This window comes from Pteronotus mesoamericanus, unplaced genomic scaffold (assembly GCF_021234165.1).
Source record: "Pteronotus mesoamericanus isolate MK-2021 breed Mesoamerican mustached bat unplaced genomic scaffold, CSHL_Meso_final contig_90, whole genome shotgun sequence".
NCBI lineage: Eukaryota > Metazoa > Chordata > Mammalia > Chiroptera > Mormoopidae > Pteronotus > Pteronotus mesoamericanus.
Window position 1 is genome coordinate 42,441,398 of NW_026555277.1, and position 134,804 is coordinate 42,576,201.

The 134,804-nt window shown below is 52.6% G+C and overlaps 2 protein-coding genes across 2 annotated transcripts; one reads left to right on the plus strand and one right to left on the minus strand.

Annotated features, from left to right (window-relative positions):
* Positions 1–277: 277 nt before the first annotated feature.
* Positions 278–71,019, minus strand: OTOG (otogelin). Its single transcript, XM_054586269.1, has 56 exons — positions 70,856–71,019; positions 70,389–70,449; positions 70,160–70,220; positions 66,587–66,662; positions 65,571–65,663; positions 65,246–65,400; positions 63,912–64,030; positions 62,241–62,446; positions 61,297–61,427; positions 60,925–61,031; positions 60,436–60,545; positions 59,946–60,074; positions 58,994–59,102; positions 58,667–58,713; positions 58,059–58,204; positions 56,201–56,333; positions 55,138–55,315; positions 53,400–53,524; positions 52,215–52,427; positions 50,626–50,806; positions 48,682–48,756; positions 48,371–48,414; positions 46,689–46,842; positions 39,107–39,214; positions 37,086–37,224; positions 35,255–35,389; positions 34,809–34,955; positions 34,406–34,525; positions 32,689–32,805; positions 31,911–32,067; positions 29,197–29,223; positions 26,545–26,712; positions 23,656–23,934; positions 21,393–21,510; positions 20,610–20,689; positions 18,386–20,169; positions 17,612–17,780; positions 17,135–17,280; positions 16,468–16,557; positions 15,580–15,763; positions 13,143–13,363; positions 12,769–12,907; positions 11,272–11,466; positions 10,843–11,055; positions 10,172–10,276; positions 9,872–9,979; positions 9,346–9,447; positions 8,080–8,178; positions 6,898–6,938; positions 5,799–5,874; positions 5,516–5,694; positions 4,624–4,728; positions 4,299–4,418; positions 2,976–3,021; positions 605–684; positions 278–478 (listed from the first exon to the last, which is right to left on the minus strand). The coding sequence occupies exons 1-56, from the start codon at positions 70,965–70,967 to the stop codon at positions 278–280; spliced, it is 8,763 nt and encodes a 2,920-aa protein (XP_054442244.1). The 5' UTR covers positions 70,968–71,019.
* Positions 71,020–73,589: 2,570 nt separating this feature from the next.
* On the plus strand, positions 73,590–120,064 carry USH1C (USH1 protein network component harmonin). Its single transcript, XM_054586270.1, has 21 exons — positions 73,590–73,625; positions 83,476–83,543; positions 85,021–85,164; positions 85,301–85,439; positions 89,020–89,128; positions 89,263–89,287; positions 89,493–89,550; positions 89,801–89,895; positions 91,222–91,306; positions 92,230–92,289; positions 92,813–92,955; positions 94,094–94,159; positions 94,507–94,631; positions 97,721–97,794; positions 112,462–112,503; positions 113,023–113,076; positions 113,396–113,495; positions 116,113–116,219; positions 116,685–116,687; positions 117,589–117,644; positions 119,932–120,064. Exons 1-21 carry the CDS (start codon positions 73,590–73,592, stop codon positions 119,942–119,944), a joined length of 1,602 nt encoding a protein of 533 aa, XP_054442245.1. The 3' UTR covers positions 119,945–120,064.
* The last annotated feature ends 14,740 nt before the right edge of the window (positions 120,065–134,804 follow it).

Below are 134,804 nucleotides of genomic sequence, written 5' to 3' on the forward strand. Positions count from 1 at the left end.
TCCAGACCTCGAGCCAGGGACGGAGCCGAGTTCCCTGAGCCCTCAGCTGTGGCACTTTCCCACGTGTGGAAGAGGGGCATCCCAGAGAGGAGGCCAGGGCGGGCCGGCGTGGCCCGTCTTGGTCCCTCTCTGTGCCTCTGCCCGCCACTCCATGTTCAGCACAAACCAGCTCTCCACGCCCGTAGCGCCCCCCATCCCCCGCCACACACAGGCCGGCTGGAAGCAGAAAGCCGGGGGCAGAGGTGGCCCAGCCGGTCCCCTCCCCAGCCCCCAGGCCTCAGGACCACTGGCAGGCACACTCAGTGGGCTCCTGCACTGTGTAGGGCACCCAGGTGGCGTTGGTGGCACAGAAGAGCTGCACAGAGCGCCGCTGCAGGCCCACCTCTCGGCAGCACTTGCAGAAGCGGGCGTAGGCGTTGATGTTGTAGTTGTAGATGCTGGCGGACGGGCACCTCCCGTCACAGGACACTAGGTTCACCTGGATAGGAGCAGGCCCGTGAGGCGGTCTGTGTAGCTCTCACCGCCGCCCCCCGCCCCCGCCCCAAGCCCTCTCTATCCCATCTTTGGCTGCCCCCCGCCCCACCGTCTTGTGGGTGCCACGCACAGGGGTGTTGCTCCTGCATTCGTTCTTGCGGATGGTCATGCGGATGGTCACTTTCTTGCAGGAGCGCCCATCCTCCTTACCTAGGGGCACAGGGTGGGTGAGGCAGTGTGACTGAGAAGTGCTCCCAGGGGCAGCAGGATGGACTGGACCAGGGCAGTTAGCGTCATGCTGGAAGGTCCCTCTACCAGTGTTAGTACCCATGCAGAAGGGACCCTCCCCATCAGTGGGAAAGCTTTTGACTCAGTGCCCTGGAAGGAGGCGGTGGCAGGGAAGGCCGGGGAGACGGGAAGATGGCTGGGGTGGCTGCCACGCTCTGGGCTGGGGAAGAGAAGGATCTGGGGACAGGCAGGCTGCCTCCCCGCCCGTCCCAAAATCTGTCTCTAAGACCCTCTTGGTGAGCTCAGCCCTGTCTGACTTTCCGCTTTACTACTTGAGAGGGCTTCTCGCCTTAAGATTCCTCAGTTTTCTGAATGAATGGAAGCCCCGGTCCCTAGCACCAGGCTTGCACACAGCAGGGCCGCTTGGTTTCCACATCTATCAGACAGGGCCAGGGCACCAGCCGCCTCACACAGGGGCCACAGGGATGGAAATTGGAAGTGTGTAGCTTCCTCTGCCTGAACCAAGCCTCCCACAGACAGTAATCACGTGGCTCGTTCCTGCCCTGGCCTACTCAGACATCTCCTCGCCAAGGCCTATCCTGAGCCCCTTCCTGAAAGAGCGACTCCTCTCCTTCTCCCCAGTCCTCCACCCTGACCCCTGTCCAGCCAATTTCTATCCAGGACACGGTGCCATCCGGTCGGAGACACACCTCTCTTTATGCTGTTGAAGTGCATGCTTTAGAGACTTCTTTTGCATGGCCCCTTCCACAATTTGTTGTGAGTTCTGTCCTTATTCTAAATAAATATTCACTTCCACACCTCAACATGGATTTGTAAGTTTGTGTTTTTTTTCAGAACAATGCCCTCCAAATGGCAAAAGCTTCAGGCCCCATAAACCCAGATGTGTCTGCTCTGCTCTATATTGTATTTTACTTGTTATTGTCTCCCGCACTAAAATGTCAGCTCCAGGAGGCCTTCTTACGCTGTGTCTCCAAGTGCCTGGCATAGGCCTGGCACATCGGTGCTCAGTAAATATTGGTCAGATGCACGGACTTGCTCTGTGACCCCAGGGAGCCTGCCGGAAACGGGGGCACTCCTTTCCTCTGGCCTCTGGGCCTCACCACCCACGTTTCCCACCACACAGGCCGGAGGGCTCCTGGCCAGAGCTAAGTTGACTCTGTCCTCCCTCTCTGCTCCCAAGAAGCAGGAGAACCGAGTGCTGTCCTGGCCACGGCCCTCTGGGTCCTGGACCAAGACCGGCTGAGTGACCAGTGGGAGCCAAGCAGTAGCAGCATTGGTGGGTGCCAAGTGAGTAGGCTCTGCCGAAGCATTCCCATGCAAGGCCAGGGGACACAGCTCACTACCCAGCATGCACTGTTGGCTGAAAGGCCTTTGCCAGAGGCAGGGAGCAGGGGCGCCACCTCGCAGAAGGGGCATTGTTGGAAATAGCAATGTGGCTGCCTGCCTCCAGTTCCATGGGCTTCCAAGAGGAGTACCTGGGTGGCAGTGGACACTAACCCGTGGAGGAGAGGCGGGGCTAACGGGGACCACAGGAAACAGAGTCCCCGGGGAACCTGGGGAGAGGGACATGGGTCGCAGGTCACATGGGAGCACATGGGACATTGAGGGAACATGAGCTGTGGGTCAGAGACCAGCCAATGAGGTACTGAGCCCAACTTCCTGGGAGTATGTGAGGTGAGCACAAAAACATCCTAAGTCCAAGGAAGGGTCTGGGGCCCTAGGGGCAGGGGAGGCATGTGGGCAAAGACGCTAAGGCAGACGGCCATGCATGCATACGTGGCCGGGGGCTGCGGGTCCCAGGGGCCGGGTGTGAGGGCAGTTGCACAGACCTTTTACTCAGACTCATCAGGGAATCTGTGGGCCTGAATCTCAGCCAGAAGGCCCCTCCAAGATAGGGCTCCTGGCTGCAGGGAGCGTTCACGTGGGGTGGAGGCATTGGGGCTGGGGGCCTTGGCAGGGGCAGGAGGAGGCAGAGCATCTGGTGAGCTACTGACCTCCTGGACCCAATATCCCAGGGTCCCCTGTCTCCAACAAGAAGCAGAGGCCTTGTGTTGGGACAGGAACATGAGCATGGTGTGCCGATCTGTGTCAGTGCCTGAACCTCCTGGTGGCGGTATTATCCCTTCACCTACTCGCCCCTGAAGAGCCACCACTGCAGGTGCCAGGCCGGGAACCTGGCCCACTGAGCCCCACATGGCACCCTTTCCCCCCGCCAGAGCCCCTCCCCCTGCCTCTGCACCACGCTCACTCACATGTCCTGCAGCATCCTTCCAAGGAAGGAACCACCGAGCCCCCAACCTGGAGGGAGAGGAGGGGAGGTGGGTGGGAGATCCCATCCGGGCTAGGAGCCACAACCCCAGCAAGAGGCAAGGCGTCCAAGAGACTTGACTCCTTTCCTCCCGTGATGCCCCAGGCAGATCCTCCTGGCCCAGCTGCCCATCAGGCCTTGCCAGTGGAAGAAGGGGTCTCTGAGCTGCCCATGGGAGAGCCACGGGTGCAAGCTGACTGGCTGGGACACTGCCCGTGGTCCCTGGTGAGGCTGGTTAAGATGGTACCAGACCTTTCAGCTTTCCAGTGGCAGTCCCCTACGTAGAGGGTCAGGGAGGGGGGTGTAAAGGTTTGATCCACTTGGGCGAGTGGCCTGGGCTCTATCTCAGCCCTGTGTAAACTGTCCCTTTCTTCTGGGCTTTGTCTTCCCATTTCTACAATGGGGGCAACTCCCCCTTAGAGCCCTCCTCTTGTGAAATGGATAGAACAACAGATGTGACCATTCTTTGTAAATAAGTGTGTGAGTGTGAGTCTCTGTATGTGTGTGATTTTGTGAGCATATACGTGTGTGCATGTATGCTATTGCATGTTTCTGTTTGAGAATATAATGGTGTGTGTATATTTGTTTTCTAGGTAAGATCAGAAACCTTTAAATGTCCAATATTCATCTCAGGAGAATTAATAATTTAAAAATAATCCCAAATCCTCCAGGAAATCCTTGTCCTTGAGGTGTTCCCGTAGTGACAGCTATTTATGCTAGTGCAAAAGTTCTTCGGCACGTGATGATGCGTGGTGTGGTGTGTGCGCTAGCGTACTGAGGTGTTAATGTCCCTGACACAGGAGTGTCCAACCTGTAGCTCAGGATGTCTATGAATGTGGCCCCACACAAAATCATAAATTCACTTAAAACATTATGAGGTTCTTTTTTGATTACATGTCACAATGTATTTAACGTGTGGCCCGAGACAACTCTTCTTCTTCCAGTGTGGCCTAGAGATGCCAAAAGGCTGGACACCCCTGTGAGTGTGTGGTATGTGAGTAGCCAACTGCCCGTGTTGCTGTGTCTGTAACAGTGTATGTTTGCATGTGTCTGTGTGTGGCCCTGTGACATGTGAGGAGGTGGGGCATGATGCGGTCAAAGCAAAAATGCATGGAGATGTGGAGCTGGGGAGGTGGGGCGGGCGCAGGCCCTGGGGACCCCTCCTCCCGCGCTCCTGCACACAGGCCCCCCTCCCCTCGCCCCGCCAGTGAGAGAGCCTCAGCCCCCGGCCTCAGCCCCGCGGCCGTGGGAGGGGGCCGGCACTGACCTTGGCACACTCAGTCTCATTGAGCGGCGGGCAGCTGATGGGCGAGCGGACCAGCACGGCGCCCAGGGGAGTGCTGCTGCAGTGGTGGCGGGCGCACTCTGCGATCCAGGACGCCCCAGGCTGCAGGGCACAGAGGCGGGCGCTGGGGGCTCGTGGCCAGGTGGGTGGCCCGAGTGGACCGATAGGGTACAGCGCCAGAGACAGATGCAGCCCCAAACGGAGCACTGCCCAGAACCCTGTCTGTCCCCAGCCCTGGGTTTGGGGCCGAGGTGTCCCCTCCTGGGGCCCCCTTCCTGGATGGGCAGGCCGTTCAGGGGCTGCATACCAAGAACAGGGAGGTGGTGCCGTTGGGGAAAGTGAAGAGGCAGGACACGTTCCGGCAGGAGCCACAGCAGGCCGCCAGATCCCGCGGGTGCTCGTACTCCTGGTTCTGCAGAGCGGGGCGGCACGGGGTGGGCCTCACACGCGCCCACCCCCACCCACCCCCGCCTCTCCCACTGTCTGCTCGTCTCAGAGCCCAGAGCAGGGCCCTCTGTAGACGCTTAGGAAGGGGACCCCAGGGCCCTTCTGTTTCAGGCAGAAAGGTCATCCTTATGTCTCCCCTAAGACTCCTTTGCTGCAGTTCCCAGGCCCAGCCCCAGTGGAGAAAGCTCTCCCACCCCTTTTGGGGACAGCATCACGGGTACTGACAGGTGCCAGTCTGGGTTCCAGAGAGGCCTCAGTTTGAGTCCCAGTTCCTGTGGGATTTTTGACAAAGGATTGGACCTCCCTAAACCTCAGTTTTCTCATCTGAAAAATGTAAACAATTCGAACCCCTTTTATTCAATTAGTTTGGGGGTTTTTTTAGCCCTTACGAGAAGTCAGTCACTGTCCTAAGCACTGGGCATTTGGAAGTGTTCAGCAAATGGTAGCAACACAAACACAGAAATCAGAAAAAATAGGGAATGTGCCAGCCATAGAAGGGCCTTCTAAATATGTTCTCTCTGTAAGTCCCCACGCTTGCCAGGCCTTCAGCCTTGCTGCCCTCTTCCTGGCCTCGCCCAATCCAGCTCGGTGCCCAGCGTTCCCCACTAGGTCTCCGAGGGCCCCCTGATGCCTCCTCTCTAGCCTTGTCTGGAGAGCTTGGAGCAAACCAGAAGAGCCCCCTGGTTCCTGGAGCGCCTAGGCCCTGACAGGCCAGCCCTCCTGACCCCACCCCCATCCCACGCTGCCCCTACCGCCTCGCAGTGGACATCGCACAGCACGGAGGTGGTGTTGATCTGGTAGAAGCCGGTGAGAGGGTCCAGCGCGTCAGTACAGCGGGAGGTGTGGCACACGCCATCAGCTGAGAGCTCCACCACCGTCTGGCCCGGCTGCATCACCCCCAGCTCTCGGCTCAGACACACCGCAGCCTTCACTGGATGGGTGTGCAGCGGGGCCGCAGTCACCCAGAGCCCGGCCCCCCGCCCCTCCCCTGCCCCACCTGTGGCTCACCCACCTTGGCTCTACCTCCCCACTCACCACATTCGTATTTGGCGCAGCCACACACGTTCTCCACGCTGTGCATGAACTCCTCGTCCAGCTGGGACTTCTCCCACTGGGTGGGGCAGAGGCGGTCGGCACCCCGGCGTGGGGAGGCCCCGCCCCGCCCCCAAGAGCAGTCTGCCACCTGGGCGCCTCACTCTCCGCCTCGCAGCAGGTGGAGAAGGGGCTGGCAGGCTGGGGACCCTTGGCACTCTGTGAGCTCCCTCACCCTCCCGCCGAGGAAGAAATGCCCCCTGTGGCTTCTGAGTTTCCCCGCTGAGGAGCACTGCCCAGCGTCCCCTCCAGGGGCCTCGGGCTCTCGTTCTGAGCACCCACTGGCCCCGTCAATGAGGGACCTGTGCACATCGCCCACCCCAAATCCCACTTGGCTCATATGCTTCCCTTCTCCCTTCACCAGCTGAAGGGAAGGGAAGATACGACAGGAGACAAAAAGAGAGGAGATGGTTTCTGCATTTTGGGGGGATACACATAATCCAGGAAATTATGTAAAAAAAATAACTTTAAACATAACTTTACATTTCTCAGAGTATTTTCATTTTCTTCAGGGGTTGTGCACGTGGTGGTTAACAGCGTGGCGTCTGGAGTCAGAATTCTGGGCTTCCAATCCTGGCACTGTGATTTACTAGTTGCATGATCTTAACCTTAGTTTCCTCTTTTGTATAATTGAGTTCATCAGAGAATTAATTATTGGGTTGCCGTGAGAATTAATGTGATAATACACATAAAAGCCCTAGGAGAGCTCCTGGCCTATAGTTAGCTCTCAATAAAATTAGCTACTCTCATAAGTGGCACCATCATCGTCACCATCATCTTCACCATCTCTCCCTTCCCCACCGCCATCATCATCGTACTTAATTAATCCTCACCACAACTCTGAAGCAAAATCGTGCCCACTTTACAAGTAAGGGCGCTGTGCCAAGACAGCAGAGTTTAGGGCAAGAAGGCTGATTTTCCATCCAAAGCTCTTTGCACCAGATTAAAGAGATAGGGTCTCCGGCAGCAGGGATGGATACAGAGGAAAGAAGAGGAAAGGGAGGCAGACCCTGGAGGATGGGGTGGGGCAGGGCCTCCTTACCAGATGGCACCGGGGCACCGGGATTGTGTCGCAGTCACACTCTGAAAGACAGGAGGGGCCCGGGCCCGCCTCACCACAGATATCCAGACGCGAGTCCCCCGGAGCCCCCTTCCCTGCAGGTGCTCCCCCTCCGCCAGCCTGCTTCCATCCCCCGGGGGGCCGCACTCCCCTGGTTGGGCAGGTGGGACACTCCGTAATGGGTCCTAACACGGAGCTCCGCACCAGATGTGGAGTGAGAAGAAACGGACCAATCACAGGTGCCCTGTAGTCACCTGGCTCCTTCCCTCCCGAGGCCCCAGGGCCCATTCTAGAGCAGACGTGGGGCCGCTCCAGGAACACATATGGCAAAGGTGAAACTTCTGACCATCTGCATTTCCCAAACCTGTGTTCCAGCAAGCTCAGCCTGACTGCTCCGAGCCTCCGCCCAGGAGCAGGTCCAGTTCTAAGCTGCGAGGGAGGGAAGCCAGCCGATTGTGGAGGTACCACCAGTGACCTTAAGGGAGAAGGAGCCCTAGCCCCAGGGCGAGGAGCTCCAGGGCAGCGTGGCCAGGAAACACTCTTCAGGGAAACTCGCCCACGCAGCAAATGGCTTTAAGTGCAGGCTCTGCGCTGAGCTTTCCTCTGTGCTCTGGGGACAAAGCAATGACTAACACCGACTAGAGCCCCTGTCCGCGTGAAGTTTACATCTAGGCCCGGAAAAAGACAAGCAAAATATCCAGGTGCAAAATAGAATTTCTCAACTCTTTTTAAAAATAACATTTTTATATAGAGCTCACTGGTGCTCTTTATTGGTCATTGACACTCCCACCTGCTTCCCCAAAAGATTTGAGATGAATTTTAACAGAATTATGTTTACTATCAGATAGTTGCAATAAAGACTTTTTAAATGAAAAGAAAAAAACTTTCTGAAACAAGGAACTTGCTCTTTTCCTTCTTTTATCCTGGGGAGAAAAGAGGTAAGAATGCTCTGCACTCAGAGAGCAGATGCAGAGTGGGAGGAGGGAGATTTTGGAGGCTTCACTCTGGTGACTCTGGTGAGACGGGATTTGAGCAAGTTGATGGTGGTGGGCCCGACGCACCCCCCGGACTCCCCCCCCACCCGCCCTGGCCCTCGCTCCTCGCTCCTCACAGGGGCCTGGAACTCCATGCCTTTGGGGCGGGGCCTCCCGCCCAGGGACTTACCGCAGGACTTGTAGGGGCAGCAGCGGTCTGGGCTCCACACCTCCACGAGGGCAGTGCCCATGCCACACTGCACGTGCGGGCAGCGGAAGCTCTCACACGCTGCATGGAGGGGAAGCAGGGGACGCATCAGCCACAGACAACTTGGAGCGTGAATCCTCAGAAATGCAACATTGGCTAAGGGGCGGGTACCTCCCGACTTCTCTTTAGGTGCCCCCAATGCCTTCGGACACCCTCCTGGGCCAGATTCCAGTGGGGAAGTCTGGAATCCCAAAGTCTCCCCGTAGATCTATCTCAGGAGGCCCCACTTCTGCTCCGGGAGGCATTAGCCACTTGGCAATGCAGAACCTTAATGCCACTCAACTGGGCTTCCCCCTCTGGACTCTGTGTCACCCTGAGAGTAACAATCAGAGGGGAGCCAGTGACCAGGATAAGCTCTGCCAACCAGGAACATTTCCCTCCGTAGAGGAGTTTCCCTACCCACCTGCGACAATCACCTGCTTGCAGCCCACCCAGCCTGCTCTGCTTCAGCTCTAGTCCAGGGCTCAGACCCCCTTCCCCTTGCTCTTCAGGCAGGTGCCTCTTCACCCAGATTCCTCAGCCATTCTCAGGTGTTCAGAGACCCAGGCAAAGAGTGAGGGCATCTCTAGGCACTACTTTTTGGTGGGGAGGGGAGGTGCAAAGTTCAACGCTGGAGGGAAAAGACTGTAAGACTTACTTGATTTATTTAAAAAATTATTGGCACAAGTAAGGGTTATCAAGTGGTGTTTCAAAAAGTTAGGAAGTGGAGGGGGAGAAGGGCATTGTTCCAGTGTCAAAATAATGGGTTACTTTCTGGTTGGAAGAGGAAAAACGTAAATGTCAGATGGCAGAATGTGACAGTCACCACCCTAATCCAGGGCCGATGTTAACATCAGCTCTAGTGACTCAGCCACACTGTATGTGTCTCCTGGTGGCACGTATTTTGAAGCTCATGCACTGTCCAGTTAAAAAAAGTATTTTAATTGAATCCACCAAGTCTGAGTTCTAACTTCCAGCTCACAGGATATCTGGGAGGTAGAAAGGTAGCATTTTCACTTACTTGTATTTACTTGGATTTCGTACTCTCTACAAAGCGTAGATAGTGCATTTGTCATAAAAGTGTAATGAAGACTGGGACATGCTAATAACATCAATGGCTCTGCACTGAGACCATGGTGAAGGGCCTGGTGGCACTTGAAGGTCCCAGGAGCCCCTCCCGGCCACGGCCCCTGTCCAGCCAGGACTCACCACACTGGTACAGAGGGCAGCAGAGTTCCGTGGTGTTCCTGTCCACAGTGAGCTCTTCCCCTTCCTGACACTCAGGGATCGGATCTGGACAGTCGCCACAGGCTGAGAGGGGAGAGGGGGCTTTGCTGGCACAGGCAGTCCCCCTCCAAGGCGGGGGGGCGGGGGCTTGGGAGAGAACAGGTTACTTGGCAGGGACATCTCAAAAACCCAGGTGTGACAGAGGCTAGACTAGTAGCAGTGTTTCATGGTCTCGTGTGACCTGTCCTGGGGTCAGAACTTGGAAGTTCTCCCTTGTGTTCACCTCACACCTTACGCTGAAGGAGCACGGACTTCCTCATGCTCTGTCATCTATGGGGCGATGCGGAGACCGGTTTCCTCTTCCCCCACGCTTCTCTCTGGACAGGGATTGCACCCGCCTCCCTGTACCCACCCCACCCGATGACCCCGGCCCTTTCCTCCCAGCCGCCCAAGGAAGCCGGGGTGAGGAAGGGGTGGCTGCAGCCCAGGCTGCAAAATGGCCACCCACCGCAGAAATAGGAGGTGCAGCACGTTTCCCCCAGGCGGCCAGCGATCAGGACCTGGTCGGGGCGGCAGCTGGGGATCACCTCTGCCTCACACTGGTCGGGGTCACACTCTGAGGGAAAGACAGAATTGAGGCGCCAGGAGCAGAGCCTGCCTGGTCACACCAGGACCCCCGCCCTGGCTCTGCCCTAGTCTCCAGTGAGAACCCAATCCCTGGAGCTGTCCTTGCTCCCCAACCCCAGCGGCAGGGCCCCCGCCACCCCCAGGTGGTGGAAATCCCGCCCCCGGCCCCGGGGCCCCTCACCGCAGCTGTAGCTGGGGCAGCAGGAGTCCTCCTGGAAGTGGGTGATGAGGCGGTGGCCTGGGCGGCAGGTGGGGGCGAGGCCCTCACACAGGGTATAGTTGCACACTGGCCCGGGGAACAGGGCGCCTGTCACCTGGGGGCCGGGACTTCCCCCGCCCTCCAGCAGTGCCCAGCCCCTAGACACCTGTTCCCCACTGCACCTCCCAGCCCCCCGGACCCATGTTCCTAGAAGGAGCCTCTGAGGGTCACACAGAAGGTTCAGGACTGGGACACAAGAGCAGTCAAAGTTAACATCCAATGCAATGGACCATGTGCAAGCTGCTGCTCTGGATCAGTATTAACTTCTCCCAACAACCCAGAAGGGTTCAGCCTCATGTTGTGGAAGAATCCACTAAAGCACAGAGGATGTTAAATGATCTGCCACTGTCACGAGGCTCTAAGGTGGTGCAGGGAGAGTCCACCAGGCTGCCTGGCTCCAGAGCCCATACCGTTAAGCCCTGCCCACCCTAAGGTGTGGCTCCTGTCCCCACCCAGAGTTCTCCACTCCCCTCAACACACTCCCCACAAGACACTTTCATTCTCCCAGGCCTTGTCCTATCCATCAAGGTCAGAGCTGGAGCCTTTGAACTGTCTTACTGTTAAGGCCCAGGGAAGTGGATGGTGGGACTTACCACAAACAGCCCCCAGGCAGCAGGGGTCCTCGGTGGGCACGAGCAGGACCACCTCCGCAAAGCGGGGACAGCTCTCAGGACGGGGGCCTGGGCAGTCCAGGTCCACGGGGACGATGGTGTCCTGAGCTTGGCACTGGTGCTGGCAGCACCCGCTGAGGGAGCTGTTCCAGGTCTCCCCCAGGGCCCGCGGCACCCCTGCGCTGTCCGTGCAGGCTGCAGTGGGGGACATGGGGGCACAGGGGGCTCAGGGGGGAGGGCAGTCCTAAACTGTCCCAGGTTGGGCTCTCCCTGGGACAATGGCCACTCCAGAGCAAACCCGGAGGGCTGCAGCTGGGCCTCAGCCATCAGCCATGGGCAGCAGGAAGGTGAAGGTGACCCTAGGCGGAAGCCATCTTCGGAGGGTCCCACCCCGGGAGGGGAGGAACCTACCACACTTCTCCTCAGGGACGCAGAGCGCAGAGTGGCGGCGGTGCAAGATGGTGCCCTCAGAGCAGACGCAGCCCTCGCCCATCACCTGGCACTGCTCTGGGTCCAGCGGGCCCAGCAGCCCATCCTGGCAGGACTCAGGAGGCTCACAGGCCGCCACACAGGCCTGGTACGTGGAGTCGCTGGAGCACAGGAAGGCTGCAGGGGCAGCAGGCAGGGTGAGGGGGGCTCAGAGCGTCAGCTGGGACTCAGCAGACAGCGCCAGGGGCTTTCACCGCCGCTTTCCTCTAGATCAGGAGCCGGCCAATGAAGTTTTATTGAAACACGGCCACGCCCCTTGGTTTACCTACGGAGTCCGGCTGCTTGCGCACTGCAGGGGCGGAGGGAGTCGCTGTGACAGAGGCCGTGCGGCCCCCAAAGCCTCAACTATTTATCTGGCTCTTCCCAGAAAACATTTGCCAACCCCTTGTTCTAGATCAGCATTTTCAAGCTTTCTTGACTAAAAACTAGGTTTGACAGTGTGGTTCAACACAACACGTGCATGGAGCGCAGCAGTCCTCCAACCTGTCAGACAAGGAATCACCTGGGAGCTTCGGAAATGCCATCATCGGCCCCGCCCCAAACCAACGCAGAGTCTCTGACTGCGGGGCCCACGCGCCACTACCTCCTGAAGTTTGCTGGGCGGTTTTGGGGGAAGCGGAATTGAAAATCACAGACATATCGGAACAATGAAAGTTTTTCTTGAAATAACACTTAACCTTTCAGGTGCAGTACACTCTAATACTTCCTATTCTAGCGCATTTTTCCAATGCTGGTGCAGACCCCCAAAAGTTGATTTCATACCCACTGAGTTGAGATCCACAGTTGGAAAAACACTATTCTAGATGGCACTGTCTTTTTGTCTTTTAACTGTCATATTAAAGGTGTGGTCCTCCTGTGAGCTGTTTCCAGCCTTTCTGGATGTGTTCAAACTACCTCAGGCCAGCCCACCCTGCTTACCCCCTAAGGCAAAGCCAACGGGGGCAGGACAAGGTGGGCCTCACTTCTATCTTTAAGGAAGGAGGAGAGAGACTAGAAGAAGAGAAAGATGACCCGCAGTGAAGAGAAAGGAACTAATATTTGCTGGGCCATAAGCATGGGATGAACATGTGTGAAGCTCTCTGAACGTTGTCTCTCACGTCATCTTCCGAACAACCCTAGAGGGAGCTATTATTACTGTCCTCATTTCACAGATGAGGCAAGAGGACTCAGAGAAATTAAATAATAAATTAGATTTACCTGACTTATTAACAAATGATAATAAAAATAAATTCACTAATTTATTAAAATATTTACTGATTTATCAAGTACATATAAACGTATTCATGAATGTCATTGAATGAATGAATAATTCAATCTGGAAAGCCTAGGCTTGGACTCGGGTGTGTGAGCCCTTTCCCACGCTAAATGCGGCAACAAAGAAGCAGTGGAGGAGACCCCCCTCCCCGCCCACCAACTCACGGCAGTAGTCAGAGCGCCGCCACTCGATGCACACGTGGAACTTGTGGCACATAGCCACGTACACAGTCAGCGCCACGCAGGGCTGCTGCACGTACTTGGTGTCCCGGATCCACAGCTCGCAGAACGACTCTGGGGGCACCTGGGCACATGTATCAGGCACTGCTGCCTCCCCGATCCCCCACCTCCCAGGGTCCAGCCCTGCCCAGGGGCAACAACGAGCCTCCGCAGGCTGCCAGTCTGGTCCCAAACTCAGCATCTCGGGGGCACTCGCCCAAATCTGTGCCTCCCTACCCTGGCACTGGCCCCTCTCTGCAGGTAGATCCTGCCACTCCCAGCCAAGGGGATCCCCCACGCTGAACGCAGGTAGCACGTACAAAGTTGTGGCAGGCGCTGAAGGTGCGGTTCGACACCATGCGAATGCAGGGGGAGCAGTCAGCCGTGGCACAGCTGTCCGGGCGGAAGCGGGTCTGGCCGACTGAGGTCAGGGAGCTGGGCACCTGCCAGCTGTCCAGAAAGGGCGCAGGGTCCTCGTCCTCACCCACCACAGAACCGTCGTCCAGGGTGAGGTCATTGGCTGGGTCCCCATCACAGATACCTGAAGGGGGCAGAGTTATCCAATAGCAATAATAATCACCACCCCCACCCCCAGGTTCCCAGCTGTCACTTTGCATAGTCCTCAAAACAATTCTTTGAGGTTGGTATTAGTATTATCCCATTTTATAGAAGAGGAAGATGAAATACACAGAAGCTAAGAGACTTGCTGTGTAAGAAAATGTTTTTGTTCTAAATACATACCTAAGCATTTAGGGATACAAAAATACTTTCAAATGGTTCGGGAAAAATTGCATATATAAAAAAATTGCATGTGCATAAGAAATGCATAGATATAAATGCATATATACACATGTACAGTGTATCTATATCTTTCTATAGAGAGAGAGAAGCCAATGAAGCAAAATGTGAACACTTGGTAAACCTGGGTAAATAGTACATGGGAGTTCCTCATACTATTCGGTAATTTTGAAGCATGACATTATATGGAAATTAAAGTTACTCCACAAAAAAAAAAAAATCTGCTTTAACAGAGATTGCTAGCTAATTACCACTCCTGTTTCTTCTTCTTGGGCAATCCGCTAGCCTATTTTTCCCAGGCTCCCTTGCAGTTGGGTGAGACAATGTGACTGAGTCCCCCCAACAGAATGTGAGTGAAGGTGACCGGCACCATGCCCAGACCTGGTCCATAAGCATTTCCCAAATCTATCTCCTTCTGTGGAGTTGGGAGCTCGTGTTGAAATGCAGATCTACAAGATGGAAGGAATCTCCTTTTGGGAATTCATGTGCAAGAAACAAACTTATGCTGTGTTAAGATACTGGGCAGGGGGCAGGCTGAAGTTTATCTGTCAGCTTCTAGCATGACCTGAACTTCCACTTCATCTCTCACACTTTAGGCACCAGACACGTACTTCCCTGCCCTTGACTTTGCTTAGGCTGCTCCCTCTCCCTGAAACACTTTCTCAGAAGTCTCCTTCCAGAGGCCCTCGGAGGCACTGTCCACGACCTTACCAACTGCGTAGCGGGCTTTGGTCTTGTTCTCTGCATACAGAGACTCATTTTCCGTTCGCTTCTCCCTGTCTCAGTATCCCCCCACACTGCCCAGCAGAGTGCCCAGGATACCAAGCGAGAGTCTGGAAAGTCAGCTGACACCTGCTCTGACACCTCTGGCCACCAGCTTTGTGAATATAAAGCATGATTTAATACAATTTTATCAATGGTCCCAGTGGCCACACTTTTGGTCTTGGCACTGAGTCACCAAACGGCGTCACAAAGAGATCCTCGGGAGAAGCTGGCCCGCCAGGTTACACAGCATCTCTGCCAGGTGTAAACAGTAGAAGAAAAAAGGGGTGAGAAAAGGCTGGTGGTGGAGGCGATGGTGTGTGCGCAAGGACCGATGTTTGTGTCCGTAAAAACAGAAGCTCCATTAAAACAGGGATTTTTGTCCTTTTTGCTTCCTAGTTCGTCCCCAGTGACTGGTAGCTCATAACTACACTTTGTACAAATGAAAGAATAAGCATGAAGCAGACTTACATGTCTTAGTTCACGTGCAGAGAGCATTTTGAATTCAGGGGCATGGGTGTGAATGAACAAAATGGGTGCAGATTTACAGATGGAGGCCATGCAAGTGTGTGTGTGTGTGTGTGTGTGTGTGTGTGTGTGTGTGTAAGTATTCCTATGTCACCCATCATCGCAATCGTGGCAGTTTGTCACGGTACCCCATGGAGCCCACTATAGAGAGTAGCAGTCCATACTTGGATTCCGTCTGTACGCCATCTGCTTATCAAAATACATCTGGTCCCTTAGGGCAATCATGCTGTGGCTGAAGAGCACTAGTTCTATGTGTTGTGGCAGCTCTGCTGTGTGACCTTCAACAAGCCACTTAACCTCTCTGAGCCCCCTTTCTTCTTTAGTTCAATGACCACCTCTCAGGGTTATTATGTGGATGACCTGGAATAAGTGAGATCAGAGTGTGGAAGTGCTTTGTGAAGTGCTCAGGCACAAGCAGACGAGAAGGATTATCTGGTATTAGGAAGCTATCGGGAAGCTGACAGACAATCCCGGCTGAAGTGACAACTGGCCGAGGCCAGAGCCCTGCGCCATCTCCCTGCTGGCAGCTTCAGCCCCGAGAACGCGAGACATTAGGTCTGTCGGCCCTGGCAGCTCCACTGGTCCCCGCTCTGGCCTGGCACTCTGTCCCGGCTTTCCCTGGTACTGGGGAACCTGTGTCCCCCTCCCCCCAGCTGGGTCCCACCTCACCACACAGGCCACGGCCCTGTGTCTCGCTGGCTTTGTTGGCCTCCAGGATCATGAGTCCTGAGCTGTGGAGCCACTGGATCAGGATGTGTGACGGTGTCCGGATCACATACATGTGGCCTGTGTCCTCAATTCTGAACCCATACCTGCTCACGGGGGGCCACACAAGCTGCGAGTCCACAGTCACCTTGGGGGGCGGGTGGTATTCAAAGTGAGCACAGCTTGTCCGTCCATCCATTCATCTATCTGTTTGTCCCACAAACAGTTATTAAGCACCTGCTATGTGCCAGGCTGTTTTTCGGGCACAGGCAGCCAAGACACAATCCGAGGGGCCATGGAGGAGTTCTGAAAACGTTTTTATGAACATGAAACAGTGAAACAAGAAATTCCACATCCAGAGACAGGCTCCATCTCCATGTCCAAGTTCACACGAATTCTGAGCCCCTCTGATCATCCTATTCTTCCATGACTTGACTTGGATCCTTTCTCCTGGGAGACCTTCCCTGAATCCCCAGACCCTGGGTTGGGCACCCCTTCCCTGGGGTATCCCTATCTCTGTGCTGACCATTCAGAATCTCTCAGAACAAAAATGAAGAAGTCAGATATTTTAACCATAATTTTGTAAGACCACTGTCTCTCGGCATTCTAAATTCCTCTCCACCACTGCATTCTCCCTGGCACACGTCCTTGCTTGACAGGAGGGTGGCTACAAGTATTCTAATTAGAATCACTTCCAAATACATCTAATTTGGCATTATGTTTATTTATGAGGGTCCTTCTTCACGCCTGTTTCCAATCACGAAAATGTCTCAAGGCCCTTCCCCCCACACCCCTCTGCCCCTCCACTGGCTCCTGCCCCGCCCCCGAGCCCTGGCTCTTTGCCGCACTCACCTTCCGGCTGAAGCGATCAATGATGACCTGGTGGGTAAGGTGAGTCACATTCAGCATCACCACACAAAACGGGGGCCAGTTCAGGTGCCCCTGCAGAGAGAGCCCAGCCCTCGTCAACCCGGAGCCCAGTCCTGCCTCCTCACCCTAGTGAGCAAGGGTGACCGCAGTCTTCCGGCCCCCCCGCCCTGACAGCCCCTCCCAACAACACGCCAGGGGCACCCCCTGGGGCGGTGCAACAGCGCAGAACCCCACGGAATATCCGTGGCTCTACCTGACCTCATGCCAGGTCAGCCACAAACAAAAACCCTGCCTTATCCAACAGGCTCACAAGGGCATCTTAGTAGGTGATCCCGGTAATGGTCACCCTTGACCAGGCCAGGTCTTTGGAATGGCATCCCAGTAACTGTGCGTTGGTGCCAACCTACACGTGCCTACAAACCTGGGACAAGCGGGGGATGACGCGGGCCCCAGGAGAGGCCAGAAGGTGGCGAACTCCACTGACTCTTTCCCCACGGGCCCATTTCAGGAGACCCCGGGGGAACAGAAGGAGCTTCCGCGTCTGTCTTCACCTCCAACATCACTCAAAACCCAACTCACTGCTTAATCTCCCCTCCAAACCCAGTCAAATCCCCAAGTGCCGGCACAAAGCGAAGCAGGGGACAGTCACCAGGTTGGCGCTTTTGCAGTCGAGGACGTGGGCGGTGACCATTTCCTTTGGGCTCTGGCTGAGGATGTAGATGGCCTCCTTGAACAGGGCTGCATGGCTCCCATCAAAGGTTACAAAGCTCAGATCAGGGAAGATTGAGCATCGGCCTGGGGGAGGGCGGGGACAAGAAGGAGAAACAGATGCCATCGAGGTCAAGGCTGCTTAAACACGGAGCAGGCGCCTGGGCCTTTTCCTGGGTGATTCAGAGGCCCTGGGGGCTGGAGAGTCACACAGAAATCAGAGGTTGCCAGGGTAGGAAATCTGCCAGGTCAAGGGTCACACGGAGACAAGCAGTCCCACGGGAGGTCACATTCAGGTCAGGATTACCCTGAGGCCAGGGTGCACCCAGGTCAGAGGCAGAAGTCACACTGGAGCAGGGGTACGAGGAGGACACAGCAGGGGAGGACACAAGAGACTCCAGTGCACCCCAGGACTCACAGGCACATTCCCAGAAGGGACAGCAGCGGTCCCCGCCCACTCTCACTGCGAGGCCCAGGACCCCACAGCGAAGGGGTGCAACATCCTGGGGACAGTGTTGGGACTGGTTCACACGGATCAGCTGGCCCTCCAGGCAGATGTGGCGGACGCAGTCCTCCTCCACGAATGGCTGGGGCAAAGAGTAGAGGGACAGTGTGAGTGCCTGTCCTAGAAGCCAGAGCCACTCACTCTCAGCCCACCCACCCCGAAGCCCAAGGGCCTAGAACCCTCCCAGGTGCAAGGTCTAGGAGGAGACCCTGAGATAAAACTACCAGGGAACGCTGTCCTCATTCTCCACCTGCTCAACACATGTATCGGGTATCTGAGCACCCACAGCGTCTCGCACACATGTGAACACAAACATGTGCACTCAGTCCCATGCAGACACCCAGACACAAACATGCACACTGACACACCCATGTTTGTCACTCTCTGGGTGTCCCACCAAGCCATCCAATTAGCCCCTGGGGCCCCAGGGGGGACATAATGTGACCCTATTATGATGCCAGGGGCCCAGAGGAGCCTGGACCGTTTTTCAGGCTCCAGGGGCTTGACGCAGGGAAGAAGTGACTAAACCCCATCTTATAGCCTGGCAGCTGGTTAAGAAGCTGCGACAGGTCGTGCTTCTAGCCCAGGAATGCAAGAGCGTGGTGGTGCCCAAGCCCAGTGGCACGGAAGGAGGGAAGGCATGGCAGGTCCATATACAGGCAGCCAGAATCCTGACAAGTCACTCACAACACACACGGATGCGTTGGCCTCAGGGGTGGTTGCCAAGGCCTCGGCTAAACCCGCGGAGATGCTCTGGACTGCGGCCGAGCGCCCAGACTGCTCGGTGGTGGCCTCCCTCTCTGGCTCTGCTGGCGGTCGAGGTCCCGCCGAGGTCCCGTGGGCCTCAGCCGGCTGAGGGAGCAGGACCAGTGAGCTCTCTCGGGAGGCGGTCCTGGCCGACCCAGGGCTCAGGGGATGGGCTGTGGGCTCCAGTGGCACTGCGCCAGCCCAGGGGCCCTTGGACTCAGTCACCAAGGCAGCAAGAGTGTGGGCCACAGCAGGTGTGAGCTCTGTGGGCCCCTCCTGGCCAGGGCCCGGTGGCAAGGTGGGCAGAGACACTTGCTTGGACAGGATGGTCATCTTCTCCGTGGTGCTCTTTCGTGGGGCAACAGATATGGTAGAGGCCGCCGCCTCCGCCACAGCCACAGCTCCCGAGGTTGGCGATGTGGCCCCCAGAAGCAGGCCCGGCACTGTGCTTGGTGCCTGGGGGACTGTGTGACTGGTTGGGGGCACCTGGGCCACGACGGCTGGGGTGAGAGGCAGGGCTGGGCTGAGTGTCCGCGAGGAAGGAGTCGTAGCCTTGGCAAGAGACGTGGCCTGTTGCTGGAGTGGAGGGGTCGTGACAGAGCCCTTGGGACCAGGAGTGGCCACTGGGGCAGACGTGCCCACTTTGGCCAGGGGCAGGCTGGTGTCAGGGGGCAGGCCAGAGAGAAGCTGGGGTGGCTGAGTTGACTCCAGAGACACAGAGGGGGTGGCCCCCAGCCCATGAGCCTCTGTGGGCAGACGGGTGGCAGCCAGAGTCCCTGGGGGTGGAGCTGGAGGCCTGGTGGCTGTGGTGGTGTGGCCAGTGGGGCGGGGCGGGGTAGTAGGGGGTGGGCTGGGAAGCAGGGATGGCGGCAAGCCCGTGGGCTGGCCCTGCCCGGGCTGGCCCTTCTCTGTGTGTGGCCCCATCTCCACGCCCCTGGTCACCACCGGACTGACAGGGACCTGCTCTGCTCCTGTTCTAGCCTCAGCTGGGGGGCTGCTGGGACTGGGAATGCTCTGGGCCTGTGTGGGCAGGGGCATCCCTGTCCTGTTCGTGACCTTTGTTATTGCAGGGGTCAGCAAAGCCTCATGGGACCCCGAGGAAGTGGGGGGCCTGGAGGTCACTGAAGGGGAAGCGACAGGCCTGGAGGGGGTACCTGCGGGCAAATCCAGGCTCGGCGAGGCCTGTAAGGGTGTCGTCTTAGCAGGCAAGGAGCCGGGGCCTGGGGTTGTCACCGTTTTGGTCATGAGCGGGAAACGAGGTACAGGGGATGACTGGGAGGAGACTGTGACGTTGGGGCTCCCTGCAAAGGTCACGGTTACCCTGGTCGTCTCCATGGCACCCAACGTCCCACCAGGGGTAGACATCTGTGGTGACAGGGGGAGGGGTGAGGACTCTAGGGTATGGGGGGTGGTCAGGAGGCTGGCGGTCACCCCCTTGCTGGTCAGGACCTCTGTGGAGCGGGCAGGAAGGTTCGAAGCAGTGACCCTCAGCGGCTCCCCGGTGGGGGCCGGAGGCAGTGCCGGCCCCTCAGTGGCTGTCATGGGCGGGTTCAGGGCCGAGACGAGTGGGGCAGCTGGCGTGACTTCTGGCCTGAGGGAGGGGGCCCTGGGAGTGTCCTGTGGAAACTGTAGCTCCTGGTCACTGGCAGTGGGCAGCTCTTGACCGGGAGGCAGGGTCTCATTGCCAGGGGCCTCCGAGGGAACCAAACCCACGGGCTCCACACCTGAGGCAGACGAGAGGAGAGCCTCAGATGGTGGGGTGACGGCTGCCTCAGGGGCATCGCGGTGCAGGGCTGCACTCTGAGGCCTCACCCTGGCACCCTAGGTGAGGGGAAAGGCAGCTTCCCACGGCCAGTCAGGCTGCCTGGCTAGGTCCCAGGCTCCGCCTCCGCACTGACCACTGACCCGGAGGAGTCAGAGGGTCCAGACTCGCCCCGGGACTCCAGGCCAGTCCCCTCCTTACTCTGGGCCTCGTTGCCTCGGTCTGTGAAATCGGAGGATGGACGGGACGGGGTCTCGGCCTGCTCTACAGCGCTGTCCTTCGGGAGGCCCCTGTGCTCACCCTGCTTGCCCAGGGACCTGGGAGTCCTAGGCGTGGCGGGGCCTGAGAACCCTGGGGATGTACAGCAAATCGAGGGAGGGATGAGAAACGCAGGCCACTCACAGTCCTCCAGGTAGACGCATTTCTGTGTGACTTCATCCAGGACCTTGGGGGCGGGGCATGCGGGCACACAGCCTTCTACCCTGAGGACAGAGCAGGGAAGGGTGAGTGGCCTGGAATGTGGGGAGGGTCCCCTCTTCTCACCCGGATTGAGCACAGGTCTCCTCCTTTCTTATGACATGTGACTGTGTTCCTATCACGTATACACTCCCGTGAACCTCCATCTACTGCCACACACATCACACAGGAGCACACATACCCAAATGTGCTTGCTGCGCGCTCCGGCCCTCAGACCGACAGGGAAGCACACAAATGCTCACACATGCTCACGTGCGCCTCTATTTAGGCACATTCTCACACACCCCCTCCATGTCTGCAGGCCTCAGAAATATTCACACATACATGTACATCCACGCAGACCACTACAAACATCAGCGTATACACACTAGTGCACGCAGCTGCACCAACACCCAAACACATGCAGCTCATATACATGAACATGCACACAGCTGTACATGGCCAGACACACCTGTCCACATACAAACACACAGAGGGCTCAGCTATATGTGCAAAAACAGACATTCACATATGCCCCTGTGAGGCACATTCACCCTCGTACACACCCCTCATACATACAGCACACAAAATGTGCACATGTATGTATATGTGAGTATGCACACACTTCAATATATGCTCCTGTCTCTGCTCACAGATGACATACAAGCCCATCCTCACACACGTATGCTCAAACATGCTAATACACACCTGGACATCATGCCATCTCACCTGGGCACATCCCGGCAGCTGGCTGCCTGGGGGTCCCGGCAGGTTTGGAAGCAGGGGCTGGCACAGGCATCATAGCGCCACTCGCAGGTGGGGTAGGCAGCCCCCAACGGCTTGGCATCTGGAAAGGCAACCCGCCCCAGAGTCTCAAGACTGGGCATCAGCTCTGAGGCAGCTGCCAGAGCACAGAGGCAGTTCAGCTCAGCCCACACCCGCCCTGTCCCGCGGAAGAGACAAATGGACTCATGTAGGAAAAGTGGAGACAAATATAATGAAAGCCAACCTCAGGGGACAATGTATCCCTGAGAACCGGGGTCGGTGCCTGGAGGATCCTTGGGATGGGATTCAGGGAACTTGGTGTGGAGGCTAAAGGCGGGAGTGCCAGGGAGCGGGCAGTCGAAGCTGGGCTTTGAGGGGTGGCCCAGGAGGAGGCTGCAACCCCTGATCTCTCCACAAGGTTGTTTGTCACCCCACCTCTCTGGGACCTTGGTGGTCAGGCTTGCCCCGCCCCTCAGACACGATCCCCTCCTCCTTGTTCTGCCTCTGGCCAGGCAACTGCTGACCTCCACAGAGGCAAGACGCTTCCCCTTGAAGGGCGTGGGCCGCATTGGGAGGATCCCCTCCCCTCTCAGCCCAAAGCCCTGTGGGACATCTGCCACCGTAGGCCACCACGGCGCCCCCATCAGGGGAGAGAGCAGTTCTCTACAAGCCCCACCCTCTTTGTTCCCAGAGGGCCTCCCTGAAGTAGCCAGTCTCGGGTGCTGGACAGTGGTCTGAGCACTCTCTTTGTTGCCCAGGGTAACTTCAGCTACAAAGAATAACAGCTCACTCTTAAATAGCACCAAGTATGACACTCAACATTTCACAAGTAGGTGCTCATTAACTCTTACAATAATCTTACGAAGTAGCATTATTATTATTTCCATTCTACAGACAAAAAACTGAGGCGCCAAAGAAGCTGGGAAAATCAAACTCTCCCAGGGGAGAGCTCCTTGTAAAAGGCCCCGTGGCCAGCGCCTTGACAAATGAGGGATCCTCAGGGGAAGAGTGTGTAGCCTGCAGGGGGCTTCAAGGCAGACAAGATCCCAAACCCCCTGGCCCAAGTGATGAGTCTCGGCTCCGCAGCAGGTGGGAGGGGGCAGCCCCACCCTGGCAGCCCCTTCCTCTCTTCCTGGCTGTGAAGAAACCTGCTTTTCCAAGATCCTTGGGACCAGAAAACTTAGGACTTAACTGGGAAGCCAGGCCCAGAGCAAAGCCCATGAGATAGAATCAATCGTCTCACAACAACCTTCTGAGGCAAATATGCCCACTGTTCAGGGGAAGAAACCGGCAGGGAGATCAGGGCTCTCTTCCAAGTGCCAAGGACTGAGGCCAGGATTCGAATCCAAGGCTGCCTGGCTTCAAAGCCTGGGCTCATTCCACTCTGCCTCGGTGCCTTGCAGAAAGGGACAGAGTCCTGCCATCATAGCCAGGGAGGAATCTGTCCCAGGTGGGGTTCTCGGTGGACTGGGTAGATGGCCACTGAGTGGAAGAATGGGCTGGCCCAGCCCTGGGTGTGTGTGTGTGTGTGTGTGTGTGTGTGTGTGTGTGTGTGTGGTAAGTGAAGAGTTTGGCTGGAGACACATTTACATGTGTGTGAATCCATTCATATAGCACAAGGTACCTTCACAGGCATGAACATATATGTGCACATGGAGGACAGAGAGGCCGGCCTTGAGTGGTAGGGAAATTATGATCACTTCCTCCAGGCTCTAGGCAAAGAATATGTAGTTTTGGGGCAGACACACCTGGCAGGGGGGATGGCAAAGCCATGGGACCCTTTCCAGTCTTGGCCGGAAAGGACACGGTGCTGCCCCATCGCTGCCCAGGGTCCTGGGCCTCTGAGGGGGACAGGGAGAGGCTGCTGGCTAATGGGGCAGGCATGTGTCCCCATCAGCAAGAAACCTGAGTCAGAGGGCTACACAAGCAGCGGCCACGATCCCTTCTCCCTCATTTTCACAAAGGCCGCTCTATTTTTAGACTGTGGGAGTAGGCAAGACCCAGGAAGCTGGCAGAGCCCCAGCCACAGTGCCCATCGCTCCCCAGGCCACCAGCACAGATGCCAGGGCACTGCCCATCTCAGAGGTGGCGCCCATGGGGACTCCCTGTGCCAGGGGAGTGAGGATTCTGTCCTCGGGGACAACTGGAAGGAGAGTGAGGAGAGAGCAAGAGGGGCCGTTGAGTGAGGAGCTCAGGGGACAAGGGTGACGGCAGGGTGGACACCTACCCAGAAGGCGGAACAGTGTGCCCTGGCGGAACACCTCTGTGTGTTCGTATGGCCGCAGGGCCAGCGTGGAGCCTGACACAAAAAGAAAAGACCCAGGCTCCGCCAGGGACTCCAGGGCCACCAGGCCTGCCCGCCACGTCCCCTGGTGCAGCGAGAAGGAGGCATGGTGGTGGAAGGCATCGCTGCCCTGCCACTTGGCCAGTTCCAGAGACCCATTGGCTGTGACGTGGAGGAAGAAGTTGGGTCTGTCCGCTGCCTCCAGAGATACCACATCCGCGTCTGCAAAGAGCCACATGGGTAAGGTCAGCTCAGAGAAGGGGCCAGATATGCGGCAGACAACAGACACCCATCTGCCCTCTCAGTGACAGAGGACATCATTAGCTGGGCCCCTGGTTCCTCCACACCTGCCCCGCCTCCCCTCAGCCCACCTCCTCCTGCTGGCTGCCCCTCTGTGCACGCCTCCTCCTCCCCAGGGAAGGTGGAGAGTTAGGGAAGCTCAGGAGGTGACTGAGCTCCCTCCCTTGTCTTCCTCACACATTTTTGAGGACCCCCCCCACCGACGAGGTGCAATTCTAGATGCCAGGGATAGAGCAATGGCCGGGACAGACAGAAATGGCCGCCCTGGTGGAGTTACGCTTTCTGGGTCATACTGGACCCACGGGGGCCTGGCAACCTGCCAGGTTTCAGGACCCCAGAGGGTGAGAGCTAGTGGACCCAGCGGACACCGAGTCCAACCCACAGATAGGAAGACAATGCTCCAGTGAGGGGATGGGCTTGCCCAGAGCCCCAGAGCCTGTTTCCCCTGCCCTTTCTCCTACATCCACAACGGCCCATTTCTAGACAGTGGGGCTCGCTGCTGGGTGAATGTTCCCCCTCACCCACCAGGACATTCTCTCGTCTCCATTTTTTCCCATCATAGTCTTTCCCATCCTTCAAGGCCCACTTCAAGGGACAACTCCTTCATGCAGCACCCCCAGATCTCACCTATAACACACTTTCTCTTTTGCTGTCCAGCACCTGGGACACAGTGCAGGAGGGATGGAACACAGGGTGGAGTGGGGTGGGGAAGCCTGGGTCCTCAGTGAGGCTTCACCCTGCCCCCACCCCCGTGACTGCCATGGGGGCTGGACTCTGAGTTCCTGTCTGCAGTGATGTTCTGCAAAGGCCAGGCTGCTCTGGGGTTCTGCTTAAAATGCCCATAAAACCACTGGAAAATCAACACTTCCTCTGAATTAGACTTTACTTACTAGACTAAAATACTGAACGGAAAACAAAAATCCCCACCAACGGAAAGGTTGTAGGACACCCTTCTTGAAACAGGACCACACAGCTCTGGGGATCAGTCATGTCTAGGGAGGAAGTGTTCTTTTTGGAGGGTGGGGGTGCTTCTGGCCCTCCTGCCGCTCAGAGCCTGGCTCCTCGCTCCCAGGTCTCCTCGTGCAGTGATGCGACCTCTCCACCAGCCTCCCCGCACCTCCTACTCTATCCCCGGATCACACCGTCATGAACATCACCACAGCTGGGGACTCCGGCTGTGCCTAGAGCTGGGCAGGAGCTGGGGTGTCCCTCCCTTCCTTAAATCCCCCCCACCATGGCTCCCCACTGCCCTCAGCGTAAAGATCCACCTCCCAAGCTTGGCTCACAAGCCCCTTCCTGACTCCCTCCCACCCCGCAGGGGAATGTCACTTATGCTAAGAAGCCTCTCCTGAGTGCTGAAGCTGGACCCGGGGCTTCTCCTGAGTGTTCCCACGGGCACTGTGACTGCCTCTGACCATGTTTGCCTCCCGGATGGGACTGTGGCCTTCTGGTAGGCACCGTTGGTGGCTCTTATACTCCTGATTTCCCAGGGCCCAGCTCTGTGCCCGGCACAGGATTAGGGCTCGGTGACAGGGAGCGAGGCAAGGAGAGGAGGGAGAGAGAGAGGGAGGGGAGGAGGAAGGAAGTAGGCAGGTCCTCGAAACTAGAGTCTGAGAACTTGAGTTCTAAAGTTGGGATGAACTCTCTGAGAAGTGTCTGGGTTCAAGGTTCCAGTGGACGCTGGGACTGGCGGCATGAATCTCCCCAACCCCCCATGATTAGGAAGATACTGACTAACTGGGGCCAGCAGGATTTGTGGGGAGAAACCCTGGTCACAGTGACCACACCCTGGGACACACACGAGTGGCCACAGAAGAGAAGGCTTCCTGGAACTGGTGAACGGAGGCCTTGGGTGGCCCGGGGCCTGGCACAAACATCACCCGGGGCCACTCCCCTTCGGCAGGGTTCTGGCACCGCGTAAGCACAACTGAACTCTGCAGCGAGGACAGTGCCCACTGAAGCTAACCCCTCCCCGGTTGCCAGTGGTCTGAGACCCAGGAGTCTGTGGCTGGTCCCAGGTGTGCTCCAGTCTGTGTAACCCACCTGCCTGGAACTCAGGATCGTAACCTGAGCACATTAAGGGCACGCTCCTCCATTCACAGGGGGCCCTGCTTAGTCAAGACATCAGTCAGTTTCCCCTTGGCATTTAAAGTCTACCCAGTTTTAAAAATTGGGGGGGCAGGCAGGGGTTGGGCAGAGAAGGAAGAAGAGGAGAAGAAAGAGGAGAAGAAGGGAGAGCAAGGAGGGGCTTGGGGACAGGGAGAAGTAGCAGCCGTGACCACCCTGCTTTTCCGGAACAGCGATTGTGTAAAGCCAGGTGCAAAGGTGCATCTGTACCACGGCCTCCCTGGCTTTTTCAGGAAGAAGACAGGAGGTGTCTCTTCAAAGGAGAAAGAGGCTGACGCCGACCCCTGTCTCAGCTGGGAAAGGGGCACCTGTAGGAGCCCCCCATTTCTTCAGCCACTGCAGGTGGTTTAGAGGTTCAGCATCTTCCCTCCACTGGCCACTGCCTACCCCGAAGGTGGGCCTTACCGTGGGCCTTGGCCTTGTACAGTGCAGCCGTCAGCAGGAAGTTCACAATGTCCCCTGGTGCCATACCCTCTGCACTCCCCAGGACTATGGCACCACCTGCCGCCTTCACGGCCACGAGGGCACCGCCAGCCGCCTGGCTGGCCAGCTGGTAGGGGCCCTTACCTAGCGCTGGAGAGAAAGAGCCAGTCGTAAGGCCTGCCTCCTTGGCCCTCTCCCACCTCCCACCCCTCCCTGCCCACCGCTGCCAGAGGCGGGGTGGAGGGAGGGTGCCAAACAGGTGCTCTTGGTCACTTCCCTCACCCCAAGCCCCAGGGACCTTGATTTTCATGAGAAGGAAGGACAGGAACCCCAGGTTGTCAGCCCCTGATGGGGACTGGCCCTCTGTATAGCACCTGAATCATTTCACAGGAAGCCTGGGAACAAGGTCACCGGGGGTCATCTGGATCGCCTAAAAGTCTCTCCATGGGCCTGTTCCCCTGCCTGAGACTCTGCTGCTCTATTCACGGTCTCCACTGGGAGGAGATATCACACTTGCTCTCTGCCCACCCAAGGCCTGAGGGGCGAAGGCCAGGGAAGCTTGGGCTCAGTAGTAGTGTTTCCTTACTCCAAACACGTGCCACTTTTTTGTCTCTTGGGTTCCTGCAGTTGTCAGTATAGGCTGGTCACCTAGACAATTATAACACCTTGTAACTGACCTCCCTGTCTCTGGTGCGTTCCCCACATCCAGTGCCTCCTCCCCAAAGTGCCCGAGTCACCTTCCTAGCCTGTGTGAGTAGAGCTCCCATTGCATTCAGAATAGAATCCAAGGGCCCAGCTTGGATTCGGGGGCCCTTCCCGCTGCAGCCCCCGCCTACCCCACACCTCCCACGCCTTTGCCCCTGCCACACTAAACTTCTCTGGTTTTTCCTTGAAAGAGTTGTGCTGTGTCCTCCCTCAAGTCTCCACTCATGCTGCGCTCCCCCCACCCAGGGGTAGTCCTCCCATTCTGCGCCCGGCAAACGCCTACTTGATCTCGGGCACAGCTCAAATGTCACCTCCTTGGTGAAGCACGCCCCGCACCCTCTCCTCCTCTGCATTTCAACAGCCCGCGGAGCACAGCCCACACCGATCACAGCTCTTAGGAGGGATTGTCATCGGGGACCCAGGTGTGTCTCTTCTACTAGACGGGAGAGAGCCCGCGCAGTGCCGGTAAATAGTTAATAGTCAGCCCTCAAAACTGAACAAACGAAACCCCAGTTTGTGGCATTTGCTGGTTTCCATGACGTAGATACTCCCACCTGTGGTCAATTTCAAACTACCAACCGACTGGAGAGTGAGGGACACACACCTGGCACTAGAGAGCCGGCGCGGGCCAGCTCCAGCGCCCCACTGTCACAGCCCTGGGGGACCACTGCTGCCGCAGCACCCGCAAGGGCCTGGACCAGGGAAAAAGTGGGGAGGAACGCAGAGTGAGGAATGGATGGGTGGGTGGGCGGGTGAGTAGGTGGAGGATGCTAGAAACAGCTTGTCCTTTGTCAGTTACTGCTGCCCAAAATGCCGAAGGGAGAAAGCGCTGCTCGGAGCTGCCTTGCTGAAATGTCTTGCCTGATGTCAGACAGACACTGCCTGTCCCCAGGACCACGCTTGTCCCATTACAGATCTATTCCTCTAGGGGCTAAAGGGTTTTGGCCACCAGGAATATGTGGGGGCTAACTTTTAGGTGGGACTGCAGTGCCTGTGAATTATACTATACCTGGCGCAGCCCTCATCATTCAGACCCCTAACTGGTACCTTTGTCTCTAATCAGTCCCCTATCATTTCACAGGCTATACTCTTTCCAGGGGGGGGATGTTTCTCAAACCAAAACATGATAATGCAGGTAACTGGACAAGAGGACAAAGCCTTGGGCCTATACCCACACAGGTCTGCGTCTGGCAGAATGGTGCCTGGAAGGGACAGGTAGGGGGATGGGAGGAGCTTGGAAGTCAAAGGTGAACGACACGAAGAACAGGATGAGCTTGTAGCTGCCAAGATCAGACTTTGGGCCATCTGGACAGAGATCAGTGCTGAAAACTACTCCCGGGCAGCCCTCCCCACGCTTCCTGCCTGACCCTGGGGATCAAATTGACTAATTGGTTCTAACGCTGGACATTAACCTCCCTGGGGTCTTTAGTCATGACCTGTGTTTTCACCCTACTTAACGCAAAAGTAGAAGCATACCCAGGCACCCTGCAGCCTTGGCTAAATTTGATGATAAATCTGATGGGCTGAGCCAGGCTGTCCTCAGGGAGAGCAGTTTGTGTTGGCCATTGCCTACTCAAAACTTCAGGAAATGCTAGACAATGTTCCGTGGGTCTGATGAACTAGATCATGAAGGTCATGAGAAAACCCACTCATGCAAATGGGGTTTTTTCTTCCTAGTGACGTTGCCCTGGGTGAGCACCATCCCCAGGAAGCCGACCTGGCCTGGGCTCCAGGTAGGCTGCTTGGGACGGAATTCTGGAGCGTCCCTGGGCCCTGCATTGTCAGGGCTCTCCCTGTATGACGGGGTCCCTCTCTGTGCCAAGCCACAGCTCTTCCAGGGCCAGCAGGGCCTCAGGGCGCTAATGCTGCTGTGGCATCAGGACAGGGCTAGCAGAGCCCCCAGGACCCACTTGGGGAGGGCGGGCTTACCTTTGTTAAAGAAGTCACAGTCATATGCTGAAAGAAAGAGAACAGAGCCTTCTTTAGGAGCTGGAACAGAGGGGCAGGGCCAAGGCCCCTAGCATCTCAGCTCTTCCTCCTTCCCCAAAAGCCGGACCTGGCCGGCCTCCCAACTCCAGATTCGGGCACGGACATTAGAGTCAGATGTCGTAAGGTATAGGAAATACAATGGCTCTTCTCTGTGCCCCAGCACAAAGCTCAAAGTCTGGTCTAGAGTAAGCACTCAGCATTTATTGAATGAGTGAATGAATGAATGAATGAATGAATGAGTGAATGTTAGGCAGAAAGGTCTGTTTTATGTGGCTCCAAAGGCAACATTAGAATCAAAGGGTGGAAGTTCCAATCAGAAATGTTGCAGAAGGTCCCAGAGGAATGCAGGCACAAGATAAAAGTCGGTCTTCCAAAAGCTTTGAGTGGAAGGGACCAGAGGCCTCTAAGGTCCAAGGTCTGGGAGTGCAGTTTCCCTCAGCCTCTCACAAGCTCCTCCAAGCATGTGCTCAGTGCACCCTCTAGTGGTCCAACCTAGCAACACATCCTCTTCCCTAGGTTACTCAGCCATAGAGCCCTCAGTCCTTTGGAGTAAGCTGGGGACCTTGGAGAGGTCACCTAAATCCAGGAGCAAGGCTATGAGGAGCCAATTGGGTAGACCTGGGATAAAGTTTGATGAGGGGCTCCTCCATTCATAGGTATGGTCTGAAGACAGCCACCAACTCCACCCCACCCCCAAATTCCCTAATCAACACCATTCCTTTGCATTTGGCATTGCTCTCTGGAAAGAGCACTAGGGGTCAGAAGATTGGCCTGCTGTGTTGCTATGGGTAAGTACCTGCTTCTCCTCACCTGTGGACTCAGAAAACTGCTCTAGAAAATTGGAGGATCTCTGAGCCTCTGGTTTCAAGTGTGTACCAGGTTAATGGCAGGTAGCCCAGAAGAGTCGTCAGAAACCAGTTTTCTAAGGTCAGACCTGCGTTAACCCCATCTCTCTCACTCATCAGCTGTGTGTACTGGGACAAGCTACTCAGCCTCTCCGGAACTTGGTGCCCTCCTCTGTGAGATGGGACCACCGCTAGTATCGGCCCCATGGGCTTGTGATACCTGGACTAGGGTAAGGCAAGTGCTCAGCTCGACACAAAATTTAAGGGAACATCAAAAATCTCAGTAATCAAGATATATAATACTTCAATCAGTATGTTTTAATTTTAAAATTAATGCAAAATATCCATGAATAGAATATACAAATTTTAAAGTAAAGACGGGATCAGGAACAGCACCTTGCCAAGTGAGGAGCTTGAGGTAAAAGGAAAAACCAGTAATATGAATCCTGTCATTACTGAAAATGTTGCTATTTGTTCATCACAGTTATTTTTACATTATTTTTGATTTTTAAACTATATTGTCTTAACATGGGATTCGTGGCGCGTCCCAGGGAGAGCCTCACCCGCCTCACCCTAGCCCAGGACCTGAATATCAGTGAGCTCATGCACAGAAGGCGCAGGGCCCAGCGCACAGCAGGTCCTCATTACATGGGGGCTCCCTTCTTCCTCCAGGGTTTTTATCAGAGAGGTAGAGGGAGAGGCAGACTGCATGGGGATCCAGGGCATCTGTGGTGGAAGGTCTCAGAGAAAAACAGACAGAAAAGGGAAGTCAAAGGCAAATTCTGTTCCACCTTCCCCCTGAGGCCATCCTGCCTGGATCTTTCACAGCTCAGGACATGCCAGCTGCATGTTGCCATGAAAAATGACAATAACAGCACAGAACACTATGCCAAGCACTTTGCATGTGTCACCTCATTGAAATCTCACAGCACTCTGCAAGGTAGGTACCGTTCTCCTAACCCTTGGTTACAACTCAGAGAGTAAGCAACATGCCTCAGGTCACCCCACTTGGTGGAGCCTGGGTCTGAACCCAGAAAGTCTGGCCACAGAGCCATAGCACCCCAAAATGAGCTGTGCTTGCACCAGAAAGATTATTGGTATGCAGAAAGAAATGAAAATACTTAATTAGTAGTATCTTTCAAATATTTACTTTTGTATCTATTTTGTGATATACATTTATACTAATAACATATATCTATCTGTGCATGTATCTAAGTATGCATATGTAGATGTGCTTCAAGTATTTTTACTTGGTAAGAGTGTGCAACCAAAGCATTTGCAGGCCACCTTTGCCCTAAATATACTGATATCTTAGGTTGCCTCTGACTGCATGTCTCAGCTGACCAAGGGCTTTTATAGTCACTACGCTGTTTGATCCTCACAATAAACCTGGTGGGACAAGTCTATTCTGTTCTTCTTAGATGAGAAAATTGAGCCCCAGAGAGGCTGAGTGACTTATTTGAGGTCACAGAGCTCACAAATGGCAGCCCTGGGTCTGGGATCCAGGGCTCCTGACTCTTCTGGCAAAAAGGTTAAGAGCACAGGCCTGCAGCCAGGCTCCACTACTAACCCGTGTGACCTTGAACACTTTACTTAATCTCTCTAAAACCTGTTTCTTCAGCTCTAGAACAGGAATAAACAGTCCTACTTTGTAGGGTAGTTGGTGAAGAATTCGGTGAATGATATATACAAAGCAGTTGGTGCCTGGCACATGGTAAGTACTCAATAAACACCAGCCAGAGAGATGGTACCCTACAGGACCACCCACAGACAGACCCCACTCTCCCCCTCGGGGGATCGGACACTCACGGCAGAGACGCGGGGTCCGCCAGTCGACGGCCACCCCGTGCTGGCAGCACTGGTGGGCGTAGGCGGACACGCTGGCACAGAAGCACTCACAGTCACCTCCCCGGCTGCACCCACATGTGTCCGTCAGGCAGTTTGAGTAAAACCAAGTGACATCCACCTAGAGGTCAGAAGTCAGAGGTCAGGGGCCAGATCCGGAATGTTCACCCTGAAGCTACCCGGCTGATGCCAACCTGCCTCAGGGGGTAGCAGAAATGCGAAGGGATGGAGTGAGTTGCCAGTGTGGGGTCAGGGTCTAAGCTACTGGGTCCAGGGGCTGGAGGGGGCACTGAGGAACAGATATGGGGCGTGAACTGCCAGCCAGGGCCAGAGATGGCCGAGGGGAGTCTGACAGCTGCCTTCCAGGCCCTGGAGAGTGCAGTGCAGAACCGAGCACCAGCTCCCCTCTGTCTCCACTGCGGGCAGTACAGGCAGCAGCCTACGCTGAGGGGTGTGGGATCACTATTCAGAACTTTCCGACTGGGAGGAAGAACCAGATTGAGATAAGCTTGAAAGGGCACTGAAGCTCTGTTTGTCTGGCTGTCTGTCCCGGGTTGCCTGGGGAAACGGGACAGACTGATTCATCGGAGCAGGCTGGAGGCAGGGGAACGGCAGCAATGGGTCTCCTCGTAGATCTGAGGTGTCTCTCCCGAGGCGTGACGGGGGTGGGGGTGTGAGAGCAGAAGGGATCCCGAAGAGGAGGGTGGGGGCTCAGGAGTGGCCGTGGCTGGGGTCCACTCACCACAGGGTGGCAGGTCTCAAACACCTCACTGAGCAGGACGCTGCACTCCTTCTTGGCAAATGGTTCTCGGAGAGGATTCAGGACACATGTGTCTCGGGGATCCAGGGTATCTGGGCACTGGGGGGACAGAGGCAGGGCTGTTGACCTCCCTGTCCCCCAAATGCCTGCTGTCGCCTGATGTAGTGGACAGACTCTTAGAGTAGCCCCCTGATCCTCACCTCTTGGTGTTCACACCTTTGTATAATCCCCTCCCCTTGAGTGCAGGAGGGACCTAGAACTTGTTTTAAACCAACAGAATATGGCAAAGGCGATGGAGAGACATGATTATGTGTGGGTGACTGCGTGACTATGTGGCCTCATGTAGAACCTGTCCTGCTGGAGTCTCTCTCTTGCTGGCTGTGAGGAAGCAAGCAGTCGTGTGGGGAGCCCCCCACATCAGAAAGGGCGGGTGGTCCCTAGGACCTGAGGGTCATCTCTGGACAACAGCCAGCAAAAAACATGGAAGCTTTCAGTTCTCTGGTTGCAAGGAACTGAATGTGGTCAACAACCACATGAGTGGGTGGGGGAGCAGATCCTCCCCAGCCAACACTCCCCAGTGAAAGCCCAGCCCTGGCCAACAGCTTGACTGCAGTCTGTGGTACCCCAGGCAGAGGACTGAATCAAGCTGTGCCCTGACTCCTGACCCAAAGAAAGAGGTCATACGTGTGGATGGTTGAGTGCCGTTAAGTCTGTGGCAGTGTTGCTACACAGCTATAGGTACCTAATAGTTTCCCAGTGGCTGCTGAACCTCCTCCCTCCGGCCTACATGTTCACCAGAGCCCCCTAGGGAACGTCCAAGGAGATTAGCAAGAGAGAAATAGCAATGGGGGCTGGTAAAAGGAGGGGAGCAATAAAGGCTAGTCACCCATTCCGCATCTCCAGAATCAGAATGGGGTAGAGCATACCTTTCTGAGGCTGTGAGAACAGCCTTGTCCCACCTTAGGATTCCACTGAGCTCCAGGCCGTGACTAACAGCTCTCCTGACCCCAGTCTACCTAGGCTCATCTCTGTCTGTTCCCCGGCAGAGACCTGAGGGCCTAAGATTACTCAGTCCAGGAAAGGCAACGTAACCCTTACATCACCACTCTCCATTGCTTGGATTGTCTTGGATTGAAGACTGAACATTTCCCAAAGCTGTGGGACAAACCCCTCATTTCTGCCTCTGCTAATATTATTCTCCCTTTCAGAAGTTTTCTCTCTGATACATTCACTAATTCCAAATATGGCCTATCCTTTAAGTACCACACTAGCTCCACCTCCTTCAGGAAGCCTTCTCTGATTGCCTCAACTCCCATGGGTCTCTCTTGGCTTTTTCTTCTGTGCCAGACCTAATGCCAGGCCCTAGGGACACAGAGGTGGGTAAGATGATCATGCTTCAACAAGCCTCACCTTCTTGCTAGGTGGTTTTCTCTCCTAGGACAGAGACTTTGTCTCCTTCCCATCCTTACCCTCCCCCGAACGCCTGGTCCAGGGCAGCTGTGCAGACTGATTTGTGAGAGAGGATGGTGCATGACCTGGGGCCATAGGATGGGCCAGGGCTGAGGACACGGCTCAGGGGCTGAGGGAAATAGGAGCAGCCTCACACCAATGTCCTTTTTCCCTGACCTGGGCCAGGTTCGGTCCGTGCTGGCCTGGGCCCATCTGGGTGAGAGAGTCAGCCAACTGGAGGAGGCTTTACCTCAACTGCAGCCCAGCTGCTGCCAAATTCCTGCGGGTTAGTTAACTCTAAGTTCTCCGGGGTCCTCATCTCATTGATGGTTTTTAAGTCAAAGTTCCCACAGAGTCCCGCCAGCTGGCCCTGAAAGAGGAGAGGGTACCATGTCAGTTGAAGGCTCACCAGGGGTGAACAATGGGCAGAGGGGTTGCCATGAGCCCAGGAGTCTGTCCCAAACCCAGGAGCAACTGCTAGGGTCACAGTATGAAGATGAATAGGAGAAGGGTCAGAGGAGAAGGCGTAGGGGAGGATAGGACAGAAGGCATGATGCTCCTGGCTCCCCCATGAGGGTACAGGTCACCCAAGGACACCCAGTGGCTTGGCTCAGCCCCAGGCAGGAGCAGAGGGTCACTACTCATGTGGTTACCTGCCACTGTGGCCCAGCCTGGATGTGCACTGTGGTCCTCTGGTCCCATAAGAGGGTAATGTGCTCCCGTGGGAAATGCACCAGTGTGAAAAACCCTGCTCGCCACGTATGGACCTCCTGTTTCTCGTCCAGGATGCTCTCAGGACTCTAGGGGGACAGAGGCGGTCATTCCTGAGGCCAACATGTCCCCCAACACTTGGGGCAGCTGGGCCTGACTCCAAGTCACAGCCCAGCCCCGGGGACCTCATCACCTCCTGTGCCTCCCTCACACCCTGTCATTGACCTCTGTGTTCCTGACCCTGGCCAAGGAATCCAATCCGGGCTGTTGACTCAATAGCTCCCAGAGAAACTGCTGAGGTAAAGAAACCAGTTCCTAGCCCTCTTCTGCCCCAGCCCCCGTTAGCCTGCACATTGTCCATACAACCTTCACCTGCAGCGGGCCTTACGGGATTTCCTGAGTCATCATCGAAGATGACGAGCGAGTTCCCAACACTGATGGAAATAAGTTTCCTGCAGATGATGCCAGAGCTGTAGCAGTTCACATTTTCTATAATCACCGAGAAGCTGAAATTTGATGTGCTCTGAGGAGAAAACAAGTTAGTTTAGTGAAATCTGGGAGAGAAGAGGTCCTGCTGAGAAGCACAGAGGTGGAGGGACATGAACTCTGAGGTGGTTTTCAATCCATTTCTACCTATTAGCTGTGTGACTTTGGGCAACCGCCTTCAGTTCTCTGAAGCTCAGTGTCATCCTGCGGGCACCTAGCGTAGTGTTTAGCATGTACTGACTCTCCAAAAGGTAATGGATGGATGGATGGATGGATGGATGGATGGACGGATGGATGAGTGAGTGAATGAATAAATTGAGGTGTGGGGGAGGGGAACTATCTTACATACAGTGATAATGATAGTGTAAGCCTTTCTGGAGGGTAATTTATAGCCATTAAGCAACAGTTTACATGTACATAACTTTTTATAGCAATTTGCACTTCTAAAAGTCTAGAGATACATTCACAAAAGTACTCATTGAGCATTGAAATATCAGCAACAACTTAAATATCCATCAATAATAAAATATTAAAACATTATTCCCCCAGGGTTGTGCCATGGGGAATAATAAAACAAACTAGAGTACATTCTTTCTGAAGAATTCAGCAGGAAAAAGAAAGAAATGTGTACTGGCTGTATGAGATAATGCTCAAGGTATGTTGTTAAGTGAAAAAAAGCAAATTGTAGAAACCTATCCATATAAAGTAAACAAAATGTGTGTGCGAGAGTGTGTTTGTGTCTCATGGAAAATGGTCTTGTAGGAGTCACACCTGACTGTTAGGGACAGGGAATGAGAACACAAGAGATGTAAAGAGGAATATTTGCTTTTAGTATACGCTATTATATTGTTTTAAATGTTAGTGAAGACCACATGTTAGCTTTGAAATTGAAAAAATAAAATAAAATGGGGTCTGTGGAGCTATTGAAATTATGTGAAAGACCCCAGTACAGTGTCTGCCTCACAGATAGAACTCATTCTACAAAAGATTTGTCATTATCATTATTATTAATTACTATTTTATAATGAGATAGACAGGGCCTTAGCAAAACCAAGGTCCCCTGGCGTGTGTCTGGCGCTCTCCCATCTGCTCTGCAGGTACCCTTTCTCCTCCTGAAGGGGATCCTGCTTTGCTTCTACTGTGCCCCACCCCCCATCCCCATTCCAGTTCCTCCCGGTGCGCTGAAGGCTTTAACACGTGACTCCTTAAGCACAGCAACTCTCAGTCAGACTGCTTGGCTCAAACCTGACCCAGCTCTGCCATTACCTCGCTGTGTGACCTCGGACAAGATACATAACTTCCCTAAGCCCAAGCTGCTACATTTATAACATGGGGCCAATAACTACTTTGTCAGGTTGCTGTGAGAATTAAGTAAAATAATCCACAAAAAGTTGCTCAGTAGACCACCATGCCTATAATAAAAACTCAAAGAGCATTAGCTCTTATTACAGACAGAAAAACATGGCGACCCTATGGGACAAGGTTGTAATGGTAAGTGGACAGGCAGCGGTTTATTTCATGACTGGTGAGCTCTGACCAGCCTCTAGTTTACTCCTCAGCATTTCTTTCTGCCTCTGTGTAGCCACACCCCAGGCCTAGATCCCCCACCCACCCACCCACCCAATTAGCGTTAGAACTGAAGTCCAGAGCATCACCACGCTCTGACAGGTCTGCAGCCCCAGCTGCTCTGGGTCCCCACAGAGCCAGTTGGGCACACACACCCAGCAGCTCACCTTGACCAGGTGCACTTTGCATGCGCCCACGAAGTCAAACGGGAGCCCATCAAATGTGCGGTAATGCCGGTCGCCATAGGCTGTGCAGGTGGCGGCGCAGGGGTGGAGGGCGCACTGGAACGAGCCTCGCTGGCACACGCTGAAACACATGCACCCGGACCAGACAGTGGGCACACCCCCACCCCTACCCCAGATATCCCTGACAGAGACATTGCCACTAAGCTCATGCTGTTGTGCCCTGAGCGGGAGGCCAACAAACATCATCAACCTCCAGCCAGAAGCCTGGAGGGGGGGATGGTGGATCCCTACTTTGCATAGCAGATATAGCCATTAAGGCACACAGCCTGTACACACTCGCATGTGCACACACTTATTAAGGTGAGAGGATCCCCTGGACTCCAGGGGACTTTCCTTGGCCTACAAGAGACCTAGAGTTCAGGATAGCTGAGTGGCTGGGAAGGGCTTGTACAGAACACACTCATCTCTGAAACACCAGACCAGGAGCCAATATACCCAGACTGACTGAAGCTACTTTACACAGGAACTTGTACCCAGCCTGACCCCTTTGGACAGTCACTGGAGTGTAATGTGGGACCAGGACAGGATATGAGTTCTACTGGGTGGGAGGCTCCATTGGAGTGAGCCGAGGCATCCTGGTCCTGTCTCCTTCACCTCCCCATCTTAGCCTCCTTATTCTAGCTGATGCGTTCTGGTCATTAACGAGAGAATTGCAGGAGCCAGGGCTTGGGGGCCTCTGGGCCCCTGGGGCAGTGGCAAGGCTGCCTCCATCCTGCAGACACAGCGAAGGCTGGAGCAGCACTGGGACTCTCAGAACCCTGCAAAGCCCAGGCTGGCCCTCTGCAGGGGCGTGAGGACACAGGGGCAGTGCCAGGGAGGCTCCACGTGCCCTTCAGAGACGCTCCCTATGCCAGGCGCCTCGGAGGGCATCTGGCGAAGGTGGCCATGGATGGCGCTGCCCAGCCTGGCTGCAAGGTCTCACTGATTGTTGGGGTAGTTGTAGAGACTGTGGGGAGCCATTGGCATAAGTTCCACATTTAAATGATTTACCAAGTTGGGGGGCTCTTGTCTCTCCCAGAAGCAGAGGATGGGTGGAGATTAGGAAAACAAGTGGCTTAAAAAAGACTCACCATAGACTCCTCTAGGGACCAAAGCTTTGGGAGGCGAGTTGATGTGAGTTAGGCCTAGCAGCAGTGGAAGCCTGGGGGGCTGTTCAGGAGATCGGGTCTGAACACACCTCCTACCCCCAGCTGCCTGGCCTAGCACAGGTCCTATGGAAATGGTCCTCCTATCTGTTTCCATTGAGTCCAGCCCAGGCGCACACCCTCTCACATGTGTATACTTACCGTATGAAAAACATATTGTATGAAGATATGTTTATTTATGTGCTCACTTTCATATATAAGCATGTAAATATTCATAGGAAAACACAAATGCACATTTACATGCATATATTTGTGTGTGTATAAATAAAAATTTGTATACCCACTGAACATGCACATTCACACACTTTATTTATACATGTCCCCACATACTAAATGAATGCATATGCTCACAAATATATATAAAAATACATACACAAATTCATAATTGTATACATTCCCTAACATATTCAGGCTTATGAATGTCCACCTATTCATATACCTGCACATGCATATACATTCATATATGCACTCTGTGCATTGTGGATTTCTGCCCACACTTATGCCTTTAAATAAATATGCAAACACATCATCATGGTTACAAATATTCGTGTACACATCATATATCTATGTCTGAACAAATCACATTCATGTAGATACTCACAACCCCCCCCCGAATTCCTTCTAAGCCTACACTTGTATATGTAGGTAAACTTCTACATAGCACACACGGACGCACAGCATGGGTGTGAACGTGGTGGAAAGGGGCACGCCAGGCTGCGCTCATGACCCTGCATCCCGTTCCCACCTCCCCACACCATCCCCAGTAAAAGCTAGAGCCTGGATGGAGCCCCGACTTACCAGGTATGGCAGGGAGACGTGACCTGGTCCCCAGGGAAATACTCCTTCCCCTTCCAAGTGCACGGGCACTCCTCTGGCAGGAAACACGCATCCCCGTGTCTGAGTAGGCTGTAGGGACAAAGCAGGCAGGTGGTCAGGAGAGCACCCATCCCATTTCTGCTGCCTGTGGAGGGACTTGCAACCACATGCTTACCCTGGGGGGGCTCCCAGCCTTTGCCCTAGACGAAGCTGACCCTATACCCACTACCATCCTGTCCACTGAGGCTCAGAGTCACCCTCGTAACTGGAAAAACCAGACACAGACTTGGCCCAGCTTGGAAGCCTCTGCCACTCATCAGGAAGCCACATTCCCCAGCCAGGCTTGATGCTAGGTGCCCCTCAGCCACTAGCTGTACACTAATAAACAGACCATGGATGCAGGCATTGACCCGCCTTCCCAAGTCACTCATGGAGCAACCAGGGTTCACTCATGGAGCAACCAGGGTTTCCAGAGTTCAAAACAATGGAAAATATGTTGGTTAACATAAAAAAAATTATTTCTTAATTTCTTTAAGAGATAACAGCATTGAGAGTAAGATTTGTGTCAATGAATTGTGGGGTTTATAACATATATAGAAGTAAAATGTATGACAATAATAAGAGTTAGGGGGAAGTAAATGAAAGTATATTGCTGTGAGTATTCTACAAAGAGCGGTAAAAGATTAATTTGTGGTAAACTGATAAATAAAGATAGCTATAATCTCTAGAAAAACTGCAAAAATACCAAACTAAATAGTGTAAAATTAATAAAGGAGATAAAATAAAATACTGGGAAATAACCTAAAAGAAGTCAGAAAAGTAGAAAAAACAAAGAACAATAGAACAAACAGATAACAAGAAGATGGTAATATTGAATCTAATCAAATTGCATTAAATGCAAGTGCATAAACTCTCTAATAAAAAGGGAGAAATTGTAACATCAGCTAAAAAAAGCAAGCCCCAACTACATTCTGTTTACAAAAGACACAATTGAAATATAAAGGCACAGGTAAGATGAAAGTAAAGTGGAGGAGGAAATACCATGCAAACAGCAGTCAAGAAACACGGCGTGGCTACAGTAACATCAGACAAAGTAGACTTCAAGACAAGTAGCATTAACAGCAATAAAGAGGGATATTTCATGGTAATAAAAGAATTAATTTTTCTAGACAACATAACATTCCTAAATGGGTATGAACAAAGTCTAAAAAAAAAGAAGAAAAAAAAAAAAACAGAAGCAAAAACTCACAGAACTAACAGGAGAAAGAGATAAATCCACAATTATAGTTGGAGATTTCAATACTCCATTGTATTGATGATAGAACAAACAGGCAAAAAAAAATCAGCAAAGGTGTAAACGACTGGAACAGCTCTAATAATCCTCTCAAACTAATTGATGATTGAAGAACTCTCTAATAACAGCAGAATGCATATTATTTTCAAGCATATGTGGGAAGTTCACCAAGGCAAAGATATTCTGTGCTGTATAAAACAATAATTTTCAAAGGCTTGAAATCATACAAAGTATATTCTCTAACTACAGTGAAATTAAATTAGAAACCAGGAAAAAACAGATATAAGGAAGCCTCGAAATATTCCAAAATTTAGTAACATTTCTAAATAACCCATGGATCAAAAAGGAAATTAAAAAATATTACAACAAAAATAATGAAAACATACTGTATCAGAATTTGTACAATACAGCTAAAGCAGTGCTTACAGGGAAATTTGCAGCTTTAAATGTTTATATTAGGAAATAAGAAACACAATAAACTATCTAAACTAGAAAAGGAATCCAAATTAAATTCAAAGTAAGTAGTAAGAAGGAAATAATAAAGAGAAGAGCAGAAATAAATAAAATAGAAAACAGAAAAATCAATAAAACCAGAAGTTAGTTCTTTGACAAGATCATTAAAATTGACAAACCTCTGGTCAGACTAGATAGTAAATAAATAAATAAATAAATAAATAAATAAATAAATAATTCAGACACCGATATCAGAAACAAAGAAGAGACAGCACTGTACATGCTATAAATATTAAAAGGAAAACAAGGCAATACTGTATAACATTAAGCCAATAAATTTGACAACTTAGATGCACTGGACAACAAAAACATCAAATGCTTATGAATAAATTCAGTAACAAATGTGCAAAAACCTTTATGTGAAAATTGAAACATGGCTGAGAGAAATTAAAGAATGCCCCAGAAGTGAGTTGATAATACTGTATTTGCGTATTAGAACACTCACTAGCCTGAAGATGTCAGTTCTCCCCAAACTGACCTATAGATTTAACACAATACCAGTCAAAATCCCAGAGGCCTTTCTGTAGAAATTAACAAACTGATCCTCAATTTACATCAAAATGCAAAGACCTAACAGTGCCAAAAACACTTTGAAACACAACAAAGTTGGAGCGCTATCACTTTCTGATTTCAAGTATTACTATAAAACTTTAGAAATCAAGACAGTGTGATATTGGCCTAAAGATAGAAACATAGATCAGCGAAACCAAATAGAGTCTTGAAATAGACCCACATTTATACAGTCAATTGATTTTTTTACAAAGGGGCCAAAGCAATGTAATAGGGAGAAGAAAGCCCTTTTTTTTTCTGTTAATGAGGCTAGAACCATTAGATATCCATTAGAGAAAAATAAAATAAAAGCTTGACTCCATTTTACAACATATACAAAATATAATAATTTTAGGTAGTTTATACACCCAAATTTAAATGTTAAAATCGTAAAGCTCTGAGATGGAAATATAAGAGACTATCTTTGTGACCTTGGAGTTGGCAAAGATTTCTCAAGACACAGACATTGCTAATTATAAAGAAAGAAATGACAAATTAGACATTATTAAAATTTAAAACTTCTGCTCATCAGAAGTCTTTAGATAATTAAAACACATTAAGTAAATAAACAGGCAAACCATAGACTGGAAGAAAATATTTGCAATACATATATCAGACAAAGGGCTTGCATGCAGAATATGTAAAGAATTTGTACAACTCAGTTTTAAAAATCGACCAAATGAAAAATGGACAAAAGATTTATTTGAATGGACACTTCACAAAGGAAGATACACAAAAAGTACATGAAAAAGTACTCATCGTTAGTCATTAGGGAAATACAAATTAAAAGCATAATGAGCTATGACTACGTTCTCACTAAATAAAAAAAATGAAAAAGACTGAAAACACCATGTGTTTGTGAGAGTGTGCTACAGCTAGCACTCTCATTCAGTGAGAGTGTAAAATTGTACAAATGCTTTGGAAAATAGTTTGGCACTTTCTTATATAGTTAATCATGAATCTACCCTAGGGCCCAATTCCATGCTGATTGTGTTCATCCAAGAGAAAGACATAGCATCCTTTTTCAAATAGCCCCAAACTGGAGACAACCCAAAAAACCATCAACATTTAAAAGAATAAATAAATTACTGTATATTTATACAATGGAATACTGCTGAGCAATAAAAAGAAACAAACTACTGGAAGACGCAACAGTGTGGATTAACCTCAAAAACATGCTAAGGAAAGGAAGCCAGACATCATACTGCACGATTCTGCAGACATGAAGGCAGAGCCACCTCTGCTGAAATGAAGAATGTGGTGCGGGGGGTGGGGGAGGAACTGCCTGGGAAAGGACATAGACCATGTGGGAATTGTGTTCTCTATTTTAAGAGCTCTGCCGGCTACAAGAGGGTACAAATTTGTCAAAGCTTAGCAAACTGTATATGTATTTAGAATCTGCGCAATTTATTGCATATAAATGATGCCTTATTTTTTTTTTAATTAAAAAAAAACCATGAAGCACCAAAAGTTGACTGGAAGCTTCATATTGAAGGGGGACCCACCCACCATTTTCTTGGGGAATCCCGCAACCATCAATTTCTTTAGTTGTTTGTTTTTGGGGTTTTTTTTCCCTCCTGGCCCAGCCAATTATCAAGAGAAGAGTTCCCTTTCATCTCTGGTCTAGGAGGCAAAAGCTTTGATGGCACCACCCTGGGGCCAAGGACGGGGCTCCCAGCAGGCTTTCGTTTCATCTGCCAGTTTTCACTCTGTCTCTCTCCCTCCCAGCCCCCTCAAGATCAAGCCTCTGATTTGATTTGTCAAGAAACTCTTTCCCCTGCTGGATAGCCCTCGGGCAGTCACAGGGACCCTAGGGGTGGGGAAGGTGGCCGGTGGTTTAACTGTTCCTTACACACACCTGCCACTCATCCGCCTGTCTCCCCCCCCACCCCGCACCCCACCTGCTGAGGTGCCTGGAGCCTCCTGTTCCTAAAGCTGTCAGCACCAGGCAGGTTGTTCTCCTTGATGTGCAAGCATCAGCTGTTGGCCTCTGCTCTGCAAGGTCAGTTTCTACACATTCACCCCCACCTTCCTTCTTCAAAAAACTATTGACCCAACTTGAGCCACTGTTGTTGCCCCACTGCTGTTCTCTTTGTCCCTGGGGATTTATACTTTATTTACTCCATCACCAACATTTCATTGCGATTGTGGGCAGGAAAAAAAAATGTGCTTAATCCACTGTTTTCCTTGAAGTCACTTAACCTTACTAAGCCTCTATATTTTTATGTGGAAAATAGAAATAATGACACCTTCCTCTCAAGGTCGTTATGAGAATTTAATTATAGACCTGGGCACACTGCCTAGAGCCTGGTAGATAAACCAGTAATGTTTTCTTGCCCCTCCTTTCACCGTAATTGCATCAGATACCAGCAGAGGAGGGCTGGCTCTTGCCTTCCACTTTCAGCCCCAGGCCCTGGGTCTTTCCTACCACCCCCATCCATTCCTCCCTCCCTGCCCTCTGCAGACCTACCTGCATCCCTCAGCACCTGCTCTGTGCTCACCACAGAGAGGAGTGTACAAAGACTTGGAGCTTTGGTCTCTGTCCTCAAAAGGCCCTCAGTCTGTGGAGCACCCTTTCCTTAACTGTTAAAGGGCCCTCTTGTTCCGAGCCCTGCTCACGGGACACTTGCAGATGCATGGGATCCAAATGAAGGAAGACAGCTCTGTCTGCTCTCACTGAGTTCTTACTCTGTACCACTACCCAAATGGGGAAACTGAGGTTCAGAGGTTAACTAACTCCCCCAGAAAGTGGTGAAATCCAGATTCAAGCTTGACTCAAGTCTGTGCTCATAACCATTGTGCTAGATCACCTAGTGGCCCCCCGGCCCTTTGCACGAAGGGTAAACAGCACACAGAGATTCTTAGAAACACTATGGAGAGAGGCATGGGGGCCCGGGGGCCCAGAGGGTCCCCAACAGGGGTTGTTAGGATGGTACTTGGACATCACTGGGAACCTTAGCTCAGCTCCCAGGAGGATGCTCCATGATGCTAGGAAATGCATGCTCTTTCTTCACAAGGTGAGGCTGTAATAATTTCCCTTTAACGAACTCCTGTGGAATGTGCGTAAGCTCCTCAGGGCATTGGATACAGCACACAAGCCTCTGGGGCAAATACCCTAAGAGGTGATGGGGGTTGAAGACTGGAAAGGAGGGGAAAGGAGCCTTTATGCAGCACCTCTGTGCACGTTGGCTCCTTGCAGCCACGGTCTCATTTAAACCTCACCAGATCCCTGCATGGTGCCTGTGACTACCCTCAATTCACAGATCAGCAAATCCAACTCAGAAAAATGAAGTGATGTCATGTAGCTGGTGACAAACATTCAGCCCTCTGGACTGTGTTCTTGACACGGCGCCAAGGCCTGTACTGAACTGTGAAAGGCCTGGAGGAAGCGAGGAGGACTTGGGCTACTGCCCTGCTCAGACGGGTCCTACAAACAGGGTCTTACAGACAAGACAATGGATGCCTGGGTGGCCACATAACTTGTCACAGATCACCCAGCCCATCAGAAATGTTCACATTCTATCCTCCCGTTCGGAGCCTGGGGATTGAAAAGGAAACCTCACTCTGGCTTCTGAGGTCGGCTGAGTTAAAGTAACCCCGAGCACCGGACAGGGCTTTAGAACCTCGCTATGCACAGTGTGTCCCCAGGCCAGCAGCACCAGCACCTCCTGGGAGCTTGTTAGCAACCCGGAGTCTCAGGGGGAGACGGGTGCACACGTCGACATTCAGGAGTACACACAGCTTGGGAGACCCCGAGGGCACCTTCATGGGCGGATCCCACTGAATCCTCCGTTCCCCAGCCCCCTCTGGAGGGAGCCCTCAGCCCTCATTGTACAGCGGAGGACCTGCTCAGAGAGGTCATGTGGTGAGTCACTGGCAGACTCTCCCATTCCAGCGCACCTCTCCCAGCTCCGCTTTGCCCCTGTGGCCTTGCCGCCATGCTTGGCAGTGAAGGACCCTCAGTTCCGGACCCCAGAGGGCCGGGCTCTCCCTGTCCTCAGGCTGAGAGGCAGGCTTGTGCACATCAGGACAGTGACACAAGAGACGGTAACAGCCACTCTTCCCAAGCTCCTCTGGTGGTTGGGCCAAGGATCCTGTGCAGGTTCTTGAGATCTCGTGGTGTCGCTTGTGGAGGCCCTTGCTCAGGAAGGTGCAGGCTCGTAACCCACATTGTGACCTTTGTATAGGGGACGAGGCCTTGGGCCTCACAGAGCCAGCACTCTCTCGTCAACGGGCAGGGTGTGGAGTAAGCCGAGCAGGGGGTTGAGCCATGGCTCACTTCCCTCCATCCTGCCTCTGGCCTGTTTCTTTGTCTGCAAAATGGAAATAATGATCTTTCCCTCCTTTCTTCCAGAGATACTATCTGAGATTGAAGGGGATAATAATATCAGGGTACTTCATAAACAATAAGGCTCCAATGAACTAACTCTTCCCTATCCCACCCTAGAAGCCCTGGTCCCCTCACCCCCCCACCCACTTCCCTTGGCTGCCAGGTCTGGCTCAGGACTCGCCACTGACCACCGATCTCTGCACAGGCTGAAGGGCACAGCCCGGCAATGCCAAGTCATGGGATGAGGCACCCAGCAGTCTTCTCAACCCAGACCTAAAGCAAGACCAGCATCAGGCATGAGAACGGGCAGAACTGGGCACGGGGCCTCTGCAGCCAGCTCAGTGCACAGAGCACCCCCAAGGCCACCCATAAAACACGGCGCATGTGGCTCTCACAGATTTAAGGGCTCTGGGAGGAACACTGGGCGGGGCCTTTCTTTTTTGAGGATTACAGGGGCACCAACCTGTCACCTGAGGGCTCCAGACAGACTTTTGGAAGGAAAGAGGCTGAAAGCTGAAACAAGCGTTTCCTCTCTCATGGCCTTGAACCCACGGCCACACACCCCATTCTGTGCTCCAACTTTGGTGCCACCTTTAATCCTCACAGCCTGTTGAGGTGCTAGGTCTTGCTATGATTCCCACTTTACAGACAAAAAACTGAGCCTCAGAGAGGCCAGGCCCCTTCCTTATCCAAGGTCGCACGTTGGTGATAAGCAGGGACAGGATGAGCTCCTGTTCTCTCAGACTCCTCCCTGGCCATTTTGCGGTCACAGGCCAGCCCTGGGCTAGCGCCTGCCTGCAAGGCAGTGTGAGGTTTCCCCTTATCTTATCCCATGTCAGGGTCACAGAGTGGGAAATCATGGCAACACAGACACATACCCTTGGGGACAGGCGCAGCCTGAGAGGCAGGGGCCACGGGCCGGCACGCTCAGGTTCAGCAGCTGCTGCTCACACGTCCTCTCTCTGCTCAGCTCGGGGTCGGCGTGCAGGTCACTGCAGTTCACGAAGACCTGGCCGGCAGGGCAGGCAGCCGCTGAAAGAGGAGAAGCTGGGTTCCGGAAAGAGCTTAGACACAGCAGGATGCTTAGAGCACCTGGGCCTGCCGTGGGCTCCTGGAGGCAGGGCTGGCCAGGGAGGCCAGGGGACCCGGCATCTAGGAGATGCAAGGGTTGGTGGGGCTCGGGCGGTTTTTGGTGCCCTGGTTGCCGCTGAGGCCTTCCTTGGGTTCCCAGAGGCACATCGCAGGGCGAGGGAGGGATGCGTGGTGTCACACAACAGGGCAAGTACCATAGCTACGGGGACCACTTACAGGACATGTCCTCCCTACCAGCTACCATTCCAGGCGCTTCCATGCATTTTCTCATTTAATCCTGCAACAACTCTGGGAGGGATCCTTACTCCCCATTTTCCCATATACTGGAGAGAAGCCACTTCTGCTGGCAAGAGGATGTGATCAAAGTGAGAAGAAGTGCGCCAGAGGGACCAGGAGAGGAGCCAAACCTTGGGTGGCCATGCGGTGTGGCAGGATGGCCAGAGGACTTTTAACACCAGGGAGTCCATCTTTCATTACCTACATATGTGTGGCATAAGCCCACTCTCCCTGAGCCTTCGATCAGGTTGGCCGTGTACACTCATAACTGTGAGAGTGATCTTTTTTAGGGAAATCAGTAAAAGGGAGCAGAGTGCCATGCCCAGCCTGGGATGGAGCAGAGAGAGAGAAAGGAATAGCCACAGGAGGTGAAGTGCAAGTCCCAGAGAGGCAGAAATCCAAAGCCAGAAGCTACAAAAGGAAAACACTTTCAGGGATATCCATGAGATATGAGGAGAGTGTAGGAATCTAAGTTATGTACAAAAGAGCTAACAAAGGCTCAGAGAGGTGAAGTGAGTTGCCCGGGGCTGCACAGCTAGTGAATGTGGGGCAGGATTTGAACCCAGGGCCCCCAGGCTGTGGCGGCCCTGCTCTTCGCCACCTGACATGGGACTATTCTCTGATCCCCTCTGTGCCGACGTCCATCCTCGGTGGCCTACTCTGGCCCAAGAGGCCTTCCCTGAAGACTCCAGCCTTCTGTTCTGCCACCTCCAAGCCTCTTGCAGGCTGAGCCACCACAGTACCACCTCACCCCCTATCTTGTTGCCTGGGAACGCCTCAAAGGCCCAGGCTGTCCCCCCCGCTCTGATCCCCACATTTGGCACCAGACTGGGCAGAGAGTCGGCCTCAGTAGACACAGGATGGCTCAGGCCGAGGAAATCCAGGGCCCAGGGGAGGCCAAGGGACTGCCCAGGTACCCCTCTGGCTGCCCCAAGAGAGACAGAGCCTCAGCCTCTCCGAGCGAAGCAGGAAGGACAGCCACTAGGGTGGGGCTGAGGCTGGGACAGGATTTCTGGACTCCACCCCCCGGGCTGGCGTCTTTCTGGAGAGGGCAAGGAACACTGAAGGCTCAGGGTAGGGCAAGGTTGGGGGTGGCCCCTCCTCATCCCCATCTGTCCTTGAGCTCTCCTCTCCGTAACTCCACTACCACGAAAAGAGCCAGAAGAAGCCCTTCCCTTCCAGGCACACTTACCTGGTGCTCTGCTGTCACAGCTCATGACTCCATCTTTGCAGTGGCTGCAGAGAGACAGAGAGAAGGGTGCTGGGGTCAGCTGAGTCATGCGGAGCCCAGACATGGCACCCTCAGTCACTCCAGGACCCAGAGACCCCATGTCACCACACTCAGGTCTGCAGGGCTCAGACAGGTATCCCCACTCCCTGTCCCTGGCTCCCTGTGCAGAGGGTGGGTGTCACTCCATGGAAAGTTCTGCTCAGATGCACTTTCTTCAGCCAGCTACTCCCATTGAAAGAGAGGACAATAACAGGGCCATCTGGGGAGCTCACCAGTGGCCCAGAGATGGAATGTCGCTGTCTCCGGGGGGATAGTCCACTCCTTGGAAGTGGCAGGAGCACTGGTTCCTATAAAACCCAGGAACAGAGAAAAGTGAGCAGACTCAGGAGCAGAGGCAGAGACTGCCAAGGACGGGGACCCACTCCTCAGCCAGCCAGGGGTAGCAGGGCACAGACAGAAGTAATGGCATCTATTGTGACATGGGACACATCTCTAGGGAGTGAAGAAGCCAGTATGGCACCAGTGACAGAAAGGGCAGGGCTGGGTCGAGGGCCATCCACCGAGCTCGTACAAGATCAGCCTCCTTGGTCTCTGTGCACTCCCTAAGCCAGCCTCCCCGGGATGTGCAAACAAGGCCACGTGTCCTGAGCCCATGCTGTGCCGAGGACAAGGGCCGTGTTCTTTTCTTTACTTTACTTTTCTTTTTTTAAATTAAGTTTCTTTTTTTAAGATTTTAATTATTTATTTTTAGAGAGGGGAAGGGAAGGAGAAAGAGAGGGAGGGAAACATCAATGTGTGATTGCCTCTTGCACATCCCCTCCTGGGGACCTGGCCTATAGCCCAGGCATGTGCTCTGACTGGACATTGAACCAGTGACCCTTTGGTTCACAGGCCGGCATTCAATCCCCTGAGCCCCACCAGCCAGGGCAGGGCCCGTATTCTTGTATCAGTCATTCACACTCAGCATCTGTTCTAATCACGCAGCGCCTGTGCCATATAGGTTGTTACAGGTTTGAACACCAGGCTAGGCCCTCCAAACATGGCCCATCATCTGCTCCTCACAGGGATCCTGTAAGACAGGGACCCTTATGCTGCCTTTCAGTTCCTCGTGGTAGGTCATCTGAGAGCAAAAACTGTTTCTTCCACAGGTTATAGCATCTGTGGGCTATAGCCAAGAGCAGGTTTTGGAGCAGAGCAGTTGAGGGCTGGAAGGGAAGTCTGAATTCATTCAACCTGCAGCTTCTCAACCACCTTCCCCAGCACCCCCCACCCCCTGCCATATAACCTACAGAGGCTCCCCTTGTTGGCAAAACTCAACATCAGTGGGTGGGGGCAGGGCACACATCTGGATTTCCAGGGTGGATTCTGTAGTTCAAAAAGGCCTCTGAGTGATTCCAATATACCTCCAGAGGAGGCCTCTCTCCAGCCCTGACTACTCCGTCAAATATGATACCATTTCACAGATGAAACAGGTCTGGAGGCCATCAAGCACCTTGTCCGTCAGCCCTGTGATCCTGGGAGGTCACCGCCTCCCACCCTGCCTTCCCACCACACTGAGACCATGACCACAGCCAGCCTCAGGGCCATCCCTTGTCCCTTCTGCTTGGTGTACTCTCCCCTCACTTTCCTCAGGTCTCTGCTCAAACGTCACCTCATCAAAAAGGCCCTCCTTCCATGCCTGTCTCAGGTGATGTAAGAGTAACTCCCCTACCCCGCCAAGGACTCCTAGTCTTACTCTGCTTCATTTGGCTTTATAGCTCTTATTACCACTAGGCCCATAAAATGTCTGTTTATCCATCTCACCACCTAGAATGTGACCTCTATGAGGACAGCATCCTGCTTTGTTCGCTGCTGAATTCCCAGGGACTAGAAATGTCTGGAACACACTAGGAGGTCAGTAAATATTTGTGGAAGGCGAGAGGAGAGCAGGAGCCGAGACCCTCTTGGCTTTGTGGGGTTGTCCTGTCTCGTGGGGAAGCTGGGCCAGAGCGGCGTGAAGAGCCCGAGTTGAGAAGAGAGGCCTGGAGGGGCGTCCAGAGGAGGGAGCACCCCTCACCCCCGACTTCACCCACCAAGGTCTGCCCTGTGACTGTGAGATGAAGTAGGGACAGGAGCGGCCCAGTCAGGCTCCCCAGTCCCGGATGCCCTGGAGTGCCCAATGCCCTGGAGTCCCCGGCTTCCTCCCTGATGGCCAGAGGTCAAGCAGACCTGCTCACCTGGGGACACAGAGGTCAGCCTGGCTGTCCAGATAGGTGTCTGGTGGGCAGGCACAGCCCTCCACACACTCGTCCTCACTGAGGTCCCCACCACAGTCCTCAGGGCCGGCCAGGTCCTGACAGGTTTGTCCACATGGAGCCACACAGGGGCTGTACTCCTTGGTGGCTTTACAGGACAGTGCTGTAGTGGAAAATGGAACTGTGCTTTGTCTCCCTTGTCCCCACAACTGTGTAGGGTGGGCTCATCATCCTGATCAGGAGAACTGAGAAGCAGAGAAGTTAAAACATACACCCAAGGTCATACCGCAGGTCAAGGTCAGAGCTGGAGTTTAAACTCAGTCTGACTGCAGAGTCCCACCGCCTCCCGCCACGTCAGAAGGGCAGAGCGGCAGGGCCAGCCCCCACCCCGGCCCAGCCCGGAGCCTGCCAGTGGCATTTCTTTTTCTTTGTAGGGCTTTCCTCTGAGGTAATGACATTGGGAGAGGAGTGGAAATCACTGTCCTCTGACAGCCACATACCCGCCCCTTGGCTCATACACAGACACACGCATGTGCACAAGGGTGTGAATACATTTCTGCCCCTCTCATTTCCACACTTGTAACACACTTGGTTACGCCCCCTAGAAGACCAGTACGCCCCCTGGAGCAGCCTCTCATGATGGCTGCCCTTTGTCCAGACGGCTCTTTTCATCTGGTCACTGTGTCTCCCACAGCCTGTCAGAGCAGGTGGGTCCACTGAGACGGTCACGCTGACTTGTCATCACTAAGGTTGCACATCAAGGCCACCTGGGGAGATTTTTAAAACACAGATGCCCAGCCCCCACTGACAGATACATTGCTTCCATTGATACTGGATGTGGCCCAAAGAGGTGCATTTTTTAAAAGTTCCCATGGTGAGTCTAGTGTGCATCAGCGTTAAGAACCACTGGTCCTATTCAATTACCTCTGGAGAAACTTTGGCCCAGAGACGGGCAGGGCCTTGCTGAGGACACACAGCAATTACTTACAGGGCTGGAACAGAACTCAGGCCTCCCGACTCCCAGGACCGTTACTTTTTCATTTACTCAATAAACATTTCCCTAAAGCTTACTGGGAGAGGGGCCCTATGCTGGGCTGAGGGGGCAGAGACACCTCAGACACGGGGAGCTGTGTGGCCAGGGGGTGGGGGTGCGGTGGGTCGGGGCCAGATGGCACCCATGAGCCACACGTGCACCCGAGGGCCATGGAGACAGCGGTCTTTAGAAAGCTCAGCCCAGCTCTGGCTGGAGTGGTGGCAATGGCGGTGGTGAGAAGTGGGTGCATTCGGGGTTGACAGGACTGAGGGGATTTGGAGATGGGCTGGGGGTCAGAGTAAGACAGGAGTCATGTGCCCCATGTCCCTCCCAGGTGTCAGGCCTGGGTGACCAAGGGGAGGGTGGCCGTGGCAGAGATGGAGAGCGCAGGAGAGGCAGTTTGTGAGGCGGGACTGTTGGGCTGGAGAAGACTGCGGGGCATCCCCGTGGAGAGTTTGGAGGGCCGGTGGGCACCCAGGTCTGGAGCTCAGGCTCCTCCAGCCCCGCTCCCATGGGGGCACAAGCGTGGGGCACTCACCACAGGCCGGCAGGTGGGTGCGGAAGTCGACGGGGAGCCCGTGGCGCCGGCACAGGTGGGCATAGTGGGCCAGCGTGGCACACAGGCAGGGCTGCCCACAGCGGCAGGCGTCCCGACGGCACTGCTCAAAGTAGGGCACGGGGCTCAGGTACAGGGAGCAGGGGGCAAACAGCTCCTCCGTGAGCACGCTGCAGGACTGCGCCGCGTAGGAGGCTGCGGGCAGGAAGCACAGGGGCGAGCAGCCCGCGGGCTGGTTTGCCTGGTGCCCAGGCCTGGCCCCTTCCTCCCCCCACAGCTTGGGGGACTGGGCGTGTGTGTGCACGCGCATGTGTATGCGCGCACCTGAATGCAGATCCGATTGGGAATGTGTGTCCATGCAGTAGTGAGTTCAGATGTGAGTATGTGGCTGGCTGTGTGCACGTGTATAAATAACTGTAAAGGAATATGTATGTGTGTGTGCACGTGGTACACATGTGCACAGGCGCTCATACAATCCATTCCACCAGGCACGAATCCATGTGCTAGAAGGAGACCCAGGAGTGAACAAAACAGACAAAATCCCTGCCCTCGGGGAGTGCACATTCTGGTCGAAGAAGGCTATCACTAAACGATTTATGTAGAAAAGTAGAGGGTGAGGAAGACTCTAAGGAGAGAAAAGCCCAGAAGGAGGATAGGGATTGCAAGGAGGGGCAGGAGGGGGAGTTGCGATTTTTAAATCAGGTGGTCAGGAAGGCCTCAGTGGAAAGATGATTACTGAGCAAAAACTCAAACGAGGAGAGAAATGTATTTATTGAGGGAAGAGCATTCCAGGTGGAGGGAACAGCAGGTGCAAAGGCCGGGAGAGAAAGGAGCTGGTGGAGTGGGGAGAAGAGCCAGGAGGTGAGTGGGGCTGGAGCGGAGCGGAGGGGGCGGGAGGAGGGGAGAGAAGGGGGATGGGCAGCGGGCGTAGGGCCTGATGGGGCCACCGTGAGCACTTGGGCTTTTGCTCTGAGATTGGGGACGCAGGACAAATGTGTGTGCACCTGACAGTGATAGAATGTGGAGCTTCCTGTCTGTCAAACCCTCACCAGGAGGGAACCCCCGTTCCTCAGCACTCAGTGTGACCAGCATCCTCATGCCCAGAGTTCCCATCTCCCCTCTAACCAGTCCCGCTCCTCCCCCTCCCTCTCCCTCCCCCCACCTCACCGGCTTGCAGGTGCACATCACAGGGGTCCAGCGGGGAGCCAGGGAGCAGCGGAGAGCAGGCAGATAGTGTTTTCCAGGAATTGCCAAAGAGCTGTGGGGTGCTCTCAGGCACACCCACTGGGGACCTGCAGCCATGACAGAGCCACATTCACACGCTTGCCCATGTGGACATCCAGCACGCACCCAGGTAAGCACCCACCTGATCATGTACACACACATGGACCAAGGATGAGCACACACTCTGAGGCACAAATGTTCTCACCCAAACTCTAACACCATAGGCTGCACACACCTTTAACACACACAAACACACACACACAGCACAGATATGTGTCAGACATGCAAGCAACCAACAGGGTCTATGCAACCACATTCAAACAAATTACAGCTCTATGTGTGTACACACAAATATCACATTGAACAGGTTCCCAAGGGACTCAGAATGGGCTCAGGATGGGCCTCCACCCTCAACTCTTCACGTCAGAAACAAGAACACCATGACCCAAACTTCGCTGGGTGAAGACTTCTTCCCCATGGTCAGTTCCTGAAAACTCCTTTGCCCTCTCTTTCTCTCCGGGTAAGAGAGAGTCACATGAGAGGCAATAGAGAGGAAGGGGGAGAAGGATGTTTTCTAAACATCACCAGTCTCCAAGAGTCACCAAACCCGGGTGTGGATGGGAGAATGAAGAGAGCTGTCAGCATCCAGAAGGGGCAGGCTTCACCCACGTTATGGCTCCGGGCAGTAAGAGTATTCAGGTTCCACAGAGCAGTATTTCCGCCAGGAGTTCACATTTAGGAGGGCGGTGAGCAGCCCACCCAGTAAACCAAGGTCTATTCCCATCTTCCCGGCCAGCTGCCCTTACATCAGCCCCACCAGGCAAGACAAAGAAAAACACTACATTTTTAAGTGTGTGTACACTGAAAAGCTTTCAGCTTTTTTCTTGTACTGGTTTTTCCAAACAAATCTGAATTTTTATTTCTGGCTGAAGACTTTCATGTTTCCTTCTCCATTGCCCAATGCATGTAACAGGAAGGACTGGCCAGAACCTCCAGCCTTCAAGATCAAGCCTTTGTTCTTGTTTCTACAAGGCCTGACTGCTGTCCCCTCCCAGGTTCCTAAACTGTGTCTGTGCCCAAGAGTCTTCCTCTTAAGTCTCAGTGGGTCCATGGGAAACAGCCCCACACTGATATTTGAAGATGCACAGGGTACACACCTCAAGCCCGAGGCAGGAAAGTTAAAGGGTTGTCCTGGCCTGGTGGGGCAGAAAGCAGGAGTTTTGGCATCATTGGTCCACTGGGGGCTTACACTCACCTAAAGGTGTTCGCAGTCAATTAAAGCAAACAACCATGAGCCAACTCCAACCCTGAGACAGGTCTACTGATTTTAAGACTTCACTATAAAACGGTATTCCCCAAAGTATGGTCCATAGACCTCATCTACTAGAGTTACAGGAGTGCTTGTTAAAAATGAGATTCTTGGGTTTCAACCTGAAGCAGATTCTTAAGGAGTGGGACCCAGGAATCAGCATTCTAACAAGCCCTGCAGGGGAATCTTCTGCACAGGGAAGACTGAACCACTGCTTTAAAGAAACACACTTAAATTTAAATGTAGAGAAATAAATGATTAATGGTGAATGTCAAGCACTGTGAGAGCCCATGGGAGTTTGGAAGGTAAGGATACTCGACCCTAAGGGGTTCCCCTCCCCCCTCCTTCCTGTCCCAGGGCAGAGGCACATACAAAAAGTCGTCCTGCGTGTTGCCGTTGAAGGTGCCGCAGAGGCCCACCGTGTCCTCCACCCATCGCTGGTCCACCTGCAGGTAGAGCCGCAGGCCTTCGCGATCGTAGAGCACCCGCACACCCACGTTGGTCCTCACCCGCAGGAACACGGAGGACAGCCTCCGGATCTCAAAGGCGTCTGGGCACAGAACCGGGAGGAGGAATGCAGGAAGTTCAGCCAATATGCACCCCACCCACCACCAGCGACTGCTTGGCGCCCTCTGATCCCCCTCCCCAGGCCAGTCCTCACACACGGTAAAAGCCGGTCCGGGGCTGGTTTGGGAAGCCTTAAGTAAATCCTGTTCGGTGCTGAAATCAGGACCCAGGGTTAACCAACCTACCACGGCAGCTCCAGCTGAGAAATGTCTTTTAGCTTCAAGCGCCTGTTAAAGCTTGGCCTCCCTAAGTAACTGGTATGCCTCCTTCTCTAGCAAAGGAGAATTCCATAACTGTCCATCTTTTCACAATGGCCACTAGGAAGCTCACAATGTGACTTTAGATTCAACTGAAGCAATTTTGAATTATAGATGCAATTGTAGTGAATTGTACACCCTTTATGGCTTGTACTTCCTTGGCCTCTTTACCTGCCTTCAGTCCCCACTCCTCTCAACATTGAGCCCCTATTCTTTTTTTCTTCTTTTGAATCTTCTCTGGTGGTATTTTATTTCATAATAGCTTTGCCATTTTTGTTTGATGTGCTTCCCATGAGCTATCACAAATCCCTTGTGGAATCAGACAGGACAATAAGCAATTGATAAACAAATAGTGAGAGTAGGGATGGAAAACAGCTCCATTCATATCCTAATGTTAGGAGCAGCTGTCATGCTGCTGTGAAGCCTGTCATGTTGGGGTGGGGACAAAGATCACTTTACAAGTCCAGAGTCCATGTTCCAGGGACCAAGGTGCCCCCTGGCCTGGTTCACCCCAGTATCACAATTTGAGCTCTTGCCCAGGTGGCAGTGCCTTTGGCCAGAGGAGCCTGGAGGAAGTCTGGGCAGCCAGTGCTCATCCACCAAAGCCGTACCATCAGTGTAGGGTGGGGTGACCTTGTACTGGTCAAACAGAAGGACATCGCCGGCTTGGGTCAGGGTCACCTGCTTCCGAGGGTCCTGGTGCAGAATCACTGACACCGACTGGACACAGACTCCATCCTGGTTCTGGAGGGAAAGGAAGGCCAAATGGGCAGAGTTAGTCGATCTGTCCTGCTGGTCCCAGCAGAGCCCTCCAGGAGCAGATGGAGGCCAGAGGCAGTTTCCTCGTAGTGACAGAACCCAAAAGGACACTATGGGTCCTCTAACCAAATGCCTCCCTCTGGGGAGTGGGGAGGCAGAGGTTCGGGCTGGAGGTCAGTGGCAGAGCTAAGATAACGCAAATACGTATGACAGTCAGCTCTCAGGCTATCTGTGACACAGGGCAGAGGCGCACACACCGTGGGTGGCCCGAAGTCTGGCCTCAGAAACACTGGCCTCCCCACGCGACTGTAAGCCAGGACTCGGTGGTTGTTTATACAGCTCTTTCCCTGTGTGCACCCTGCAAAGTCTCAAGCACCACCCACAGGCAGGCAGGAAATGAGCTAATCTCTAGGCCTCAGTTTCTCATCTCTAAAAAGGGTAGGACACATCACATAGAGCCCATTAGGACATCCACGCAACCACACAAGGATGAACATGACAGATACGGTCCCTGCCCTCAAGGGGAGTGTGTATTTGGGTGGGACACAGGCATTCAATTAGGAATTACAAAGTTGTTTATTTAACTATTATTGTGAGCAGTGCTGCAAACGTGTGTAGGTGCTGGGAAAGTATGTAATGAAGGAATAGACTTAATCTACAGAGGTAGGAAAGGCCACCCTAGGAAATGATAATACTAATGTAAAAATAACTGTAACAGTAAGACTCTTAATAATACCACAACTTATAATAATAGTAACAGCTAACTTTAATATAGAGTTTCAATGTTCAGGTGCTAATGTAGTTTTTTTAAATACATTTATTCCTCATAGCAATCCTATTCAGTAAGTACTAAGAACCCCATTTTGCAGATCAGAAAAATGAGGCATGGGGAAAAAAAAGTGACATTTGAGCTGAGGTCTGAAGAATGTGTAAGCTAGTTGGGCAAAGGGAGAAGGAGAGGAGGGAGTCATCCCAATCAAAGTTCCCTGACACAGGAAGACATTTAATGCATTCAAGGACATAAAAGAAGATCAGAGAGGCAGAGCCCACTGGGCAAAGTGTTTTAAGATAAGGTTCAAGAGATAAGCAGTGGCCAGCTTATGCAAAAGCTAACACAGCTCAGGGGTCACCTCCTTCAGGAAGACTATCTTGATCTATTCCCTCCCAATGCCCAGGTAAAACAAGAAAACTTTTCTCCATGATCTACCCAGTACTCTCCACATTGTCACAGCTCCTGTAACAGAGTGGGTTATGGGGTTACTTGTCTGCCTCACCCACCAAAGTGTAAGGCCCAGGAGGGCAGAGCCAGACTTAATTCATCCCAGGCTCCAAGACCTAACCCAGCTTCTGGCACAAGTAGATGTTCTGTATTTGCTGGATGAATGCATGCGTGTACGCATGAATAAATGAATGAATGAATACAGAGATGTTGAAGATACAATCCAAGGAAGCAGAGAAGATTAAGTTGAATTAGAGCCATATCAGAGATTTGTTTTGTTTAACACTGAAGCCCATGAAGGGGAAGTGGCCCTTAGATGCTCTAGAGCCAGAGCCCAGGCTCCTGCCCCATGGCTCTGCCCAAGAACAATAGACAGAAGGTTAAATGGGCTGTGGAAAGACCTGGGGTCCTGCTCTATGTCCTCCAGCCTTTCTAAGGGACAGAGGGCAGAGGCGGTTGGCTGGATTGTGCCTGGGGTCCCCAGCTCTTACCAGACCACATGGGGCGTTCTGCAATGTCACTGTGAAGGTGCCCGAGGAGCGGCTCTTGGCCAGGATGTACTGACACGTGGCAGGGAACGTGTACCGGCGGCCGTCAAAGGTGGTGAAGTGGATGTCGCCAGTCACTGAACACTCAGCTGAGGGGCAGAGAAAGGTGGTTGACCCATGGGGACTGTCTCTGCCCTGCAGGCTCTGAGCAGGAGGAGGAGGCAGCACCCTGTCCTAGGAATCAGGGCGGTGTCTGGAGCCCTTGTCCCTGGGGAGGCGCAGCCCTGCCCTGGGCAACTCCCTCTAACAGGTGACCAGGTCCAGAGCTTGGAGATCAATTTTGGTCCAAGGCCCTGAAGCTCAGGAAGGTCCTTGGATATACAGAGCCCCATGAAGAACAGTCCCTGATGGGATGGAGCCATCGCTTAGTCAGGCAAAGCTGCTCTGAAGAAACAGAGGGAGGGCAGTTGAGGCAAAAAAACTGAGTGACTCCTCCCCCACTCAATCCACCACTTTAGCCCAAGAGCTTGCCTGACTCCCAGAGTTTCCCTGACCAAGAAGCCCTGAGACCAGAGGAAGAGGGTAGAGTCCAAGGTGGGGGTCGGATGTACCTGGGCAGACAGATGTGCTGCACACCCACTTGCCCGCAGTGCATGTGCTGAAACACAAAGACCAGAAAAGTAGGGGTTCATCCTTCCAGGCCTGGAGAGATGCTGGAGGGGGCAGGGCCCCCAGACCTCCTGCACCCAGGCCTCAGACTTCCCATCTCTAAAATAGGTGACGGAGATTCCGCCCACAGATTAGATCTAATGACATCTGTGACTCAGAGATGCTGAGAGTGCCTCCATGTCATCGGTGCTCTCAGGCCCCAGAAATGCACCCCTGACAGAAAGCCCTGGAATTTACCACCTCCTCCCACCCCCGCAGCAAGCACAGACCAGGCATTGCAGTCTTCTTTCACCACAGAGCCAGTTGGGTACAGGGTGCCGTGGAACTCACAGGGACAATCAGCTGGTGCCACACAGCCCCCATCCTCGAAGATCAGCCCTAGGGGGACAGCAAAGGCCACTTAACTCACCTCTGCTCCTGTTCACACACCTTTCAGGGCTCCCCAGCGCCTGCGAGAAAGATGCCCACATCCAAGCTCTTGCACTACTGAGCCCACTTTCAAACTTTCCTGTATAAATCCCTGGCTCTGGCCAGATCTGAGTGCCCTCTGAGCAAATAATCCTACCTCCAGAACTTTGCTCAGAGGCCACCCACCCCAAACAACCTGCATACAGACTAGCTTCTCCTCTCGGCCTCTCAAAAGCCTGTCACTGTATCTACAACCAGCACAGGCACCACCTCCTCCAAGAAGCCTTCCTTGACAATCTCTCCCACCACTGATTTCCTGTCACTCTTCTTGTGTGAATCCCTGAGCTGGTCCTCACCATGTGTGCCTTAGAATGGGATCACATGTGTAAGTGTCTTATCGCTGCCACCAGATTCTGATCCCTAAGTCAATAATGTACGTTTATATTTTTATCCCAATCCCCTGCCTAACTGAGCGACCTGTAGGTGTGCTGCAAAGTTATACACTGTGAAAAACAGTACGTGGATGAATGTTGAAACACATGCACATGTGATGAATTAATAAATGAATGAATGAATGAGTTGTTCTCATCTACACACCTTAAAAAGCTCAGGCCCGATGAAATGACATACCCTGATGAACCTCTCAAGAGCCGCAGCTCTGCCCTCACCCTCACCTTCCTTAAGCCATTCATTCATTCACTTATTAGTGTTTGACCCTTCCTTCCTTCATTCCACAGGCAGACATCTTTTGAACCCCTGCTGCATGCTCACCCGTGCCAGGCCAGGTAGGCGCCCGCTCCACCCCTAGCATACCATCAGGGCAGTAGCAGCCGTCCACACAGGCGATCTCGCTGTCCACGCAGGCTGCCCGGGGCTGGCAGGAGGCGGGGCAGCAGGCGATGCACTCGTTGTAGATAAAGGCCTTCTCCTTACAGTGTACAGCTTGGGAGGAAGGGAGCAGTATGATCTGTCAGTTCCTTAGGACCCACTCTGCCCTGGGCCCTGGGGTGGGGGTGGGGGTGGGAGGGCTTTGATTTTCCTGATCCCTTAGTCCCAGTGGGAACACTGGGTGACTAGGAGATTGGAGAGAACCGCCCTCATCTCACTCTGTGGCCCTACCCCACTCCATCCTGCTCTGAGCCTCAGTTCCCCATCTGTCACAAGAGAAGGGGTCCTCAGGGCTTAAAGCTCTGACAACGGTTGTTCTGAGCAGGATAAGACGCTGAGCCCTGAGAATGCCATCCACAACCCAAGGACAGAGCATGTCTGAGCCCCTCCCCGCCCACCACCAGACTGCACCTACTGCATTGCCGGAGCTGGGTCCTCCAGCCCTGCAGGGGGCGCCCAGCCTGGGCGCACGCCCGGGCATACTCCGTCAGCGCCCGGCACCAGGTGGCATCATCACCCGCTGATCTGCGCAGGAAACCGAGGGCACTGCTGAAGCAAGGCCCACCCTGCCCCCTGCCCTCCCGCGTTCTATAGACACTGCCAGGGCGCAAGGCACCCCTGTTCTCCCCACACAGCTGGGAAGGAGGGCGGGGAGGGCAGCGAGGTGTATAGAACGCCAGACTGGAGGCAGGACACTGAGAGGGGTCAGACCCCATTTCTGAGTCTCAGTAAGTGGAGGTGCTCTGCCCCATTCATACAGATAAGAACTTAAGAGGTTTGGGAAGTATATCTGTCAATGCCTGGGATTATCAGGTTTAGGGGCCCATGTGCTGAGCCTCACCCTAATACTGGGAGGGATCTCCCCACCACCAATACCACCCCCCAGTCCTGGATCCCCACTCACTGGCAGAGGTCGCTCGTACAGCTGGCCGCGAAGGGCAGAGGGCTGACGTAGGCGTGGCAAGCATCAAAGGGGGGCCTCAGCAGCGCCTCACACCGGTCATACACGCTCTGGGGCAAGGGCCAAGAGCTGGAGCTGGGGGCCAGCAGGGCCACGCACAGGCCTCTGACTGAACAAACTCCCCATGGAAACCCAGCTTGGGCCCAAGGGAAGCAAAGAGGAGGATGGGGAAGAGAGGAAAGGGCCTACGGGCACCAACAACCCTGAGCACCTGCAGCCAGTGACTTCTCAAGCAGTAGATGGGAAACCAACTTAAGCAGGGTACTCAGGGAGGAGGTAAGGAGCCAGAGCGGGGGATCTCCCCAGGGAGCCAACCTGCATGGTTCCCAGGCTCTGCTGCAGGCACGGTGGGCGCGTCAGGGAGGAGGTGGTGGGCCCTGGAGGCTGGTTGGGGGCCCGCTCCTGCCAGCTGTGCACAAACTCAGCCACATCGTCTGTCAGCTTCCCTGCAGGGAGAACCAGCATGACCACGGGTGGGGTAGGGGCAGGAGGCACAGAGGGCTCAGAGGCAAGGAAGGTGGAGCAGAAGAGATGCCAGAGGTAGGCAAGGAGTTGAAGAATTCAGCCTCCTGAGCTCCCATCCCAATCTGAAGTTCCCAACAGAGCCACTCTCCTGAGAAAGCTGTTTGGTGATAATAGTTAAGAAAGCTCTAGAACCTATAGTGGATCCCTACAGCTCCAAACTCAGCAAAGGCAACACCATGCAATGGAGAGAGAACAGTATGGAAGCCTGGACAGGGAACCTCAGTTTCCCCACATATGAAAGAGGGCAAATACCTGCCCCCCGCAACCATGAGATTGTTTAGTAGACTGTATGAGATGATGCTCCATGGTGTGGGTGTTCAACGGTGTCACTTCCCTTCTTCAGGCCATAGTGGCCATGATTTGGCCCTGCACCCTCCACCTTTACTCTTACCACTGCTCTGTAGCGATCTTCCGCTCCATCTGGCCCGTTCTCTTCCTGGCTCTCTGGCCCTCCACCCCCTCCCTCCCATGCACACACAGACACGCACGCGCCCTGCAGGGTCATTCCCACCCAGCAAAGTGCCTAATAGATCCACACACACTAGTAGGAATTCTCATTATGACTATTTTACAGATGAGGAAACTGCGATCAAGTGGTTAAGAATGTGTTTGAGGCCACACACTTTGTAGAAAGGGCCCCCCGGCCCTCCACTGGTCTTTAATATCATGACCTAGGATCTGTCCCTAAGGTCCTCCACCCAAATCCACTGGCGGCCTCCCACCCTGAACCTCACCGTAGCTGGTCACCAGGTCATCTTGGGGGTCAGCGTTGTTGTTCCCGCACAGCCCATGGGTCCAGCCCAGGAACTCCGGGCTCATCTTGATGTAGAGAGCGGAGGCACCGTCCCAGGCCAGCGTGAAGGCGGACTGATGCCGCACGAGGACGTAGTCAGCAAGCTGCTGCAGATGCACACTCCCCATCACATGTGGCAGCTGAACCCTGCAAGGCACAGCCCAGAGCTTTAGGGCGTCCACATCCCCCGCCCTAGCCCAGCCCCTTCACCAAAGGATCCATCCACGTGTGCAGTGTACACGGTGAGTACCTGCAGGACCCAACATGTACACCGCACCTGCCTCATCCACACAGCCACTGGTACCATGGGCTCTGAGGCCCCACTTGCCCTCCCCAACTTCTCAGGTGCCTGGAAGTCCACCATTAGAGAGGGATTCTTTTGTCTCCAGCATTTTAAAATTGCTTTTTAAAACTGTCATTTCCTTGGGAGGGATAAATCTTAGAGCGACTGAATTTACCAGCTCCTTTCTCCTACACGGGAGAGATGGTATAAGCAGACATCTACTTTTTAACTTTTTTATTGATTGGAAAGAGAGAGAGAAAGAAAGAGAAAGATAGATCAATTTACTTTTCCACTTATTTAAGCATTCATTGGTTGATTCTTGTATGTGCCCTAACCAGAGGCTGAGCCTGAGCCTGCAACCTTGGCTTATCTGGACAATGATCTAACCACCTGAGCTACTCAGCCAGGGCCCGCAGACAGCTACTTTGTTTATGTTTATGGTGGGGAATAAGAAAGGCGGGTTGGGAGGGGGAAGCTGAGAGAGATGGAAATTTGGGAGTGGAAGAAAAGACAGAGGGACCACTTTTCCCAGTTTTCTTGGTACAGGGTCTCCTAGCCAATCTGGGATTTGGCAACTTTCAATCCACCTGAAAATCAGGAAAGGAAAATAGAAGACGTGTCTAACCAACCAAAACTGGTACCAAAGACCCATTATCCAATCCTTCATTCACATGAGAAAACTTGGGCCTTTCATTTTACACTCAGCCCCAGAAACCTTGGTCATCCAGTTTTCAGATCTGAAGGTGGAATGAGGAAGGGGAGAAGAGTCATTGCAGGGAGCAACGAAGTGACAGCAGACAGCAAGAAGAAAGGACAGTGATGAGGTTTCAGAAAGAACCACACCCCATTTAGTATGGGAACAGAGTCCTCATTCCTTGTGTGCTCCCCTGATATCTCAGAAAAATGACTTCAGAAGACCCTGTGTCATCAGAAAAGGGTGAAAGCGTGCTCAGTTTCTTCTCTGAGGATGCTCGAACTGTGTGTTATCCATTCGGGCAGACTTCCTTCAAATAGTGAAAAAAAATTAAGCATGCTTCAGTGGTACACTTGCAGCTATCTGGAAAATTGCTAATTGCCTGAAAACCTACTGTGTGGAAACCCCAGGGGCTTGAGAGTTCCAGAAAATCACAAGGGTCTCATTTCTCTGCAAACCCAGCTGATTAGACACCCAGCTGGCCTGCCAGTACGTTCCTGCTCTAATAGTGCAAATTCTGCTGTTCACCCTCAGAAAACAATTTCCTTTAAGCCTGAAAATGGCAGATGCTAACCCTCTCCCCACCAGCACTGCCGGGGAGTAGGAGAGGTCAGGGCAGAAGGTGCTGTAGTTACCTCACTCCTCCGTGGGTGACCTCCTTGGCCAGACGGAGCTCCTGCTCACCCGCAAAGAAGAGGCTGACAGACCTGGAGCAGGTGTAGGGGGAGGAGCCGCACTGCGGGTCATTGTGCACCTGATTGGGGATTCAGAGACCAAAATTTAGGGTTCTTGCCAGGAACTTAAGTTCTGGACCTAGTGGCCTCTGTTGAGCTTCTGCTAAATGCTGATGACCTGCCCACTGCATGCCACACACCCTCCCTCTGTGACCTCTCCCAGTCCCCACGCATCACAGGGAGGTCAGAGCTAGAATTATCTGAATTTCCAAGAGGAGGCAACTGGTGCTTAGGGAGAGGAAGTGACCAAGGTTGCACACACAGCCAGGACTCTAACCCAGGTCTGCTGGCTCAGATCCAGGGCTGTCGCAGCGTATTGTGTCACCTCCCTACTTCGGGATTCTTTGTTTATCCATCCCAGGTTATTCCATCAGATTGAAAGCCAAGGTTATACATTCACACGATTTCACGTGCATACAGAATGCACACAGACACCTGCACACACTTCATCTACCTACTCACAGGGCACAGTCCATGCACACAGTAGACATGCACACATCCACCATGACCCTGGCGAGCACAGTCCAGCAGCCTCCCCTGCACACAGGCAGGCAGGACGCTCCTGGCCTGCCTGTCACCTACACACCTCCCCTGCCCCCTGCTCGGACAGAATCCGTACCTCCAAGGCCCGAGGAAGCAAGGGCTGGGCCCCCCTTCCCTTCCAAGGCCCCCCAAGCTTAGAGAAAAGTCTGAAAATATTTCTCTACCAAGAGTGGAAACTCTTCCTAAACCTTCCACTAGCTTACATTACAGGTGGTTAAGCAGATGGAGCCACTACAACCAAAAGTGGAACCTGTGAAAGCCACTCCATAGTCTAATTAAATATTTTTCAAACAGTTTTGACCATGACCCATAGTAAGAAATAAAAACATAGACCCATATAAATAAAAAACTTTACAAAATAATGTTTACTCCATTAATGTATAATGCATTCTTATATTTTATATTCTTTTTTTATGCTAATTGTGACTCATTAAGTTAATTTCATAATCCATGAATGAGTGGCACCCCATTAGTCTAAGTAATTATAACATATCCATCATGAAATGACAGTCATGAAAAGCTCTGACTTGTGACACCCCAGGGCAGAGCGGCGTAACTGGTCAAGGTCCCAGCCCATCCAGGGCATGGCCGTCGGGGCAGCCTTTGGCGGGTCTGTGCCTGGCACAGAAGGGGCGTTGGCCTCCGGGGCTGCACAGACCCCTCCTAGCCAGGTAGGGCAAGGGGGGCCTCACCTGCACCGAGAAGGTCTGTCCCTCGGGGTCATGGCGCCCCACCAGCGTGTAGCTACCCTTCCCAGAGAAGTAGTAGTAGAGGCCATCAAACGTCTCCACATGGTGCTGTCCCCACGCCCGGCAGATGCTGTCCCTCTCAGGGCCAGCGTTGTACACTGAGCCAAGAAAAGAGAACCTCTCTGTAAAGCTGCACTGGGCACCAAGCCAAAGGCTGATGGGTTCCACCTGGTTAGGGTCACCCCCATCCCCGCCCTCGCAGTCCAGGACCCCCAGACTTTCCCTGCACCCATGGCCCCTTCCAGTCTGGGATGGAACCCAGACCCACCCATCTGGCAGTGTGGCCCGGTGGCATTGAAGCGTCTGCAGTCACAGAAGGCCGGCTGCACACACTCGCCCCCATTGAAGCAGGAGAACAAGTCTGCAAGGGAGACACAGAAGCCGAGGCTGGCAAACTCAGGGATGCAGCAACTCCCTCGTGCCAGGGCATCCGACCCCAGCTCTCCCAGAGCTACATGGAGCTCAGATGCCCATCCCAGGCAGCCCAGCACTCCTCAGTAGCTAGCCTTAATGGGGGCACAAGCGGGGCGCGTCAGACTGCTGCCTGGCCCCCGCCCTGGCAGGCAGGTGGAGTGGGGGCATCTGCCTTCAGTGTGTCCCAAGCGGCCCCCAGGCCAGCCCCACCTGGGTCTTTAGTTCCCGCCGCTAAAAGCCCCCGGCCACCAGGCAAGGCAGGCAGAACTGAGACTGTGGGTCATGTGGGGTGAACAGGGACAGTGCCCCAGGATCTTCAAGTATTGCACAGGGGCCACAACATAAACCAGGGGCAGGGGAGAGGCCTCACATACAGAATGCAGTGGAGAGAAAGGCCACAGAGGAGAGGCGGTAAAGGAGAGCAGAGTGTAGTGAGGAGAGGAGCCATGACGTGAGAGGAGGGGCCACGGATACAGAACAGGTGAGGCCACAGACAAAAGACAAGTGAGGGGAGAGGCCACACACGCAGAACGGGAAGGAGGGCAACGCCACAGAACAGAGAAAGGGGACAGAGAAACAGTGGAGGGAGAGGCAATGACTAAACAAGGAAGCACAAACTCCCTGGAGTCAGATCATGTGAGAACGGAAAGCCGAACGGCCACGGTCATAAAGAACAGAACGTGGAGAGGAAGCTCTCCTCGGCCAGGAAGGAGAACACAGGGTGCAGCTGGAGGCTGGGGCTGGACAAGGTGGAGAGAAACCCCGCACAGGGAAAAGAGGCCACAGGAGGCCCCGAGGGAGGCCCTGTCCTGCCCTCACAGGCCTCTCTGCCAGCTGGGGCCTCCCACACACAGCCTGGGGACCACTCACAAGATGGTGCACATTTGGCCCGATGGAGCCGCCTTTCCCAGGAAGACATGGCCAAGGAGTCCAGGGCTTCATCCTCCTTTTAAAGATGGAAGAGAATGCAATCAAGGGCAGCCTTCCCGAAGGTCACAGCACTTCCTATCCATCATCTGGAGGGAGGGAGTCCCCCCAGTCTTCCCCGCCTCACCTCCCCAGGCCCACCTCTAAGAGGAGGGGAGAATTTTCAGGCCTGCCACAGGCCAGAGGCACAAAGCCTTTGTTTACCCTCCAAAGCGGCACCTCAGTGGCCTGAACACACCCCGGGCCCTCCATGCTCAGCTCTCCCCCAGCCTCCCTCCCTTCCCCCCTCCCGAGTAAACCTTCATGTCTCCACAGCTCAACACAAAACCCCTTTGTCTTGAGAACAAACATGTCCCTCCACAGAAGCCACATGAGGCAGAGCAAAGAAACAAAGGCAGCCCCTCACCCCAGGGCGGGAGAACACCTCACCCCATCCCTTCCCCCAACCTTCCTTTCGGGATCTCCTCACTGATCATCACCCACCATCCTCAGACCTCAGCTCCGAGTCAGGACTCACCCTGATACCACAAATCTGAGAAGGACACAGGCAAAGCGTAGCTAAGAAACCCTTTTTTCCAGAGCAGAAATCCCAACACTTGGTCTCTCGAGACATAACGATCTGAAATTAGGGCTGTCCCAAACATCCTGTGTGTTCAGTCACCACATGGCTAACTGACTTGGACATCTGACCTTGCAGAACTCCAGTCTGAGGTGTCTAATGTCACCTGGGCCTGGGACCGTGCGCACAGCAGGCTCCTCCCCTCTCAGAGTCTCAGCCTCCTCATCTGTACAATTTTCAGAACTCTATGCCCAGCCCCCAGCCAGGTGCAGTGAACAGAACAAAATCCCTGCCCTCAGGGAGCTCATGCTCTTGCTCAGAGGGCCAAGAAGGCACAAATCACATTGTAGGTGTTTGTTTCACGTGTCATCCTCCATCACCGTCAGCAGCCCGGGGCTGAATCCCAGCCTCCAGCAAAGGACTTGGCACATAGAAAGTGTTCGGCACTCTGGGTCCCTGAGCCCAACCCCAGCTCGTTGCCCTTCCTTGACAGGCCAAGTCTCTGCACCTCCTCTCCAGGCACTTGCCCCCCCCGCCCCCTCCGCTATCCTGCTGACCCCTGGAAGTCACTGGCCCTTCCTTGACCAGGTTTCCACGATCTCCTCACAGTTTGGCCCTGGCTCCTGGGTCCTCCCCAGCTCTCCTTACCCCACAGACCCAGGCCAAGCCCCAGGAATCAGGCTGCCCACCCTGGTGGTAGTCAGTCTCACAGGGCCTCAGAGACCACAGGAAATAGGAGAGAACGGCCAGGGAAAACAATCAACACCAAGGTCCCTTAGGCCCTGAAGAGCTTCATTAAACTTGGTCTTTGTGTCTCTCCACTCGGCGCCGCCACCTCAGACGTGGCCTCTGAGATTGCTGTTACGGGGGTAAGACAGCCTGTGCTGCAGGGTCAAGGCCATTTTCTGGGGGGAAAATTTAAATCCTGTCCCAATGATTCATCTTCAATGCTCAGGAGTTCTTAATCATTCTTATGCCATTTTTATGAACATCTTTGACAAGCTAATGAAGCCTATGGGCCCCTTCTCAGAATAACATGTCTAAATGCATGAAATGAAACATAACATTTATAAAGGGAATCAATATATTGCAATATAGTTATGAAAATATTTTTTAAAAATTTTAAAAATGTTTTTAAAAAATTAGTTATATTTGTACTTTATTATTAATGCATGAAATAACAAGACCGAGCAGCAGGTGTTATCACTGCCGACCTTTTGAAGTAGTGAGACCTGGAGCTGTCAACAGCTGTCAGGCGACAGGTTACATCTGTGATTTCTTTGGTGACAGTCGCAGACACTGCTAACACTCTTGTGGTCTGTAGCCTACAGTAACAATTAAAGGGAGTGCTAAATTTCAGTTAGATGGAGGTTCCCGTAAATAATAATGTATTTTTCCTCCACCCAAGTTCATGGACCCCTGGTCTACACCACCAAGTTTTTGAGAAGGGCCGAGCTCTACAGGAATGAAGCAGCATTGAAATGAAGGGTGGTTGGGTGCGGGTCTGGGACTCCCCCTCTGTTACAAATGAGGCCATTCCATGCAGAAACCCCCAAAGGGTCCCCACGTTCGCTTTTTAGCTGATGGCCTCATTCCCCAATGCCCACTCACATCGCCTTAAAAGAAGGCCATTCTAACCCCTTATTTGCTCTAAAGAGTAATGTGAGAATCTTCCTGGGGTTGCCTGGTCCAGATGCCTCCCAGGGAAAGGAGGAGGCCTACCTTGGAATCCAGCAAGGAAGGAAGCCCACCAGGGGCAAAGGGACGTGGGTATGGATCATTTCCCTCCCTGAAATACAGGGATCCCTGGAGTCCTGCAGGGCGCCCGTGGTGCCAGGGAACAGGCCAGTACACCAGGCAACCCAGCTCCGCCTGCTCTCTGGGGGCCCTGGCAACCCATCGACCTACCTTGATTTCTACAGCTATCAATGAACACAGACATTCACTTTCAACTCAAATTATACCCGACCATGATTCTAAAAGTTGGGATCTGGAAAAGTGTGCCAACAAGAAATAAAAACCCAGATAACCCTCCTGTTGGAGAATAAGCACGCCCCCTTCTACCTTGGAATCTTCATATATATTCCCAAAAGGCAGGAATTTGAGACATGTTGTTTCCTATTATAAATGATGCTCCCAATATGCTGGCACAAGGAGCTTCCCAGACCTGATCCCTAAGGTACGTGACATGACGCTCAAGAAGCTTGGGGGACCTGGCTGCGGGTGGGCTGGGTTTGTAAAAGGTCTGCGGTATTCGGGAGGAGACAAGTGCAAGGCCAGGATTAGAAAGAGAACTTTGGTCACCTGATCTAGAGCCCACAGAAGTTTGGGAAAGGGAGAAAACAAACCGTCACCTTTCCCAAAAGCATGGAGGCTCCCAGGACGGCTGGCAACAGAGAGTGATGGGGACTCAGAGAATGGTAGCTCAGGGCTCTGCTTCTCAGCCAGCACTTCTGTGCAAACCCCACCAGGTGGCCCAGTTTTTCTTCCCTCTCAGGGCAGCATTGCTGGGACACTGCTCGGGGTATGGACAGGGGCCTCTGAAAGGGTTTCAGGCCCTCGCAGGCCAGGCAGGGAAAAGAGAACTCAACTCTCCTAACCCCTTGCCTTCCTCCTTTTTGCCACTGGACAGGAGAGCTCAGCTGTCTCCTGACAGCACCTTGGTGCCCTCCCCCCATTAAAAAACAGACAGACAGGTAGGTAGGTAGGTAGATAGATAGATAGATAGATAGATAGATAGATAGAGCCTGCTACTGAGCCGTAAAAGATTAGGAGAGTAGGAATAGAAGTGATTTATCACTTTACCTACTGCAGACACATACCAGAAGCTTTGTTTGCTCCTTCCTGAATAATTGCAGAGACAGCCTTCCTGAAACCTACGACCGCCCTACCAGTCTCAACCCCGACAGAAATGAGCCCCTGTCCAGTGAAGCCCCCTTCTCCAGGCTTCCCCTTACCTGGCCTCCCATGAATGCCGTCGCGTCCCCTATGGCAAAGGTCCCCTCCTGATGGCCGTGGCTAGGTAAGAAACAAGGCTGACGTGGGCAAGGGGATAAGAACGGGCCATGCCTCCCACCCCCACCCCCAGGGCCAGCTCCCCCTCCACGCTATATCCGCGGTCCCTCTCCAGGAAAACAGATGGGAACAAGGAAGGGGTGGGGCAGCCACAAGCTCACACCTACTCACATGGGATCCTGGGCTGGTGCAGGCTTCCGCTCTGCATTGCTGGGGGGCGTGGGAGCCACTGCTGAGAACAGGGGATTCCTCTCCACTCAGATTATGCCTCTCGGCGTTGGGCCTCCCACCACCCGTTGTCCACCTGCGAGGAGACCTTTCCCACATCTCCCCTGGCACCTTCTCCAATCCTCTCTCCCCCACTCCTTGGAGATTCGTCAGTAATGGTCTCCCTCTTTCCTCCCACTCTCTGTGCCCTGTTCTCTGTAGTTCCCCACCCTGCCCAGCTTGGACCCATTCCCCTGGCTGTCGCTGGCCTTGCTTTCCTTCTGTACCCCCTCTCTTCAGACGCTCTCCCTGGCTGATCACCTGTCCTCCCTTAAACCTTCTCTTTTTCTTCCCTCTCTCCATCCTTCCTAGGGCCCTTCCGTAAACGCTCCCCGAGCCCAGGCCTTTCCCAGTTCACACCCCTCTCTCACCTAGTGTCTGCTCCTGTAGGGACTCCCCTGCCGGTTCACCGAAGGACAGCCGGACGCAAGCGAGTAGCAGGCAGAGCGCGGGCGCCGGGACGTGCGGGGCCGGGGCCCACATAGGGGTGCACGGGGACTGGGAAGCCTGAGCACAGGCCCGGGGTCCCGAGTGCCTCTTCGGCGAAGGCTAGGTCACACCTCCACTCCGCGGCTGCCGCCGTCTCTCTTTCTCTCTTTGCACAAGTGTTCCCTTGGCCCCTCCTCCCAGACGCTTGGCTCCTCCCCAAGCTAGAGTGACAAGACTGCCCCCAGCTTATCACCATAATTTAGGCTCCCGACCAAGGTCCATCCTTTGCCCCCCTTGTTCTGGCTGCCCCTTCCCAAGGGAGGCTGGCTGGATTCTGATCGCTCAGCCCTAAGTCTCCCCACCGGAGCAAGGAGGCAGCCTGTGCAGCCTCCAACATCCATACTCCTCTGAGATCCCTGAATCAGAAACGTAGGTCCTGGAAGCCCATTACACCACAGACCCAAGATGCTGGTATGAGTCTTGTCCTCTGCTCTCTTTTCACAGAAGTCACGGGACATGCCACACGCAGTGACCAGTGGCCAGAAGCAGAACCAGGGCTCCCACCATCCCCACTACAGCCTCCTGAGTACCCAAATCCCCACCCTACCCCCTGTTTTGAACAGCTCAGGAAATGTTGGTGTAATGACAGAAGTGTCTCACACTCCTATATTATTTCTCCCATCAAGACCAGACTTTGACATGCTCCTCTCCTCCCCCCCAAAAGAAAACACAAAAAAACAAAAGTTTAATTTTAATTTTGTAGACAAGTCACCCTCCCTGTCCAGGAGGAAATTGACAATGGAAATGTGGGCCTGAGAGCCTTGGGAACCTGCACATCATTCACTTGTCCAACAAAGTGTTGGAACACCAGCTAGATACCAGGCCTTGGAGATGATGATGATGATGATGATGATGATGGCCCCAGCAGACCCCTGAACAGGGGTATAGATTAGCGGTGTATTCATTCATTCATTCAACTACGTTGTTGAACATCTATTCCTTGCCACACATTGGGAATAGGGTGGTAAATAAAGCACACAGCTGTAATCCCCCAGAGAGGGGATTTGAAGCTACAGGCACACCTGGGAAGGTGAAAAGGAGAGAGCCAAGGATGGAGCCTGGTTAGGGAATGGACCAAGGCAGGTAGTCTGAGAGGAAGCTTGAAAAGGAACATATATGGGAGAAAAGAACCAGGCTTGGAGCTATCACCAAAACGAAGAGGGAAGCATTTTAAGAAGGCATTTTCGGGAGAGGCAGTCATGTAAAAGAAGGGTGGGGGCGCTGTACCAGTGAACAACATTCCCTCTTGCAAGGGCATTTGTCGCTCTGCCTGGATTCTAAATATGGCTATATGACATAGCAATGAATTGTAGAGAATCAACCAAGTAAATTGGAGAGAAATATATTTTGTGTGTCTTTCCTGGACCTTTGAAAATCCCACAATTCTTTCCCTTTTATCTTTGGGTAACTAGTTAATACTCAGGTGAGAACATGGATGAAATTTTAAGGTTCTTCTCCAGGAGGGACTTACATCTTAAACTAGGCAATAATGCAGCCCAAATAAAAAAGTCTGATGGCAAAACTTCAGCTATTGGAGGTGGAACGTAAAGGAGGGGTCTTTAGGTGTCCCTCCTGTAAGTTACAGCGCTAAGTGGTTCACTGATCGGGGCTGCTGCCCATTTCCTGTTCCCTTTCCCGAATACGGCACAAGCAGGTCAGGCTCCCGCCCTCTGTTGAGTCTTGGCACAAGCTCCATAATTGAAGGTCTCCACTCACACCTGCTTTATTATCCCTTTCCTGGCTGCCTCTTTCCTCTCACTCTGCACCAGGCTTGGTTCATTATCCTCTCTGCACCCAGCACTAGGCTTAGAGTTGAGCAAACTTTGGTTGAATTCAATCAAGTGAACGAGAGGGATTCTCAGACCTGGGTGAAGGTCAGCCATAAATCTGTCTGTCATTGCTAGGCTCTTCCATTCTTCAGTGAATGTGTATGTGTGTGTAGGTGTGTTGGAGGGAGTGGGCTTGGGGAGGTCTGAGAGGAAGTTGGTTGAGGAGGCGTCCTCCCATCTATTGGTTCCAGCCTTTGTGGGCCACAGTAAGATCCGGCCCCAATGAATTCACAAAGATTTCCTCCTAGTGGGGAAAGCCGACGAAGGAGGCCATTACAAATATAAGGGGAAGGTGAGATGCGGCAAGGGGTGACCGACTGCCCCATGAGGGCGCATGGGCCTCTATTTGCACATCCAGAGAATACTGACTAGATTACCCACCCTGTACACACCTATATGAAAGTCTCAGGACCTCTGCATTCCGGCCCCCACAAAAAAAACAAAGTCCCCAGCCTCCTCCCCAGCCTCTGGAGAGCCTCTCTTTAACCCGTGAGTGTTTGGAGGGTCAGCCCGAGAGGACCGGAATAATGTCAGCCACTCTCCTGCACCACCACAAACACACACTGCCCGGCCCTTTGCTCCAGGGGCGCTTCAGTGAAGAGCCAGTAAGAAGTTCTGGACCAGTGTCTCGGGCCTCCCTGTGGGCCCGCCCCCAGCCCGCCTCCCCGCCCCCCCCCCCGGCCAGGCCCCGCCCCCACCCCTCCCAGGCCCTGCTGGTCGTGCTCGCCGGCTGCCAGGCACCCTAAGGAGCTAGTAGTGCAGCAGCGCGGCGCGATCTGGCCCAGCCATGGACCGGAAGGTGGCCCGAGAATTTCGGCACAAGGTCAGAGCTGCTCCGGGCTCCCTTTTCCAGTCGGACCTGAGGGCTCTGGGGAGGCTGGGACCCGCATGGTTATTTGGTTGCCCGTAGGAATCACCAGTACAATGAGGAAGGTGCACTGAGACTCCAGCTGTAGAAACTGCTAAACTGACCTGAAGGGGCCCTTTCTCCTACTGCCCTCCAGGGGCTGGGACTTCTTCGGCGTTGGAATTTCTTTCAGCCTTGACCTGAGACAGGGCGCTTCTCAGCGTCCCATTGTGGGAAGATCCCCCAGCTCCTCCGATTGCCCTCAGCTCCCTTGGAGCTGGTGGAGAGGGTTGGGGCAGTGTCTGAGAGATGGGGGAACGTGCCTGTGTGTCTCTCTCTCTCTTTTGACCTCAAAACACTTCAAGGAGTCCCCCCTCCCTTCCCTGCTTAAGGGCATTTTGTAGATTCCCAAGAATAGAAGAGAATCCGTTGAGGAACTGATGTATGCCAGGGGGCAGTGGGAAGAAGGGAGGAGGTCCAGAGAATCAGCAGACCCTTCTGGCAGAGCCACATCTCCCCTCGTTCGTCCCACTGAGGGGCCTCAGGAACCCAGGTGATCCCTGAAAGCTACTGGATTTCACCCAGGAAATTTCCAGAACAGTTTCCAGAGCTGTGCAAGAGCCACTGAGGCCCTCAGACCAGAAAGGACCATTCAGGAGACGCAGGGGACCTCCCTACCAGGGCTTAGGGTGCCTCAGACCCAGGGGTAAAGCCAGGGGTGCCTGAAGCAACCCACAGGCCCTGGCAACCGAGAGACTGGCAGCTGTGTGCCCTGTAGCCCTCCCGGACCCCACAGGGGCAGTGTCTTTAAACCAAGCCAACCCCCTTCCCAGGCCTGAGCAGGGCAGAGCGCTCTCCCCACAGAGAGGCCCAGGAGGACCCAAGGAGCCAGTGCAGGGGCCACAGGGGCTAACGGCCAGGAGCTGGGGTCAATCATTCATTTAATAAACATGTTCGGAGTAGCCATTCTGTGCCAGACCCAGTCTCTGCCCTCAAACTGTTAGTCGTGTCAGGGGAGGCAGACCCTACGCTAGTATCTACCCACGGCTGGCTCTGAGTGTTGCAGTCAAGGTTTGCTTGGGGCACAAAGGGGGCCACTCATACTGGCAGGAGTCTCCTAAAAATGAGGCCTTGGGCACCCACGGATGAGAGATAGCTGGGGACCGGTGAATAGCCAAGGGGGCATGAAACAGTGTTCACTGGTGTACCCTCTTGCAAAGGGACGTGAGGGGCGAAATTTCAGCAGTGAAAACATTTGGTGAGTGTAGATTTCAGACAACCCACTTTGAAGAATTGCACCCCCCTCCCCGCCCCACCCCCCACCCCAAGGCTCAGGGTTGAATTTCACTTTCCTGCCCCTGGGCAAAAAGCAAAGTAGGGTCCTCTTTTGCCTTCTCCCGGTGGGGTACTGGCCTTTGCTTCTTTTGAGGGAATTACTTCTGGAGGCCCAGTGTCTGCCTCAACCCCTGGATCAGCCCCTGTTTCTCCTTGTCAGGCCCCGCAGGCTCCAAAGGGCCCCAGGCCTCCGTGTTTCCACTGCCCTGCTCTTCCTCATCACAAGTCATTACCTATTAATGCCCCTGTGTGTGCAGGCGGGGCAGGCGCCATGCTGGGCAAGGCCTGGGCTGGACTTTGTTCCAGGCAGCTTGGGAGGAAGCAGCAGCCTTCCCCTCCCAGGCTGGAGATCGTCTAGGAACTGGGGAGAAAGGACGAAGCAGCCAGGCATAGACATGGGAGCAGGCACACAGGCATCGTGCGTGCAATCCACTACTAGCTGCTGATTGCTTCCTGGGTGTCCCCTCCTTAGTGCTTCACAGCAAATGGACCCCTTGGGAGTGATTTGTAATCTAAATCCATAGTGCATTAAAGGTAATGTGTTGTCATGGAAAGTGCTGTGTTTCCTTGAGCCAACTATTGACCTCTCTGTGCCTCAGTTCTTTAAATGTGGGTAACAATAATATTGAACTAGTAGAGTTACTGTGAGCGCTGGAGGAGATCTACGCATGTAGAAGCATACATCGACCCTGGCAAGTCCTCAACAAATGTCCACTGCTGTTGTCTATTATCTGCAGTTACGCAGGACTGAAGGTCAAATCTCAGCCCTGTCAACTCACTGCCAGTGAGACCTTGAGCAAGCCGTGTAATCGCTCCAAGTGTTAGTTTCCTCAGTTGTGAGATGAGGTTTGAAGGGCTTACCTTAAAGGACAGAATGTGAAATAGGAACTGAAGTGCTGGCTACTCTGGGCACATAGTAACTGTTTGGAAAATGGCCACTCTGTTCCCACCAGTGCCTTTCAGAGCAACAGGAGTCTGCTCCCCTGGGCTTGTGTAGGCTCCCAAGGCCAGTCGCAGCACTTGCATGGCCTTCCTGGTCACCGCCTTGGGCGAGGAAGAAGGGCAGAAAAGACTAAGGCTTCTCCCCCAGAGAACCAGCTTCTGGAAAGAAGGCTGCCTCTCTGCTCACTCACCTGCATGGTACAGGAACTTGGTTACTCATTTGCTCAAAAAGTATTTATTGCCCGTGGGTATCTGTAGTGTACTCTGCCCCAGGCCAAGCATCTGGAGGTGGGGTGGGATGCATAAAAGGGTCAGAAAAAGCCCCTGAGTTCTAGGGATTTCCATCTCACTCATTCATTTTTGCGTGCAATAAATATTGACTGAGCTCACAACATAGGCCAGACAGTATTTTAACCACTGAATAACAAAACAAAGTCCATGCCCTCTTAGAGAGCACACTCTAGTAGGGAAGACAGTCACTTAACAAGCAAACCAATAAAAGTGTCATGTAATGCCAAGTAGTGATAAATGCTATGAAAAATAATAAACTGGGATAAGGGGATAGAAAGTAATAAAGTGATTTTCTCTGTATAGGGTAGTGAGGAAAACCTCTCTGAAGAGGTGACATTTAAGCAGAGACCTAGAGGAAGTAAGAGAAAGAGCCTTGGGGATGTATGTGGAAGAGCATTCCAGGAGAGGGAACAGCAAGTGCGAAGGCAGTGAGGCAACAGATGTTTACCTTCTTTCAGAAGGGCAAGTACCATGGTGTTTCTGAAAGGAATTACAGAATTTTGAGAGAAATTCAGAGAGTGGTGGGAGATGGACCAGAGGGGTGGTGGTAGGCCTCAGCCAGGACTTTGGGATTTGTCGTGTGACTGACTTACATTTAAGAGGAATTGCTCTGACTGCTGGTAGAGAGCAGACTGAGAGAGCTGAATCCAGTTAGGAGGCTCCTAGAGCAGCCCAGGCTGGAGGCAGGGGCTTGGACTAGGGTGAGGGGTGGTCAGACCCAGGATGCATGTTAAAGCTAGACCTGATGGGCTTTGATGGGGGGTTGGCCGTGGGTATGGCGAGAGAGGCATCAAGGGTGAGTCTGCCTTTTGAGAGAAGGAGCAAGTTGGTGGGGGCAGAGTGGAAGGTGGTGGAAACTAAGCGTTCCATTCTGGATGTTTTAAGTTTGAGATACCTGTCAGTCCTTCAGATAGAGAGGTGGGTAAGAAGGCCGGTAGCTGGCTGTAGGAGCATGAGGACTGGGGGAGAGATCTGTGCTGGGCATAAGTCTCAGTGAGTCTTTAGGGTATATAGGGTAGTTCAAGCCCTGAGACTAATGAGGTCCCTTAGGGAGACAGTACAGATGGAGAGAAGACTTAGGACAGAGCTTGGGACACCCCAAACTTTAGAGGAGAAGGAACAACAAATAAGATAGGAGAACCAGGAGCAGGAAGCATGGCCAGCTGTGCCAGGTGCTGGGTCAGATACTACCAACTAGTTGGCAAGATACGAACCTTTTGAAAAGATGAAGGATAATACAATAAGAGACAAGTAAACCTAGTACTATCTGGGATGCAAGCTGGGAAGGCCTGGGAAAATGTGCCTGGATCCTTTCATCCCACCAACATTGAGGGAGGGCCCGCTGTCCGCCAGCTGCTGAGAATATAGAATATGTATCGTATATTCTTCCTTAGTTTTATTTAACAAATACTTGGAACTATTTGTCAGGAACTATTCTAAACATTTACAACTTATGAGTCATAAATAATTTAAAAATTGTTACTCCTATGAAACGGATACTGTTATCCCCACTTTACAGATGCAGACCCAGATGGGGAAGGAGCTTGCTGGCCCCGCTCTCCCCACTCCCCCCAGGCCTGTTCCCCGGGCCACACGTACAGTAGTAGGCAGACAGGTGGGTAAGAGAGAAAGTACAACACAGCTTGGCAAGTCCCATGGCAGGAGTGGGAACAAAGTGCCATCATGTGCACACAAAATGACAAGGACAGGCTATGTAGCAGAGCTACATCGAGGAGAAACGCTTGATCAAGGAGAGCTGATGTTTGAGCTGAGGAGTCTTATAGGTGGAGGAAGAGGTCACAGAGAGGAAAGGCTGTTGGCACTACAACCAACAATAGCTAAAGTTTCAGACCAGCCAGGGTCAGGTAGAAGCTGCTGGCTCGTCCAAACAGGAAACTGAAGAGAGTTTTATGAAAGGACTACACAGAAGGAAGGGCAGGAGCATGTGAACCAACAAGTCTTGTTAGCATAGCCTGGGAGGATCCGCAGACAGAAGCCAGGTGCTGCTGAAGGCGAGGGCAAGGAGGGTCCCCAGAATGGGGGACAGCCATGGCCCAGACAGGAGCTGCAGCCTCACGTAGGGGAACCCGCCTTAAGGTGATCAAGCATGGTGGCAGCCGGGAATCAGAACCCATTCCCTTTCTTTTCACCCTGCTACCACCCACTGCCAAACACATCAGGAAGCCAAGGGCAGGGAGCTCAGGCAAAGCTTCCTGAGACACAGGGCAGGTGGCGAAGGCTGGAGAGTGGGTCTGGAGGCATAAAGAAAGAGAGTCAGCATGCATTTTGGTGCTCTGGGCACTGCCCTAAGTACTTTACACGCATTCACTCATTTAATCCCCACCACGGCCCAAGGTCAAGTGGAACAATATGCATTATTTAATTTGTTCTTGCTCTCTTTCTCCCTCTTTGGCTGGGTGTACAAGTGGAGTTGAATTTGCATGAGCTAAAGGGTGTATGCTTCCTCCATGTGGCTGTCCTGAAGGGCCAGGCCATGCAGGGGAATGCTGGGAGATGAGTCTGCAGAGGGCCAAGGTCAAACCCAGAATTTGCCTCTTGTGCCCCAGACAAGAAGCCTGAATGCCCTCTCTTCCCTGCCATAAAGGCCTATAGCACAGAACCAGCTGAGCATCAGCCAGAGAAGACTGATTTAGTTGGAGGGGACCAGATACAAAGTCAGTGGGGATGGGCGGACTGATGTGCTAAGGAGACCCCCTCAACAGTTATTTGTAGATGGTGGACTTCTTTAGGATTTCTGTGTCCATGATTGAGAGGGAATCTAAGAAAAGGAAAAGCTTTCTAAATCTAGTTGGAGAAAGAAGATAGGGTATCTTATACATAGGTGCCCAATAAATATGTATTAGACAAACGCATCTAAAAAAAGTCATATCTGGTCCTGGCTGGTGAGGCTCAGTGGACCAAGCACCCACCTGTGAACCAAAGGGTCACCAGTTCGATTCCCAGTCAGGGCACATGCCTGGATTGTGGGCCAGGTCCCCAGTAGGGGGTGCATGAGAGGCAACCACACATTGATATTTCTCTCCCTCTCTTTCTCCCTCCCTTCCCCTCTCTCTAAAAATAAATAAATAAAGTCTTTTTTAAAAATGTCATATCTGGTAAGTGGATACCATGTGGTAGTTTAAAAAAGTGCAGAGGTTTTGGAGCTATCAGGCATAGGGTGAAGTCTGAGCTCTGCCACTTCTCTGAGCCTCTATTTACTCATCAGCAAAATGGGGATAACATTGTCCAGTCACCGCAGAGAATTGTTGAGACTTTAGACAATACATGTAAGCTTCCTGAGACATAGTGGGCAGTCAACAGTAGAATCTGTCCCGAGTGTGGGAGCCAGTCGAGCACAGCCTCAGGCTGGGAGGCTGGTGAGCCGGCTCCAGACTGTGCAAGGTCAGGAAAGCCTCTGAAGAAGGGGCTTGCACTCCCCTTAAATGAAGGCAGGGTTCAGGGGGAGGAGGGAGAAGGGAGGACAGTCAATCTTGTGTGAGTCTGGGACTTACTCTCCTGTGACAAGCTGAAACTTAGATAAGAAGAGAAAGATCCAGGAGGCTGCAGCAGGTGTGTGCTGAGGAGTGATGGAGGGGCGGGGGGTGTCACACAGGAATGGCCAGAAGGTTGGGAGGAAGCCTCCAGACTAGAGCAGCTGGAGTTCATTTGCCATTCAATAGATACCACTGAGCACTGTGCACCTGTGTGCACAGCCCTGCGTGCAGGTGCTTTACACGTACCTGAGCGCAAGGCATTGGGAGAAGGCCGCAAAGCATCCCAGAGCAGGCGCTACATAGCTGACCGTTGGACCACTGCTGGGTGGATCCTCCTGGCGAGTTTACTAGAACTCACATTCCAGGAGGAGGCGGTACCACATAAGTTTTTTAAATCATTTAAAAAGTGAAATTTGCATTATTGTGGTGACATTACTGCATGTCAGGCCTCCAGAGAAAGTTCCACCTTGCTCAGTTATCTGAGGGGTGTGTGTGTGTTTTTATGGGCGATATGAAAACAAGGCAGGGGCATTTCCAGATGGGAAATGACAGAGCCTCCATTTTGATTTATCACTTAGATTTGTGTTTAAAGAGCATTCCACATAAACCAGATATGTTTTCCCAGCTGTTTTGGTACATAGATAACTTTTTGAGTGGATGCATTGAAATAATCAAGGTACATGGGTCACTCTGAGTGAGGACAACGAGGTTCCAGTGTTTTTGGGGAGGGTCTCTTCCACTGCAGCCTGAGTCCCACTTAGGAAGTGGTGGAGAGGACCCTGGAGAAGCAGAGAAGGGCAGAAATCAAGACCAGGATTTGAGTGACCGGACTGGGGAGAAAGAAGGGACATCAGGCTAAAGAGTTGAACTTGGCAGTTGCCTCATAAGGCTGGTAGGATGTGGTTTGGTGGGGGGGTGTTCTGGATGCAGTGGTCAGCATTGGAGGGCTGCCTGCAAGGACCAGGACCCTGGGACCCCCAGGAACAGCCTCTTTTCCACAAAGACGATCCCCAGGTGATCTGTGCTTGGCCAGAAAGGCAGAGAAACAGAACTGTAGACTGTAACAGCGGAGCCTGCTTTTGCTCCTACTCCTGCTTTCCACCCAGTGCATAAAGGCTGCCTTCTGAGGACAGCGGGGGCCATATCTTCTGCCAGGAAGGGTGGGAGAGAGTATCGGTCCGAAGGCCTCAGCCAACAGAATTCCCTCTCCTGTCCTTTCCTCATGCACCCCCACAATTGGAGTTGGGCTAGAAGCCCTTTGGTCAGAATGTCCTCACTCCAACCAGAGCAGATGGGATTTTTATGCTCCCATTGAAGAGGAAAGCATCCATGGATCAGTCATTCAGAGGTTTCCTACTCCTTATGAACCAAGCCAAAAGGGTTTTCTTGACAGTGCAGAGGAGAGAGATCGGGATTTGAGATAAGGAAGAACTTCTTGAGGGCAAAGGGCTTGAAATATTGGCCTAAAGAGGCCCTGGAGTTTTTCTACAGCAGAAAGTACTACATCAGGAATAGCAGACTCACATAGTGCAAAGTTCAAATCCTAGCTCTGTCTCTTATTAACTGTGGCGGACCTTGGGTGAGTTAATTTAACCTCCCTGATCTTCAGTTTTCTCATCTGCAAAATGATGTGAGGATATCGGCTTCATACAGCTGGGGAGAGAAACAAATGGAAGCAGGCCAAGAAAAGCTCCTGGTGCCATCCCAGGAGGGCTCTGCAAACATTACTTCCCTTCCCCTTCTGTTCCCGTGCTTCCCTTCCTCTCATCCCCCCAGGAGGCAGGAGGATGGACACATCTATTCTGCATTTATTTGTTGACCACTTACCATGTGTTAGGCACAAGGCATTTACAACAACAGATGGGCCTCATCCTTGCCCTCATGGGGTTTTCTGTTTGTTGAAGGAAACAAACCAATTCACAAAAAAGCAAGCCTTGAATTGCACATTGTGAGGGCTGTAATGAAGGACCTGGAACATCTCTGGGCGTTGGAATGGATTCTGTTTTGATAGGGAAGCAGGAAGACCTTCCTAGGGAGGAGGCCAGCCATGCAGGGAAAGGGGAAGCAATCCAGGCAGAGGGGCCAGCATGTGCCAAGGTCCTGAGGCTGGAGCAAGTATAGCCTGTAGGATGCACCAATTAGAGGCCTTTGTAGTTAGGAAGAGTAGCAGGAGATGAAGCTGGGCTTTGGTAAGTCAAGGTAAAGATTTCGGATTTGGATTTTATTTTAAATATGATGGGCTATGAAACAGACAAGTGATATGATGCAATTTATAAAGATAATTCTGGCTCCTGACCTTAGGGGGGTTCAGAATTTTTCTCTGCTCAGACTCATCCACCAGAGCAAACATGAGCATCCCAGGCCTGTCTCATGGGGTCTCCCATCCCTCTCGTACAGGCCCAGGCGGAGGCGGAGAGAGAGCCCAGGCTGTCTTTTGGGAAGTGCTCGCTTATGTGGTACTTGCAAGAGCCTGCGCGTGCTACCACCCTAAGATTTAGTGCCACCCGCTCAAGCAGATGTTCTGTCCCCGTCTTCCAGCTGACTGGGAGCACCTGGCCGGGAGGAGAGGGACAGTAAAATAGGTGAAAGCACGGGTGTTCTCATTGAACAGGTGCACTTCTGTGGCAGCTGTAGCCTGGCTGTGACCCAGGGGAGGGCAAACCTCCTGCGTCATTCTCACCTTCATTGAAATGCTCAGAGAGAAGGAGGTACTGCCAGAGACCTGACGTCTACATTCTGCACCCCCAGCTCAGGCCAGAAGTCCCCAGGGCTGGACCCAGTGTGCTGGGACAGGCAGACTGCCCCAGAATCCCTGAGCTACCCATAGAAGGAGGCAAAGCTGCTCTGGCTTTTCTCTGAGGACCAGTCAGGTGGGAGTTTCCAGCTTCCAGCAGCAGTTTCCCCCTTGGGGAGCTGAGGCCGCAGACCACGTGATTGGGCTTGGAGGACATAGGAGGGAGGGACTCGGTGATCCCCCAAAGTCTCTAACCTTTCCCTCTTGGGCTGAAGAGGAGCCAAGATCCCAGTGCACATTGATTCGCACTGTACTGTCTCAGGGAGCAGAGTTCGAGGCTGCTGGTCCACCAGCTCCCGTGGGACCAAGGTGCTAATGAAACAGCTCCTGACCCTGACCTTGGAGTCCCAGCCATTGACGTCAGCAAAGATGAAATAATGTAACCTGACTCTCCCCCTGGCAGGGAGCACTTTCGGGGACCTGGAGAGGGGAAGGAGTGGCCAGAAGTCAGGGCTAGCCAAGCTTAGGCCAGGAAGGGACAGGGTGAAGTTGCCCCTGGCACTGGCAACACAGAAGAACTCGGTGGTGGGGTGTTTCCGGCGGGTGGGATGTGCTATCTGAGCGAGTGGCCCAAATCCTTTCTGAAAGCACTTATCCGGCACTACAGCCACCATCAGGTAAGACCAGGGAGTGACACTGTTGTTGGCACCTGGACACTGAGCGGCCGCACTGCTGTCATGGGGCGTATGGCTGTCATATGTGTGCGTGTGCATGGGCACCCACCTGGAAGGGGCCCAGCCTGCCCCGTCGGGACGCGCAGAGGTGCTCCAGTGGCCCCGCATGGGCCGTCTTCACGGGGTGATGTGCTGGCGTCAGAGGGCCGGCCTGGCCTGTGGCTTTCTTCATCTCCTCACAACCCCAGCCCTGAGGGGACGCTAAGGAGGGCCCGAGCGGTGGTCTGCCCCTCCGTGGGATGTGTTAGGCCAGGGTGCTGGGCCGGGAGCTGTAATTCTGCTCTTGGGTTTTCTAGGTGGATTTTCTGATAGAAAATGACGCAGAGAAGGACTATCTCTATGATGTGCTGCGGATGTACCACCAGTAAGTGCGCTGCGTCCACCTCTTGTGGACTCTCTGGGTAGCTCTGTCTGCAGGCAGCCCTGGGATGGGTTGTTCTGAGACAGGAGGGAGGACATTCCCCTCCCATCTTGGAGAGCTGGGGGATGGGGTGCGGGGCGGGGCAGACGCTCAAGGCTCCTGGGAACCAAAAGGACATGCCACTCACTTGTCTCAGCGAATATATACACACTTTGTACACGGCTCTGTACTAGGGGCCAGGGCACACCTGTGAGTGTGACAGACTGGCCACTGCCCTCAGGTTGCTCACAATCTGATGGGGGAGGCTGTCAGGCAGTCAGAGAGGTTCCGCAGAGTGTGACTGCTGGAATAGGGCAGGAAATGCCAGCTGGCCCCAGAACCAGCGTCAGATGTCTCTTATCACCCGTCTGCTTTTCGATTCATTCAGCATACATTTGTAAGCTCCTGCCACTTGCTGGGCACCACGCAGAGTCTGGTAATGAATAAGATCTACTTTCCTTCCTCAACTAACTCATGGCTTAGGGAGGGGAGGTGAATAGACACCGCAAACACAAAAACTGTAATGTAAGTTACAGTAGCATAACCTCTAAATATAAGTAAAACTACGTAAAAAAAAAAAAAAAAAGGAGTTTTCATTTCTAACCATGGGGAAAAAGAACGAATAAGCTTGAGCTAAGGTTTGAAGGTTAAGAAGGATTTAATAGGTGGAAATAGCAGAGAAGGACCTTCCAAGATGAAGGATCAACATTAGCAAAAATGCGATGAAGACGTGCAAGCCCGGGTGTGACTGGGAAGTGACCAGTAACCTGGGGGAGTAGAGCTTGCGGCTCCAGGAGACCATAGACAGCCACCGGCCGGAGCAGGTCCATGGAGACAGGTCATGAAGGCCCCGAGCCTGCCAGGAGAATGGATTGTGTCCTCTGGGCAGTGGGGAACCCTCGAAGGTTTTGAGAAGACAAGTAACTTACATTTTGAAAAGATTAGATGAGAGTGAGCAAGTTGGCAGGCAGCTGGAGAGACATAGGCCGGAGACACCAAGCTCCTGCACAGTGTGAGGAGGAGGCATGTGAGAAGTGTTGTGAATGCAGAAGTTACAGATTTTAGCTACAGACCGGAAGTGGCAGACCAGGGGAGGGCAGGGATCCGCACCATCTCACCTGAGGCTTCCTGTCTGGAAAGATCCTGGACTTCAGAACCAGGCAGAGTGAAGTGTGAATCCTGACTTGTTTTCACTGGCAAAATGGGTTAATAATCCTTACCTCCCCAGTTTCCTTGTGCTACTTACATGACAGAACACAGCTCTTCTGACACACCTGGCCCAGAGTTCGGGGCTCTGGGCTTTTCAGGAGAGTGTTCCTCAATTCCAAGGCCTGGGCCCAGTGGGTGGGGAACCCAGCCCAGCACTGCTTTCTCTGGAAATCCTTGAGTCTCAGAGGTCATGGTCATCGGTGAGGCTCCAGGGGTCCCCATGTGTCTGCAGGACTATGGATGTGGCTGTGCTTGTGGGAGACCTGAAGCTGGTCATCAATGAGCCCAGCCGCCTGCCGCTGTTTGATGCCATCAGACCTCTGATCCCGCTGAAGCACCAGGTGGAATATGACCAACTGACCCCCCGGCGCTCCAGGTGCGGAGGGAGCCACCAGGCTGGAGGCAGGGGATGGGAGAGGTCGCCCTGGGATGGACAGGGCCACTCACTAGCAGGTGGGGCAGTGCTGGCAGTCAGGCCGGAGCTGGGCCATCACTGACCTCTCCTGTGGCAGGAAGCTGAAGGAGGTGCGTCTGGACCGCCTGCACCCCGAAGGCCTCGGCCTCAGCGTGCGTGGGGGCCTCGAGTTTGGCTGTGGGCTCTTCATCTCCCACCTCATCAAAGGCGGTCAGGCAGACAGCGTCGGGCTCCAGGTGAGCAAGCAGGGTCCTCAGGCTTCCTGCCTCCCCCTCCCTCACTCGCTGGGCTGAGTGGTCACCTCACCAGTAAGACGTTGGGAGAAAGAGAGGCTGACACCTCCGGAGGATGGGTTTTCCTCAGGCCCATAGAAATCAGGCTGCAGGCTATTGCCTGTTTTCTTGAGTCACCTGGGGAAGGCCTAGTTATGTCCTGACACCTGAAGCTTTGGACATGTAGCCTTTTCCTGGCAGGTGAGAGGAAATCCTGGTGTAGTATTCAGACTGTCCTGGCTTTGCTATTCTTTAGCTGTGTGACTTGGTGAAAACGTTTAACCCCATGCCTCAGTTTCCTCATCTATAAAATGCAGATCATGATATATCTATCTTGTCAGGTTATTATGAGGAGTAAATGAATTCATGTTATAAAATATTTATAGCAGCGCCTGGCACATAGTGCTCTGTGTTAGGTGAGCAAAGAGGGAGATTGAATAAACAGTTAGAATGTGCCAGGTAACATGCTCACTCACAACCAATCCTCGTTATATGCCTGGGCTATATCATCCCCAGTTTACAGAGCTGAAAGAGGCTCAGAGTCTTGACTAGGGTCACAGCCAGCAAGTGGCTGAGCCAGGATTTGAACCCAGGTCTCTTGACTGCCAAGCACAAGGATCTTTCTCCAGCACCCTAGATGCCCCTCCCCTAGGGTCCCCACACCTCAGTGTCTGAGCAGAGATGGGCAGACCTCCAGGCCTCGCTCCTGCCAGAACACTGAGCTGTTTTCCTATGTCCAGATAAAAGAGGCCCTCCCACCCCCTCTCAGAGCTTCCAGCGTGGTCATTATCAACATCTCAATCTGGGCTGCCAAGCCGGGGGCTTCTGGGGCCCAAAGGCAAAGGGTACAAGATACCGTGGAGTGGGAGGTGGAAACTGGGAGCTGACAGACATCGCTTTGTTCTAAATCCCTGTCTCACGGCTCGCCGGGGGCGTCTGAAATTTCAGCCGGTTCATTACTCCTCTCCTGTGCGGCACATTTTCCAGCCCAGAAATGCAGTCGGAGGAAAAACATAATGAGCTGCTCTCCTGGCATCAGTGGAGGCCCTGTTTTCCGGGGTGAGCTCTCCCTCTAGGACAAGCATTTCTCAACGATGCCTCCATGATTAGGGCATTTCAATGAAACAGTTTTATCTTCCCGCCTGTTCCTCAGGTTATGAATTATCAACCCTTTCTCGGGCTGACGGGCTCATCTCTCCTTTGTGCTGCTGCCCCTCAGATCGTCATTTCATTGTGGCCCTTGCACAAAGGGCCTTTTGCAGGGCTCCACAGGGGAGCGAGAAGGAGAGGAAAGCCGATCCAGCAACCTGAGCCAGGGGCCGTGTGGGAATCATTCTGACTAGGGTCCTGAGCCGTTTCCTTTAGGAACAAGACAGGGAACTCCACCCACAGGAGCTGGGGAAAAAAAAACATCTGCGTCCATTCACCTGTCTGGGTTCATGTTTCTGGGGAGATCTCATGCCTGAGTGTGGCTGGAGGAAGATTCTGGAAGGCAGGGAAGGGTCATGTTCTGGCACAGCCTGGCTGGACTGAAGGCCCTGCTGATCTGGGCCTCCCGGATTGCGGGGGGTGGGGTCGGTTGACCCACCAACAGGACGTAGCCCTCGAACCCCATCTCTCTGCTCTTAGCCCCCTACTGGAGATATTTTAGGTTGGATTTTTTTTTTCTCCCAAATGTATCCTGTTTGAACCCATACGCTTTTTCCTGTACTAGACAATCTGTGAGGCACGATTTGCTCTATGGTCCGGGTCTAGGGAATGAGAATGATTCTGCATGCCTCAGTTGTCCCAGCTATAAAGTGGACAGTGTAATCCCTGCCTTTCCTTGGGACTTGAGGGCTCTGGCAGGTGGCAAGGATCCAGAGAGGGCAGGACACAGGGAACCGCAGCCCGGCTTGGCCAGGCGCCCTTCTCTTCTGCTTCCGAACACCCAAGAGACAACGCTTGTTGTCTCTCAGGGAAACCTGACTTCAGATCCCAGCGACACTGTTTGCTGACTGGGTGACCTCAAGCCAGTGATTTCACCTATCTGAGCCTCAGTTTCCGCACCTGGTGAACAGAAACGCAGAGTTGTATAAGGTGGGTGCAAGGAGCCAGGAGCAGTTCGCCTTACAGGAGATGGTCGCAGAAACCTGCAGAGTTCTTCAGCGAGTCCCTCCTTGTGGCACCTTTTTGAGCCCCTTGCCACTCCTGTCAGGCCTCTGAGAAGATTAGGGTCTGTGTCCAGGTGCAGAAGGTGAGTGTTCAGGTGGCAACAGTAAGAAGGTGACTCTGTGGAGGCACTTTAGAAGGTAGGAGCTGACACTCCCTCACGGGCTGTCTGCCCACCCATCCCCCAGACTCCACAGAGAGTCAAGCTGCATCCCTAGCAGGTCTCCAAAGGGTCAGCATGTGTGGTGCGGGCTAAGTCCCCAGCTGACCTGCACTGGCCTCAGGCTAGAGAGGGGCGTCCAGGATCCAGTCTGTTTTATAGCTAATGGCGGGGTGACCTTGGATAAAACATCACCTCCCTGGGCCTCAGTTTCAGCTGATGTCTGAGGTTCCTTCCAGCCCTGCAGTGATTGGGTGAGGAGGTTCAGGCCCACTCCCCAGGGCCGAGGTTCTTGGAGCAGCCCAAGGCAGTGTCCAGTGGGGGGCAGTCTCACCACGGGTCTGGATCCAGGGCTGGCCCCCCCATCTCTCCCAGTCTCATGAGGGCTAAGTCCTGAGAGGAGGGTTCAGATCAGAACACTTAGAGTACAGGTTCAGCTAATAATAGCAGTAACAGCCATGTCTTTATTATTTGTGGGGCTCCAGGCTGTGGCTGCCCTTACATGTACACACTCACTTAATTTTCACGGCAACCACAGTATGTCCCCATTTTAGAGATGAGGGAAACTGAGGTTCAGGAAGTTCAACAGACTTGCCCAAGGTCACACAGCTAATAATTAGAGCAGGGGTTTGAACCCAGAACATCTGATGCCAAAACCTTGTGTTCATTTACTGTTCTTTGCTAAAAGGTCAGGGCTGTGGCAGATTAAAATGCCCATGAAGTTTCCATTGAGTGGGAAAAAAGAGATCGTGTGTGTGTCAGTGATGTGAGCTTGGGTTGGGAGTCATGGAAGCTCCCCACCCCGACTCCACACGGTGTTGCAGGGAAGAGATGCTTAAATCTGGGCAAAAGGTCTCCCTCTGCATGGATTCTGGAACCTGTTGGTGCCCCAATAGGGTTAAAGGGACACCAGAGTGGGGATACAGTCTTGAGTTCTACTCCCAACTCTGCCACCCACCCTCTGCGCCCCTCCCCCACCATCTTGGTCTCTCCATCTGTAAAATGGGGCGGCAGCAAGACTGCTTGGAAGTGCCACTGTCGTGGGATCCCTCAAGCTGGTGAGCGTGGGTTGGTTGTGACAAGGCGCTAGGGCACATATCCAGGTTTCTTCGGGGGAAGGCAGGGCCATCGTCCCCTTTCCTGGAGAGCAGACCCAGGGACTCTGGCAAAGAGCCTGCCCAGCCACCTGACGCTCCCTCAACCTGGTGTTCGTTCCCTCTGTCTGTGGCCAAGGTAGGGGACGAGATCGTCCGGATCAACGGGTATTCCATCGCCTCATGCACGCATGAGGAAGTCATCAACCTCATCCGCACCAAGAAGACTGTGTCCATCAAAGTGAGACGTGAGTGAGGCCAGAGAGCGGGGTTCGGGGGTGGTGCTGATGGAGAGTTAGGGTGGGGAGGCAGCAGGGACTCAGCTCCTGAGGGGGCGGGGAGAGCAGAGGAGCCGTCCTAACCCCCATCTTTTCTCCCACAGACATCGGCCTGATCCCTGTGAAGAGGTGAGCAGGACCCTCCTCTGCGGCAGAGCCTTCCCTACGGGCTCAGGGTCCTGGGATCAGCCCTGGGGTCTGGCTCCCCACAGGCCAGCACTGCCCCTGGGCCAGCGGTGGCTGGAGACTCCAGAGGGAGCAGATCTGGACTTGGGGCCTGGTCCTTCAAATATCTCTCTCTAATAACCCCTCTTCTCTTTTCCCGTCTCATCAGCTCTCCTGATGAGCCCCTCAAATGGCAGTACGTGGATCAGTTCGTGTCGGAATCTGAGGTAAGGGCCAGAACCAGCAGTGATGGGGTCTGAATGGAAGGGGCTCGCATGGCCCCAGGGCATCGGGAAAGCCCCATGGGTGATGGGCCTCAGCCAAGCCCAGCAGGTACAGACACCTTCCCCCCTGTCCCCACCCCACACAGCGACAGAATAACCGTCAGGCTCCCGTGGGGATAGCAGTGCTTACGAGCTCAAGTAACCACTCACACACATGTGACACCCAGTGACCCTTATTCTGTCTTTCCTCCAGGGCGGGCGGGGCATCCTGGGCTCTACAGGGAATCGGGAAAACAAGGAGAAGAAGGTCTTCATCAGCCTGGTGGGCTCCCGGGGCCTTGGCTGCAGGTGGGTGGCCGGCAGGCCCTGGGTCTCTCTCATGGTCAGCAGACCCCAGGAGTCCCCTAACGCCTCTCTGCTTTCTCGCTGCTGCTTCTGAGGGAACTTTTCTCTACTGAAAATGACACTTCTTGGGGCCCAGTTTCCCTTTTGAGTTTCACAATAACCCTGTAAGGTCAGGAGGACAGCTCTAACAGGCCCATTTTACAGATGAAAAACACTGAGGCCCAAAGGAAGAGCCATGTTTCTTTGGTGGGTCTTCGTCGCTGTAAATGAAGTCTGTCCTGCCGGTCATCTCTGTCACTGTTCCCTTGTCACTTGCCACATTGTGGGCTTCCTTAAGAGGCAGCAAGGGAATTGGAAAGAGGCATGGATCACACAACGTATTCTTGTTAAGCATGCGGGTGCTACAGTCATAGATCTATGGATCAGTCCCGGTTCTGCCACCTGTGAGCTCCAGAACCTTGGGCTAGTGACCTAACCACTCTGAACCTCAGTTTCTCCCTCAAGAAACTGGGGGTAATAAAATCCACGTTGTGAGAAGGAAAAGATAACAGAAGTAAAGTACGAAGCTTAGTGCCTAGCAAGGAATAAGCAGTCGGTAAATATTAACTGTTCTTTTTTGAGTTATTCTTATTGTTTCCATTCACTCCCGTTTACTCAATCCTTTTCTGCCAAGTATAAGTAATAAAGAAGTGTCTGCTTTCTAAGAGATGACAGCCTAATATCAAAGCCAGTCACACAAATGATTATAATGTAGAGTGACAACGGTGCTGATGGGGCTGCATTCTGGGGGCAAATAAGTTCCCAATCCTGTGCTGTCTCTAATCAATTAGCAGTGGCTGCCTGGAATGCTATTTTGAAAAGAACTCTAAGGCTGTGTCTCAGCTTGGTGGGAGAGGGGGCTGTGACCCGTTGGTGACATCTGCCATAGATCTGGGAGGGGAGAAAAGTTGTACAAATGCCACCCTTGCTGTAGGTGTTTTAGGAGCACAGAGAAGGGAGCAACTACTTGGTCTTAGGAAAGAATAGGAGTTTAGTTAAAACCTGGTAGAGAAGATAGCACTTGAGTCTTAAGGAATGAATAGGAAGATGCTAGAAAAAGAAACAGTGCACGTGATATATTGGATGAGGGGTTGGGCAGGGTGGGGATTACAGGAGTTTTCTGTAGCTATTGCCACAGGTAGACAGTGGAGAGCCTTGGGTGCTGAGTTCACAGGTGACCTGGATCCTGAGGGCCCACAGCATTGGACACACAGGCAGAGGGGGCTGAACACTGCGAACGAGCAAGCGCTGAAGGCAGAGGCTCACCTGCATTTTCCACCTCTTCCGCAGCATTTCCAGCGGCCCCACCCAGAAACCTGGCATCTTCATCAGTAACGTGAAGCCTGGCTCCCTGTCTGCTGAGGTGGGGTTGGAGGTGAGTGACCCTGGGGCAGGGTCAGACTGTGATCACACAGTGACGGGGGCACGTCTTCCCACATAGCCCTCTCTCGGCAGTAACTGGCTGATGCTTCCTACCCACCCCTCAAGGGAAAGTGTCACAGAGCAGGTGGCATTTGACTCTTTCTACAATTTGCTCCAGCTCTGAGAGCCTTTAGTCCTACGCTTGGGAATGTAGTAATAATAATCAAAGAAGTGGCATCCATTGAGTGTTTACTGGATTAGACACTATCCTTTAAAATAGGTAAGAACTACGAGAATTTGGTACTATCATCATCCCCATTTTACAGATGAAGAAAGTGAGACCCAGAGAAAGCATGTGATTTTTCCAAGATCACGTACCTAGAACGGTAGGACTGGGATTCAAACCTAGATGATCTGATGTCAGAGCCAGAACTTTTAACCTTTACTTTGGACAAACAACCTCCTGTTTTTGTGCATCAGATTTCTCTCCTATAAAATGGGGTAATAGCCTTCCTTCTAGAGTCGTTGTGGGGATTAAATAAATTAATACACATGCTTAGAACTGGCATATAGTAAGGGATCAATGAATGTTAGCTGCCAATTATTATTATGACTCAACATAGCATCTGCTATATGAGAAGCCCAAAGGCTCCTGTGTCTACATACTGAGTTTTTAAAGCAAATGTCATAAATTCAGCCAAAAGAATGAACCTTTAATGATATAATATTTGGCAGCTGATGAAAGAGATATGAGGTAGAGGGGCCCTGGGAGGACCCCACTGGAGCTTTGTAACTGCTCTGCTCATCAGGGAGAGCTGAGGTATGGCCACTTGAAGACCCATCATCTGCCCTTGTTCCCCAGGGCAAACCTTTACTGCAGATAAGTGAGTGTACAGATAGTGCAAACACACTGATCCCTCTCCCTTTCTCCAACAGACTGGGGACCAGATTGTTGAAGTCAATGGCATCGACTTCTCTAACCTGGACCACAAGGAGGTGAGATGTACGATGTTCACTTGCTGGCTGCCATCACCTCTGCCCTCCACTTCTCACCCCCTCCCCCTGCCATGGTGCCTGACACCTTCTTTGCTCTCTAGAATCCTCAATTACTCTGATCTGTCAAACCTTAGCTGACTGTCTACCTGTCCCCGCAGGCCGTGAATGTGCTGAAGAGTAGCCGCAGCCTGACCATGTCCATCGTAGCTGGAGCTGTAAGTCCAGAATGAGCTTCTGGGGCTCCATGACCCCTGACCTCCAGGCCCAGCCACTCAGAGCCCTGATCTCTACCACACACCCCTAAAAGATCCAGGGGTCTCCTGCCCTGAAGCTCTGACTAAGCAGAGCAAGAGGGTCTCTGCCCAGCCAGGGGACGTTTGGGTCAGACACAGCAGAAACCACAGTGCCTGTCACCAGGGTCATGGTGATGAGAAAACAACCTCACCTTGGCCCCCAAGGCTGTGGCAGTGGAAGCCCAGGTTTCCCAGGAGACCGAGCGAGGGATCTCTTTTCTCCCCCCGAGGGCCGGGAGCTGTTCATGACAGAGCGGGAGCGTCTGGAAGAGGTGAGGCAGCGCGAGCTACAGCGGCAGGAGCTTCTCATGCAGAAGCGACTGGCAATGGAGTCCAACAAGATCCTCCAGGAGCAGCAGGAGATGGAGAGGCAGTGAGTGTGGCCTGTTAGGACGCCTCTTTCCTACCCTCCCAGACCACCTTGCTTCCTGAGCCAACCTCACCCTCTCCCCCGAGGACTGTCCTCAGACCAGATGTGTCCAATGGTGGTTAGCATAAGCATCCTGAAAGAGGCTGGTCTCCCTTCACTCACCACCATTTTGCCCGTTGAATGGCCATGGCTCTCTGGACTGCATTTCCTTCACGGGGCGGGGAAGAGGGGCATCCATGTGCCAGGCTCTTCCCTCCTTGCCAATGAGAGCCCCCTGATTTCCAAGACCCAGGAATATGGGGCTACTACTACCATCTACTACTAGCATCTACTAGCCTCTGCTGAGTGCCAACCATGTGGCTGGCATTGTCTTACAGCCTTGTGTATGTTACTTACTTTCATTCTCACAAGAACCCCGTGAGATAGATGGTATTAACCCATTTTACAGAGAAGACTGAGACCCAAAGAGGGGAAACCACTTGTGGGCAAAGTCACACGTGGCCAAGCTGGCACCCACACCAGGTAGTCTGGCTGCCCCATCTATGGTGATAAGCCTTCTGTCCCCACGTGGGGTGACTGAGATGATGATTGAGAAACTAAATGGTGTTATAAATTCATAAATCAAATACTATTGTCAAAATCTAGGTACATTCTAGAAGCCCCATAAGAATTTGGAAAAGAAAGGTGGAGAGGAATTTTCATTTCTCCCACCTCAGAATTAGCCTAGAGAATCCCCCCTTCTAGTACCTGTGCCCACAGCCCTGCCCTTTGGTAGTGGCCCAGCTCTGTCCCTGGGGTCCGGGGCCCTCTTCCAGGAGGGCTTCCCTCAGGCCAGGCCCTGCCCATCATCAGCTACTTTAAGTGTTTGGCGGTGGGTGCGTAGAGCATGGCCCACATTGACCTGCACGCCAGTTCTGACAGCACAGAATCTCTGCATAGGGGCGCCAAACAAAACCACACAAGAGCCATGACCCAGATGTTGTTGGACCTACTTTCTCAGCATCCAAAGCTGGTCCAGGCATCCTTGGGAGGGAGCCTGAAAGAAATACTTAAAACTTTTCTCAAATCAGGAGTTAGTTACAAGGAAGATTTAACTTCTCTTGCATAGACTCCAGCATGCCAACCTGCATTTGTGTTTCAGAAGGAAAAAGGAGATTGCCCAGAAGGCAGCAGAGGAAAATGAGAGATACCGGAAGGAGATGGAACAGTGAGTGCCTCAGCTCCATGCACCTGTGTGGACGTGAGCGTGCTCTCGGGAGTGTAGCCAGCCAGGGCGGCCTTCAGGCCCCATCTACCTGGCCCGCTTGTCCCTAGTGGATCTTCCTTTACTTGAAGCCATTCCATAATCCTAGTAAAGCCCATCCTATTAGAGTAATTAGAACATAGTCTTACATAATTACACTCAATTTAGAATACAAGTGCCAAAGACTTTGTTGGCGCCCCCATAGCTAGGGCCACGTGGTCTCTCCCCAGGCTGGTTGGGGTTTCCCTATCAGCAGAAGGTGGGCCTGTGAAGGGTCTGGCTCCACTCACAGGTGTGGGGTCTTATTTCAGGATCGTGGAGGAGGAAGAGAAGTTTAAGAAGCAGTGGGAAGAAGACTGGGGCTCAAAGGAACAGCTGCTCTCGTCTAAGACCATTGCTGCTGAGGGGCACCCAGTGTCCCTTCGCAAGCCAAAGTGTACGTATCATATGCTGGTAGGTGGGGAAAAGGCTTCTTCTTGGGGCCAGGCGGCTGGGGGATCCAGACAAAGAGGCTGGTCTCCCTTCACTCACCACCATTTTCCCCGTTGAATGGCCATGGCTCTCTGGACTGCATTTCCTTCACGAGGCGGGGAAGAGGGGCATCCATGTGCCAGGGGCTGTCTGCCAGGGCATTGGGGTGGGTGGGATCTGCCTGCCCGCCTTGTCCTGGAGGCCTGCTGCTAGCCTCTCCCCCACAACACAGTCACAGTCAGGTGGACCCTCTCCATGCCTTTGGGCTGCTGAAGAGGGATCAGAGAGCTGTAGCAAAAGTGAACCGCTTATGGGATTATCTTAGTTTGTTGGGTACGTTATCTCCTTCCTGCCCGCTTCTGAATTGGGGCTGCAGTGAAACAGCAATAGGAAAGAGAGTAAGGGGCTCATATTAGAGAAGACTCAGGTGGGGGCGGGGGTGTCCCAGGTTGATGGGCAACTGTGGGAGGAGCTTACCTCAAGTGCCCCTACCACCTGCATCCCTGTGTGTGAACCCTGCAAGGTCCGTGCCCTCCAGGGATGGAATCTGGACTTCCAGACACCATACCACGGCCATCCTGTGGCCTCAGCTCCCTCTGCTCTTATCTCCTTTCTTCATCTGTGCTACATTTTCACCTCCACGCTCGGTCCAGGCCTCAACCAATTGCTCTCCTTTCCACCTGCTCTCAACTCCAACTCCCAGGATGCCTCTTCAAGGGGGGCAGCTCACAGCACCAAGGCAAAGTTAAGGGGCGCACACTCTCAGTGTTTAAGTGGGCTTGTGGTGCGGAGCCAGGAGCAAGGCAGCTTGGGGGCCATGGCAATCGCAAGTCCAAAACGCCTGGTTGGGCCTTTACTCTATTTAGCTGTTTTTATCTTACTTGATAGGGAACGAGTTCTACTCCAGCTGACTGTGCTCAGCTCACCCGGGAACCTCCATATGTGGGGTGAATCTATACCCAAGAACCAAGGTTCCCCGTGTCTGCTGTGTGGCAGCCATTTAGTGTCTTATGATGGAGCCCAGACAGCTCTGGCTCCAACTTTGAACCACGCCCAAGCACTAAAGGTCGTCAGCTTGGGTCAGTGAAGAGGTTCAGCGCCTATGGATGGCCCTATCCACCCCTCCCTGGGGCAGGGCAAACAGCTCCCACCCAGCACATCCCTTCCTGGCAGCGGGGCACAGTGTCATCTCAGGGTCCTCTCCGAAGGACAAAGCATGCTGTCATCGGCCTTCCCTGTGACATTCGCTATTAGTCAAGGATGTGGCCAGAGCTAAATTCCCGGTGAATAATCTGTGTCTTAGACAGGGAGTTAATTTGCTCCTAATGCATGAAATAGGAGCTTCAGGAGGAGAGAAATCGATTTTAATTGCTTCTCATGAAAGTAAACCTAGTTAATTTAGTACCTTACTTGAAACTCCTCTTGGCTTCAGAGCAAACACACCCTCTCAGGGACTATAGAAAATAAAAACCCTTTCTCTAGCTAGCTATTTATTTAGTGCTTTTAAACCAAATCAAGCTTCTTGAATAAAAGGAGTGAGAACTTCCCCTTTGTTCAAGATATAAATGTTTTCTAAAGGAACGCCACGAGGCAGGGGATCGATGACGGGAGCCTGAGGCAGCTGCTGCCTCCATCCCTCCCCATGTGCACCTGCAATTTAACTCTCGTTCGGAGATAAGTCAGGAAATGCAGGAAGCCAGCTCAGGTCCTGCCTTCCTCCACGTTCCTGGGAGGCTGGCGTGGTCTCAGCCGTGTCGGGCCCGTGGGACCAGGCCGTGGTCCTCCCTGACCACTCCTCATCTTGGGGGCCCAGTTGGCCGACAGGTTATACCTGACTCAGGTGTCTGTGCCTGATGAGGGGTGGAGCCTACGTTTTTGAACTGTCAGTAAAGACTATGGAGCATGTCTTGCCCAGAAAACGAAGCTACTCCTCCTAATGATGAGGGTGGGACAGACTGTTCCCCTCACTGCTACCTGTCCCAGGGCCTTACCCTGCTTACCCGTGGCCGGCCCAGTGGAACCCCAACATTGTGCCAGGCCCTCAAGTCCAGGACATGCTGTCACAGAGACCCCCAGAAAAAGTCCCTTAGCTAAACCAATGAGGATAGGAGAATTTTTATTAAGGATCCCAGAGCTAGAAAAAGCCTGGAGTGATGAAAAGGGTTAAACAAGAGATTTCCAGTCTTCTCCAGCCATTAAACACCCCATCAATTAGTCCCCACACCTGATAGGCCCCACGGTTTGAAAATTGAGTTTTTTTCCTACCAAACTATTAAGTAATCATTTGTGCCCCCATTGTTTGATTAGGGGGTCCATTCTTGTTAGCAAGGAAGCATCAGTGTTCCACTGTTGAGTAACCATAAACCAAACCAAAAGCAAAAGCTCTTCACGTTAGCCTTTCCATAGGTTATTGGGAAAGTTCATCTAGTTAATATTTTGAAATATTAATAAACAGCTCACGGCAGACTTACACACTACCTTCCACCAGCCTCAAGAGACTGGAGTCCGGGTTGGAAACCGCTGGGACATAAGGTGCTGGTCTCCACATTATGTCAAAATTCATGTCTTTCTGACCACGTGTGACTTTCCTCACCTCCTCAGCACCCCTACTCCACCCACTCAGCTCCAACATCCCCCAGAGACCCAGAGCTCCAAAGGTGGTAAGAAGATGGGAGGATCTGTTCTCCCATTGTAAGCCCTGCACCAAACATGTATGATAAACGCAGATACCCCCGGCATCTGTGCCTCATCTCCCAAGTGTCAGCCAAATGCCCTGCAAAATGCTTCCCGCTTTGCTCTCAGATCAGCGGCCCCTGTTATTAGGCCATTTGACGGATAGAAAAACTAAAGCTATTGAAGTTGAAAGCACTCTGTGCACCATCCCAGAGCACGAAAACCTTGCACTGGGATCCTGAGCCCTGTTCCTGCCCCTGACCTCACAGCTCCCATACAGGACACTGGTCGCAAGTCCCCAGGCTCCTGGGAAGCACCTCTGGCCTCTAGGTCTCCTGAATCCCTCTTGATTCACCAGCATCCTCCTGTTTTCCCGGGTAGATGATCAGGGAGTGGAGTCCAAGCTTGAGCCTGCCAACGACCCGGACGGAGGCACGGAGAAGCAGGGAGAGCAGGTTTGCGGCCCCCGCTTTGCTCCCTGGCCTTGCTGCTCTGCTTGCCCTGCCTTCCTCTCCCCGTACCCCCGCCCCCGCCAGCCTTGCAGACACCCAGCTCCAGGGACCAGCACGTGGTGGGGACCACTGGAGTCTGCGAAGCTCTTCCCAACCCTGGCTTGGTCCGAGCACTGCACACAAAACCTTGAGAACAGGACTCATGGCCAGGCTGAAATGTCAGCTGGTGCACCTCAGTACAACTAAACCGTGGGCTCAAATTTTAAGTACTGCCTAAGGCCAAGTTCTTTCTCTGGCCTCTCCCCAGGACTCCCGAAGATCTCCTCAAGATCCAGAAACTAGGGGGTAGTCCTTGGTCCAGCAAGGGGCTCTCAAGATTCTGTTCTAGGACCCAGGCTGGTCAAGAGCGGGTAATCATTTAAGCCTTCCCGTTGGCCCAGGGAGCTTCAGGTTTGAGGTATTTCCCTGTCATGCTGTTGCCTGAGGGAGGCAGGGGGCTGGCGCCCTGGTGATCTGGCCTGTTTGGGGATCTGCTTTTCTCCACCGCTGCCCGCGCCGTCCTTCCCACAGCTGACCCCAGTCGTCGCTTTCTCTTTCCACATTGAAAATGGAGGATATGGCCTCGACTGTGAGACAAGACTGTTTTGTTCTGTCTGACAGCAACTCTAGGCAGAGACCCAGGCCCCCTTTTGTCTCGAACCATTTCTTGGATGGAGGACCAGACATCGGTCAGGAAAAGCCTTGTTCTCTCTCAACGGGGCTTTGTGTTTTGCAGGCTGTGGCTATAGTTTGGAAAAGCTCATCCTCCTCCCACCAGGGGCTTTCTCTTTGACTTTTCTGGCACTGACTTCTAAAGCCAGGGGTGCAGGGCCTGGCAATCAGGGCCTTTCTCAGGTGGTCTTGGGCCTGCTTTACCCAGGCGGGGCCAGGTAAGTGCGGAGTCAGAGGGTACAGTTTTGTTGTTGGATCCGCTGTGCTGCTCTTCGTCTCACAAAGCCACGCGTTCCTTGAGAACCCAGCTTCTGGCGTCTGCCCTCGCTAGACACGCTGGCTGAGCTAACTGTGTCTCACCGCTGTGTTCTCTGTGTTGTTACAGCCTTTGGGTGGTTTTATCGTTACGATGGCAAATTCCCAACCATCCGGAAGGTAGGACAGGGCTGGGTGCTGTGCTGTTTGCCGCTGAGTTTGCTGTGGGTTTTGGCTTTTTCCAAACATTTTTTTCTTTTCCTGTCAACTCTCAACAGTGTGATCCGGCCTGTTCACTTGAGGGCTAACCGTGTCTGTGCCTCTCTGTCAGGCTGACATCAAATGGCAGGGCACTGCCACAGAGGCATCGTGGCAGGGAGAAGTGTTCACAGGGTGAAACCTGCCCCAGCACCATCAGGCACCACCTGGGTCAGCTCCAGCCCCAGTGGGCACGGGGCACAGGGGCAGGGGCGGGACAGGAAGCTGCTGCTTCATTTCTCTATCAAGTAGAACCAGGGGCTAAGACCAGAAGCCAAGGTTAGACAGAGTGAAATGTCAGGGTGATGTACCCAATGCAGGTTATGAGACCAGTTGTGCCAGACACCGACCAGCCGCCTCGGGTTGAGACAAAGAGCCACACCAATCATAACCCTCCCTGGAAATATCTCTGCACGTGCCCAGGATAATGCAATTTTCTGGTCTCTGGGGCCTTGGATTTTTCTCTCTAAATCTTATTATTGTATCTCCAGGCCCCATAAATCTTTCTCATCCTTTTTCTTTCTAAATCACTTTGGCATTTGATTATGAAAATGCCACTGTTAATATCTATAGACTGGACATTGTAGATGACTTGGTATTTGGAATTAAGACATCAACATAAATCTGGGTGAAGCAATTTAGGCGTTATCTCTCCACCGGCTCTTTTTGGTGGGGTGTCTGGCTTGCAGAGCCAAAGCGCTGACAGCAGAGTTACCTTGATGATAAGTAACTTCTCTCTGCCTGTGCAATGGGAATCTCTGCTGTGCTAGAAGCACCTGACCCTCCCTCCCACACAGGACTGTAAAGATGATAGGCAGCGCTATTTATCATTCCTGACAGAGGTAAATGTTACTTCACCCAGGGGCACAGATCGTGATTTGCATGACACTGAATCCACCAGGGCAGAGCCCCTCAGGGGATTACTTTCCACACCACCAGGGTCTCAGAAAGGACTTGGTCTCACAAAACTGTCCCTTTCATTTTACAGGCTGACTCTGGCTTAGGATGCCTAATTGGGTTAGATTTCTAATTTTTCCCTATATACTATCTCAACTAGAATTTAACTACACACACACACACACACACACACAGAGGATTTTACTCAAAAAACTATTAAAGAAGATGGGTAGGTTAACTCCTTCCCAGACACTGATAACAAAGTAAGGGTAAAAGAGGTGTGTATGTACGTCTCTTCAACACATGCAGTTCCTATCAGAGATCATGTCGCTTGAAAAGTGCTGTTGGTAAAGACGTCGACCTGGTCCCCCTATTTGTTAATTCAGTCATTCCAGAAATAGCTGGCATTTCAGTCTTCATTTCATTTCCAAAAGAGAGGGAAGTTGCTTCTAGGTAGCAGCAAGAACACATCTGCCCCATCTGCCTCTCCTAGTCCAGACTGAAAGGAATAGTTGCCGTGAATTTAACTGACAGCTAAAAGGACAACAGAATCATGTTCCTTGTGCTGGCTCTGAAAACCCATCGCCATTTTTTCTGGAACCACACGAGACGCTGTGTATACTGGGCGCTGGAACACCCAGTGCCCAGGTGATACAAGGGACTGTCTATAGACATGACCATCAATGAAGAAAATTTCTGTTATTTGAAAACCTGAAGACTCAGTTTCTTTGATTCTTAACCTGGCAGTAACCCCTTTGGGGCTCAAAGACCCCAGGCCTGTGGTCCTATGATGTCTATGCCAGGACCTGAGGATTTATGGTTCTGACTAACCCTGTCACCAAGGACTACATAAGTAAGTCACACAGACCAGCCCTATTTGCAGGAGGCCACCGTCTGGCAGGGAGGCAGATTCACATGCAACTAAGTACCTGCATAGAATGGACCGTTGTGAGATCAGTAGACAGTGCTATGGGGCAGTTTGTCCTTCTGGGTCAGTAAGCCCCCGCTGCTTTCTTGGAGGTGAGACAGAAACTGTCACATGTGCCTGCCCCACCCAGGAGCCCTGGCTCAAATTTTGAGCACTGGTGGGGTTTTTTAAATCAACAGAGTGGCCATTCCTGTCACAGCAGTCCCTGTGGGAGACCGTTCCCTTATCCTAGCAAGCTGCCATCACAAAGAATGTTTCTGGCCCCTCTTGGGGAATTGCTGTCTAAATCTATAATGTGATAGCAGGGATTCATCTATCAACTGAGCCCAGAGTCTAGACAATAGGGCAGACAGGGAAAGAAGCATGACTCTGAAGCAAAGAGAACCGTTTTCTCAAGTGAATCAGACTGCTCTGGGGGTGGGTCCCACCCCTCAGATGGCAGGGCGTGGGAGTCATCTCCAAAGCACATTATGTGCACATGGAGGTGGGGGTTGTCTTTAGGAAGTAGAATGACTTATGTCGATCTATATAGGTCTATAATGACCCCCCCGAGTCCTTTCAGCTGTGGACAAAGTTGTGTCTATTGCCGGTAAACTCAGTTCTTCACTCCTGGCCTTTGATGCTGGGGTGATTCAGGAATTCTGAGAGCAGGCCCCAAGAAGGCTTGTTGGGGGTGGGGGTGAGCTCACAGGCGGGCTTCCTCCTTCCTGCAGACATTCCCCAGAATGCTGGCTCTCTGCGGCCCCCTCTCCCGGAGCTGACACTCCCTCCCGCCGTGCTCCCATTACCCCCCAGCTCCTCTGGGCACAGTAGAAAATTTGTGGTACCTGAAAGATTCAGGTTCAAATTCTGACACCACTACTTATTAGATGTTTGATTTGGATGGAGATTTTCCCTCTCTGAGCTCATCTCCTTCATCCAAAGAGCAGGGTAATACCTGTGTGTGAGACAATCAATGTCATTTCCTTGACACCTAGGCAGTCCCTAAATGTTAGCTCTCTTCCTTCCTTACTCGTTGGCTTCTCCGCAACTCCTTGGGAGAAGCAGCCAGGAAAGCAGGCTTTGTGGGCCCAATTCCAACCGGAAAAGTAAGAAGTCCTTTTGCCCTGCACCTCCCTCCCCAAGTCCTCCTGAACCCTGACAGCAAGTGAAAAACAGGTCGGCCATTCTCTGTCCCCCAACTGCCAGGCCTGCAGTTTCTGACTAATCCTCATTTCGGGGGCCCAGTTCAGAGAGAATGGTGGACTTCTCAGGATTAAAGGATCTGGAGCTTAAGCATCAGGGCAAAATCTGATATACTTGGCTCTGGGCTCCCGGGTCAAGGCTGGCTCTCGCCTCCTCCAGCTCAGGACAGAGGATTTCTACAAGCGAAGCTTACCAGCTCTCCCTGATTTTCTACAGAATCTCCCAGGATGCATCTGTTGTGTCCAAACATGAGAAATTTTTCTCTCCAAGTAATGGAGAAAGCATGTGCTTAGATACTAGGAAATAAATACAAAGCCTTTTATTTATACAGTACTTTAGTGTTTATAAAGCTCTTTTTTAAATATTATTTCATTGGCTCTGGATGGCAAGCTTATGGGACAGGTATCTCTTCCATTTTGGAGATGAGGCGAATCAGGCCCAGAGAGGTTGAAACACTTAGCCAAGGTCACACAGCTCATTAGTGAACCAGAAGCCCATTCTTCTGACTGGCAAAGGGAATGTGTCTCCTACTCTGCTTTGGGTAACAGTGGCTTGCTGGTCCTAAACCTGAAGTCTGATGCCCAGGGCCAGAGCTGAGGAGGGGCTCCTCCGGGGTGGTTGCCTGGTGCTGTCTGAGGACTGCATGCGCTGTTTGTGGTGCTGTGCCGGTGTCAACCCTCCCTTATAACCCTTGTGTAAAAAATGCCACATCTGCTCAGAAAGGAAAGGACAAGAAAGCCAAGTATGACGACAGCCTGCAGGAGTTGAGAAAGAATAAGAAGGAACTGGAATTTGAGCAAAAGCTTTACAAAGAGAAAGAGGAAATGCTGGAAAAGGAAAAGCAACTGAAGATCAACCGGCTGGCCCAGGAGGTACGTGTCCTGCTCACAGGCCAGGGGAGCCCCCCGCGATGCGGTTTGGCTGTTCCCTGTCATGCTGCCCGGAACCGGCTGCAGTTGTCTCCCCCGGATGGAGTCCAAAGGTGGAGTGAGCCCTGCCCCCGCTCGTAGCCTGAAGAGTGAGATTATCCCCGCTACCTGAGGTCATCTGAGACTAGATCCTGACTTAGATGTATGTTTCAGATGGTGTCTGGCCTCCTTGCTCAGGTAGGACTTAGGTGAGGCCTCCACACCTGGCCAGAGGTTTAAGCCTGTGCCCTCCACCCAGCCTGTATCAGGTCAGGGGCCCAAGACTGGGCCTCTCCACCTGAGGTGTGGCTGTGAGTCTGAGGCCCATCCCTCTGCCTCAGTATAGATCTGAAGCTAAACTTCCACCCATCTGTCATTAGATCTGAATCAGTTTGGTCCCCTACCCAGGTTCTAAGTTCAAGACCAGGTATCCCCAAAGTGCCTTGGGTCTGAGGGTAAGGGTCTAAGGCTAGCCCCATTGTACAGGCAGAGTGTCTCAGGCTGAGTCTGAGATGATCCTATCAGCATAGGGTGTGTCTGAGGCTACACCTCTTTAATCTGGGAACATACCTAAAGCCGTTCCCTTCAAGACACGCCAAAAGCAGTCTTCCAGCATGAGTGATTCCTATTTCTTAGGTGAGTCCGGTGACCTTAGCTCCCTGGCTGTTCCAGTGATTATTGGTTCTGCTTCTCTTCACTGCGTCCAGGAAACAGATTGCCAAACTGATTACATTACCAAACCAGAGAAGTCCTGGAAAATGTGAAGTGCATTATGTGTGGCATTAGGAACAAATTAGCTACAAAATTTAAAAAGTGAACTTGTATTTCTGAGGATAAGGCAGCCTGGACTGGGGGAGGGGTGGCAGAAAGTAAAGTTCGACTCTTTCAGATGTGCTAGGAGCCTACAAAAGGACTATTGTTGGAGAATCCTAAGAGCTTCAGGGTTTGTGGGGACCCGGCGGGGCAGATAATCCCATGCAATACATGAACTCTTCTGATTTTGTCTACAAGTGGCTTTAGTTGACTCAACACCTCAACACCCTCCCCCTAACCTGTTCCCCAGCTTCTGGGCCCAAGTGAAAGAAGCTTGTCTTTTTTCTAGACAGCTGACGCACCCAACAGTACTCTGGGTTTTTTAAGAAATGCTTTCGTGCTACTGGTTCAAGTGTGCTGCCCATATGTGACTCACGTGTGCCCTTTGTCCTCCCCTTTTGGCGGTGACCTTGGGTCCCAGGTGTCCGAGACAGAGCGGGAAGACCTTGAGGAATCGGAAAAGATTCAGTATTGGGTGGAAAGGCTCTGTCAGACGCGCCTTGAGCAGATTTCCTCTGCTGATAATGAGATTTCAGAGGTAACTGAACCCTTCTTTCTATACATAGAATGACCTGCCATGGGACAGCAGCACCAGCTCCAGGGCCACCCCTACCAGCTCACTGCCCCTTCCTCTCTTGAGGAGCGGGAACATATCTGTTTTTCTGGGCTTATCTCCAGAGTGACCACTAAGTCCCAGCTTATCTGAGATGGTCCCAGTTAGAGCCCTTGTCCTGGCAAAATTGCTAAAAGTGCCATGTTCACTGTCAAGTATGTTCCAGTTCAGATGATAAATTATGTGGTCACCTCATCACCCACATATGACACAGTTTGGGACCTGCTTGCATTCGGGCACTCCCTACCAGCCACCTGGTATGAGCTCAGCTGGCAGAGAAGTGACGCCCCCATGGCTCTGGTTCGAGGGTTGTGGGTCTCCGGCAGGAAGAGAAATAGATTAGAAGAACCTTATACTCAGCGGATTGTGAAGCAGAGCACTAGTCGGACGATTACAGATCTTCTTTGCAACCCCCCAGATGACCACGGGGCCCCCGCCTTCTATGTCACCCCTGGCCCCACCCCTGAGACGCTTCGCAGGCGGGCTGCACCTCCATACCACTGACCTTGATGACATCCCTTTGGACATGTTCTACTATCCCCCCAAGACTGCCTCGGCTTTGCCCGTGATGCCCCACCCTCCACCCTCCAACCCTCCCGCCAAGGTCCCCGCACCCCCCATCCTTCAGTCATCAGGCCACGTGAGTGCCTCAACCTCACCCTGGGTGCAACACACCCCACCCCCCATTCCCATCCCTCCCCCACCGTCTGTTCCCACCCAAGACCTCACTCCTACCCGCCCACTGCCCTCTGCCCTGGAAGAGGCACTGGGCAACCGCCCCTTCCGCGCGGGGGATGCAGGCAGTCCTACAGAGGACTGGGAGGCAAAGAACCACAGTGGGAAACCCGCCAACTCCCCTGTCCCTGAACGGAGCTTCCCACCTACCCCGAAGGTACTCCCCCTGTGCTGCATGCTGCGCTGGGAAGCAGGAAGAGTGAGTGGGCAAGGCTGCTGTTTCCCCTGTCCTCCACTGCTCCTGTGAGCAGAGACGGGAAGAAACATCAGCCGCCCCATTTTCTGGGAATGAGCTCCCTAACCTGCATGTTGTGGACATCCTGCACGTGTGTGGCTTCTGCTGACTTTGAAGTGCTGTGTTGTATGGTGAATCACCTGTGGTACTGGGAAGGGCACGTGGTTCATTGCCCTCTCTTCCTGTTGGCTAGCATGGGCTGGTACATTCGAGGCAGAACTTGCAAGACTGTGTTGAATAGCCAGAGCTCTGTCACAGCTAGTCATTTCTTGATATTAGCCTTGAAGGCCTTGAGTGTGGAAAGTGAATCCCCAGTTTAACAGAGGAAAAGGAAGTGCAGGGGAGCAATTTCAATATCTGTAAATGAAATAATAACACCGTCTGATGCAGCATGTGCTGTTCTCTATGGCGCCAGCAAACTACGTTGGCTTGAAGTGTAATACCCAGAAGTGCCTGGCCATCTTCCAGCCAGAGAAAAGATAAAGATGGAGAATTCCTGGAAATCTCCACATTTACTCCTAAAAGACTAGGAAGCTTTTTCTTGGATGCCAGGAGACTGAACAGTCATCTTTTTCAAAAAGACCTATTTCTTATTCATTGTTCATAATCCAAAGATTATATCGAAAGAGATAATCCTCAAGGAAGACACGGAGCTTGGACCCCAGGGAAGGAAAAACAGACTATCCCTCTGTTCCAGCAGCCGTGGGGCCAGGCTCGAGTCAGAGCTCCCGTAGCTTGCATCAGCTGGGTGTGGGAGTTGTGGCGGAGGGTAGGCAGCACCACCTGATTAGTGGCTTTTATGAACCCTCCCTGCATGGGCCTGAGTTCCTGCATGGAGAGCAGAAGAAGCATCTCTGAGCATCCAGGAGATATTGGGGAAAGGAGGGTGGGAGTGAAAAAGTATCAGGTGCAGAGAGGGCTGCAGCTCTCAGCAGGGGACTCTCAGGGAGGCCTCTCTGAACCTCTGGGGGAGCCCTGAGCCCTGCAGCTCTGACAGATAGAGTCTGTCTGTTCCAGGGATGTCTCCCCCAGAGCTCAGCCAGGACCAGATTTGCAGGGGCTGAATTAACCTGGCACGGAGGGCCACGTCCTTATTCAGAGTGGTTCCCACCACGATGGGCAGCAGCTTTGCTTCAGGAAATTTGATTCAGGAATCATTGATCGAGCCCCTGCCTTGTGCCTCTCTTTGTGAAGCGGGGAGGGGGCAGCACTGAAAAAGACGCAGGAGAGACTGGCCCACCTGTGCTCTCCGGGACTTTGCCATCTGAACGATGAGCTGCTGACCAGGCAGGATTCGGCCATCAAGTCAGCACAGGTCAGGTGTTGTTGTGGGAGAGGCTCCTTCTAACAGGAGGTTGCGGGCACCTCTGAGTAAAAGGTATTTAGAGCTGAGCCTTGAGCGGTGGCAATACATGGAGGATGATGGGAAGAAGGCCATTGCAGGGACAGGAAACATAAAGATGGCAAAGAGGAACTGCCTGGATTTGAATCCTGGTTTGGCCATGAGCTGAGTGACGTTGAACGTGTGTTACTTCATCAGTCTGAGCCTGGATATCCTCAGTCATAAAATGGGGATGCCAGTGGCACCCACATATTATGAGGATCAAATGAATTAACACATGAACTTACTCTAAGTTAAAACTTAGGAGTGTGTCAGGCACATCGTAGGTGCTCAGTTGACATTAACTGTGATCAGCAACAAATCAGGGTATGAGAAAATTTTGGTGAAGCTGCAAACTGAGATTGGAGGTAACCTCTGCCAACTTTTGAGTCAGGGTCAAGATTCGAAACAGGATGCAGCTTCCTCAGAATGATCCAAAAATCACGAAGTTCCCACTGTTTGTTCTCGATCAGAGCACAGAGAAGACTAAAAGCCCTCCTACAGAAGGAACCTCTGAAAAACTGGCCCATTAGTGCCTGAAGCAACATCAAAGCCAGGGTTGTCCCTGACTCGAAGGCCAGGGGGCGCTATTTTGTTAGTTCGCACTTGGGCCCTTGCCCCGGGGCCCTGCCCAGGCTCCTCCCTGCATGTTCCAGGAGAGCTGTCAGCGGTGCTGCATCAGGAAGTGCGGCTGATCACACATCTGCACTGTCAGCCCAGCCGCCAGCAGGCCTCAGGCATTGGGAAAAAACTCCTGTGTCAGTCTGTGCACCTGCCTCATCACCACCTGTCAAGGGAATTTTCTCAGGGTCATATCTACTTACCGCCAGGCACTGTCCCATGGGCCCACCATACTGTCGTCACCCATTTATTCATGCAACATGTTTAGTGAGCAACTACTATATGCCAGGCATGATGCTGAACACTGGAGCACCACCGCGAACTAGGTATCCCAGTCCCTGCCCGAGACAGTCTGGTAGGAAGAGAGACAAGTAAGCAGGAAACCACCACACTGCCAGAGGGAGACAGGTGGAACACAAATGCTGTGATGAGCAGTGGGGGCAGAGAGGAAAAGCTAAAAGAATGTTTCCTGAAGTCAGTGATACCCAAGCTAACACCTGGGCAGGTAAAGCAGGCAGAAAGAGCATGTGCAAAAGCCTTGAGGCAAGAAATTCTGGCATTTGGAGGCTAAAGTTAGGCAGTGCGAGGAAGGTGAGGGGTAAGGAATGAGTGTAAACAGAGGTAGAGAAGCCCATGAAGGACCTTGGGGTCAAGTCGAGGAGCTCAGCAGTCAGGGACCCATCAAGAGTTCAGGGCAGGGTTGTGACCCAGTTTAATTTATCTTGCCCAAGATGATCAAGTGGGTTAGAGCAAAGCAGACAGGGTGCATCAGCTCCCAAGGATGCCTCTCTTCCTGGTCCTCACCCCCAGCCTCCATAGAGTCTGTGCCCGCCCCCACTAGGAGCAGCAGATGCTTCCTGTGAGTCTGGGGGCTGGAACTATAGCCAGAAGAGAGGATCCTTAGGGAGAGAAGAGACTGAATGGCATCCACGGCCACTGAGAGAAAGCCTTGAAATGCTATCCTCTGAGTGACAGTGGCTGCTGGTGACCCCATAAACAGACTCTGGCTCAAGTCCTGATTCCTTAGAGCCACGTAGTTTCTTTGACTTCAGGGCACACTGTGGCCAGTGGATTTCTTGCCCATCTGCTGTAGATCATGCCCCTAGGACCTCTGGCAGGGTGAATGGACCAGGCTGGCTCAGCATGTGCATGGTGTGACTTTGCACGTGGGTCAGAGTGCCATGGTGGGCCTGGGCCACCCGCCATGACCTCACGTGGACCTCTCTTAAACTAACCCCTCTAGACATTTTGCCCAAGCCCACAGCCTCCACGAGGCCCTGGCGTGTCCACCATCTCCAAGCCTGTCATGGTCCAACAGGAGCCCAACTTCATCTACAGGCCAACCGTCAAATCCGAGGTGCTGGTAAGCCTCCCAGGTCCCTGCCAGGGCATCTCCAGGGGAGCAGACCAGGGCTGTCTCCCCTGAGTTCTGCTGGAGGGAGAGTGAGGTAGGATACAAACTCACCTCAGGCGCCATCTCCTGACCTTCTCATTGGCCACGAGATGAATGAATTCACATGGGTGTAAGTGGTTGTGGACATGACCAGCAACATTCCTGTTCCTTACAGACTTATTATGAGCCTACCATCTGTCAGGCTCTGCAAGATCTCATTTACTCCTCACAGCAATCTAGTAGATGGTACCTGGCATTATCCATGTTTCACACTTGAGGAACCCAAAACTTAGAGAGGCTAAATTGATGGCCCAAGGAAAAGCCAGGACTTACTACTTACTCCAGAGTCATTCAGACTCCAAGCTCAAGCTCTTACTTATGTTGTCTTCTTGACAAAACTTACAGTGATTCTAGTTGCCCTAGCCTCTGTCCCGAAGGCCCGCCATGGCAGGGCGTGGCACAGGCCACCCTCAGATGGGGAACTGGCCAAAGGAGACCCACTGCCTCTCTCCATTTCAGCCTCACGCCTCACTGGGACTGGGAGTGTGAGGCGTGGTCCTGGGACAGAAGGGAGGTCTGGCCCCCCCTCAGTCACCTGCAGCCGAGCGAGCCGGGACTCAGGTGCACCCCACTCCAGGGGCACCAGCCAGACTCGCCTCCCACCCATGGTAGGGAGAGTCAGGCCAGAATTCTAACTCTCCTTTCAAGGACACCCTATCCAAATGTCAGGGCAGGGCCACTCGGGTACTTATATGGAGGCTCAGCTGTCTTGTCAGCTCCTCAAAGAGCCAAGTTCGTGCTCCTGTGACAATCTGCTGGTGCATCTGTGTCACATTCTCTGGCTAATGACAAGGGGTGGGGTCTGCTTGACTAGACCTGGGAAGCTGCTGTGTCTGGGGATGTCGCGTGGGCTGAAACAGAAACCAGGCTGTGTCTGCTTGTGGAGGGAGGTGGGCAGGGCAGCCCCAGGCTGGCAGGCCCAGGATCTGGCACCAGGGGGCAGACAAGACCGATTTGTAACATCCAGCATGGAATTTTTTTTTTCCTGGCAGCCACAGGAGATGTTGAAGAGGATGGTGGTTTATCAGACAGCGTTCAGACAAGTAAAATGATACCCACTGTGTGTCTGTGGTCCTCCCTGCCACTCTCTGTGCCCCTCACTTTGACTTCTCTCTCTGAGAGTACTGGTTGGCTCTCGGGTGGCCCCAAGGGCCATCTGTCGAGAGCCTTAGGCCAGAGCTGTGTCCCCATGGCCAGAGCCGGGGGTTGGGGAGAGTCTCATATCAGGTGGGGACGCTGGGCTTGTTGATCCCATGCAGGAAGTCTGGGGACTCAGCTCTTTGGCTGCTGTTTGACCAAAGAGGAACAGGGCAGAGAGAACCCTCAGAGGGCCACAGAGGGCAAGATGGGTCCTTGTTCCAGCCCTGGGTGCCTGAGGTTTTTCCCTACCCCTTCCCCTGTCTTGTCCCCTTAAGGCACATCACAGCTTCAAAACAACCCCACCTGGCACCGAAACAGCATCAGGGAGGAAGTGGTGGCCCAGATCCTCTGTCTGCTCAGGGTGCTCCTGTGCACCAGGCCGCAGAAGTCCTAGCTGGTCCACGAGCAGTGTCAGGCAGGCAGCCACTTAAGGTCCCTACCTCCTGGGACTTTCACCCACAGAACTAACCATTGGATTGGCTGCCTCACCACCCAAGAAAGAGACCCCCAGATGGAGGGAGGTCTTGCAGCCAACCTCCTCACTGATAACCCACCACCCAAGCGCGGACTAATGTGACTACAGGCAAGGAGCTAAGGGGAGGTGTCAGCTGTACAGTGGGATGTGGGAGTCGGCAAAGGAGGCCGCTCCCAGCCCAAGACTGGGCAGCGACAGGCGGTGGCTAACAGAAGGTGTGCAGCATGAAGCACTGTTTCTAAATACTTTATTAACTCATTCAAATTTGTATCAACTTAGGAGTTAGGTGCTATTATTATCCCTGTTCTGTAAATGAGAAACAGAAACAGACAGATTAAGAAACTTACCTATGAGGCCACAGCTGGTGTCAGACCCCGTATCCTAACCCAGGAGGTCAGGCTCCTAGATGCTACGCCATTCTGCTTCTCAAAGCTCCGTGATCATAAAATGGATATTCAAGGGCCTTGTTTGGGGCACACACAGGTCTCAAAGGAAGAGAGGCGGGAAGGTGAGAAGTCCAAGGGTGCAGACTGGGACTCCAACCTTTGCTCCACAGCCCACTGACTGAGTGACCTTGGGCATGAATGTCACTTGTCTGGGCCTCAGTTTCTCTATCTGTTGGATGAGGGGTTAGGCTCCCTCTTCAAGGGCTGACCAGCCATCATGGCTTATAAGTCTGATCTAAATTTACACAAGACGCAAGTACTTGCCATCTGGCCCATTCCTGAGAGCAGACTCTCAGGGGGAAGATTCTCAGGCCCATAGCCAGCACTGCTGAGTTTAGCAACAGAAACAGCCAGGGGTATGCTGGGCACTCAGTGAAAGAGCACTGACTCCATATCCTGCCTAATACCCTCTCTTGCCTATGGATTTGCTGCATCTTTTCTGTCTGCTGCCCTGACACCCATAGACTGACCTGGGGGTGGCCTCAGATCTGGACCAGGCTTGAGACTTTCTGGCTTTTGGGGGTTGATCCGGGGCAATGAAGGCCAGTGAGGAGGGAGGACAGACAAATGCCCAAGGATCCGTCTGCTGATATTTGGCCTTCGCCTTGTGCTCAGAGCTTGGTTGTTGCATGTGGCCTCCCCATGGTGCTGACCGCAGGCCCCAGGGGACGCTTGTCATGGCCTAGGGAACTGTGTACTCGGGGTGGTTCCACTCAGTCTGGAAAGGCCACTCCTTCGCTCCCACCTTCCAGTGGAGGCTAACTGAGGTTTTGCTGATCTCAAGCTTGGTGTGCCTGGCCCCTCAGCCTGCGGACCCTGGGCTCCTGCTCCCTGTGTGAATCCTGGGAACGTGGTGTGTTCTGGCTCTCCCCCGTCTCCCTCTCACCACCTTGTTTCTACATCTTGGGGATATTTTCCCCACAGTCCCCACCAAGCTGGGTCCCCTGAGCTGTATGTCCTCTCTCCTTCCCTGGCTAAAGCTCTGGAAAGGCCTCTAGCCTTCTGGATAAGATTTACATTATGAACAGCATTGAACATGGGCAAGCACAGACTTCCCTCTTTTCCTCTCGGTGCCTGAGCTCCCTTTGCCTCCCCCCGCCTTCCCCGACCCCATCTTGTGGCTGATTCCTCAGGAAGAGCAGTCTCTTGAGCATTGTTTGTCCTTCTTTGGGATGAGAGCCCTGGGCAGACAAAAGCTGGGCTTCACCCTCCAGAGCCTGGGCCTGGCCTCACAGGACACCTGGAGGAACTGCGACGGGGCCTAAAGGACCCGTGGCTGTGGGACGATAAAACACTCAACAAGGCTGGCGCTGCCTAGGCCACCTAGGTGTCAGCCGGTGCCCCTGCCGGCCACAGATGCTCACCCCGCTGGGACAGTGCACGGTCCAGAGCCAGGGTTCTTCCAGCGCCTCCTGTAGCTTCCTGCTTCTCCCTGGGTGGGGGCGCTCGGCTGCTGGGACTGCCAGCCTCCTCCCTGCACCCCCCATCCAGCCACACCCGACCCCTCGCTCTCTCCCCTACCTCTGACCTGCTCACCATTGTCTTCCTTTGCCCCATGCCTGGCCACCCTCAGGGGCCTCTGGTCTTGTTGCCCTAACTCTCTCCTTTGCTTCCAGGATTTCCGGAAATATGAAGAAAGCTTTGACCCCTACTCCATGGTGAGAGAGAACTCTCCTCTGTGGGGGAGCAACCCCAGGAACAGGGGTTGGGGTTTATATGTTCCATGGTGGTGTATGCTGGGCCCCAGGGTCCTGGGGATGGGTTGGGGCATGAGAGGAACCCCAAGGCAGCCCCCACTGCTCCTTCTTGTGAAGGTTCCTTTCAAACAGCATCCCAGTGTGCGTGTGTGTGTATGTATGTGGTTTATAACAAGTTGCACTTCCTGAGCGCTAACTACGCGCCAGGCACTGTGCCGTGTGTAGGCAAGGCGCACTCTCACCAGTCTCACAATATGCCCAGCAAGTGTGGGTCTGGGATTTGTGTGTGTGCTCTTGTGTCCCCCATGGGGCCTGGGCCCCCCAGTTGAAGCCTGATGGCGGAGGGGTTGGGAATGGTCTTTTTGTCCATGTCTTCGGTGAGGCCCAATGTCCCACCGATGCCTTGGCTTCCCCTCCCACCCTGTCCCACCCACACCCTTCAGCCCGACTCAAAGTGCCCCCCCTGTCTTTTCCCCCTAGTTCACCCCAGAACAGATCATAGGGAAGGATGTCCGGCTCCTGCGCATTAAGAAGGTATCTGGCCACTTGGATGTTGGGTAACCACCACCCTTCTCTGCTCCTGTCCCCTCCTACCTTGGTCCCCTGCTTCTCCTACCCTGAAGAGACTCCTGGGTGACCTCCCAGACCCCTACTATTCCCTTCTCTCCCGCTAAGGATGCCCTTTCCTGTGAGGAGACCCTATGGCCAGGTCCTCACTTTCTCCCTTATGGCCCTGCCATTGGCCCTGTGACTTCTCCTGTCCTTTGTGGCCCTGTCAAGAGGCTCAGCGGTTCCCAGGCGCCCACAGGCTGATGTCTGCTTGGCTCCCTAAGGCCTGTTTTCCTCTAACCAGGAGGGATCCTTGGACCTGGCCTTGGAAGGCGGCGTGGACTCCCCGATCGGCAAGGTGGTCGTCTCAGCCGTTTACGAGGGGGGAGCCGCTGAGCGGCATGGTGAGTGGGACCAGCCATGTCCCGGTTTGGGAACGGTGTGATGGTTTTACAGCCAAACCAGATGCCCCCCTGCCCCCCAGGGGCTCCCCTTCTGGTGGTGAAAACAGTGACAGTGTGGCCTGCCAAGGACTGACAAAGGGCTGGGGTGGTGGGGCGGCGGGTGGGGGAGCTGTGGGAACTCTGAGGGGCCCCTAACCCACCAAGGGAAAGGGGGCTCCTGGGAAGGCTCCCTAGAAGGGTGATACCCAAGCTGACCCTGAAAAGATAAATCCATGTTACCCCCTCTGAAGGTGGTAAAGGGCTTTCCAGGAAGAGGGGACAGCACATACGAGGGCAGGAGACAAGCCATCAAAACCTTACCCATCCTTTTAATACCGATAATCACTAACAATGTGGCAGATGCTATTCTGAGTATCTGGCACATTACCCCATGTCTAAGTCATTTGCGTGTATTAACTTATTTAATCCTTTCAACAGCCCGAAAGTAGGTACTGTTGCTCCCATTTTACAGCTTAGGAAACAGGCACAGGAAGGTTAGAGTACTTGTTCGAGAACCCACAGCCAGCAAGCAGTGGAGGCAGGACTTGAGCCCAAGCAGCTTGGTCACGTGGCTTTAGTGTCCAGCACAAGTGTGACCTCTGCCGGGGCCTTCTGCCGCCTTGCCCCCTCCCAGAGGTGCAGGGTGCCCCCTCACACCCTGTGTCTGCCTGTGGCATGATCTTCTTGCTTTGCCTTTATCCCCTCATCCGCAAAACACCCTCACGCTGATGAGCAAAGCCTCTGCGGACCCAGCCCCAGACCCGTGTCCCAAACTATCAACCCTCTCACTTGTGAGACAGCAACTGAAACGTCAGCATTAGTGATTTTTTCTTCCAATTCCAGCAGGTTTTTCAGTCCTTTCAGGTCTTTTGTGGAGGCATATAGGTGTCCTCAAAGGAGGAGCCCGGGTGCCTGGCCTTTCTGGGCCAGAGCAGAGAATCCTTCGATCAGACCCTCCTGGGCAGTCCGGGCTGAGGTCAGGCTCTCCCCCAAGCCGAGGTGGCAGAATGGAGGGTGGGCGAGGGCCTGCGGCAGGAGTGGCGTGATGGGCGCGTCACCTGGTCGCTGGCAGCCAGGCTTCTGTGGGGTGCTGAGGCAAGTCCAGTCTGCCACCCATGGCCTTGGTGACCAGACCCCCTGCTGCCACCCTCTTAGCCTCCATTTCCGCCATAGGAGGGGGCCTGCTCAGCCAGGGAGCCGCCACGGCCCACCTCTGCCTGCCATGCCCACACCCTCCTCCTCTGTCTCATTTCTGTGCTGATTGAGAGGTGGCTGATGCTCGGCCAAAGGAGCCTGCCTGTCTGCCATGTCTAGCAGAAAGAGGACCAGGGTGGATGGCTGACTCTTCCTGGGCCTCCCCAGCCTTACAAAGCCCCAGCCCAGCCTGTGCCCTATCATCCCTGGGGCTCTACCTTGGGTTTGTATGAAATGAAAAAGCAAAAGTCTCCTCTCCCCAGTCCCTCTGTACACAGGGAACTGCTGTGTACACTTTGGTCCCATACTGCTTTGGACATACAAGAAGCTGGTAGAAGTTTCCCCGGGAGCACATGTGTTCAAGCTGCCCTCTTCAGTAGCACATGCCACATTCCTATGGGCCTCCATGTTCACAAGGCTGCTTCTGGTGGATCTAATTCAACAAAGCCAGAGAGTGTTCTGTGAACACCAGAACCGGTGGCGGCTGGGGGCAGGCAGGGGGATAGTTTCCGAGTTGAAGATATGTAGGAAACCATTCACAAGCTCTCCACTTCTTGGAGAGCCACATACATATTAGCATATTCAATGTCTGGCAAGTCCTGCAGTAAATAACTGTTTTAACTAAGTTTTGCCCAGATTTATTAGATCACAGGTCATCTTATCCAGGAACACCTTCAAGCAGCACTCATTAATTCAAGAAGTATCTGTTGAATTCCTATTTTGTGCTGGGAATGTTGAGCCAAAAAGATCATTCCTGTCCTCATGGAGCTGACTGGTTTGTGGAAGAAACAGACCATCAGTCAAGCGATATACAGTTGTTACCAATTGTGAAATATTCTATTCAGGAAAAGACCAGGATACTGTGAGAGAATAAAAAGAGAGATCTACTTTAGAGTGAGTCAGGGGTCAGAGAAGACCTCTTTGAGGAGGAGGCATTTCATCTCAGATGCAGCAAGAAGAGAGAGAGAAGGGACAAGTGCTTCAGGCGGAACAGTACGTGAGGCGGGAAAGAGCTCGGCCTGCTCAAGGGCCTGAAGCAGACCAGCAGGGCTGGAGCCCAGAGAAGATGGCTCGCAGAACGAGCTCCTGTTTCTAGTAACCTCACCAAGAATGCGGGTCTGCTTCCCTCTGAAATAGCAGAGCCCCTAGAAAAGAGTCACCTCTTCTGTCCCTAGCCTACTGAGTGGGGTGAGGGTGTGTGGGTGGCATGGGAAGGGAGTGCCCCTTGAGTGACCTGGTGGCCTGTTTCCCCTCATGCTCTCTGCGCCCATGTGAGCTTTCAGAGTCCAGGAGTCAGGCTCCTTCTGCAGCTCAACAGTGACCCAGTGGGCCAGGCGCATGTCACATAACAGTCCAGCTGCCAATCAGCCTCATCTTCCTGCAGGCGGTATTGTGAAAGGAGACGAGGTCATGGCGATCAATGGCAAAATCGTGACAGACTACACCCTGGCTGAGGCTGAGGCCGCCCTGCAAAAGGCCTGGAATCAGGGGGTAAGAGTGAACCTCCTCCCTGCCTCCCTCCCTTGCCCATTTGCCTCATAACGTGGCCTCTGCAGCCAGGCCTTACAGTTGGGGTGCCCCATCCCAAGGCTGGTTTCCAGGGTCCAGGCAACTCCTGGTGACACCCGCATACCCGCCATGGTCTCAGTCTGACAATGTGGGATTCAGAAAAATAAATGTCAGTTCCTCATCTTGAATCCAAAAAGCAAGTGACACAGATACAGACTCCAGATGACCAGGTGTGGCAACCCACCCAAGAAAAAACTTAAGGTCTTCTCTAAGTGCACACTGACCAGGAATGAAGAGAGTGCGTGGGGCTGTTAGAAAGCATTAACAGAAGCAGAGGTCCCAGAATGGAGGAGGGGCTGCTGGTGGTCTGTCGTCTGCTCGCTAGACACCCACCTGGGTCAGGGCCACCACAGACGATCCCCCAGGCTGTGCACTGCACAATCCGAGGGGGTGCCCTCCTACCGAATGCAGTGGGAATGGTGCCCGCTCCTGTTGTGCAATGCACAACCTGTGCAACTGTATGCAGGCAGCCGAGCCTGAGGTATTAAGTTCAGAGCCGAGGAAGCTGACCAGATGGGACTGGGACCCCCATGAAGGGATGTGGAGAAGAGAAGACTTACGGGTAACATGATGACTGTCTTTGATTATCTGAAGGGCTGCATTAGGGTAGAGGGAGCAGAAGTGTTCTTTGTGGTCCCTGAGAGCAGAGCTGGATTGGATGGAGGGAGGTCCTGGGAAGAGATTTCAGGTCAATATTAGAAGCTATTGCATGGTAGAGAGGCCCAGTGATAGTTCACCTGCCTTTTATCGGATATACCCAAGCCAAGCATAGACGGTGATGGACAAGCCTAGGATGACAGGGATCCATTGAGAGGATAAACATGCTAGGATCAGAAGGCCAGGCCTGAAATTTTCTAATTGGCTGTGTGCATCTGAATGACCCAGGGACCTTGTTAAAAACACTGTTTCCCAGGACCTACCCCAGATTTCCAAGAGTCAAGTCCATGAGTCTAGAGTTTTAAGAAATCCCCACTGTGATCCTGAGGTCGATGCCTAACCCTGGTCCACAGATCAGCATTTGGGAACTTAGTGTCATTCAAGGACCCGGCAGCCCTGGCCTCTGCAGTTCTGGATGCTTAGAGGCTGGAAGCTTCCCCAGATCCTAGGACTGCACAGTGAGGCCCATCCCACCAGGGGGTCCTCCAGCCCAACCTGGGTCTACCTTCCCATGGGAAGAAGGTCCCAGCCAGCTGATGCTGGGCTCTGGTGTCCAGGAACAGGAATGGAGTGTCAGGGACAGACATGCCATCAATACTGTGCATGCCCCAGAGTCACACCCTTCTCCCTGCAGGACTGGATCGACCTCGTTATTGCCGTCTCTCCCCTGAAGGTGTACGATGATGAGCTGTAAGTGTTCCTGGGAGCCTGGCCCATACCTCCTCTGTCTCCTCATCCTGCAGAGTCTTAGCTACCTTCTGCCAGCCCACTCCCAGCCTCCATCCAGCCTGAAGGAATGGTCCAGGCTCACAGCTTCTAGTAGTAATCGCTCCTCGAAAGCACCTAGGCTAGAGAAAGCCTAGAATTAAGTCACTGTCCTGAAGCATTGTCAGAGCTGCCTCCAAGACTATCTTGTCCAAATTCTTCTTTACATATGGAAACCTAAGGCCCAGAGAGGTGAAGGCCTCAGACAAACAATGAAGTTCGTACAAAGCATCAGGACTTCTGATTCCTCACTCAGATCTTCATCCCCTGCACCATCATTAGCTAGTTTGTAAAGGTTTCCGTCTTTCACTCTCTGCAAGGTCTGCTGGATAGGTAACTGCATTCCTTCTTGCTGAATCTCTAAACTGCCAGGACCACAGGCTTTGGCCCCACTTGTAGGATGGCCTTCAGCCAGTCTCTGTCTTTCCCTGAGATTCCTTATGTCTGTTTCTCTGTTTCATTCCTGTCTCTGTGTCTGTGTGGTCTCTATCTCATTCTGTCTCTGTCTCTCTCTCTCTGCTCCTTCCTCTCCCCAAGCCTTCCTGTCAATCTCTCTCCCACCTGCCTCCCTCTTTCCCCTTCACTCTTCTTCCCTTCATCGCCCTCCCTCTTCTTTCTCACCCTTTTGTTTCTCCCTCTCCCTTGTTCTGGGTCTTTGCATCCATTGTTACTGTTTTTCTCTGTCTCTACCGTTGTCTCTCTCTGCCTCTGTGGTTTCCGACCTCCATCCTCATCTTATCACATCCCCTCCCTACCCCTCTGCTTGCCAGGCGTGACCGTACCTGCTTGCTTCCCTTTCCCAGCAGAGGCTGAGTTCCATGCACGTCTTGGAAAAATCAAGGTCTTGTAGCAACTAACTCTGGAACCCAGGGCCTAGGCAGGAGCCAAGTGAAGGGAGAGGTCTGGTGGAGCTCTGCCTGGGAATCACTGAGCCCTGTTTTGTGTTTCCTGCTCTGCCCTGCGTATGTAGCTCTTCTCTTCCCTCCTCTGCAGCCGAAAGCCCCCAGCCGGTCCGAAAGCTCCTTGAAGACCGTGCTCCCGTGCTTAGACATGGGTTCTTCCTGCAGCTGGAGCTGGCAGCCCCCTACGGTGAATAGGCAGGCGGGCTGCAGGGCCTCGTCTTTTCATGCTGCGTGTAGTGGCCATCTGCTGCCCATGCTGTCGGCAGGGTTCTTTGGACTGGTGTCTGGAAGAGTGCATGTCCCCGAAGTGCCACCCGGGCCTGCTGCTGGGACTCTGTTGGACTCAAAGGCCCTCCCACTCACAGGGGCTGAGCAGAGCCTACTTTGTAGCATGCTTGGGACCTGGGCATCCTGACTCACCACAGCCCTTGGGACCTGCCAAGGTCCCACACAGCACCCTAATGAGCAGAATGGAGCAGTGAGCACCATTCCCTGCTGGGCTCAGAGAGTGCTTTGAACAAGGCAGGACAGGCTGGGAGAGGCCAAGGCAAGCACAGCCTGGATTTCCCCTTCCCTGGCAGCAGCATCTTCTGGGAGCTCCTCTGCACCCTGTGCTTGGACAGAGTCAGGGCAATTAAGAGGCAATTAAGGCTGGTCCAAAGAACCAGGGTTGGCCAATTGGGGCTGTTCATGTCCTGTTGTGATCTGTCGTGGCCTGAGCCCTGCTCAGACCAAACTGTGCCTTCTCTCTCCCTTGGCTCCGGATTCTTATCTGTGGGACACTGTGGAGCCCAGCTTTGGGGTGTTTCCCACCCTGTGACAGGGCTGTGCTCATGGACAGAGCTGGCAAGTGCCTGTGAACTGGTGTTTGGTGTGGCCTAAAGCCCACGGCTGGCAGCATCTAGGACAGACCCACACTTGGACTTACTGACTTTCCTGTTACAAGTTTCTCAAAACATAAGGGCCTCATGCTTCTAAGATAGTTGGCCTGCTATGCTGTGGTTTCTGGAATGGCCTCAGTGGCCCTATGTTTTCTGTCACTTGTTATTTGCTCTTTGTGAGGAACCCCAACCCCTTCTGGTCCCCTCCTATCTCATCCCAGGTGTCCCTTCTGCTTTCTCCCTGGCCTCCTGTGTGCTGTGGCTATGGCTGGTGTGTAGCTGCTGGGGCCCCGCACCCCGGGGGGCAGCCAGAAGTTGGCAGGCCCTCGTACCACTGGGTGGGGTCCTCCCTGTTGCCAGGCCCTTCCCTGCTCTGAGTGTGCACCCACAAGGCCTGCGCCCTCCTGGTCTGTTTCATCTTCCCCACAGGACCTTCTTCTGAAGTCCAAAAGGAGAAACCAAATTCACCCCTTGAAGGCAGTGAGCTCTGGACCCGTCCCTCTGGACACAAAGCCTGGAATCAGCCTTGAGAGACGCCAGCCTGCAGGCACCCTGGAAACCCACAGTGGGCACCCAGAGGTTTCAGACTCCCATTGGCCCTGTATAAGTGTTGCATAAGGAGAACCTCCGGCCATGCCTCTAAGGGAGAGGGCAGCCAGCCGTTCTGCTACGCGTCCCCGGGGACCAGACTCTCGTGTCTTCTCTCTGGCCCTGTGAATTTGGTCTCTCCCTGCCCTGGGAGACTCCTCCCTTGATATCTAATAGGACCTGACTCTTAGGTCTCTCTTACTCCACCCCTCTCTTCTCACTCCTGCTGCCATTCCTGCTAAGATTGTTGCCATGAACTTTACTCTGAACTCATCAATAAAATAAACATTTCTTTCCCAGCTTATAATAGAGAGTGTGGATTTGGGCAGTAGATTCAAGATTGTCAAATAAAAAAAAAACATAAGGTTTTGGCTCCTATTCAAGAGTGAGAAACAGAACCCAGTGCTGAGATTTGGGTCTGACACAAAGGACACGATCAACTGGACAGGGGCTGGCTTGGAGCCAAGGCTGGAGCAGCAGGAGCCAGGCTGAGCTGGGCCTAAGTGTCTTCTCAGCAGAAAGATGAGAGGGAATGAAGCCCGTATGGTAGGGACTTGGCGCAATTACAGAAAGCAAAGCTGAAGGCAGGAACCCCAGATGGTTGCCTAAAAGCATGGGTTGCCTCAACTTCTGTCAGGGACAGCATGGCCGCAGCTGCTTCCCCTGAGGTCACCAAGACGGGATGTGAGGGAGGTACAGGGGCCCAGTCCGTCCCTGAAATAACATCCAGCAGAACCTCATGGAAGGAGGCAAGGGCATGACCCAAGAGGCTGCTGAGGGGTAAGTTGAGGCCCTCCTGGTTACAGGGCCCAGGGATGCTCCAGGGAAAGAAAGTAGGGTTGCATCAGTGTAGGTATTTCGTGAAAATCCAAGCTAAGGAAACAGGGTGTCTCCAGGCCTCCTGAGATTCGGAAGTAGAAGGTGGTCCTGATTTACTGTGTCTCTGTTTAAGCCTCCTGACTCTGCCACCAGCTTCTTCTGCATCCCCAGGGCTCAGCTTGAATGTGGCCATCATTGTCTTCTGCCCAACTCTAGATGACCTTTCAGCTGTAGCTCCATCATAACCACCTGGCTCAGTTTCCAACTCCAGATTCCCAAGGCAGAATCTGATTGGGCCAACTCACCTGAGTGGGCAGGGACCATTCCGAGCTCCAATCAGCTGTGGCTAAGATGTGGGGTTACATCTCTCCCAATATGGTAGTAGAGTCAGTAGAGACTGAGGGCAGCAAGTCATGATCAGTTGGAGGAACAAAGGAAGAAGGAGAGACAGCATCTGCTGGACTTTCTAATCTCATTGGAGACAAAGCCACCTTCTAATTGGCTCCCAGTCAGTAATTGCACTGAGGAATGCTCTGTGTTTTCTTATCTAGCTCCTAACTTGGCTCTGGAGACAATTCCAAAATGAAGGTAAAAGGAGGGGGCTCATATTTGCTACCACTTACTGTGTGCCAGACCTGGGCTGGACCCTGGTGCCTTCCATCCCAAACCGCAGTGACTGGGACTGGTGCATGGCCCCCAAGGAGCCCTGTGAAAACAGCCAACACTTAGATCGCGTTGACTACATGCCAGGTACTGTTCTAAGCGCTAAGCTCATGTGCTCCCCTCCACAACTCTACTAGGTAGGTACTGCTATCATCACCAACCCTGTTTTATTAAGAGAAGATTGAGGTACGAAGAGTCTAAGTGACTTTCACTAGGCCACATGTGAGAAAGTAGCAGAGCTGGCATTTGAAGCCCAGGTACTCTGGCTCCAGAGTCCATACCTTTCTCCACTACATGCTGTGTAGGGCCGGGCAGCCCTCATCAGAATGTCTCAGGTTCCAGGCCTTTGGCAGAACAATTCTCCCCAGAGTTGAAGAGCAACTAAGGTTCTGCTGTTCAGCGATGGCAACTGTCACTGAGGCCTCCTGCTCGTTGATGCCATTTGAAGTTTATCTCCAGCTATTCTTAGTTCCTGGCACTCAGAGGGAATGGGTTGATCAGGGCTTATCAGCACCTGACGAGTGAGACAGTAAAGAGGGCTTGAGCCCCTGGTTAGGAGAGAGGGGCAGGGAAGGTGTGCCACTGGGCAGGGCGGGAGGGAAATAGGGGAAGAAGGAATAGGGGAGGCTGGGGACGTGGCTGACGTAAGTCCTGAGCCACGAGGTTGCCTAGGGCTGGCAGGGTCTGTGGGCTGCAACGGGCTTCAGCTTCCTTTTCATAGAGCCTGACTCCCTCTTTACTATCATCAAGGAAATCAATTCTTATGTATTTGAAAGTTGTCCCATGTTGAACCCAAAGTACACAGCTCTCCCCAGCAGACATTGGCAATAACCAGGTAAGAAGTTGAATGGCCCAGAGAATGTGTATAGAGATGGGGCCTAAAGCAGCGTCTGACCTTCGATGGGGCCATGGCAGGCACTGGGCCAGACCTGGGAATCCACTTACTGCCAAGATCGAGCACTCAGGACTAAAACCCATCCAGGCAAAGGACTGCCTGTGCACCACCCATTGGCTCCCGCACGCATGGCACACATCACTCCTTTAATCCCAGGGCTCTCTCTAACCTGCCAAACGAAGAGCCACTAACAACTGATCAAATAAGGCCCACCAGAGGAGCCCTACTTGCCGCCTTTGAATTGGACTCCTATCCTTGGGTATCCAGGAGAATTGAGGCCAAGGAGGGGATGACTTATCCAGTGTCTCCCTAACTGGATGGCAGAGCTACCATTTCTATTACATTGGGGAGCAAAACCAAAAACGACGGGTTAATTCAAGGTGTCCTTTCACTCTGAATTCTTAGTGTTTTATTTATCTCATTGAACTTGCTTCCCACCTCTCGTCCTGGGTTTGCTGAGATGTTCTCTCACCTCTCACCTCTGCACCTGGAAGTGGGAGCGCAAGGGCTGGGCATACAGCTTCTGTGCTTCAGAGATGCCCCCTTTGGGCCTGTGAAGGGCGAGGAAGCTGGGTTTCACCCAGTTGCAATCTAGTCCCCAAGCCCGCAATTTGGACAAAAATCTGTTTTCAAAGCTGAAAGCCCTTTTCTCTTCCTGTCCCTGCAATGACCCTTCCCAGGTCCCTGGGGCCCAGGCTGGCCATGCTGTGTGAGAACCGGAGGGCGCAGGCACAGCCCCCTGGGAAAGGCAGGTGGGGGCTGGTGCAGGGGGAGAGCAGAGGTCCAGAGGCCCCGCTTCTGCTGCCCTCCTGGGGCCTGGAGGTGGCAGCCAAGGAACCCGTCCATTCTCCTGATGGGAGTACGATTGTTGCTGACAACTAGATATTTACTAAGTGTCAAGCACTGTGCTGAGCCCTAAACACCTAGTGACGTTTAATCATTACAAGACATTACTAAGAAGTAGACAATGACGTTACCTTCACTGAGGAAACTGAGGCACCAAGACTTAAGTAACATGTCTATGTTCAATAGTAAGTGGAAGAGCCAGGGTGGAGACTCAGGCTGGGTGGCTCCAGGAGTGCATATCGTTAACCATCATGCTGCACTGCTTCGAGTGGAAGAGAAAGCAGTAATGCATAGAATATGATTTCAGGAGCACCAGAGAAATCTCCAGCCATAAAATAACTCCTCTCTGCACCTATCTTATTTCTGCGTTATGTGATCTTCACCCTGCAGAGTGAAGTAGCCAAAACCTGGCTCTCCTTAAAACTCCTCAACGCCTCCCATGCTGTCCTTAGGACAAAGTCCAAACTCTTCGGCCTGGCATATAAAGTCCCCCATTACCTGGCCCCTGACAAGTGCTCCAGCTGGTCTCTTGCCAATCACTCCTTTCACTTCAGCCATACTGAACTCTGAGTTCCTGGACTTGCCATGTTCTGTCACTTGTTTGTGTCTTTGCACATGTTCATGTTCACTCCATCCTGGCCTCATGCCCATGTGACCTTCTATGCATCCTTCAAGGTCAAGGTCAATTGTAGAAGGGAACCTTCACATGGAAAGAGAGCTCAGTCATGTGAGCTCCTGCTCCCTCCTGAGATAGACCCTTTGGGTTATTAATGACAAAAGTCCAATTCAGGATGATCACTTAAGTAGAAAATCCAAGGGTATTTGATGTCAGGTCTGGCAAGACCCAAGTACTAAAACAAGACATTAGGAATCTGTTCTGGCCATCTGTAACTGTTGGGAGGTGGGAGGAGTAAGGGAGATAGGGTGAAGGGAAAGGAGAGATTTTAAGGAATTGGCTCACACAGTTGTGGAGCTTGGCAAGTCCAAAGTCTGCAGGGCAGGCGAGCAGGTTAGAGACCCAGGGAAGAGCTAATATTGCAGCTCAGGTCTAAAGGCAACCTGGAGGCAGAATTCCCTCTTCCTCAAGGGCATCAGTCTTTTTACTATAAAGTTCTTCAACTTTTTGGATGAAACCCACCCACATTATAGAGGATAATCTTTACTCAAAGTCTACTAGTTTAAATGTAACTTCATCAACAACACACCTTCACAGCAACACCCAGATCCGTTTGACCAAATACCTGGGTGTCATGGCCTAGCCAAGATGATACATAAAATTGCCCATCACACCCTCTCTTAGCTCTGCCTTTTTTTGGTTGGCCTCACTCTCATATAGGCTCTTCCATGTGATGCCAAGATGGCCCTCCAGCATTCAACACACACTCTACCAGGTAGCACAACCCCAGTGGGAAAAGCACATCTCTTTCCTAAGAGTTCCAGCTGAATCCTGAGGGTTTACTCGGATTAGCTTGAGTTGGGGGCAAGGCCTTCTCCAGTTGGCCAGGCCCCAGTCACACATTCGCCCATGCAGCCCCACCAGCGCACCGTGGACTGAGTGAAGGGAAAGGGGGGGCTCCAAAAGGAAAATTGGGGTGCTGTAATTGAGGAAGAGGAACTAGATCTTGGCAGACACAAAGCAGGGTCCTCTAAGGACCTCAGCCCCCAAAAGTTCCTTCCCTTCTTCCTTTCCTTCTGGTCCTTCCCTCTTCCTCTCCCCGTAACCTACTCTGGGAGGAGCCTGGGGCTCCTGACACCAGAGGTTAATGGCCTTGTTGTGTGGAACCCTCACCATCTCCCAGAGGCCAGGGCCAGCTGCTTGGCTACCACTTGGGGGGCGCAAAATGAGAAAATGAGGGGTCTGCTATGACCACAGAACCCCCAGGGCTGAGACCAGGAGTCCCAGCCTTGCTCCCCAAATATCCTGAGCAGTGAGAACTGAAATCTGCCCTGGGGCGCTCTGCTTAATCTCTATCTCTGTTTCCCCAACTATAAAAGGGGATGTAAATAGTGCCTATTTCACAGAATAATGAGAGTCTTAAGGTATAGAAAGTCCTTAGAAACAGTTTTTGGATCTCAAGTAAATGCTAACTTTTTAAAAAAATCTGGGATAGTGCTGTAGAAGGAGCAGACTGAAGCCCGTGTCACTCCTCAGGATGGAGCTTCCCAAAGATGGGCTCTAAGGCAAGGAGGTCTTCCTTACCCGGCCTCTGTGCCCCTACACTTACAGCTCCAGCGACTAGGGGGCTGTGCCTCCTCTCCACCTGTTGAGTGCAGAAAGTCCTCCCTCCACCTTCCCTTTCAAGGAGAACTACTTCCCCCCATAGGCCACCAGCTGAGTGTTTATGCACACACACTTTTACATTCACCTTTAGTAATTTTATCCTGAAGTGCATGCAAGGTATTCTAGAATGAAGACAGAGTTCTGACCAATTACCTTACAGTAAATGGTAAGTGTGTCAGCGCCCCTCCCCCTCTCAGTTGCCGCAGACCTTTCCGCGGGGGTGATGCAATCAAAACCAGATGGAAAAATCTCCTGAGTGGTGAGATGCTCCATAGGGAAGCGATGGAAAACAATGGACTTTTTTCCATTTATATAAAAGGGAGAAGCAGTTGTCTCCCTTCCCTCCCAAAAGGGGAGAGGAAAAAAATACCTTTGCTTCTTAAGAAGGAATGGAAAAGATTGTGGATTCTCACCCTAAACTTTTGGAATGTAGAGACCTATGGAGACAGTGCTGTAGTCTTTGTGGCACCTTAGGGACTTGATCTAGGAACTGATCCTGGCTTTAACGCTTTGGCCTTCTTGGGGAGATGGCATAAGTTTTATTATCCTTTTTAAAAATTGTGGTAAAATACATATAACATAAAATTTACCATCTTAATCATTTTATGCGCATGGTTCAGTACGGTCACTTTATTGTGCGACCGTCACCGCCGCCCACCTCCGGAACCCTTCATCATGCCGGACGGAAACTGTGCCCCCTGAACGCTGATTCCCATTCCCCTGCCGCAGCCCCAGTGACCACCATTCTACTTCCTGTCTCTGTGAATTTAACTACTCTAGGTACCTCCTGTAAGTATAATCATAGCATATTTGTCTTTTTGTGACTGGCTTATTTCACTTAGCGTAATGTCCTCAAGGTTTATCCACGTTGTAGCACGTGTTAGAATTTCCTTCCTTTTTAAGGCTGAATAATGTTCCATTGTATGTATATACCACATTTTGTTTATCAATTCATCTGTCCGCAGACAATTGGGTGGGCTCGCTCCCACCTTTGGCTATTGTGAATAATGTTGCTATGAACATGGGTGTACAAACATCTCTTTGAGATTCTGCTTTCAATTATTTTGGGCACGTACCTACAAGTGGGATTGCTGGATATGTTTTATTATCTTTTTGGATCAGAGCAATTATCTAGGCAAATAGCTACAGATCTAATTCTCAGAGTACACAGAGCAAAATACTTCTAGGGAAAGTGAAAGCAAAAATTCCACATCTTTGTTTCTTATATGTTTTCTAAGTCTCAGGAGGCTAGGGCTTTTAACAGAAGCACTGAGAAATCCAAAGAAGTTTTATTTCTCCACAATCCACATGCTGCTTACAGGTAGGCAGACCATGGAGGTTCTCAGCAAACATCACAGGCAAGCAATGAAGGCAGCCTCCTCGAAGGAAGAAGAATAGTCTCTGCCCCTCTGTTCATTTGCCGCACAACTAGCCACTCTGGCCACAGACTCCTCAGCCACGCAAGGCGATCCTGAAACCAGTGGTCATCTCAGACCCTGCAGCTCAGGTGCCATCACTCACTTAGGTACCATGGAGCAAAACTCCGTCTGATGGGGCTTCAAACCCTCAGCCCAGCTTGACAGACACGTGGCAGCCACCTGGCAGCCACCTCCCGGCCCACCGTTCTCAGCTCAGGGTCCACCCATGGATGTGGGGGTGGTTTACAGAGCCCAGGGTTTGAATCTCCTTTCGGAGAAATGATCCAAAGCTTTTATCAGATTTTCAAAAGTATCTTTAACACAAAAGCGGTTAAGTCCATTCTCATAAAAGGGGGACAAAACAAAACCAAAAGGAATTGGGAATTCCAAAAAATTAAACAGCAAGCTCCTTTGGTGCAGGCCTCGCAATCACACTGTATCCCCAGCGCTTAGTAAGGTGCCCAGCACACAGTATGTCCTCAGTAAAGATATGCCAACAAATGAATGAAGGGGAACCTGTCAAAAACAGACAAAAAAAATGATGCACCTCGATGAGATAATGTAAGTCAATGAGAAAGTTGAATCTAATTTATAGGCATCAATTTTTCACTTAGCTGAGCAAGCACCCAGCTGTTCCGTCCATGGGTAAACATGATAACTGATCAATTCACTTGTTTGTTCGTCCATTCAATATTCACTTAACAAATACTTATGGAAATTGAGCAGCTGCTCAATGACAGAACCAAAGATATACAAGACAGTCTCAGCCCTCAAGCAGCTCCCAGTCCAATGGGACAGAACAGACCCACAAATGGACCATCATGACATTGGGTGGTAAGGGCAGTGACAGCGACAGGGACTGTACCAAATGCAAGGAGAACAAGCTGGGAACCGCCTTATGGGAGCTCCAAGGAAGACTTCACCAAGGAGGTGACACTTGAGCCCAGAGCTGAAAGCTGAGAAGCAGGTGGACAGTGGGCCTGTTTTTAGCTTCCGTTGCCCAGTGCTGGGCACACACAACAGGTGCTTCCTACACATGGATTGTCAGACGAACAGCGACCATCTGGAGGGCAGCTCCTTAGCTGGAAATGCCAGAGCACAAGCAGTCCAGCCCCCGCTGCCCATTATTTACCATGACTCCTCAGGGTGCCCCAGCCCAGCACGTCTCGCGGTTCACTCACGGCATCTGGAACACCTTACTCCAGCTTCCCCACCTTTACACACACTGATATCCCTCCCCAGCCATACAATCTTCCCCCTCCTTCACCTGGACGGGCTGGGCCATCCTTCAAGGCCACCTCTTCTCCTAAAGCTACCTCTTCAAGTCCAGTCACTTTTTCTTTTTAATAAATGTATTTTATTGTGTTTTCCCAAGCAAACTGTATACCCCAGAGGGCAGGGACGATCTGCTATTATTCTTACCGGGAAACACTGTGGTAGAGAGCAGTGGTTCCCAATATTTGCACGCACCAGAATCACCTGGGAGACTTGGTAAAACAGATTTCTGAAATTTACCTCCAGAGTTTTAGGTTTAGTAGGTCTGGGGTGGGCCAGAGAATTTGCATTTAATTAACTTCTTAGGTGATTCTGCTGGTCCCCAAACCACACTTTGAGAACCACTGCTATGGGCAGCACATGGGTTCCAGTCCCAGCTGAAGCTGGATTTCACTCTGGGCTATGCCTCTCACCGGCTGTGTGAGCTAGGGCAAGTCCCTTAACCTCTCTGGGCCTCAGTTTCATAAGGACACAATAATACTTATGATGTAAGGTTACAAGGGAACCCAGCAGGCACACAGTAGAGACCCAATAAATGGCCTCTTGTTGATTGGCTAATTGCCTCAGTTACAGATCTGGGCACCCATTTACTTCTCCCAGTTAGGGGAGCAAGCAACACCTCAACACCCCCCTGACCTTCCTCCACCAGGACCAGAAGAGGAATTTGACTCGGTTTCTCTGATCCCAGTGGAAAAGGTGACGCTTTTCTCTAAACCACCGGGCTCACTCTTCTTGACAAAAACTTCTCCAAGCTCTGTCCTTTGCCCAAGTCCCAGAGCATCCACATCATTAAATGATTATCTCCCCAAGAGCACACTGGCTATTCAAAAGCTTAAAGTTGAATATAATCACAACAATTTGAATTTTTATTGTATTTTAGCCAAAGGTAGATTTTTGACTCTACATGGGGCACGAGAGGAGTACTTAAGTAATTTCTCCTTCGAGCAGGTAGATGTTAGGTAGTGGCTGTGAGTCTGTCTCAATGCCTCCGCCTCTCTCCCCCGCAACTCTCCCTGTCTCCCTTCCAGGCCTCAGCTTGCCTGAACGGAGAGGTCTTTGCCAAAGCACCGAATGGAAGGACCTCCCTCTCTCCTCCCTCACAGAATTACAGTCGCACGCTGCCCACACTTATCTCCATTTATGCACTGAGTTTTCGCCAGTGCACGAGAAGGTCAGCTATATACAATACGTATAGGCATAACTCAAGCAGCAAGTCTAAATAAGGACGTGGGCCTGTTCTGCAGACACCACTTTCAGATGAGTCCACCCACCTCGCACCCTTTCCCACTGGATAGGCGCCACTCTCCTTTTTGCCTTCCTCCTTTACCCCACCCCTGTTTCACAGCAGGAGGCTCCCAGGCTCTGCTACTTATTCTGCTGAGGGATTGGGCCAGTGAGTTTTCCTCTATGTCTTATCCCATCTGCCATAAAGGGCGATGACGATCAAGCCAGATAGTATAGCCAAGGGTTTGGCATTTCGTTCTCGTCCAGTTACCTTTTAGGTAGAAGCTCAATTAATTATTAAAAATCAGTAAGCACTGCAGCATTATTTACATTAGTCAAGACATGGACACAACCTAGGTGTCCATCGAGGCATGAGGAGATAAGAAAGATGGGGTATGGAACGGAACATTGTCCAGCCAGGAAAGGAAGGAAATTCTGCCATTGAGACAATGTGGATGAACCCTGAGGGCACTACGCTAAGTGAAATGTCAGAGAAAGACAGCTACTCTGTAGTCTCCAATATGGAATCTAAAAAAGCTGAACGCAGAGAAACAGAGAGCAGACTGGTGGTTGCCAGAGGCAGGAGCGGGGGCGGGGGGTGGGGCAGGTGGGGGGGGATGGGTGAAGGGAGAAATGGTTGAAGGGAGTCAAAAGGCATAAACTTTCAGTTATAAGATAAATAAGTTCTGGGGATATTATGTACAGCATGGATGTTATGTTAATTATTGTTATAATTAACAATACTTTATTGTGTATTTGAAAGTTGCTAATGGAGCAGATCTTAAAAGTTCTCATCACAAGAAAAAGTTATAAATAGGTGAGATGATAGACGTTAACTAAACTTATTGTGGTAATCATTTCCCAATACAAACATATATTAAAACATTATTGTGTATATCTTAAACTTATACAATGTTATATGTCAATTATATCCCAATAAAACTGAACAAAAGTTAATAAAAGTCTTAGGGTTTTGGGTCAGAAGCCCTGGGCTGATCTGAAAACAGAAAAGCCTGACATGAGGTCTACTGTGAGCCAGACTTTCTCCGCACTCACGATGTACGAAGGAGGGAGCCTTCCTCTCCACTGGTAGCAGAGGATCAGGGAGGCTGACTTGCCCAAGGTCACGGCTGGTAGGGTAGTGCGGGGACAAAAAGTTCCCCAGCATAGAGTTTGGGTCCAGGCAGCTTCTGCCCAGGGGTCAGGAACTGGGGCTGAGGGAGCGGGAGGGGCCCGCTTGTTCAGCAGCGCCCGTGCTCCCTGGCCTCAGCCCAGCTCTGGCACAGCCCTCCAGGCCTAGACAGCGGAGGCCGTTCAGCGGCCGGGCTGTGCCTGCGAGAGGCATCCTCTTTGGCTGAGCCCAGATGGAGACTCTATTGCAGTGTGGCCCCAGGTGAGGAGAGGGATGGTTCTGTCCACCTAATGGGATCCCACAGCGCTGGGCCAGATCATGAGCTGTCCCTGTACAGCTGACATGCAGTCATTTCCTTCTGTCACTAATGGGAGTTATCTCCAAAGCAAATCACCGGGTCATTTGTGTACCCGCTTTAACCACAGGGTGAGGCCCCAGTCAGAAGAGCTCCCTCGCGCAAGTCCTCCCATCTGGTCCCCTGACTGATGCCAGAGACCAATGCCATGACTGGGGCCTTCCTTTGATTTCTAACACAGAGAAAAGGCAAAATGCACAGGTGTGCAGGCTTCCTCAAAAGTCTGTTCTTTGGGGCCTGCACTCCCTCTTCAGGAGACAGTCTCAGAAGTAGAAAAGCCCTCAACATGTCCCTGTCCCTTTGTGAAGTGGTTAACAGCGCAGGCTTTGCCACCAGGCCTAATGGGCTTTGTATCCTTTCTCTGCCACTTCCCAGCTGTGTGACCTTGAGAAAAGGCTTAACTCCTCTGGGCCTCAGCTTTCTCTGATAACAGTATCTACTAAACAGAGTTATTCTGAGGTTTAAAACAGGGAAAGTGTGTGGCTCGTGCTAAACATTCAACAAATGCCGGTGAAACAAAAGGGAGAAAATATTATTCTCTCCTTGCTTCCCCGTATTTCTGTCCAGGAAGAGAGCAGGTTTGTGGATGATCAGCATCTTAGGGAGGGAAACAGTCTTGCTTGAGAAGCCCTGAGTGGGTATGCAAACTGGATGCAAATACTGAATTGCTCTGGGGAATTTTCATTATTTGAAAAAGAGGCTAAGAGGCTGCAGAGAAGAAAGGAAAAGGAGATATAAGATAACAGGAGAGAGAAGACCACTGAGGATAGAGAAATGGGGGAATTTTACTGTTTCCACTGTGAGGTGTGAAAATTACACCCATCCACCTCCCCTTGAAGAGTTCCGCAAAGCTTCTATTTTTAATTGATGGACTGGAGAGCTAGATTTTGGGGAGATGCAGTGGGAGGCTGAGTTTGACCACTGAGTTTGAGTGTGCAGAGCACCCAGGTCATGCATAGAATTGCCCTTCTGAGTTTTATTATTGTAGCGAGGATGGTCTGAGACCAAAACTTAAATGGGCAGGAACAAGAACTTTATTTAATTTCTATTTCAAGTTCCCATTCCACCAAGCTGGCAGAAAATGTTAGCACTGAGCTTTCTGGGAGTTCTTTCCCCACCTCCCCCATTATGTGATGCCAAGATACTGGAAAGGGTGCATCTTGTTCCTGCATCATCCACCCATGCAAGCATGGCTGGGGGTCCCTTGCCTCTGTCAGTCTGGTGGCCCTGGCTTGGGGTAAGGAAGCCTTTTTTCAAAGTAGCCCATGTGTGGGTTTTCTGGCACAATGTACAGCTTTTCACTTGCTAGGTGACTACCTCCCCAACTCCTCTGGAACCCGCGTGCACGCGCGTGGGCACACACACACACACACACACACACACACACAGCGGGCAGGCAGGGAGGCTGGGCACAGGTTCCTGCTCTCAAGACCTTCCCTATCCTCTCCTTTCCTCCTGATGCAGGGCAGGATGGAGATGAAGTAGGAAATGACTTTTCCCTCCCAATCTCAGCTGTGACATTTTGTCTATAACTTAATCCTCTCTTTTACTGATCTTATAGTCTTCCAAGTCCCCCCACCGACACCACCTTTGAAACAGCAGTTGTCTGCTTTCCACCTGGCCACAGAGTCAATCATCTGCCTGAAAAGGGGTGGGGGCGGGGGAGGAGACATCTTTCCAAGTCAGTACAGGTGGCCCTACTTTATCCTCTGCATTGTTGTACAATATTCCATAGTACGGATAATACCATGCTTTTTGTTTTTGTTTGTTTTTAACCAGCCCACTATTGATTGGGGTTATTGAAAGGATTAGTTTTTTAAACTGTCACCCCACTCTATTGTGTCATCATTATCCTGATGACCTTCTCTGCCTTGATCACTCGTACACCTGATGAGCCAGACAGAGACAAGGCACTGAAGCCTGAACACCAGAGATGTAAGAGACTTTTACGAAGCTCTGCATCACACCGTGCCTGACAAAGGAGAGAAGGGGCCCTGCCTTAGGCCACAAACACCCTGCGGGCCAGTGGGGAGAATCCAGGTCCTGCAAATCCATGCCAGATTTTCCATCCTGCAGGAAGGAAGGCTGAGAATTCTCACAGGGGAATAAACCTACTGCTCAGAGCAAGCTCCGGGAACCTGCCCTTCTTCCAGCACCCCGAATCAGGAGCTAGAAGGCATCGCTGAAGGTGGGAACATGTGAGACCCGGCACCTCCCCACAGAGACATTTGTAGCTCCGTGTATATTTCTGGTATAGAAATAAATGGTTTCCTGCAGCACAGGTTGCTCCACAACTATGCCGTGGACATCTTCCCATGTCTGTATTTATAACTCTATTCTCTGTACTTGCCTCGCAGTATTCCCCAGTATGAATAATGCCATGGGTTTTGTTTGTTCTGTTTTAACCAGTCCCCTAATGACGAAAATTTTTGTTTCCAAGATTACAATCTGTGCTACAAAAGTCCTTTCATGCCCCTTTGTGTGCACCTAACGCCACACTTTTCAAATAACTCTGCAACCACCCAGTGGGCAGAGTGATGGCCATCTTAACTATATAGCTAGGTATAGAGAAGGGTGGAATTTGCTCCCAGTCACACAGTGGGTTTGTGCTAGAGATGACAGACACAGCGCCCCACTGTAGCCTCCAGACCTGACACTCTTAGTCTCAGTAGATGATCCCTTAATAGTCCTTGATGCTTGGGTCCAGCTTGGGTTGTACCAGGCTTTTTGTTTATTTCAAATGGCCTGGAAGAGGCAAGTATGTGGGTTGTGCCAGGCACTGTGTGCTGAGTGCCAAGGAAGGGAAGAATCACTAGATAACCTTCGATGATTATGGGCTCCCCAGGGATGAAGTAGGCTGAACCGTCTCCCTAGCTTACAAAGCATATTTAAACCCATGATCTCGTTTTTAACCCTCTGGGGTCCGTACTACTCTCTTCCCCATTTAGAAAGGAGGAAATTGAAGCCCAGAACAGTATCTTGTTCAACATCACACAAGCAGTGGTGGATATTGGGGACTTGTTATTTAAAAATACATATAGGGTCTGTCACAAATAATGCCCCTTTTAAATTACATAATAATCTTTTATTACAAAATCATAAGCATGTGATTCTGTAACATAGCAATATCACACTCAAGCACACCATATGGCATTTTGGGTGAAATGTTCAAAATTGACCGTCTGAGTTATGTTATTGTAGCGAGGATGGTCAGCAGCCCATCTCGTGCGAAACACTCACAAGCCCCACCAACCACACTCAATGGCATTACTTCTGCCGGACCCTGTATATTGTTAGTACTTATAGGAAAAGCGGTATTGCCGAAAGTGTGAAAAACTGAAATTGTAACTACAAAAACAAAATGGCAACATTGCAGAAAGTGTAAAAAAACTTGGAACCAAAAAAAAAAAATTCTCGTTAGGTGACTATGGGCACAATATCTTATCACTCAGAACCTCAGTTGTCTTGTTTGTACAGAAAGAAAATGATAATAACAATCACAAACACAGCAGTGGTACGTAATATAACTGTGCACCACCCTAATGCAATAGCCATTTGCAAGCCTGAGCTCCTGTAGGTTTGCGCTCAAACATCCATATTTAATATGGCTATATAGGAAACACATAATTTTGTTTCCTCCTTTTCTGCTCACATTATCTCATAAGCTTTTCTCACATGGCTACATGGACTCAGCAACTGCCTTTTTAGAGCCCACATTCACCCAGATTAATTAAGTTCTGCCATTAGTGCTAAACATTTACTGCCACCAAGTTTTCACTATTTTGGCTGGTGATGCAGGAAACTTC

Coding starts and splice junctions, on each gene's coding strand:
- OTOG (XM_054586269.1), bottom strand. CDS start 70,967: ATGTGGGCCCCGGCCCCGCACGTCCCGGCGCCCGCGCTCTGCCTGCTA. Junction 61,428..62,240: donor TGACCTGGTGACCAGCTACG/GTGAGGTTCAGG, acceptor TTCTCCCTGCAG/GGAAGCTGACAGACGATGTG. Junction 56,334..58,058: donor AGAACGCCCCATGTGGTCTG/GTAAGAGCTGGG, acceptor CTTTCCCTCCAG/AACCAGGATGGAGTCTGTGT.
- USH1C (XM_054586270.1), top strand. CDS start 73,590: ATGGACCGGAAGGTGGCCCGAGAATTTCGGCACAAG. Junction 89,896..91,221: donor TCCCGGGGCCTTGGCTGCAG/GTGGGTGGCCGG, acceptor CCTCTTCCGCAG/CATTTCCAGCGGCCCCACCC. Junction 94,632..97,720: donor GTCCCTTCGCAAGCCAAAGT/GTACGTATCATA, acceptor TTTCCCGGGTAG/ATGATCAGGGAGTGGAGTCC.